This window comes from Bos indicus x Bos taurus, chromosome 18 (genome assembly GCF_003369695.1).
Source record: "Bos indicus x Bos taurus breed Angus x Brahman F1 hybrid chromosome 18, Bos_hybrid_MaternalHap_v2.0, whole genome shotgun sequence".
Taxonomy (NCBI): domain Eukaryota; kingdom Metazoa; phylum Chordata; class Mammalia; order Artiodactyla; family Bovidae; genus Bos; species Bos indicus x Bos taurus.
In genome coordinates, this window is record NC_040093.1 from 54592542 (window position 1) to 54733764 (window position 141223).

General features: G+C 52.1%; 3 protein-coding genes and 1 pseudogene across 8 annotated transcripts; 3 read left to right on the forward strand and 1 right to left on the reverse strand.

Moving 5' to 3' along the window:
* The first annotated feature begins 6627 nt into the window (after window positions 1-6627).
* Window positions 6628-18482, forward strand: FAM92B (family with sequence similarity 92 member B). Of its 2 annotated transcripts, none has more exons than XM_027513884.1 (9): window positions 6628-6781; window positions 8600-8850; window positions 11201-11269; window positions 11383-11484; window positions 11616-11621; window positions 12716-12820; window positions 15743-15856; window positions 17592-17693; window positions 18182-18482. In XM_027513884.1, the coding sequence occupies exons 2-9, from the start codon at window positions 8635-8637 to the stop codon at window positions 18293-18295; spliced, it is 828 nt and encodes a 275-aa protein (XP_027369685.1). In that variant the 5' UTR covers window positions 6628-6781; window positions 8600-8634; the 3' UTR covers window positions 18296-18482. The 2 variants fall into 2 exon arrangements, with proteins under 2 accessions (XP_027369685.1, XP_027369683.1); XM_027513882.1 differs by having other exon boundaries at window positions 8616-8850.
* A 2501-nt stretch (window positions 18483-20983) lies between these two features.
* On the reverse strand, window positions 20984-80849 carry KIAA0513 (KIAA0513 ortholog). 4 transcript variants are annotated; one of them, XM_027513887.1, is made up of 13 exons: window positions 80594-80849; window positions 42639-43146; window positions 40616-40715; window positions 39735-39808; window positions 36595-36665; window positions 35116-35320; window positions 34737-34777; window positions 34189-34267; window positions 31542-31619; window positions 30406-30435; window positions 27428-27508; window positions 26943-27037; window positions 20984-25991 (listed from the first exon to the last, which is right to left on the reverse strand). In XM_027513887.1, exons 2-13 carry the CDS (start codon window positions 42965-42967, stop codon window positions 25942-25944), a joined length of 1233 nt encoding a protein of 410 aa, XP_027369688.1. In that variant the 5' UTR covers window positions 42968-43146; window positions 80594-80849; the 3' UTR covers window positions 20984-25941. The 4 variants fall into 4 exon arrangements, with proteins under 4 accessions (XP_027369688.1, XP_027369686.1, XP_027369687.1 ...); XM_027513885.1 differs by lacking the exon at window positions 80594-80849 and adding an exon at window positions 72447-72570; XM_027513886.1 differs by lacking the exon at window positions 80594-80849 and adding an exon at window positions 72330-72388.
* Window positions 80850-80937: 88 nt separating this feature from the next.
* On the forward strand, window positions 80938-99373 carry ZDHHC7 (zinc finger DHHC-type containing 7). 2 transcript variants are annotated; one of them, XM_027513889.1, is made up of 8 exons: window positions 80938-81161; window positions 91009-91094; window positions 93040-93361; window positions 95147-95271; window positions 95615-95711; window positions 96139-96220; window positions 96789-96919; window positions 97529-99373. In XM_027513889.1, exons 3-8 carry the CDS (start codon window positions 93047-93049, stop codon window positions 97703-97705), a joined length of 927 nt encoding a protein of 308 aa, XP_027369690.1. In that variant the 5' UTR covers window positions 80938-81161; window positions 91009-91094; window positions 93040-93046; the 3' UTR covers window positions 97706-99373. The 2 variants fall into 2 exon arrangements, with proteins under 2 accessions (XP_027369690.1, XP_027369691.1); XM_027513890.1 differs by lacking the exon at window positions 80938-81161 and adding an exon at window positions 81708-81839.
* A 37190-nt stretch (window positions 99374-136563) lies between these two features.
* LOC113875469 lies at window positions 136564-137791 on the forward strand (annotated as a pseudogene).
* The last annotated feature ends 3432 nt before the right edge of the window (window positions 137792-141223 follow it).

Sequence of the window (141223 nt, forward strand, 5' to 3'; positions counted from 1 at the left end):
GGGAAGTTCCCCTGGAGGAGGACACGGCAACCACTCCAGTATTCTTGCCTGGAGAATCCCACAGGCAGAGGAACCTGGCAGGCTACAGTCCATAGGGTCGAAAAGAATTGGACATGACTGAAGCAACTTAGCACAGCATGGCACGGCAATGCCCACAGAACCAAGTGGAGTAGGTGCGTGCCACCCGCATTACATGGTGAGGTAGCTGAGCCTGGGGAGGACAGGTGGCCCCCACCGAGGTTACCCGGCAGAGCCGAGTTGGGCTCTGCATTCTGGCGCTGTCTGTGGTTGTCCCCACTGAGGGTCTGTAGGCTGAGAACCAAGGCTCAGGCAATGGGAAGGACAGGAACAGAGGCTGCCCGGGAGAGTGCTGGGGTCCAGTCCAGAGCTTAGGCCCTGCGCCCAGGAGAGGGAAGTGTGAGAAAGGCCAGTATGTGTGGAAGGCAGGGTCAGTCAGCACCCCCATGAATCCTCTGTACCCCCAGGGTTCACACTGGCTGTGTCCTCTGTGATCAGCCCCAGAGGGCGGATGAAAGGCCAGGATTTGAATTAAAAAGGAGTTTCCTGGGACTGCCGTAACCAAATGACCCCAAACAGCACACGTTTATTATCTCATGTTTTGGAGGCCAGGAGTCGGATTGGGAGCAGAATCTGGGGGGTGAGGGGTGAGCAGGATAAGTCCCGCCCTGCCCCCAATGCCTCCCATTGTGTGAACTTGGGACGCTGTTTGGCTCTTGACTGCTCTCTGCCATTCTGAGGCCTGGCACAGTTCAGGAACCTTTCCCATCTCCCCGTCTAGCTGTAGCCCTCCCAGCTGGCCTGATGCCCCCAGTGCCAGCCTGGCCAGGATGGAGCCATTTTCGGGGCAGGGGTCATCCCATTGCTTTCACCAAGCAGGACCCAGTGGGGCCCTCCCTGATCCCAGTCCCCCTGGGGCCTCCAGGCACATCCCCCAAGCTGGGTTCAAAGTCAGGAGAAACGCCAGTCTGGCAGGGCTACAAAGTCACTGCCACTGTGGGGTCTGCAGCAGCCCTGACTGAGCGCTCCTTTCCAAGTTTACATACCCACCTGCTGGCTTCGTGAACCCTGTGAAATGCCAGCTTGGTGTGACACGTTGGCTAAGAAAAAATTATTATTCAATCTTGAGCAGCACTAAAAGTGTCAGGGATTAGATCTGGGAAGGCAGAGCTCCCTGGAGGCAGGTGTAGTCAGACCTCTCATGGGAATGGGGCACTGGCAGCCACCCCCATCCCACCCAGGGCTACTGCGGCCAGACATCAAAGATCCCTCCCCAGCACCATCTCATGTCCTCCCTGAGGTTACCCTGTGAGGCTGGATGACGACTTACCCCAATGCCCAGATGAGGCTCAACAGAGTCCTGGCCTGCCTGGGGCCCAGCTCGGAGGAAAGGGCCTGGACTTGGCCCCTGGTCACAAGCTCCAGGAGACAGGGACCCATCTGCCTGTGTAGAGATGTGTCTCTATCCAGCCACCCAGGGCCAGGGGGCAGAGACACTAAGCAAATGCCCGATGAGGGATGGAAGATGACTGAACCCAGATCCTGGGCTCACCAGGCCCTAAAGAGGCACAGATGGTGAGAGCCGGCGTCATGTGGGGAAACAGCAGAGGGAAAAGACTCAGCTATGAAGACAGTCTCATAAAATGGGGCAGGGCTGTCTCTCAGTCCTCATGTCCAGGTGTGAGACCTGCATCCAACCCCACAGAGCTATGTGCCCCAAAGTAACTGCCCCCCACATCCAAAAGAAACATCAGAATTGGGCCAGCTAAGGACAGAGAGTGACCCTGGACTGGACCCTGGAGCAAGAGAAAATGATCTGTTTGCTTACGTACCAAAATGACATTTCAGGGACAAGTATGAAATCTGAATACAGTCTGCAGATTAGATAATAGAAGGAAAGAACATGTAACAGTGCAAATGGTCTGGTTTCAAGATTTGTCTGTGGCTGTGTGTGAGGCTGGTCCTGCTCTTAGGAAACATATAGCGAGTATTTGGGTAAAGGGGCATCGGGTCTGCAACTTGCTCTCAAGTGGTTCAGAAAATAAAACAGAGAGAGGGAGGGAGGGATGGAGGAAGAGAAGAGAATGATAAGGCAAACTCAGTAAAACGTTAACAACTGGAGAAATCAGGTGAAGGAATTCTTGTACTATTTTTGTACATCAGGAATTATTTCTGTTACAAACAGAAAGTCCATATCCTAAAAGGAAAACACCTGGGGTGCCATTCTCAACTCAACGAGAGCAAACAGACTCAGCAGGAATTGCAACACACCCCGAATCAGCAGGAAAACCAGCCACCAGTGACTTTGGTGGGACAGCTGGGGAAACATGATGATGCAGAGTGTTGGTTGCCAGCACCGCATCCCACTTTCCTGGGTGTGAAGGTCACACGAGCTCTTGCAAGACGACGTATTTGCTCTCTGGAGGTGCACACTGCATTTGGGGGCAAAGCGTCAGGATGTCTAGAACCGGCTCTCATGCGGCTGAGGATACAGCAGAGAGAGTGAGAGTGTCGTGGGCTCTCAGCGAGGGGCACACAGGGTTCGTGCCATTTTTCTCAAGGACACAGATATGTTTGCCCCTGCAGCCAAAGGCAATGAAGGAGTCTGTGCCCCAGCTTCTGCCGCCCAGTCTCTTAGCTTTTCTCTCTCTGGCCACAAGATGTCTCTGTTTGGCCCTTTCTAGAAGGCAGTTTCCGTTCTTTAAAGTTCATAAACGACCCGTTGCCCTTTCTCTCTGACCTGCGGCTCCTTCTCCCATCCTGCCTGAAGGCATGTTCTTCCTCTGCTGCGTTTCCTGAGGTCACAGCCCACTCTGCCCACCACGGGGGAATTCCTCATTAGGGGGTCTCTGCTGCCCTCTGGTGGTGTTGCTGAAAATATTGATCCCCCCCATCTTCCAGGAGCCCCAGAAACCTGAAATGGCTTTGTAGCCGGTCCTGCTCTCCTGGTCCTAAAAGAGCTGGGGGCTCCACAGAAACAGAATCAATCGAATGTATGAGGAGACTTATTTTCAGGAACTGGTTCACATGATGTGGGGGCTGGCAAGTCTGAAAACCACAGGGCAGGTTGGAAACTCAGGCAGAAGCTAATGCTGCCGGTTTGAGGCAGATTTCTCCATCTCCAAGAAAGCTCACTTCGCTCTTAGGGTCATCCAGTGACTGGGTGAAGCCTCCCCTCCGCCCCCTAGTCTCCTAGGGTCAGGTCATTTACCTAAGGGCTGTGATGCCCACCACATACGCCAAGGCCTTCCCAGCAACCCATGCATGTGTGCTGGAGGAAACCACAGGACGCTAGGGCCCAGTCAAGAAGACACAGAAGCCCGGCCATCACAGTCAGCTAACTGCAAAGGCTGCATTTTAAAGTGAAATGTCATGCCTCAAGTATGTTGTCCTGCTGATTCCCAACTCCCACTTTAAAAAACAAACAAACAAAAAAACCCCACCCTTTTGAGTGTGTGAGTCAATCAATGCAGGGCTCAGAGTAGGACGGGCCCAGGGCTGCCCCACAGGTATTGGTGTTATTGTTGTGACAGGAATTACCTCCATGAGTTGTTCATGAAGCTGGAAACAGACGAGCAGAGGGAAGGAAGGAGGGAGAGGGATGGGTAGAGACAGCGTACGTCAGGGAGAGAAAGAGGCCCAGGGATGGAAATGAAGCTCTTCTCTAAACGTGCAGGGAGCGAGGGATGCCAGGCCTGGCTTGTGGCCACACCCCTCCAGGCTCGGCTCACTGTCACAGGGCTGTCTTCCCTGTGTGTGCCTCTGCTTCCTCTTCTTCTAAGACCCCAGTCATGGGACCACAGCCATCTTGCTTTGCTCCAGGAGGGCTCACTCAGCTAACAACAGCTGCAAAGACCCTTCTTCCTAATAAGGTCACTCTCTGAGGTTCTGGGTGGACATGCATTTGGGGGGACATTATTCAGTACCATGCAGCCCCCACAAGAGATGGAGCCGACAGCGTGTCAGCACAAGGAGGATGTGACCCCCCACATACACCCCAGCATGATACAGGCAAGACTCGCACAGTGACCAGCAGAGCCTCAGGGCAGCGCTGGTCAGAGGCACCACCTGGGGAAGTCGGGGAGGTGACTTGCTCCAGAAAGGAATAAGCCGAGGTACGTGAATGCATCGCTCAGGACCCACGGGGAGCTCTCGGCTCCCATGCAGAGAGACAGCTGGAGTGATAAAGGGACCATACAGGGATGCGGGGGAGGGCAGGTACCAGCACAGGACCAGCCACAGTAGCGCTGGCACCACCAGGGCCGGCAGACTCAGAATCACCCTGGGGGCTGCCTGCCCTGTCCCTTTACTGCTGCACCAGGGACTCAGTTCTCCTAACAACAAGGCAAGGAAAGAGGGCCCTGATCCAGTTTCACAGGGGAGAAGACTGCTGCCCAGTGAGGTCAGGTGACTTGCCCCAGGCCACACAGCAGGGCTAGGGGCTGGGATCTGAATCTGTGTTTAGCTGACTCTAAAGTCCTCGCTTTCAAGGTGTGGAGAAAAGGGAACCCTCGTACACTGCTGAGAGGAATGTAAACTGGTGCAGATACCATGGAGAATAGTATAGAGGTTTCTTAAAAACTAAAAACAGAGCTACCATATGACCCTGCAATCCCACTCCTGGGCATATATCTGGAGAAAACTATGATTCAAACATATACATGTACCACAGTGTTCATAGCAGCACTATTAACAATAACCAAGACATGGAAGCAACATTAGTGTTCATCAACAGATGAATGGATAAAGATGATGTGGTATACACACACACACACACACACACACACACACACACACTGGAATATTACTCAGCCATAAAAAAGAATGAAATCATGCCACTTGCAGCAACATGAATGGATCTAAAGACCATCATACTAAGTGAAGTAAACCAGACAGAGAAAGACAAATACCATATGACGTCACTTATATGTGAACTCTAAAATATGGCACAAAAGAGCTTATTTACAAAACAGAAACAGAGTCATAGGCATAGAAAACAAACTTATGGTGACTGAAAGGGAAAAGAGGGGAGGGGTAAATTAGGAGTTTGGGATTAACATATAGACATCACTTTATTTCTGAGTGCCAAAGAATTGATGGCTTTTGAACTGTAGTGTTGGAGAAGACTCTTGAGAGTCTCTTGGACAGATCCAACTAGTCCATCCTAAAGGAAATCAGTCCTGAATGTTCATTGGAAGGACTGATGCTGAAGCTGAAACTCCAATACTTTGGCCAACTGATGCAAAGAACTGACTCATTGGAAAAGACCCTGATGCTGGAAAAGAGTGAAGGCGGGAGAAGGGGATGACAGAGGATGAAACGGTTGGATGGCATCACCGACTTGATGGACATGAATTTCAGTAAGCTCCGGGAGTTGGTGATGGACAGGGAAGCCTGGCGTGCTGCAGTCCATGGGGTCGCCAAGAGTCAGACACGACTAAGCAACTGAACTGAAAGCTGAATCACTCTGCAATACACCAGAAACTAACATACCATTGTAAATCTACTATGTTTCAATAAAAATGAAGTCCTTACTTTCATATACATTTTTTAAAAGATCACTCTTCATTATGAAGACCTCCAGGCATATACAAGTGAAGACTTGGGCAGTGGGTCCCCCATGGTAAGAGTTACCAACATTCTGCTTTTCTGCCTTCACCTCTTCCCATCCAATCTCTTATCATTGTTGTGGTTGTTAGCGTCATAATTCTTTAGGTAAGAATGGCAACCCACTCCAGTACTCTTGCCTGGAAAATCCCATGGATGGAGGAGCCTGGTGGGCTGCAGTCCATGGGGTCGCTAAGAGTCAGACACGACTGAGCGACTTCCCTTTCACTTTTCACTTTCATGCATTGGAGAAGGAAATGGCAACCCACTCCAGTGTTCTTGCCTGGAGAATCCCAGGGACGGGGGAGCCTGGTGTGCTGTCTATGGGGTCGCACAGAGTCGGACACGACTGAAGTGACTTAGCAGCAGCAGCAGCAGATGTACTGAAATGCACAAATCTAACAATTAGCAAAATGTATTTTACTTAGTACAACTTAATGTGTGCTGCTGTATCTGTTTCCTTTTGTGTTATCTTTGTTTTCTTACTTTCCTAACAGTAAAAGTAAGTTCTTATAAAACTAAAAAGTAAGTTGATAACAAGGGGGAAACAAGCAGCAAAAATGAGAATTAACACATTTAAGACATATTTATACCTCCCCTCCACTCAGCAACAAGTCCTCAGGACCCCCACATTCCCTCTGTGCTTTTTCACACACCTCTCCTGAGTAGCCAGGTCTCTCAGGAGCCTGGGAGGGCTGGGCGGCCTTCTCGTGGGAGGTGTCCCAGCAACAGGACCCATGAACACAGCTAGGCCCAGGGCTGCATCCCAGGCCAGCAGCCCTAAACCCAGTCCCTGCACCTCTGGGGGAGCCCTCACACTTCCAGGTCCATAAGAACCTCTGCATTCACCACAGCAGGGGCCTCTCTGGGACTCTACCTGGACCAGTGCACGGCAGGGTGAGGCCTCCTAACCCTGCCTGGGGAGGCTGGTCCCAGGAGAGGTTGCCCTGGTGACCAGCAGAGGCTCCTCCCAGGGTTACTGTGGGCAGCCACGTTGCCCAGCAACCAAGTGGCAGCGTCCCTTGAGCCAGGACCACAGCTGCGCCCAGCCCTGTGCGACTTCTCCCAGGCCTGGGGGACCCCTGGGGCCCTGCCCTTATTCCCCAAGACCAGGACAGCTGCTGCCTCTGATCACAATGAACATCATTCTCTCCAGGTAAGCAGCTCCATGCTGGCCCCAGCTGAGAGGGAGGGGGGCGGCCAGGTTCTCAGGGCCAAATTAACTGAGACAGATGAGGCTGCCTGGACTGCTGAGGGGGTGGTGATAAGGATGCTGTCCTGCCCGCACCACACCCACCTCAAGGTCAAGGGACCATGGGGGCTTCCAGACTCGGGCCTCCATCTACTTCTCCAGCATTTTTGCCCACAGACCTGGGGTAGCTAAATTTACATGGTCCACTCCAACTTCTCTAGCTCATCTCTACCTAGGAAACCCCTTTATGCTTCAAAACCCACCAGGCATCATCCCTTCTGTGGAACTGTTCCCAACCCCACTGCCTGCAGCCTGATTCAATCACTGCTTTCTCAACTGCCTGTCCCTTAGCCAGCTGTTCCCACACCTGGATCCTCTGGGGATTGCAAACTCTGGACCACCTGATGTGTTTATTTACAAATGTAACCCCTGGGCCCCATTTCACAGGGAGTCTAGGTCACAAGCCTGGGGGAGGGTGGGCTGGGATTCTGCAGGCTTAACTTGTGCCCTAGGTGATTCTGATTGAGGGGTCGAAGGACTCCACCTGGAGGGACAGAGAATGCAGCTGGCTGTGTGACCTGGAGCAAGGTGCTTCACCTCTCTGGCCTCCATGTACCTTGCTTGCAGGATCATGCACATGATGGGTACTGCACCAATTAGGGTTTCTGGGGAGGACAAAAAGCCCTCCTCCCAGCTTCCAGCCTTAGAGATACCATTAGAGGAATGCTCGGCTGGGAGGTTTGGTCAGAGGCGGCTAGGGCAGCAACCACCTGGGATGAGGGATGAGGACAGGGTGCAGTGGGGTGAGAGGGAGGTGAGTGAGGCTGTGCCACTCAGCTGTCTCAGGAAGACAAAATCCAGCAGGTCCTCACTCACTCCGCACTTCTTCATGGAACACCTTTGATGGGCAGGCTGCTGGCTAGCAGCACATAAAAAATGAGTCAGCAAGCCCTCGCCCCCCACCCCTCTGCACAACAGGAAGTGATAAGTACTGGAAAATGGTGCACCACAAGGACAAACAAGGTCCAGGGCTGGGAGAGGCAGGAGGGACCCAAGGCAGAGCACAGGGTCTTTAGGGCCGTGAAACTTCTCTATGATGCTGCGATAGTTGGAGACAGGGCATCGAGCATTTGTCAAAACCTACGACATATACCACACCAAGAGGGAACCTTCAGGTAAATGAGGGACTTTAGTTAATACGGATGTATCGCCATGGGTTCGTCTTTTGTAACAAAGGTCCTGCAGAAAGGAAGGCTGTTAATAATAGGGGAAACCACGTGCTAGGGAACGGTTTGTGGGAACACTCTGTACTTTCCACTGTTTTTCTGTAAACCTAAAACTATTTCCCCCCCAAAAAAGTTTATTAATTCCAAAAATAAAAAGCTTTATGATGCAGAGAAGGCAGAGAATTTCAACAGCTCAGGAAAAAGACAGAATCAGGGAATTTCATAGAAGAGAGGTCACTGCCCCTCAGGATGGCTGGAATACAGACCAACTCTACCGGGAAGATAAACCCCCTCTAAAGGATCTCACGGTGCGAAAGGCCAAGTTAGGAGCCAAACCCACGCTTGCATGCCTGCCTGGCCACTGACCAGTGCCATGGCCCCTCTGGCCTCTGGCATCTGCCTTGCTGGCCTGACCCAGAGACTGTGGGTATTATCTTGGGGAGCAGGCACCTGGGCCAGGCCTGCCACTGAGGAGGAGGGCCGTGGGTGGGCGATCCCTGTGTCACCTGTGTGGGTGTGACCTGGCTGGGTGTCACTGCCCAGAACGGCCCCTCAGGCCCCTGCCTCCCCAGGGACAGCCAGGTGCGGGTGATGGAGGACACAGTGACCAATGCTGAGAAGTCCTTCGGCCAGTTCTGCTCACTGCTGGCCGCCTACACCCGCAAGACAGCCCGGCTGCGTGACAAGGCCGACCAGCTGGTCAAACAGCTCATCGACTTCGCCAATACAGAGAACCCAGAGATGCGGGCCACCCTGAGGAACTTCGCTGAGGACTTGGCCAAAGTGCAAGATTATAGGCAAGCTGAGGTGAGCAGGTAGCTCCGGAGGAGCCACTTCCCAGGGTGGGGGGCAGTCTGAGGGTTGGGACAGCCTGGTGGGGTTCACAGTTAGTGGATGCATCTCCTGCAAAGACAGCCCCAGAGGAGCCAGGGTGAAATCTTAGTTTATAGAACTGAGAGCCTGGAGGCTTGTGCAAGACAAGAAAGATACAGGGAGTCAGGAAAAGAATTAACAATGGAAACTCCATGTAGTGTATATACAACGGAACACTACTCATCCATTAAAAACACCAATAACGCCATCTGCAGTAACACGGATGGACCTTGAGATTATCATACTAAGTGAAATCAGAAAGATAAAGGTAAGTGTCATAAGATACCACTTATATGTGGGATCTAATATATGACACAAATAAACACCTATGATAAAGACTCACAGATACAGAGGACAGACTTGTGGTTGCCAAGGGGGAAGACGTGGGAGAGGCATGGATTGGGAATTTGGGATTAGCAGAGGCAAACTATTACATATAGGATAGATAAACAACAAGGTCCTACTGTAGAGCACAGGGAACTATACTCGATATCTTGGGATAAACCATAACGGAAAAGAATGTGTAACTGAGTCACTCTGCTGTAGAGCAAAAATTAACAATATTGTAAATCAATGTTTAGGGATGGACTAGGAGTTTGGGTGGAGAAGGCAATGGCCCCCACTCCAGTACTCTTGCCTGGAAAATCCCATGGGCGGAGGAGCCTGGAAGGCTGCAGTCCATGGGGTAGCGAAGAGTCGGACACGACTGAGCGACTTCACTTTCGCTTTTCACTTCCATGCATTGGAGAAGGAAATGGCAACCCACTCCAGTGTTCTTGCCTGGAGAATCCCAGGGACGGGGGAGTCTGGTGGGCTGCCGTCTATGGGGTCGCACAGAGTCGAACACGACTGAAGTGACTTAGCAGCAGCAGTAGCAGGAGTTTGGGATTAAAAGTAAAATGAAATAAAATAAAAATAATAATCTCCAGCCAGCCCAAAAAAACTCCCCTCTGCTATGGTAGAGAAGACTAAAACAGCTTTTCTATCGAATAAGCATTAAACCAGAAGACAATGCATGTTGCAGGTGATCAGATAAGTGATGGCAAAAACAGAGAAACCTTACTCCCCACCAAGTGCACTCTCTGGAGATAGGAGATGACTGTCCTCAGGGAGGGGATGCCCTGAGAACAGGGAAGGGGACAGTGCCTCTGTCACAGAGGACTTCCTAATTCCACCCGGTGATTAGGGGGCCAACTGGGCTGGCCAATCATCTTTATCCAGAGCAAACTAAAACCTCTTTCTAACAAACAGGTAGGTACAGTCTGGAGCCAGGTGCCAGGCAAACTTCCTGGAGACACTGTCCTCCTGATGTTTACAGTTCAGAGATGACTGGCCTGGCCTGGTTATAAAACCAGCCAGAGGCTTCTTTAGCTTTTAAAAGGTTTACATCCATCTCAAAGGGACAGAGAAAGGATCTGTAACTGCCAAGTTTTTCCAAAGAAATGCTGTACAGAAAGGGAGGGGAAAATGTTCCTTTCCCTTTTGGCATTTGGGAAATTATTATTTTTTTTTAGATTTGCATTTAGAAGAGCCACAAGCCTTGATGGAGGAGGAGGAAGGGGTTGGGTAGGGATTCCAGATCCCCTGGCCCATCTGTCAAGCCAGACTCAGATCTTATTAGAAAGGCATATTTGGGGGCAATGCCCTGGATGTGCTGAGTCAGAACCTCTGGAGAGGGGGTGGCTGGCGATCAGGGTTATAAGAAAAGCCCTTGGAGGGACCCCTATGCCTGCTTAGTGTGACATCCACAGGGTAAGCACTTAATCCATGCCAGCTTTAACTGGACTGTTACTATTACTGATAATGTTCACTTAAGTGTCAAGTGTTGGGCTTGCACACAGACACTGACCCAGGGGCGTGAAGTGTCCCCTCACCCACCCTGCCAGTCCCTGGGGCTTCCCAGCGCGGTCCACTCTGGGTTCTCTGCTAGTTTGTGTTCCAGGTGACTCTGTCAGCCTCCCTGGTGACAACTTAAGGCAGTCTGGAGAAATAAAATGCACTGCGTCTCACCCAGTTGCTAAGAAACCCTGGGCGGGTACACTCCTTACACCCATTTTACAGGCCAGAAAACGGGCTCATCAAGAGGAAATGTGTGACTGTGCTCTTGGGAGGCACAGCTCTGAGCCCAGGCTGGTGCTTGAAACCCCAAGGCTGGGGGATGGCCCAATGTACAGTCCTGGGTATGCAGTCAGAGCACTATAAATGCAGGCCAGGGACCGCACAGCCTCTCAGCATCTCTCTGGCTCCACCTGTTCTGACTGTGTGTGTGTTTACGTGCCCCCAGGTAGAGAGGCTGGAAACGAAGGTCGTCAACCCCCTGAAGCTCTATGGGGTGCAAATAAAGCAGACCCGGGTGAGCAAGGGCAAGGCGCTGCGGGGTGGGCCCCCACTCCCTGCGGGGTGGGCCACAGGGAGGGAGACACTGGCTGGGCTGGGGCCTCGGGAAACCACCCTCCTCTTCCTTAGGCTGAGATCAAGAAATTCAAAAGTGTCCGGAACAATGAAATCAAACAACTGGAAAAACTGGAGAAACTGAGGCAGAAATCCCCTTCGGATAGACAGACCATCGTATCCCTCCCAAGGCAGGGGCTGGGGGTGGGGGGTCGGGGCAGTATGTCACTGCACCCTCTGGGTGGGGGCTGCGTGGGCCACCCCAGGGGATGCTGGTTAACCTGGATCCCTAACAAAACCATTCTCAGTCTCAGGTGAGCGTCACAAATCTGTGTGAGGAAGGCAAGCTCACATGCAGGTAATGAATAGACTCACAAAATGGCAAGGTGAGCTCTACCCGGACAGGTGTGTGCAGGGCCCTGGGCTCAGGATGGGAGGATCAGAGGTGTTGGGAAAGCCATTGGTTGGGACTTGGGAGACCTGGGTTCTGTCCCATCAGCAATGCTATTCAGGCAAGTTGAGGAGTCACTCCTCACCACAGCCTGCTTCCTTGGGGTTACCTACTTTACCTACTTACTGCTTGTAGAAGGCAGGCACTTGTAGATGAGAAAACGGAGAAAAGTGACTTGCCCAAGGTCACAGAGAGCTAAGGGGCCAACCCCAACTCACCTCTGTGTGTTCCTTCACGTGCCAGGCCTGCCATGGAGTCAGGCCATAGAGATTAAATCAAAGCAACCAATAAAGTAATCAACTAAAATCGTTCCACATATAGGAATTAATTATCAGCAAATGTGGAGTTCCTACGGAGAAGGCAATGGCACCCCACTCCAGTACTCTTGCCTGGAGAATCCCATGGATGGAGGAGCCTGGTAGGCTGCAGTCCATAGGGTCGCGAAGAGTCGGACACGACTGAGCGACTTCACTTTCATGCATTGGAGAAGGAGGTGGCGACCCACTCCAGTGTTCTTGCCTGGAGAATCCCAGGGACGGAGAGGCCTGGTGGGCTGCCGTCTATGGGGTCGCACAGAGTCGGACACGACTGAAGCGACTTAGCAGCAGCAGCAGCAGTAGAGTACCTAACAGGTTATAGTTAGAGTAATAGCTCAGCTGCACCCACTCTTTCATTCTTGGAACAATCCTGCAAAGCAAGCCTTATTACTGACCCATGTTTGCAGGCAAGTACATTGAGACTCTGGGAGGTTAAGCCACTTGACTGAGGTCACACAGCTAAGTGGGTCTGTCCAAGTGGCAGCTGCCCCTTTTGCTGTGGTCCTACTTGGCCATTCCTTCGATGACCAAATTGGCAAGAGGTGCCCATTACACAGGACAGCTGGCCCAAAAGTAGGGCAAAGGAACAGAGAATGATCCAGAATGGAGTCCCCATGACACTTTCTATCTCTGGGGCCAGGCAGAGACCAGCGTGCAGAGGGCCTCAGTGGATGCCAGCCGCACCTCCCACCAGCTGGAGGAGACAGTGGACACCTTCCAGAAGCAGAAGCTAAAGGACATTCAGGTAGGGGTGATCGGTCCCTGGTCAGAAGTCCTCGGGCTGTTTCATGTGTGAACTTTGGTGTGTTTGCTCATGTATGTCTGTGCATTTGTGTTTGCACCTGTGTGAGTACACACGTGTTCCCTGTGACAGTGTGTGTGTGACCTTGTGCCCGCCCAATTCTCAGGGCCCTGACTCCCAGAACAGTAAATCCTGGCTTCATCCTGCCGTGGGCGGTAAGAGGCCGGCTGCTTGGGCAGCTGTCCTGCACAGCTGTCTGCCCGGAAGCCAGCACTGGCAGCCCTGCCTCTCACACCCGGCTGGCTCCCTGCCTGCCAGGAGAATTGGGCAGTCTGTCTCTTCCAGGCCTCTGCCTTTCCACACAGGGCCCTCAGGGCTCACCCTGACTGCCTCCTTTCCTCCGTAAAGCCCCAGTCACACATAGCATTCCTCCTTCCACCGAGACCCCACCCAGAAAGGTCCAGCACCCCAGCTCTTACCAGAGGCCCCAGGGAGTCAGGATCTTTAAGGGCAAGATGGTCACAGAGGCCCCTGCACCCACTCTTGGCCCCTCCTTTAATCCATTTTCCAAATTGCAGCCATAGGAATCTCACAAAAGGCAGCTCTGATTGGTCACTGGTACGGGTTTAACACCGTTCTGTGCTTCCCTTGTTCCAAGAAGAAAAGCTGAAATCTTCCCAAGGTCCCAAAAACCCCAGTCCAGACGTCCAGCCTCATCTTGGACACACCACTCCAAGCCCACCTGCACCAAGGCCTTTCATAACTCAGGGCCTTTGCACAGGCTGTGTCCTCCACCGAGGAGCTCTGGCATTACTCTGCATCGAGCCCACACCTCCTTGTCCTTCAGAGAAACTCACCTGCACCCTAGACCTGATCCGATCAACTGTTAACACACACCGATCCCCCCCTGGCCTGGGCGGGGGGCAGCACAGTTATCCCTGAGGCTGCGTTCATTGTATCTTTAATTCACTGGTGAACCTAACACATGTTGAATACGCACTATGTGCCAGGCACTATGCTTGAGGCTGGGACACCACAGCCAGCCAAGAGGGGCCCTGTCCTGACAGGGATGACACGTTGAGGGAGACAGATCATGCGGAGCCCTGATGGGGTGGTGGAAATGTCTGGGAGAACTTGCCATTCCATGCCTGCCTCCCATACAGGCAGGAGCCCTGCCTGCCAGGGCCCCTCCTGGGTCCTGGGCACCACCAGCTCCAGGGCAGGGCACTCGGCGAGTACTCGTAAACGTTTGGGAAATGAATGAAAGAACGAACGAATGAAGCGAGTGAAGCACTAATGAGGACTGCTCAAGCATGCGCGTTGCAGGCAGAACCTAAAACCATCAGCACGCCGCTTTTCAATACCTGATGCGGCCGCGGCCGGCGCAAGCGCACACGTTTCTCCACGGTCAGAGGCCAGCAAAGCGCGCGGGGCGACGCGGGCGTCCTTCACATCTGGGGGATTCCATCTGTAAGACACTTCCCCGAACCAACAAATTTCCAGAACTGGAAATAATCAATACCATTCTGTCGGTTTTACGTCACACTTCTAATGAAATATTTACAAATGAACTCTGACGCCGAGAGAACAGAAGCTCCGCTTCCAAGCAGGGGGGTTCGCTTACCCGAGCGGGCGTCAGAAATCTCCTGGAGGGCTCCTTAAAACGCTGCCGACGGGCCGTCTCGGGGTCGCAGCCAGTGGGCCCCGGTGGACCGGGAATCTGCATCCCTGACAGGCCCCCAGGTGGGGCCGGCGTCGACGAGGCGCCCACGGGTCGAGGGCCGCGGCCCTGACAGAACCTCTCACAGGTCTCTGTGACTGGGACCACTCCTGTCCCTCCCGTGCTGACGAAGAAACTGAGGTTTGAGAGGGAACGTCATTCCCTCGGGGCCAAGCGCCAGTGAAGGGCAGGAGGAGGCCTCGCCTGACCGCCAGCACTGCCTCCGGCAGGGCACGAGGGAAGGAGGCGGGAAGCAGGGATTTCCAGCCCGCTCTTTGCCTCCCCAGGCCTTTCTTCTCCCAGGTGGCTTTGTGGCCCCCGCTGGCCCTCCGCCTTCTCCCAGGTGGCTTTGCGGCTTTCTCTGGCCCGCCTCCCCCAGGTGCTTCCCCTGTGACCGGAAGAGGAGAGTTCCCAAACTGCAGAGTTCCTGCCTATACCAAGCATGTGCCCTGATGATGCTTCCCTCACAGTGGGAACTTGTACTGAACACAGCACGTAGGAGGGGCCTGACACACAGTAGGTGCCTCCTCTCGGGTCTGGTGCACAGTAGGTGCTTGTGCTGGGTTCATAGCACAGCAGAAACCCCCACTGGCGCCTGAGACACAATAAGAGACTGTGCTGGACATGACATGTAGTAGGAGCTTATCTGGGCCCTGCACAGAGGAGGAGCCCCCACCAGAGCCAGCAACGCAGCAGGAGCTCTGTGAGAGTTTACTGAGCCAAGCTGAACCATCTGATCTAGAGAAGCAAAACTCTTTATCACTAATAACATGTTGACAAAGTGGGGCATCAGGTTGTGGGGCCAGTGGGCCTGGCAGTGTCTTACCAGCAGCACCCCCTCCCCATCCTGTAAGGCCCACTTCCAGTCTGTGGGTGACAGAGGCTGCAAGTTTGTAGCTGTCAATTTGCAAACACCAATCCTTGGAGATAGAGAAACAAGGGCCGAGTGAGGAAGCCCAGCTGGACAAGAGCTGAGAAAATGACACCCTTCAGAAAGTTCACAGGACCTCACACATTTCTTGAACAACCCCTGTGCAATTTTTGAACCATGGGAATGCATTAACAGTTCAAACAAAAATAATTAGAAATAATGTATTGAAATTCCCCACCTAGGACTTGTCCCCTGGTTGGTCCACATCTGAGGTGAGCCCAGAACAGTCCCTCTGACAGTGTTACTTACGTGATCTGGGTTTCTCTCCCCACAGAAGATTTTTTCTGACTTTGTGACCATTGAGATGGTCTTCCATGCCAAAGCAGTGGAGGTGTATTCCAGTGCCTTCCAGACTCTGGAGAGCTATGACCTGGAGAAAGACCTGGAGGTGGGTCACAGACACCCCATCTCCTCTTTATGGGGTGGGGCTGAATTGGGGGTTGTTTTTGTCTTTTTTTATTGAAGTATAGTTGATTTACAATGTTGTGCCAATCTCTGCTGTACAGCAAAGTGACTCAGATGTACACACACATACGTTCTTTTTTAAAAATACTCTTTTCCCTTTTGGTTTATCCCAGGAGATTGGATACAGTTCCCAGTGCTATCAGTAGGGCCTTGTTGTTTATCTATGCTATATATAATAATCTGCCTCTGCTAACCCCAGACTCCCCATTCATCCCTCCCCCCTCCCACTCTCCCTTGGCAACCAGTCTGATCTCTATGTCTGTGAGTCTGTTTCTGTTTTGTGGATAGGTTCATTTGCGCCATATTTTAGATTCCACAAAGAAGTGATATCATATGGTATTTGTCTTTCTCTTTCTGGTTTACTTCACTTGGTATGATAATCTCTGGTTGCATCCATGTTGCCGCAAATGGCATTATTTAGTTCTTTTGTGGCCGAGTAGTTGGTTTTGTCTTGATAGAATCAGTTTTTGTTGGCAACATTTTGTAATTTCTCGAACTTTGAAGGCTTGTTTTAATGAACTCTTTTAAATATCTGCCCCTGGGCACAGAACCAGAGGTGGAAAATTTCCCCAACACCATCTTTATGGACTATTCGTATCACCATCACCTGGGTGCTTAAAAACAAATGAAACAACAACAGCAAAAAGCATCTCCAGGCTGATGCCTGCTGTGCTTTGCATGTAGACTAAGTGCTTATGGTCCTTATCTGATGTAATTAAGATCTAACATTAGCCTTCTGAGTTATCTACAACGTCCCGTGCCATGCCTCGTGGTCAAAGCAGCGCAGCGATTGTCTTCCACGATTATCTTCTGTGGTTCTAGGGTTGGCGGGTTCAGCTGGGTTGTCATCACTTGGGTCTTTCTGCCACTCTGTAGCTGGGGCTGGAGTGGTTTCAAAGGCTTTCTGGCTCATGTGTGGCTGTCATCTGGGTCCAGGACATGATTCACAAAGTTCAGGGCAAAATGAAGACACTGGCCCTTTGTTCAGTAATCATTAAGACTTCCAAGATAGCCGAGTCCTTCCGAGCTGGGAACCTTGGAATAGTGCATGAGCTGTACCCCTACAAGGCCCACCCTGTGTGGTCTGCAGTGGGGTCTGCGACCAAATAACTGCCCATGGCCCCTCCATAGGCCATAGGCTTCCTCACATCATGGTGGCTGATCCAAGGGTGAGTATCAGAGACAGAGCCAAGTGGATACTGTGTCGCTTTTATGACAGGTCTGCCACATTCTGTTTCTTAGAAGTGTGTCACTAAGGCCATATTCAAGGGGAGGAAAACTGTAGTCCAGCTCCTGATGGGAGAAGTCAAAGAATTTGTGGATGAGCTTTAAAACCATCATAGGAGGGTCAATGAAGATTGGCCTGGCTCTGATGCCTTCACTCATCTCTATTTTGGTGATGGGGGGAGTGTGATCTCTAATCTTCCTGTGGGACTATGGACTTGTTACATAGCCTCTCTGAGCCTCAGTTTTCCCATCTGTAAAGTGTGATGATAATACCCACTAATACCAGTCTGCTGCAGATCATATGGCTCCCAGATGGACCTGGTGCAGGTGGACGTCCTAGCAGTGACCTCTGCACCAGCCTTTTGGTTCTGCCGTCTTTCCTTCCCGCTCCCACCACTTTGTTCCCTGACCAGATCCAACCCTCCTGACAGGATTTTAGAGCCAAGATGCATGGAGTTTATGGGCGTTACGATGCTCGGCCACCACTCATGGATACCACCCTGTCCCCAGCTCTCCCATGGTCTCTTGCCCAGGTGAGTACTGGGTGGGGTGTGAAACCTGTGACAAGGTGAAGTGACTAGAGACCAGAGGCCGGCTGAGAATTCAGGTCTGAGAAGGAGGTGCTGCTTGTGGGGGTGGGAGGGTGGCCCTGAGTCTGACCTGGACCATCCTGAAGCAAACTCAGGGAACCACAGTGCGGGGACAAGGGGTGTCTCATGCTTTCTGAATAATTCTCTCCAAAGGCAGTGGAGGAAGTATGGTCCCAAGCCAGACTGCCTGGGTCCAAATGCACTGCTCCCAAGCTGTGTGACCCTGGGAAAGTTCCTTAACCTCTCTGTGCCTTAGATCCCTCACTTGCAAAGTGGGGCTAATGATAGTAACCCCTCAGAGGGTTGTGGTATTAGGTGAACACATCTACCTGAAGCACTTAGTAAATAATACTTGTCACCATTATTATTATTACTGCTATTGTTGCTGTGATGATGATTTTATTATTGTTGTTACTGTTATTCTTATTAAGAGTGCTCAGAGCACCATACGGAGCCAGAGAAAAGAAGCAGTGAGTGAGGATGACTCTGCTGAGGAGGACCCCGTGGAGGACCTCAGGGGACAGGCACAGAGGCTCCATCAATAGGACAAGAACTCCCCAGTCGGGAGATGGGGCTCACACTGGACCCTCACAGGCTCTGCCGTGTGCAAGTCACATGTTTTCTGAGTCCCGGTTTCCTCATCTGTATGACAGGGATCATATCCCTTGGCTCACAGGCTGCCCTGGGGACCAAGGTGCCCAGCAGGTGCTCAGTAAACATGGCTGCCTCTCACCCTAACTTGTACTGGGTCTCATTTCCTGTCTTATGACCAGGGCTCCAGCATGTTTAAGCCTGTGTTAATGTTGAGAGTTTGGTGTTACCGAACCAAACTCAGGTTCACTTGCCTGTGTGCGGTAAAGTCACTTTACTGACACCAGGCGGTGGTGAAGGAAAGTGAAGTACTTACTGCAGGTGCTTGGCAGAGTCCTGGGCAGCTGGTGCTCAAAAGACCTGAACTCCCCATGGCTTTCAGAGGAGAGTTTTTAAAGACAAAGGGAGGGAGGGTGGCTGTGGGCTGTGTAACCTTGGGACCAGGGACATATCACCAAAGTAGAGGGTGGGGTGAGGTCCACAGACTCGGCTGGCTACCTGCCAGAGCCCTCCGGGTATGTACATTTGGGGAGAAGACCCCTCATAGTGCGGGGGGGTCATCTGAGCGCTGGATCACTCAGGGCTTAGCATACCTCCTGCTGCCTCCTGGAGACCTCTGCTGGGGAGAGGACATCCTGCAGTCTCTCGGGAGAGACGCTTGGCTCTGCTGATTCGATTCCCCATAGGGGTACCACAAGCGCCTTGTCAGCAAAGTGGGAAAAATAAACCTTCCTTGTTGGTGTGAAGAAAAGGGTGGGAATGTAAGCTGGTGCACCCACTGTGGCAAACAATTTGGAGTGCCTCAAAAAAATAAAAGTAGAGCTACCAAAAGATCCAGCAATCCCACTCCTGGGCATATACCCAGACAAAACTCTACTTCAAAAAGATATATGTGGGGACCCCCTGGTGGTACAGTGGTTAAGAATCCGCCTGCCAATGCAAGGGACATGGGTTCAATCCCTGGAATATTCCAGATGCCACGAAGCAACTAAGCCTGTGCTCCACAACTACGGAGCTGGTGCTCTAGCATCCAAGCTCCACAACAGGAGAAGCCACTGCAGTAAGAAGCCCACACACCTCAGGGAGGAGTAGCCCCCTCTTTACCGCAGGACTCTTTACCACACACTGCAGCTAGAGAAGTGCTGCGCACAGCGACTAAGACCCAGCATGACCAAAAGACGCAGAAGGTACACGCATCCCTACCCCAGCAGGACTGCTCGCAGCAGCCAAGTCAAGGAAACACTCTAAAGGTCCGTCGACAGAGAAATGGATAAAGATGTGGTACACATATCATCGATTGTATTATATATTATATATCATCACATTTTACACAGTGGAATATTATTCAGCCGTAACAAGGAATGAAATGCCATTTGTATGGCAATATGGATGGAACTAGAAGTTATCATACTATGTGAAGTGAAGTCAGACAAAGACAAATATCATATGATATCACATATGTGGGATCTAAAATATGATACAGATGAACTTATTTTATACACATATGTATAACTGACTTACCTTGCTATATGCCTGAAACACATTGCAAATTAACTATATTTCAATTAAAGTTTAGTTTAAAAAAAAAACTAAAACCCTCCTCATGAGATCACCACAGGATTAACATCCTCACTAGTGACTTTTATTACCCCAAATCCAGCTTCAGGACACCTCCTTGGGGAAGCCCACCTTGATACCCACTCCAAAAATAACCAAAACATTCTGTATTTCCTGCATTACATGATTTATAAAATATCTTATCAGTTGTATATAACATCACACTTTACATGTTATCTCATACTTTTATATTCTGTGTGTGCACGTGCACACACAGACACACACACACACAAATGCACCTTTTTTAACCTCAGCTGTCTCAACCCCACTTAGAGTTCCTGAAGGAAAATGACTTTGCTTGTTCATCTTGTGGTCCTGGAGCCTGGTGGTACCTGGTACATGGTGTGAGCTCATTAAAGGTAAATTGATGGCATAAGGGGCCTCTCCCCTCCCCTTCTGGCCCCAGTATGCCCAGAAAAGACCAATCATTCCTAATTCCAGAGTTGGGCATTGGACAAGCTTCATGGGCTCTCTCCTATGAGAATAAAATTCCTAGCTTCCCTCCTTTGGGCCCAGGAGGTGGGAGGATGGGTGAGCAAGGGCAGGAGCATAACTTTCAGGGTCTCTTATAATCAGAGAGAAAGTTGACCACTTCACCAAACATGCCTGTTGAACCGAGCTGTAAGAACCGACACGAAGGTGTCCTGCTGCTGTCAGGCAGGAGCGGTACCCATAGCCCTTCAGCCCCAGAGGCAAACAGTGAGGCAGCTGGGGCTCAAAGGCAAGACCAATGCCAGCTGGAAGCGGGTGGAGGCATCCCGGGGGCCGAGGCTCCTCTATTCACTCACGCACGCCTGGCGGCAACGCAGTGAACACTGCTTCCGCCCATTACCCTTCCCACAAGACACACACACGTCTGTATGATACTCAGCTGCTCGACCTAAATGGGGAGAACGACTATTTGACCCCAGAAAAAAGTGTTTTCTTCTGAAAAGCCACTGCTGTCAGTGACAAGATTGCAAATTCCATTTTTAAAAGGTGCTCATGGGTATGTGAGAACAAAAATTCAACATCAACAGACTGACTTCCTTTTTAGAGATAATTTATTTCAGTTTCCACCTTTTGACAATCTGAGGTGCAATATATGGACTTTTTTTTTTTCTTCACAGGAAACAGCTTTGATTTTAGCGCTGTTTTCAGAGCTCAATCTTGAAACTTTCTCCACCTGAAAATACAGTTTGTAGAACGCAACCTCATGGGATATAAAACTGTGAAACCATACATATAACACACTCGAATCACTGACCCTGATTTCTGGGTCACTAAGGGCAATGTGTGGAAGTGGCCAATGGGATGTTTGGGTCCAAGACCAACGGGCGGGAGAGAAACAGGGAAAGCACGCGGGAGACCCTTCTGCAGCCCAGAGGCCATGGTTAGGGCCACGAAGCTCTCTCACCTACACATTTTAAGGCGAAGGGCCTGCCATCTGAGTGTGAGCATCTCCTTCGGTTGGCCTGTCCTTCTCAAGGTGTCCATGGGACTCCCAAGCCTCCAGCACAGGGACAGACCAGGGCCCTCATGTGGGGCCCGTGCATTGGAACAAAGCCCATTGAGCACTTCTGTTTCCACAAGCGTATCATCCTGGACCAAGGAGAGGACAGATGCAGCCCCGCTAAGGCTCCAAGGGGCATCACCAGGAGCCCTCCTCCGAGCTCAGCACACCACTCAGGAGGGTGATGAGAGACAGCACCCTGGTCTGACCCTGCAGGACATGTCAGGATGCAGGTCACCCCTCCTGCACAGAGATCCTGTGAGAAGTGATGGGAACACAGAAAACCCAGACCATTCTAACTAAGAACTCTACAACAGGAGCAGGGCCCCCTTGAATCCTGGGGACACAGCCAAGGGGAGGGTCCTCTCCCCAGCTTTCCACTCATCTCAAGCTCAGACCGATCAGCCGACTTGGGGACACAGGCCAGAGCCAGGCCACCTAGGGACAAGGCAGACCATGTCTGAGGTGCTTGCTTGGGGAGGGACAGCGGGGAGACAGCAGCAGAACAGGCCTGGGGAGCCATGAGGAGCATCTTGACGCTCCTGGATAGGTACCGCTGGATGGGAACCATCTGGAAATGCTCCCCATGTCTGCTCTCTGGATAACCCTCACAGCCCTGCTCCTGGCCACATGGCCACAGGGAGGTACTGTGGTGCGGCTCAAGGGAATTAAAGGGCTCTGGACGGGGGAACAAGAACAACCCTGGGGCAGTGGACCCCCAAACCCGCAGCTCTGTCCCTGGCTGAAGAAGTGAGTAGCCAATGGGGTGACCAGCCTGGGATGGCCCAGCTGCTGCCCCCTCCCCCGAGGCTGCTGCAGGGCCCTTCCCCTTCCCCTTCCTTCCCAGTCTCCCCACTCCTCTGGCAAATGACTCCGCCCCCTGGCTTCCCAGCTGTCTCAAGTTGTAGGTAATTTGGCCACACAGCTTATCTGACCACACACACGGGCCTGCCGGATGCTCCCTAACTGAAAAGCCAATCAGTCAGGGTGCAGTGAAACCCAGGAAGGTCAGGCTCAAAGCTGCGGCCCAGACTTCTGGTTGTGGTCACCTGGGTTCAACAAAACCTCTGACAAACTCCTTTGTGGTGTGAACACATCTTTTTCTCACATCAGGAGACTGGGATACAGTGCTCTGGCTGATAAATTAACCCACTTAAAACAGCCTGCAGAAAAACACACCTCAAGGCTGCCACCTTCTCTCCACGGCAATGGACGTCACCATCTAACTGGGGAGGGACAGGTGAGCACGGGCTCCGGGAAGGAGAAAGAGGTCAGGCGGCGTCTCGAACTCCATCCTTGGGTCTCCATCCTTGACCCAGCGTGGGTTCACCTGTGACCTTGACCCTCCGAGGTTTCACTGGAGCACAAATCTCAGAAATTGAACTCTCTTTCTAGTCCTTCTTTTGGTAATTTAAGAGCTCCTTGGCCTGGTTGGTTTTTTTTTTTTGGCAATAGGAAAATCACGGTCTACTTCATTTCACTGTACAAATAACTTACAGTATAAGAACTTGGTTCTCCTGCCTTTGGTTAAACATGCACGCACAGCAGATACAATCTGAATGTTAGCATGTCCCTCTTAAACACCTATCAATATTGCTAGAACTCTTAACAAAGGCTGAAGACACAACAAAGCCACATCTCAACAGCATCCTGTTTGCAAAGCAGGGTACTTTTCACTTGGGAGAATCAGCTATTTGGGCTCATTGCATTCACAGAGCCCTGAAGGGCAGACAGCAGGAGACCCGCCATGTCATTGCTAACGCAGGCCTTTGAAGCTCTGGCTTGGAACACTGAACATGCTGGGATGGGAAACTCTCCTGTGGATGTGACCCGATGCTTCCTGCCCTGAGCCTAAGTTTACAGGAAGTCCCTGAGTGTACAGGAAGGGCCAGGAGAGCACTTTCAGCAGAGCCTCCTGGGCATGTGGCGGGTGAGACTTCTGCACACGCTGGCACCTCTAAGCACCCGCCTGGGGCTATCTGTTCTGGCCGGGCCTCACAGGGAAGATCAAGACAAAGAGAGGAAGTGTCAGCGAGGCAAGCAGCCGGCTTCTGCTAGGGACACTGTGCCTCCTCCGGGTGATACTGGCCAGACACCCTGAGGTGACATGCTCAGACAAAGACAGTCACCAAGAGGAGACAGCAGAGTAGCCTCCCAGTCACCTTGACGTCGGCCACTCCGTGAGGCCTGTGGTCTCTGGTGGTGTCCCCTCATGGGGCTTAGTGTTTCAGGCAGCAGTTTTGGGGTCAGACTTACTCTCAGGAGTGAGATCTATTAATATATGAAGGGGAAGGGAAAAGACCCAAAGCCACCCTTGTTTCTACCTTCAACTGCTATTGCAAGAGACCTATACGGAAAAAAGAAAAAGGTCTCAGGATCATCCTGAAGTGAAAGTGCTTGGAAAAGCCTGGAGAAGTCAAAGCTGCATTTCCTTCCTGGTTTGCGTGGGTCCTCCTGCCCCACCCGGGATAAAGAGCCCTCCACTCCCCAGAACCCCTGGAAAGACCCAGAAGCTACTGTCTTCCTCCAGAAATCAGAGTGAATCACACTTCCACACAAATCTTATATATACAAGGATAAGACTTTTGGGCACCTTAGAATAAAATGTTAATGCATTTCAACTAACCACTAAGAAAAAACTAAGAAAGCCAATGACACACAGTGGAGAGATGGCCCGTCGAGGGCCTCAGACAAGCTGGTCACTGGGCATGGCCCTGACTTCAATGGGGGTGCGGCACAGAGCATCAGGGGATTGTTGAACGTCTTAGGAGGGGCAGCATCACCCCAGGAGGCATTTGAGGAGGGCCTGCACACTCATGAGCTGGATGTTATTTCTCTGAACTGCATTCAGGAAAGACATATCTGATCACTGGGCCGGTTTCCAGCTGGCGTGACCTACCCCCACACAGGACAGGCAAACCAGCCACACGACTGTGCTTTGTTTAGTGATGTGGCCAGAGAGACTGCCAGCATACACACACAGACACGCACACACGGGTGTGCATGCCATCATGAACACAGCAGGGCTCCTGGAGCCCAAGCCCCCACTCCCTGACTCCTGGCAGGACATCTCACACCAGTGCACTCGAGTCCTGCGTGTTTCCCATCGCCTCTCTTAAGATCACCAGGACGTGCGTTGCTCAGCTCAACTAACACTCACTCTTCTCTGCAACGTTCCAGGGAGGCATCCCCCATGAGGGGACCTGAGATGTGCTGCCTGGAGGGCGGAGTCTCAGACATGTTTGTCATGTTACAGGAGGTGGAGCGAGAACGCGGGATGGACGGCCAGGGCAGGAAGGACAGAGCCCCGCCGGCCTTGCAAGGCCAGCGCCCTGGAGCCGGGCTGGCCAGGGCAGCCAGCATGCTGGAGGCTTGCTGCCAGACTGCAGTCCCTCGGGCTAGGTGGCTGTGCCTGGACAGACCTGCAGGGAGGACCCCTGGTTCCCAGCACCTGCGACGGTGAGGGGGGTGTCTGCAGAGTCCTCGGGAAAGCAGCCTGAGGGCTCAGGCAGCGGAAGGTGCAGACTTCCCAGGTGGCTGGGGTGGAGGGCCTGACCCTGCGAATCACACAGTCCCCACCAGAAGCCACCTGAGCCACGATGCCTGTAACTGACACAGATTTTTCTGTCTTTTAAAAATAAAGAGCAGCACTGTTTGCTTAGAAAGGGCAGATGTCTTGAAGCTGCTGAAGAAAATTCTCTTTTCTGGGCTTCATCATGGAACAGATGGCCCCAGGGAGTGAGTGGTGGAAGTCTCTCTGCCCCAGAAGCAAGCGGTCAGCTGACCAAGAACATCTCAGACGCTTCACACAGACACCTGAGGGCCACGTAGGTCCAACACAGCCACTTGGAGCATGACGTCCCCGGAAGCCCACACCCCGACTGTGGCTGGGCCTTCTGCAGCCAAGAAAGCCGTCCACTGCCTCGGTCTCTCTCCCGCCCTGAAACAGAGGGTGTCTCTCTCCTCCTGGAGCTTCCTGTCACACGGAAAGGGCACCCAGTACCAGCCCAGACTGACACTGAGAGGCCGTCCCCTCTCTGCTTGGCTGTGGAAGGAACCCAGTCCCGCCCTGCAGGGAGGGGCCCAGATCCTCACTCCCAATTGCCCCGTGTCACTGGCGTGGGACTGACGTATGCCAGCTCACATCTGCCCTTCCCTACCTTCCCACACTCCCCGTCTTCTCAGCAGGAGGCTGTGATGGACACGTGCCCACCTGGGACCCAGCATCCTTCCTTCTGTGCCCCCTCAGTCCCAGGTCGCAGGCCTGCCACTCGAGGGTATGGACAGTCACCTCGGTTTTAGCTGTGTAATCCCAGGGGCACTTTGGCACGCAGGTGGGGAGCAGACACAGGCAGAGGGAGGCGGGGAGGATGGGCAACCAGATTCTTCTAACCGCTACTTCTAGGGCGGCGTAGGTGCTGCCGATGTCATGCAGGGGGGGTAACAGCCAGCTGCAGTCCTCTGGGGGAGTCTCGGGCCACCTCCTGTGGCCTACTCGGCAGCCATCTGCTCGATGTGGTCGCTCAGCAGCTTGTACTGCTCTGCAAGAGAAAACAACATTATTCCTTATGAGGGAGAGGGCGACACAGACAGGCAGGGTCTTCTCACAGGCACGGTGAGTGCAAGCTTCCACAGGTGTGCCCACGGCCTGGAGGTGGGCTCCTGGGAACCAGGCTGCATCTTCCCACAGAAATGACGCTACAGAGGGTGGGCCAGTAGGCCCAGCAGCCTGGTGTGGGTGGAGGAACGTGTCACAGGAGCCAGGCTTGGGTCCTGGGGGGCCACGTGGTAGGGGCACGGTGCTCTGCCCTGTGCTGGGTGACAGGGCTGGTGACAGCACCGTGAGGCTGTCCAGGGCACCTCCTGAGGCCGCCTGTCCTTGGCCCTCTTTGACTTGGTGCAGGGTGGAGTTTTGGACAATACTGGTCTAGCCAAATACATGTCTAAGTGGAAGGCTTTTCGGGGGACAAGGAAGAGGCATTTGGTACCCATCATGTGGGATGATGCAGAAAGGCCAGCTGTTTATTAGGGAAGTTGGCATCAGCAGTGCATCTCCTTTCATTACAGAAGTCAGAGATTCTAGAAAAACCAACCTCAGGACCTCCGCCCCTCCCCGCCCCCAGACCTCCCAGGGCAGTGTGGTTCAAGAAATCAAGGTAGGTCATACGCTGGTCACTTAGAAGGAGGGCAACTCAGGGCCAGAGTCTGTCCATTTTCTAGGTCAGAGTCTGAGTGCCAAGTTACATCTTTACTTGGACCCTGTCATTAAGCACTGACTGGGCAGAACCCTCCCCCGCCCCCCACCAACTCCTACTTAGCAGAACTGTGTTTCCAAACAGAAGGACAAGTGTCCCACGCACTTAGGCAGGCAGGAACATTTAACGTCCCATTTCTAAGTAAAGTAGGGATAATTCTCTGATTGGGACGGGGATCCCACGTGCAGCCCACTTGGCTCCTGAACCCCCAGCTCCGCCGGCCTGGCCGGCACTCACCCTCGTCCAGGTTGCCGATCACCGCCTGCTTCTTCAGAAAGTCATTGCACAGCTTCTTGTTCAGCCCGAACGCCAGCATGTTGTGCGTAAACGTGCTGGGGGAACATGGCCATGAGCTGGCACCCCTCCCACCTCCCGGGGTGGCGGGGGGCGAGGGGGAGGGAAGGGAGCTGGGGCCCAATAAGCAGCCTACCAGGAATCATTAGAAAGAAGGAAAAACTGCCTCCTCAGCTAGCCAGCTTCGCTCACCGTGAAACGGTGTGGAGGCCAAATGGAGTGAATAGTGTGCTTCTGAGACATTTAAGAACTCATGGTGGTAACAACCCTGAGTCAGGGGCATGTGACATCATAAGGGTGGCACTCCCCCAGTGGAGCCCCCGCCAGGAGCATCTTACCCGGTGGCCCCTCCTTACTGAGTCTGGGCCTCAGTATCAGCACCCAGCCCCGCCTGCCCTGCTTTCTCGTCCCGGGGTGGTAGCACTCACCCCAGCTGCCCGAAGGTGATGTTCTCGTTGAACCGCAGGCTGTCGTCCCGCTCCTCCTGGGTCATGTGGCACCACCGCTCCCTGCAAGCACAGGAGGGGCAGCGGGGGGCTTCAGGCCCGCGTCCCTGCCGCTCGGCCCTCCCCTGCTCTGACCTACAGGTGCTGGCCTCCCTGACACAGAGGGGACTCCTGGGCCAAAGAGCTGTTGGTGCTGCTTCTAGGAAGCCTACCTGAGTAGGGGGGAGCGATATATACACACTCATCACCTTGTCCTGGCGGAGATGAGACCCAGGGCCCTGAGACAGTGTGCACTTAGCGGTCACCTAGAACATTTGCTAGGAAATGAGAATCCCGTCCCCCACCTTTTTGAAGGTTCAAGGACAAAGGAGGCCACAGCTCATGTTACAGGCGGGGACAACTGCAGAGGCCAGGGCCCCATCGGTATCTGAGAAAAGTGGGAGTCAAGAACCCAGCAAGGAGGCCCTGGGGCTCCCCTCCCACTGTCTCCAGGCCTCCAGCTCTCCAGCGGGGTCCATAGCCTCTGACCACATGCCGCCTGCCAGGCTGGCCCAGCTCTGCCACTCACTCTGCTCCTGGCTTCCTCGTGGCCAAGGCCCGCCCTGCATGGCCGCCCCAGGGCCGGTGACTGCTATCCTGTGACCTCAGTGAAGATGGCGCAAAGCCTCTATGCAAAGATGGGAAACTCTACAAGGAGGGACCATGGTGCAGGAGCATAGGGTCAGGGGTCAGGGCTCAGTCAGGGAGGGTGCTCTTCTGAGCCTAAGGAGCTGTGTCCACGAGAGAGAGCCCAGGCCACCTGACCCCGCAGGGCATCGGCCCCTCCCCTTACAGCAGAGCAGCGCTAGTCTCCATGGGAAGTCAGCACCCCCCATCCCCTAGGCATGACAGCCCCATGGCCATCTGGGAAATGAGTAGATGCCTACTTCCCCTTAAAAATTACACTCTGGACAAGGAGTCTGATTAAAACAGGGTTGAGAGAAAAAAAGATAAAAGGGAGAGAAGAGGGAGTATGAGGAGGGTCAGGGTGATGGAAAAGCCAAAGGAAGTGGAACAGAACCAAGAACATCAACTCTTGACTCCTCTCCCTCTTCAGGCCGAGGGAGGCCAGTGGTGCTGCTGCAGCTGAGTGGGAACCACAGGACACCAAGGCGCAGCAGAGGCAGGAGGAGGTGTCACTCCAGTCTCCTCAGGCTCGCAGAACAGCCACGAAGACACCTGGAAGGCGCTTCCAGGCACTATACTAATCCCATTCCACGCTCCTTCCCATCCCCTTTCCCCTGGTGGACACCCTTAGGACTGTCCAGGCATTAAATCCCCACACCACCACCCGGCTCGCTGGGTACAGTTGCACAGGTCGTGCACTGTACAACCCCATCCCATGTGGAAGTGGCTCCCTTGCAGTTGTGCAGCACAGTAGTCCTGACAGTAGATGCAGAGGTGACTTTTTTTGCTGTGGTGAGGACTAGAGTTGGGACATTTAATCTGATCTCTGACAAAATAGGCAGAAGGTCAATCAGGGGATGCCTACAATCAAATCAATTCTTTAAAACTGAGTCCGACGTCCAATATTGGTGGAAGTCTAATACCACAAGAGAGCAGGTCATGTGTCTAAAATGCCACAGTGAGAATCTGGATGTGACGAGCAGGTTACAGAACAGGAGGCCTCCTGAGAACAGAGAGGATGCTGATGGCATTGTCAGCCGACTTTGCCAGAGAGAAATCACGCTGGAGACGCAAGGTTGCCCAAGGACCCAGAGCTGAACTCTGGTCCCCCAGTCTCAGGGTGTCCCGGGGGGCAGGTCTAGGAGGTGCATGGCCAGACCACACCTACCACAGGTGAGGAGGCCTGTGAGGCTGAGACTCACTCGCCCTCACGAGGCTCAGAGGCCACGATGCTCTGACCCTCTCAGACCTCGGCCACGGTGCTGGGAATCCTTGCTCCGGGAAGGCTGGCTAATCACCCTATCCCTTAGAGAGACTGTGGGAACGCGGGGGCTTTTTATGAACGGAGGTAGCTGCTGTGCTTAAGTGCTCCTTTTAAAGCCATAATAAGGCTGTGTTGGAAAAAAAAAAAAAGACAAGATTTCACATAGAACAATAAGCACTAAAAATACATCACTGATTAAAGGAAGCATGCTTTGTGAAATTTCCACCAAATTTAAAAAAAGCACTGTTATCAGAAATTATATTTTGAATAGGCAGGCCTTTAACTCTAAAAATATCTTAGGGGGGAGAAATCCAATTCCCTCCTATAAGGAAGAGGTCGGAGGAACAGAGACAGGGCTGCTACAAGCCCAATAAAACTTAAAAAAAAAAAAAATAAAAATAAAAATAAAAATATCTTAGGAAGAAATCTAACACATATCAAGTTCAAACAAAGTCAGAGCCCATCGTGGGCTTGCAGGAAGCAGCCAGTCCTCGACATTTGCCTTTAGAGGCCCCTTGACACGCACAGGCCCCACATCACTCAGTGGCCGGGGGCACGGAGCAGCTGTCCTTTCTCTGGGACCCTCAGACTCGTCCAAGTGGGCGAGGGTCTGCCAGAGCCCGCACGCCTCTGGACATGACTATAGAGACAGGTCCTCTGGCCGCATTGGCAGCTCCAGCCAGGATCAATAACCAAGTGGGCAACAAGTGACCCCGAGGGTGTGGTTTCAGGGTCTGCTTGGAGAGCCAGAGCGGCCTGTGGAGGCTGGCTCACTCATGGTCAGAGCTGACCTTTTAGACCTCACCGTCCTCTCCTCTCAGGACACACACCAGGCCTTGCAGGGTTCTTGGGGGTTGTGTCTGCCTCCTGTCCATTTCAAGGTCTCCATCATGGGCGAGCTCCCCACCATCACCAGCCTGTCCCAGCGCCAGGCCCGCCAGCTGAGAGTCCCAGCTACACCTGGGTGCCCTCCCCCAGTGGCCCTAGAAGGGGCCCCGCACTGTCCAGGGACAGGCACGTGGACACACACCTCTTCTTCTCCTCCTCTCCAGCATCCCCTCTGGAGCGGCAGCAGAAATAGGTAAACAGAGGAACATGTCAAACTCATGCAAGATATGTGGATGGAAAAAGAGAGCAAGCGCGGAAGGAGGGTTATCACAGCAGAGATGGAGATGGAGATGGGGTTCCGGGCAGGTGGGGGGCGCTGGCCGAGATGTCGGAGAGCAAAGCAACATGAGATCCCCCTCGCCTACAGGTGTTTCCTGCGTCTGCGTCTCCCAGCAGAGCAGAGAATTCTGTCTAGAATCCTAAGGAACGGTCCAGGACCTCTCCCGCCACGTGCTTCCCTGCTTACCAGGATACACAGCCACAGCAGGCCATCCCGCCCCCATGGAGGTTTACTGACTCTCCCCCCAAAAGAAAGATTTCACTCAAGATCCCCTAAGTGCCAGTGGACTGAAGTATTAACCAGCAGGCTCTGCCCTCTCTCCTGCCGGGAGAAAGGTTCTGAGGTCTCCCCAGTGTTCGAGAAGAAAGGGGTTCATCTTATTAATGAGAAGAGATGCAGAGACTTCAAAGTCCTATGACTGGAGGGGCAGATAACGTGACCCAGGCCTGAGAGGCTGCTGCCCCTTCCCTGCCCTATTGCTGCACACAGCAGGCGCCAACCTTGGCTCGCTGAGCCCCAATGTACACTCCTCGCTGCTGATGGTTTACAAAGTGGGGACTCCAAAGGGGCCCTGGGGAAGCTGCAGCCCAGAGGAGGCAGCTGAAAGTAGCGACTGCCTTCCCCAGACATGAATCCTGCAGCCAGGGTCCCAGCTCAGGAGCCTGGGTTCTTACAGAGAAAATCAGAGTGGGTCCAAGGGAGCCCCAGGGGCTTCGTTCAGTGGGAGTTCGCATTTCTGAGGAGGGTCAGGCCAAGTCATGCCAGAGCCCCAGGAGGAGAAGCGCTCATGCAAGCTGGGCACCCCAACCCGGAAGCTGTGCGCTCAGGACCCTTCAGGCAGCTTGCAGGCCACCGGAGCCAGAAGGGTTCAAGGAAGAAACACAAGACGCGAGGACTCAGCCATTCCGTCCCTCTGCTGTCCTCTTCAGAAACGGGACCAAAAAGCCTCTCCCTGGTCCTCTTCCCTGAGGCAAGGCAGGCCTGGACTTGGCTCCTACCTGGTCGTGGGAGACCGCTTTCTCCTCTCACAGTGGACGGCATCGAAAAAAGCTGCATTCCAGAACCTCAGCGTGTGCCTGCAAGACAGACAAGATGGGAACGCAGTGGGTCTCAGGCCCACGTTGTTGTTCAGTTGCTAAGTCATGTCCGAGTCTTTGCGACCATGGACTGCACACGCCAGGCTCCTCTGTCCTCCACTATCCCCTGGAGTTTGCTCAAATTCATGTCCATTGAGTCACTGATGCTTTCTAAGCATCTCATCCTCTGTCGCCCCTTCTCCTTCTGCCTTCAGTCTTTCCCAGCATCAGGGCCTTTTCCAATGAGTCGGCTCTTAGCATCACGTGGCCAAAGTATTGGAGATTCAGTTTCAGCATCAGTCCTTCCAATGAATATTCAGTGTTGATTTTCTTTAGGATGGACTGGTTGGATCTCCTTGCAGTCTGAGGGACTCTCAAGAATCTTCTCCAGCACCACAATTTGAAAGCATCAATTCTTCAGTGCTCAGCCTTCTTTACGGTCCAACTCTCACATCCATACATGACTACTGGAAAAACCATAGCTCTGACTATATGAATCTTTGTCAGAAAATCAACATCTCTGCTTTTTAGCATGCTGTCTAGGTTTGTCATAGCTTTCCTTCCAAGGAACAAGTGACTTTTATTTTCATGGCTGCAGTTACCATCCGCTGTGATTTTGGAGTCCAGGAAAATAAAATCTGTCACTGTTCCCACTTTTTCCCCTTCTATTAGCCATGAAGTGATGGGACTGGATGCCGTGATCTTAGGTTTTTTAACATTGAGTTTTAAGCTAGCTTTTTCACTCTCCTCTTTCACCCTCATCAAAAGGTTCTGTAGTTTCCTCTTTAGTTCCACATGGACCGTAAAGGCGTATGTGCCTTCATCCTCAGTGGAGCTGGTTTCCTGGGCCTCGGCAGTGTGTCCTGGGGTCATCTGCGTGTCTCCCAGGACCTATAATCTGGGAAGGCGGAACCTTCACCTGTAGGACACGGATGAAACCACTTCCCCTTCTCAGTCTCCCCTGAGGCTCCCAACAGGAAGCAGAGGCCTCAAGGAGACTTGCTCTTCTAGAGCAGCGTCTACTAACGGAAATGGGAACCTGGCAGGGACAGGCCATGCGCAGAGAGCAGACACGCTTATAGGGTCGCACAAGACAGAACCATTCTTCCCAAAGATCAGAGTCGGCAAACCTATGGCACATGGGCCAAACTCAGGCCTCTGTGTCTGTGTAAATCAAGTTTTAAGGGCTCACAGCCATGATCACCCACTTACATCCTGTCCATGGCAGCTTTTGCACTATAGAGGCAGAGTGGAGTGGTTGCTGGCAAAGCCTAAAAGATTTATCACCCAGCCCTCCACAGAAAAGTGTGCTGAGCCCTGAAGCAGAAGGTAAGACAGTAGCCCAGCTGAGCCCAAAGGGGCCCGAGTTAAATCATGGACGTGGGCCCCAGGCTGGTGGGCTTCTCCCTGCTGCCACCCGAGCCTGGCCCTGCAGCCCAGGGCCACAGGCTTCCGGACAGCTGCAGCCCAGCTCTGGCCGGCCACATGTCTCCCACACCCTGGCCTGTTGTGCCAAGCTCTCATGCCGCTAGACTGTAATCCTCACGGGAGGGCAGCGTCTGACACCCTTCGGGTTCCAGAAGCTAATCTGCCTCCAACTTGTGAGTAAATAAAATAAAACACGTGGACAGAGAAGCTTTGGAGGGATGAGGGTGTGCTCACAGCACAGGGTGGGGTGTCCCCTGACCATGGGTCTCCCACTCCGTGGCCTTCGAGTGCGTACGTTATTTATATAGGTAAAACAGCTGGCTGCTGCTGCTGCGAAGTCGCTTCAGTAGTGTCCGACTCTGTGTGACCCCACAGACAGCAGCCCACCAGGCTCCTCTGTCCCTGGGATTCTCCAGGCAAAAATACTGGAGTGGGTTGCCATTTCCCTCTCCTAAAACAGCTGGACTAGGACATAATTCACATACCAGAAAACCCACACTCTTAAAGTCTACAGCTCAGGGGCTGGGTTGCGGTCTATTCATGGACTTGTGCAACTGTGCAACTATTACCACTATCTGTTTCTGGGACATTTCATCATCTCATTCCCTGCTTCCCCCGGATCCTGGCAACCACCAATCCACTCTGTCTCCAGGGCTTTGCCTCCTGGACACTTTATGTAAATACACTGCGTGGTCCTTTGGGTCTGGCTTTGGTCATTTGGCAGAATGTTTTCCAGGTCCACCCACACTGTGGCGGGTGTGGGCGCCCCATTGCTTTACGTAGCTGAGTAACAGCCCACAGTTTGTGCATCTGCATGGACGGACATCAGGTTGTTCCCACCTCTGGGCTCCTATGAACAGCGTGTCATGAACGTATGTGCACAGATTTTGCCTGAGTACCTGTTTTCAATTCTTTTGCTCATCTACCCAGGAGTAGAATTACTGGGTCATGGGGTAGAACTCTGTTTAACCTCTGAGGAACTGCCAGGTCGTCTTCCACAGTGGCTGCTGCCTCGGACAGTCCCACCAGCAGTGTATGAGGTTCTAATTTCCCCACATCCCCGCCAACACTCGCTATTGTTATTTCTAATGGGGACGCAGGCGCTGGCAGCTGCTGCCCTCCAGGTGGAGGGTGGCCTTACCAGATAGGCTGCTGCTTCAGGTGTGTGTACAGGTAGATCTTCTCTCCTTTCCTCTCCTCCTCCGGGCTGCACACAGTCACTGTGGGACGGGGAGGGAGACTTGAGCAGGGCAAACCGCCCCAGCAGCCCTCCCGGCAGGCCCCATGTGCCCCCAGAGTCACACAAACACGCAGGGGAAATTCCAGGGCCCACACTGAGGCCCACATCAGTAACGGCATGCTCAGGCCTGGCCCTGAGGACTCAGTCCAGGGAGGGTCCCAGGAACGGCTCCCCCACCCTGGAAACGGTCCTTGACATCCCTGGGATGAGAAGTTGGTCCCTAGAGAAGTGGTTTTTCCGTGGAAATTCAGTAAGAAATTACAGGCTGGAGCAGGAGCAACTGGAGAATCACACAGGACAGTGTCTCCTGCCATGGGGAGCTCGAGCCCCAGATGTGTGGTCACCTGCCCGGAGGGTTGCTGGTTCGCTGTGGACTGAACTAAGGCCCCGAGCGGCTGCAGTGGTGCCACCCGGGCGTCCACAGCCCTGGAGCCCAGGGAGGCACTCACCGGTCTTCCGCGGCTTCTCCTGGGGTCTGCCCTCTTCCTCCCTTGGGGAGAGAAACCACAGAAGTGACAAAACAACCCCCAACCCCCGGTTTCCCAAAGAACCCTTCAAGATTGCTTAAACAGGATTATGTACATGTGTACATTTGGGTGGTTTTCTGAAAGCATGTGCATGAAATCAATGCTACGTTCACCAATCGTTAGTCTTTTAGAACTGAGATGTGGAAAACTCTGGAGGGTGGGGAAACAGCTGCGCTTCCCAAGAGTGGCTCTCAGGCCCCAACAACAGCCGAGGAGGCTGAGGTGCTTCTACCACCAGGCCAGGGAGCAGCCTCCTGGTCACACTCGTGGTCAGGGAGGGGCGCACACGGGGCACACTCACTCGCTCCTCCTGGCTGGGGGCCCCTTGGGCTTGGTCTCCAGCCCGAAGAAGCCCTTGACATTCTCTGTCTTGGCCGATGTGTTCTTCAGCAGCCGCTCGGCAATGTCCTTCTTTTCTGCCAACCAGCTGTTGGCTGACTTCAGGTAGGAGTCGATGCTCCCAGTCGGCTTCTCCTTGGACTCTGTGGGGAGCGGGTGCGGTTTACCTGGAGGTGGGAGAGTAGGGATGAGAACCGACTGGAACCACAGAGGCTGGGTTCGCCGCCTCTGCCATCGCTGGACATGCTGATGGGAAGCAAGGGGCTCAGGGATGCCCTCGAGAAAGCACAGGGCCTGGGCCCCTGTGCTCTCAGATGGCCCCTAAGCACCTACTGTGTCCAGGTCAGCCAGGTGTCACCAGGGATGAAAGAGGAAACAGGCAGGGACCCAGCCCCGAAGAAGCACTGAGTCCAAAAGGCGGGTGTGCAGCGCACATAGGTAGAGGGTAGCACACAGAGTGTGCTGCGTGGCCGGGCTGGGCCTGAAACAGGAGGGTGTTGGGCACGGGAGATGGTAGAGGAGGGCAGCCAGGAGAAAGGAGGAATGTCCTTCCCCAAGGCCGCGTACCGACCAAGGTCCAGGCAGCCCCATAGGCCCAGGTTGCTCTCTCAGGCCAAAGGGCCCCAAGCTGAGGAGTCAAGCCAGCAGCTATAGCAGCGCAGAGGGTGGGGAGAGGGTGGGCAGTGCATAGCTGTCAAGGGGAGGACGGAGTTGAGACACAAGGAAGGGGATGCTAGAGTGAACCCACGGTGCCAGTGCTGCCCTGACCCAGCTCCAGCCCCTGGAGCTCCCAGAAGCCCTCTCCTTGAGGAGGCCTGAACAAGTGTCTGTGGTTGCAGCTCAAGGAGCTTACCAGGGGAGCCCTCCAGCTGCGATGCACTGGGAGGCCCCAGGGCCACGAGCCAGCACAGGTCAACCTGCCCTCTGCTCAGAGGCAGCTCCAGCCCACAACCCAGCTGCTCCTCTTCACCCTTGTCACAGCTGACCCTGCATTCACGTTCACCCGGAACATGAGACCTGCACATCCTCACACCAGCCATCCGGCATCCACCCTGAAACATCCTGCCCCGTGTGTCCACCTTCTCGTTTCCTCACAGCTGGACCCTCAGCCTCCCGACCCATGCTGTGGGCCCTTCTCCTCCTGTTCCAGGAGCCTCCCTCTTCCTCGTCCCTATCCTAACACCAGCTCCCTTTGTTTTCTGGACACCCCGCAGCTTTGCCTTAAGAAATCCCCACCTGGGGACTTCCCTGGAGTTCCAGTGATAAAGATTCTGTGCTTTCACTGCAGGGGCTGCGGGTTCGATCCCTGGTCAGGGAAGTAAGATCCCACATGCTACGCAGTGCAGCCAAAAAGTAAAAACTAAGTAAAAAAGAAATCTCCACTCGATGGGCGTTGGAAGGTGAGGGTCTGCCCTCCCCGTGAGCCGCGCTGGGGCCTCACCGATGTGGTAGTAGGTGAAGCACATGGTCATGAGGTTCTTGGCGGGCCCGAAGTCGTCCATCTGGTGACACCTGAAATGAGAAGAGCGGTAACTGGCTAACGGGTCCTCCCACCCGCTTCCCTCTGCACCTTCCTGAGAGGACCAGCATACTCACAGGCACGTCTGTTACCTCACCCACCTGATGCTCTGGAGAAGCCACAGAAAGAGCTCCCCGAGTCCAGGGACACGGCCTGGGAGAAGGTCTGATTCTGGGTGGGAAGGCCCTCGCCATCCAGCTACCAGGCCTCTTTCACTGTCAAGGTGGGACAGCCAGGGCCCAGGAAGCTCGACCCCGCCCCAAAGGGCAGCCCCAGAACTGGAGGCTGGGCCTCGCATCTCAGGCCTATATCTGCGTCTGGCCCTACTTCTCGGGAAGGAGCATGGGCTTGGGTGATACGCAGACGTGGGCAGCACCAGGACCACCTGGAGAGCGTGTTAGGATGTGGATTGCTGGGTCCACCCTGGAGTCTCTGGGTCATCAGGTTTCACGCAGGGCCCAAGAACATGCATTTCTAACAAACTGCCTTGGGAGGCTGATGTTCTGAGGCTCCTGGCCCAGAGACAGCACTTTGAGAATGACTAGGAATATGAATACCTACCTACCCTATACCACTTGCTGAAAATCAAAGTAATCAATTACATACCAGAGCCTGCACTAGGCTAGAAGATGTCCTACAAATGTAAAGGACTGTACTTACTATATTGAGAGTATGAGATACACATGGATCCATTCAACTTAGCAAACAAAAAAAGGGGAAAAAACTTCAAAAACAGGACCTGCCTGCCCCTGGCAATCTGTAGTTGCAAAGCTATAAGGATGTCCACTGCTGCTGCTGCTAAGTCGCTTCAGTCGTGTCCAACTCTGTGCGACCCCATAGATGGCAGCCCACCAGGCTCCCCCGTCCCTGGGATTCTCCAGGCAAGAACACTGGAGTGGTCTGCCATTTCCTTCTCCAATGCATGAAAGTGAAAAGCGAAAGTGAAGTCACTCAGTCATGTCTGACTCTTAACGACCCCATGGACTGCAGCCTACCAGGCTCCTCCATCCATGGGATTTTCCAGGCAAAAGTACTGGAGTGGGGTGCCATTGCCTTCTCTGGATGTCTACTGCAGTACCATGAATTAGAGAAGAAAAGGAGGAATCAGCTAAAGCCCGTTAACAGGGCAGGTGCTGAGTAAATCTTGGTATAGTCAGGCATTCATATATTACAACACCTCATAGCCATGACAGATGCAGCACTGGAATGCAAACGCACGGGACTGCATTTTTAGAAGAAGTATATCCTTGCTGGTGCGTGCATTATTAAGAGTGGGGTTATCACTAGGAGATGGACCAGAAGTGAGAGAGCCGTTCCGTTTCCTCTTAGGCTTCTGTGTCTTTCCATTCTGTCCCTTCATGCACTTTCTTTCCTGTTTAGTTTTTCACTTCAGATAAGCATTACTTCAAAAAAGAAAATCAACAGACATTATCTAAATAGTGGGATGCTACTACTACTACTAAGTCACTTCAGTCGTGTCCGACTCTGTGTGACCCCAGAGATGGCAGCCCACCAGGCTCCCCCGTCCCTGGGATTCTCCAGGCAAGAACACTGGAGTGGGTTGCCATTTCCTTCTCCAATGCATGAAAGTGAAAAGTGAAAGGGAACTCGCTCAGTCATGTCTGACTCTTCGCGATCCCATGGACTGCAGCCTACCAGGCTCCTCTGTCCATGGGATTTTCCAGGCAAGAGTACTGGAGTGGGTTGCCGTTGCCTTTTCTGAAACAATAGGATGAGGGCCACTTTATCATTTAACATAAAAATAATCCAATAAATCTAAAAAGCTACATTTCTAGAAATATTTTTTGCAACCATAAAAAAATATATGCTCACAAACAAAGTCATGGAAGGAGTCTGTGTTTAAAATTTAACTCCCCCAACCACCCAGTGTACTTATTTAAGGAATAATTGAAAGAAAAATGGAGAATCAGATAAGCATGTTATCATACGGGGCATACCATATATGACACTATCTATAAAAAGTATACATTCATGAAAGTTCCTATAGATACAAATGTCTGGAGGTTGAAGTGTCCTCAGGGCAGGAGAGTGTGCTGACCCCTGACCTCCTGGGGCTGCTCTGTGCAGCTCCCGACGCACCCCCAGAGAGTGTGGGCCCTCGACTCCCTCCACAAGGCCTCTCCACCCAGGCCAGCTCCCAGACCTGGATTCCTCCTGAGCACACCCGGAACTTAGCACATTCCGAGCAAGTGTAAGAAAAACAGGGGCTCCTTTCTTTTGGCAATTTTCCTCCAGTCCATGCCCTGTGTTCATGGGGAAGAGAAAAAGGTGGGGAGACACGGGAAAGTGGCTACAGCCTAAGCCACAGACCAGGACCTGCTCCAAGGCCACACTGAGTTGATGGGGGCAAGTGGGTTTAAATGACGGTCAGATCAGAGTCAGGGCTTCCCTCTGTCCCCAGTTTCCCATGCACCCACCCCATGATTAAAGTCACTGCTTAGTTACCCCCAGGCAGACATGGCTCCTCCCGTTCATACTGCGGAGGGCATGTCCAGGGCGTCTGAATCAGGTCAAGAGTCCTAGAGCCCCAGGCCTCAGGAGCAGGAGCCCCACGAGTCATCGGCCAGCCTCCACAGCCACACGTTGGCGGGGGGCTTCCTCCCCAGCCCACATGGTTCAGGACACCCTCTGAGACAAAAGGCCCCAGCAGTGCCTCACTAGGACTCCGGGCAGGTGACATTATCCAGCCATCTCATTAGTGGGTGGTGAGAGTGTACAGCATGTCACTATAGGAAGTCCAGAGAACCCCGATCTGGGCTGGAGGAGGGCAGGGAGGGCCGTGGAATCACAGCCTGTTTCCAGACAGGCAGGGGGGACTGACTCACACCCAGCTGTGGCCCTCTCCCCTCCTGCCGGTGGGGGGGACTGTGCACTCTCCCGCGAGATGCTGGTCACGACTCCTAGCAGAGGCTGGGGAGCGCCAGAGCAACTGAGCTCACGACGCATGTGTGGGGCCGGTACTCATGACTGGGGTCTCTTGGGCGGGGATAGAGGAAAGATGAGCAGTTAGGACGGAGGCTCTGAGCTGCGATATCACTTACTCAAACAGGACCACCGCGAAGGACTGCACCAGGCGGTAGAAGGTGGGCTCCGAGACGCACTTGGAGTTGCAGCGCTGTCCAGGAAGAGGGCAGACAGTCAGGCAGCCGCTGGCAGGGCTGTATTCAGCTCAGAGGGGCTGCAGGTTCACCACAGTGTCTCCAAGTGCCGGGCATCTCTAAATGCAGCCCTACTCGAGCCCTGCACGAGCCCTGCTCCACAAAAACCCGGACTCAGCGAAGGGCTGCCCTGCCCCCAGACTGCCCCACATCATTCCCTGTGTCTCTTTGTGAGATTTTAAAAGCTAGGAACTTCACCCGCTCACCCACACATATGCAACCCCAAGGTGGCAAGGCTGGCTATTTTTTGGATGGGGGATTTATGGGCAGTTTTTCTACTTTTGCTTACCAGCATTTTCTAATTTTTCTTGTAAGAATAAATTAGTTGTGATAAAAAAATACTTTTTAAAAAATTTTATTATCAGAGCATAATTGCTTTGCAAAGTTATGTTAGTAAAAAGTACTTTAAAAACTAAGAACTTCATCCATTTTACAGGAAAAACAAAAAAAGAACCTGTTGGCTATTTATAAAACTTCTCATCGGAGCTAACACGGCTGTCATTGTCTTAAATACTTTATCTTTATGAAAACTGAATGTTGTGGGTTCTTTAATAAAAACACGCAGGGACACAGCCTACGTGCTTGTCTTTAAAAAGACGAACATATCTGGAATTTCATGTGGCTGAGAGGCCAGGCTGCATCTTCCACTATTTTAAAAAGGCCTTTTCGAAACATTTCTAGATGAGTTTCACATGTTTTTCCTGTGGGGTTGTTTCTCCTGAGCAGGTGGGCTGCCCCACCCCACAGCCCTGTCACCCCCTTACCTGGGCGCTCACATACCGGGCAAACCATTCCCGGCCTTTCCCATTCTCACTGCTGCAGTACTCGCCAAACTTGGCTTTCTCCTCCTGGTCCAAGTCCTCCCTGCAGAAGAGGGCAGAGGGGAAAGACAGGAAAGCTTTAATCCTCTGGAACTAAAAGGACTACAGTCGGGGAAGAGGAAGGACAGGAAACCCTAAGTGCAGGCGACGCTGGACCCCGGATCCCCATCCTCGCCTCGGCTCCCCGATGGTACTGCACTCCATCAAGTGCAGAGGCACGTCCCAGCCTCTGGGCAACCCCGAGAGGAAATGGGGTTATTGCTGTTTCCAGGATGAGGAGCCTGGCTCAAGGATCAGACACAACTGGGGAACAGCAAGCAGAGCCCCATCTAGACTTCCTGGCTCCAAAGCCCATGAGACTGCCCGTCTCAGTGAGGTTTGGGCACTCACAAGGTCCACAAGCCTCTGACAGCTGGGCTCTCCAACTCACCCGACTTCCCCTCATCTTTAGAGCTGATGAGGTATGGAGCCACCCACTGGAGTTAAGAATTCCTAACCTGCTCAGTTTCAGTATGACATATGGAGCCCATGGTCTGATGCCCCTCCAGCCATCAGAGGGCCTCGTTGCTTATTCCACTCACTTCTGAAGGGCCAGTCTGCTCTCTGATGCTCCCCGGCTCTGTGTGTGAGGGGTGAAGATCGGAGAGGGGGCCTCAGGCCTGCGAGTCACCACCCCCAGGGTGGACAACATGCTCACCTGATCTAAACCACTTCTAATCACCTTAGTTGGTGAGGGGGGCAGTACTCTACCTCCAATCTAATGACTAAAATAGGGTAGCAGAAGGCTGAAGGTCAATTGGCTTTTACAATTTCGTTTATTTAAGGTTTCATAGAAAACATCTTGGCCTCATTGATCCCAAAATACCAACACCAGATGAAATGTGAGAATTTGCCAGGCATGTGCATGCAGCTTTGGAATGACTGCTCTTGACAAGGCATCTGACTCAGTTGTCCAGGTCCCATACTGCCCACAGACAGGCTGCCACAAATCGAACTGGCCTTCCTGGCAAGTCAGTGAGCTTCTGAGCTTTCTCCCCTTTTCATTAACTGGGTGTACTTGGAGAAAGCTGACTAATTTCAGTGTGAGTCAAACAAAATAAGTAGGAAGCCATCTACTGCTCTCCCAGAATGCACTCAAAATCACACATAAAAGCATTTGGGGGATGGACAATTATTAGGATGCTAATAAACTCTTTCCCTCTCCAATCGCAGAGAAAACTGAGCCACATCTGCAAGAGGTGGAAATCACCCTGCCAGTCAACCACTGAGGGGCTAAAGCACACAGGAAACAAATCCTGGCTGTGTGCGGTCAACAGGCAGAAATCCTTCTTATGCTGTAACGAAGCTGGAAAAGGGGCCCTTTGGCCAGAGCTCCTCAGGCCACAACATGTGCCCACCTCAGAGGCCTTGTTAAAATGCAGATTCTGACTCAGTGGGTCGGCTGGGGCCCAGGACTCTGCGTTTCTAACAATCCCATGGTGCTGATGCTGTGGATCCTGAGGAGGGACCTTCAGCATTTCACGTGCTGCTGTGCAAAGATGTAAGACCAGCATCGAGACCTGAGGCCAGAACTGACCCCGTGTTTCCCTTTCCCCTGCTGAGCTGGTAACAGCTGTGAAACAGATTCCCAGGTCCAGCCTCTACTTCCGTGCAGCTATCAATGCTCCTGGTTCAAACCGTCAGGAGCCACCAGAGCGAGGCAGGGGAAAGGTGCGAGGGCAAGTCCCCATCCTAGCAGCTCTGTCAGGGTTACCAAGAGGATTGGTACCTGAAACCTTCTGGCCTTGCAGCACCCCTAATTCACTGTCAGCTACAACACTTGGAAGGCATGCCCATGGGGGCTCACCTCAGATGCAGAGGAAGCAAAGCCAAGCCCTGAGCGGGGGGATCTTCCCAAGGGGGTCTGCAGGCAGCGGGTGGGGCTGAGCCCAGGAGGTGCCAGCCGCGGGTGAGGGCTGGGGCTTACCCTCCAGAGAAGATCTTCTCCACGTAGCCGCGCATGAACTCGCGGAGCTCCAGCGGCTCCTCGTCCTTGGCCGAGTCTGCGCTCTGGTTGGAGGAGAAGGATTCGTTGGAGGAGGAGCGGCGGTACTGGCCCCAGGACGGGTGAGAGGGAGACTCGCCCATGTCGTTCTCGCTGTCCGCGGACTCCGTGGTCTCGCTCTCCGAGGCGCCCTCTCCTGGGGAGCTATCCCCATCCTGCAGCTTCGGGGGCGGCGCCTCCAGCGGCGAGGAGGCAGACGGCTGGGCCCCAAAGTCAATCAGCGAGCCCACAGGGACCTCGGGGGCCTCCATGGCTCAGGCCGGGGGCTGCGAACCAGGACGTCGGGTGGGGAGGCTGGGGTACGGGGCTCCCAGGTGCGTCAGCAGTAGCCCGAGGCTGAGCGGGAGCTCGCCGGGCGCATGTGCGCTGCTTGGGAGCTGCTGGCCGCTGGGACCGACTCCTCCAGATGGCCCAGGGGGCCCTAAGGCATCTGTAATGGAAGCAGAGACACATCATCGTTCTCACCATGAGAGCTTCCCAACTTAGATGAAGGAATTAGGGCACTCCTGCCCCATCAGAAGAAGCTCCCAACTTCCAGAATTTGGGCCAGCTCTCTGCTGATGTCCTCTGCTGCTCCCTCACCATTAAACATCCGCCATACGATGGTCAAACAGCGAACAAACACACCGATCAGGCTTTCTCCAGACTAAGCAAGCAGACCTCAAGAGGGGCTGCTCCCGCTGGCCCGCTCCCCACTCCAGCTGACCAGGCCGAGGCCGATAAAACCAGAAATCACCCGCCACGGGCTGTCGCTAGATCAGCAGCCATGGAAGACGGTGTCCTCAGGCGCAGGCTACGCACATGGGCTCCTCACCTCCAAGGCCCGAGGCTCACCCTTCCCGGTCCCCTTCTCAGCTTTTGCCGACTGAAGACCCAGGGCCTCCCTGGCTGTCACACGTGGGGTCATCATGACCCCTCAAACCCTTCCATGGTTTCTAAGGGGCATTTGCCAACCAGACCCACCTCCTCCTCCCTGCCCGCTCCCTGCACCAGGGCCACCCTGGACAACGGCACCCACCTCCTGCTGCCCATCCTTCTGACCCTTAGGCTGAGTGGTCCTCTCCTTTCCCCTCCATCTTCCTCGCCCCACCGGGAATTCTATTCATCCCTCTAGACTTGGCTGAGTACCACCTCTTCACAGACCCTTTGCTCAAACCCTGTGCAATCTATTTACTGATTCCTGTGTGGCCACACTGGAACTTTACTGACACTCATTTAATAAGTCTCCTTGTTTGACAGATAGATATTAGTATTCCTGCTTACCCCACTAAAGTATAATCCCCTGAGGGGTGGACCATGCCTCAGCCACCTTTGTAGCAATACGCGAGCACCCGGCACAGTTCAGTTCAGTTCAGTCCCTCAGTCGTGTCCAACTCTGCAACCCCATGAACCGCAGCACGCCAGGCCTCCCTGTCCACCACCAACTCCTGGAGTCCACCCAAACACATGTCCATTGAGTCTGTGATGCCATCCAACCATCTCATCCTCTGTCGTCCCCTTCTCCTCCTGCCCTCAATCTTTCCCAGCATCAGGGTCTTTTCGAAAGAGTCAGCTCTTCACATCAGGTGGCCAAAGTACTGGAGTTTCAGCTTCAACATCAGTCCTTCCAATGAACACCCAGGACTAATCTCCTTTAGGATGGACTGGTTGGATCTCCTTGCAGTCCACGGGACTCTCACGAGTCTTCTCCAACACCACAGTTCAAAAGTATCAGTTCTTCATTGCTCAGCTTTCTTTATAGTCCAACTCTCACATCCATACATGACCACTGGAAAAACCATAGCCTTGACTAGACGGGCCTTTGTGGACAAAGTAATGTCTCTGCTTTTTACTATGCTGCCCGGGACAGAGTCCTAACTAAGTGTCCACTGTATGTTTGCTGGATGGATGACCAGACCTGACTGTGAACATGCGCCGGGAGTCGGGAAGCTGATGATGCAGGCAGAACTGGGATTAGGATCTCTGCTTCTAACCAGGTCTCCACCAGTCAGTTCAGGGGTCACCTGCCAGTTCTGGGGTGCCTCCCCAGTGACAAGACAGGAGCCCTCCTGATATGAGTCCACCTTGATCCTGGGCCCCTGTCCCTGTCCTCTGCCTCTACAGATCCCAAATATCTAAGACAACACCTGGCAGAGAGGTGGCTTCCCGTACCGTACAACTAACGTATCTTGTGAGGCAATTCAGTATCAAAACTGCATTTACTGCCTCTTAAGAGCTTAATGTCCATGGATCGATTACGGGCTCCTCCAAATTCCCCAGCCCAGGATATTTTCATATGTCCTGAGTCAGAAGGATGGGATGGCTGCCTCCCTGTCAATACAGAGGCAACAGCCCCCTTCAGGAGAGTCCTACAAAGACTGCCTTGGTTCAAAAAAGAGATACAGCATGAATCCCAGCTCGAAAGAACTTTCTGGGCCAGAAGAACAACACAAAGTGTGCAGAGAGTCTGAGACTATGGAGCAGTGGGCTGGGGTCGGGCCAGCCCCAGGCACTTCGTGCCAGCAGGGCGGGTGAGCTGTGGCCTCTGCTCCCTGGGCCGGGGCCTGGTCAGAGACATCAAGGGCAGGGGAGGGCTCTAAGGTCCTTCGGACAACCATGCTCTCAGCTCTCCAAAGAAGAGAAGATCACGCCTATAACGACTCAACAGATGTTAAAAATGGAAAATCACACTACTAGGGAAAATGTGTGCAGCTACTATGATAAGAAAAATTGAGTTAATTATACTTATGTGAGAAATTCACCCAAATCCAATTTTTAAAAATCTATAACACTACTCAATTAGGCAAGGCATACAAAAGGAAGTTATTAAATTCTTAGACAATTCTTCAACCCATACTAATAACCACACATATAGACAGGCAAATCAAAACAATTAGGTACCAGCTTACACTACAACGTAAGCAAAAATTAGAAAACTATAAATTTTCAAAGCAGATGAGATTATAATAAAACTAATATTTTCAAACAATTCCAGCAACAGGGATAAAATTAATAAGACTTTAGAAAGCAATTTCAATAATTTTTAATTTTCTTTCCTCTGATCCAAGAATTCAAATGCTTGAAATTTATTCTAGGAAAGTAATCCCAAACAGAAAAAACAGTTATGTGGTCTGTAACAGTATTTATAATCCTCATAAATTAGGGGAGAAATCTAAATACAGTGAAGTGGCAAATAAAATCTAACAACTTGGTGCAATGGTAATCAGTGTATGATGCAATTAGAAGAATTCACTTTATACTCACATAAACAAATATTCTACAATCAACAAACGTTTACTAAATCCTATTGCATGCCAACCTCTGTTCTGGGTGCTAGAAATACTGAAGTGAATGAGTTTTAATTGTACTATAATTACAATCACGTCCACGTATGGAAAAGGACTGAAAAAGCAGACAGAAATGTATAATATGACAGTGCTGGCACTGAGAGCTCCCTTTTTTATTTTGCTATCATTAACCATGTAGTTTACAATGAATAAAAATTCAGAGGAAAAGGAAACAAGTATCTTGACACATTTCAGGATTCAGTCTGAAGGCTGCATCTTTTACCAAAGTAGAACCCGACAGCACAGAAGGGCAAGATCAGACCCTACTGTCACGGCTATTTCTGGTCAGGCCCGAGGCGCTTTCAGAGGCTGGTGGGAGCTCTCCTAGCGCCTTTCTAGCTTGGAAATTCGGGGCGTGCATGAGTCATTTTTTCCCAGAAGCCTCCTCGGTGGGCTCAGGAAGGAGGGGACAGGGTGAGGGGCCTGGCCCTGCAGGAGAGGAAGCAGAGGTGCAGGAGGGTCCTGGGTGCCATGCGGGCACCACGGGCTGCAGGGTGCAGGCCCCTCTGCCCGGGAATCTCTTCTCTCAACCAAACCTGCTCCCAGGGCTGAGATGCAGATGAAGCAGCCGCTTATGCTGAGGGCCTTGGAAGTACCCCACCCCCTTCCTTCTGGAAGGGAACAGAATTATGGGCCTCCATCCAGGACAAGGTGACGGTCACTCTCAACACACCAGGATCACACACCTCACTCAACTCCTGTGATCTCCAGCTAGAGAATGCAGAGGAAGTGGGCCCAGGGGTACCGACCACACTGTCCCCAGGTAGGGCCAGCCAGGGGTTATCGCTAAGGTTTATGGGCCCAGTGGGATCAGACCTAAAGAACTTTCTCTCTCAAAGTGCTGAAATCCACTTCATGAAATCTTCTATTTTATTTCAAAATACCTCTGGGCTAAAGAAGACATGTCCTCAGGTTGTATTCAATCCCTCTGCTTTGTCCTGCCTACAAGAAGGACCCCAGACCCACTCCAGGGCCACAGGTCTGGGTTTTAAATCAGAGTGGAATCTCTGCAAATAACATTGATACTAAAAATGCCTTCTACAGACTTGCAGCCAAATGGACCTTCCTGCAACTGCATCCTCACAATTCGCCTCTTAGGCCCTAGAGCAGAAGCCTCTACCAACCAACTGAGTGAACCAAACTAGACTAAAATCCTAAGTCAGCCTATGGCTCTAAGAGGAACCTTCTTCAGACTCGGGGTCAGAGAAGTGGATATCTGAGCCGAGATGGAAGACTCATAAGAACCCATAAGACTCTAGGGTCTTCTGAGCAGAAGACAGTGTCTTAGGGGAAGGAAGAGCCCACACAGGGGACCTAGGCAGCCATGACTTTGGAAAGTTCCAGACAAGGGAAGGCTAAGGAGGGAAGAGGTTGGTAGGGTGGAGGGGGCTGCAGATACCAGGACCCTGGGTTGGGTGCTCAGGGTGACTGGCAGGTAGCCATGGCAGCAGTGTAGAACAAGAGCAAGCGGGCCAGGGGAGGTGGGTGCGGTGGGCGCGTTCTTCCAGGAGCTTTCCTGACCTCATGCGCCCCCCCACCCCTGCGTCCCACTGTGGCAGGAACTCGGAAGCCTTCTGTGGCTGCAGACCACATCTTCTGGGGCTTTGCTCAAACCCTGATTTCCCCGCACCCAGGGCATCTGGAGCGAGCACTTCTCCAGCCGGCTGGCCCAGGGCAAGCACACAGGCTCCTGGGGGCAGGGGAGACTCCAGAACCTTCTGTAGCTCTCCCCTGCCATCCGTCTCAGGCAGCTCCCTCTCCTCCAGTGCCCCTGAGCCACCAGAGGTGTGGCATCTCCCACCAGAAGAGGCAGCAAGCCTTGCTGACCGGCACCGAGGACACGCTGGCTCCTGCTCCCTCCATGCCGCCCACCCCGCCTCTCACAGCATCAGGGACTCGAGGCTGGGGGGCGGGGAAGCAGTGGGCCCCCTGCACGTGGTTAGGGAGTGACCAGGCACGGAGTCCAAGCTCGGGTCAGTGTCGAGCCCAGGCTCTCTATCACTACGTGGTCCCTACAGGGGCCTCTCCGATCCTCTCCTGTGGGTCAGTCACCCTCCCAAATCTACACCATGGCCTAGAAGGTAGGCCCAGGGACACTCTTGTCAAATGCCCTCCCTGCCCCGGAGCAGAGAACCATGCAGGTCTTCACTGCACTTGCTAGATGGCTTCTCCCCTGCAGTCAGTCAAGCTTGCTTGAGGAGATTATTTCAGGGTTTCCCCTTTATCATAAAGATAACTTAGAGAAAGATCTGGAAACACAAGAGGAGGAAGAAAAAGCTGATCCCACCATGCCAACAAAACCCCACCTGCATCTGCACGGCTGCTCTCCTTGGTCTTGGTCAACAGGAAAACTCCTTTCCTACCACTGCAATGTCGAGAGAAATCCAGATGTGCGTCCTGCACCTAGCAGGGGCAACCCCTCCCGTGACAGCTGCAAACCTGCAGGTGACCCCAGTGAAGATGGTCTTATCCAGTCCCCTGAGGGGTGTCTTATTTCAAACAGACCTCACGGAAGGTCAACTGACAGTCTGGGTTTGGCTGTAGGGACAAGGGGAGGGCAGACAGGCCCCTCCCTGAGGTTTCTGGTCTCTGGGGCTGTCTTGAGACAAGTGAGCTTGATCCATGATTAGACTACTGTTATCTCTTTCGGTTCGGCCATCAAGAGACTCAGTAATGAATGGTTTCCAGGAAAACTGCACCTCACTGGAATAGCTGGAGGAGAGGAGAGGGAGAAGAAATAGGGGACACCTTTCCCACGTGCTGCTGCATCCATCGCCCAGTAGAGGCTGCTGAAGCCACGATGGATGGTTCCACAGAGGCCCACTCCCCTCCCCGGGCACCCGTCTGTGCCCTGGCAGGGTCCCAGCAGCATGGAGCGCGGCAACCACTTCCACACCTGCCCAGCCTGCCACAAACAATCAGCCTCACAGCGCAGAGGTTCTTCCTGCGCTCCATCAGCATCTGTTCCACGAGCGCCCTTCCCCCTCTACAGTCCCAGGTCACAGAGAGCCCCCTGGGCTGGCCTGGGGCTGTGGGGGTGAGGAGGAGCCTCAGCCTGGCTGCAGAAGCCAGCCCCCCAAGCCCCAACCAGACCTCAGCCATTACTGAGGCTTGTGAAAACCTGCTCCATGTTGCTCAGAACCTCTCCCACAGCAAGACAACAGCAGAGACCTTCGTCCGCCTCTGCAGGGGCTGACCAGCTCAGCCCCCAGCTCCTGACAGATAAATCCGCTCAGAGGTTTCTGGCTGGGTGATAACTGACATTGTCCTGGCATCAGGAAGAAATGTGGGGCCATTTGGGGCTTTGAGGCAACAGTCATTCCAATGAATGAATACATGTCAAATAAAAAGTGTCAGGGCTGTCCTTTTAGATGTCAGCTGTTCAGACAGATTTATGCCCAGTCGATGTGGATTGAAGATGACGTCAGGCCAGGGGGATCAAAGGAAACCATTACTTCAATTGGGCAATTAATGTAGTGGAGCTTCCTGGCAGCCAAAGCAAAAGAGGGAATTATGCTCAGTCATAAGATTCTTTCCATTCTGACAAATTCATTTGTAGATGAACCTTATCGAGATACCAAATTTAAAAATCAACTTGACAAGAAAATCCTCATATGAAGAGTGCTGATTATTACAGTGAAAGTCTCTAATAAGTTTCTGCAAAAGATACATGCCAAAGAGATGCCAAAACACATGTTTTTAAAATGACTTTCCAGGACTCCCCCAGTAGTCCAGTGGTTAGAACTCCATGCTTCCAATGTAGGGGATGGTGCAGGCTAGACCCCTGGACAGAAAAATAAGATCCTGCATGCCGCACGCATGGCCAAAAATAAATGAAATGACCCTCTAAAACCCAAAAGGTGTATGTTACATCCATTGGGAGCAGGTACCTGTCTGGCTGGAGCACGCTACGGGATGAAGGTGAGCTCTCGGTGGTGGTTCCGGGATGGAGCATCACGAACCTGGAGACATCAGTTAATATGCCTGCGAGGGTCCCTCTCCCTCAAGTCCAATGTCACTTCAGGGTTTCTGGCCAGCCCCAGTCACCAACCATTCACGGCTGAACTCTCTGAAGAGCACTTGCACCAACATTCTGACTTGGTGATCAAAATAGGGCAATGAGAGCTGGAGGGGGGCAGGGCAGGGGCACCCTCAAGGCCCTGCTCCAGGCACCAGCTCAGGGTTTCCTATTGGGATGGGAGCCCACGCTGGTTACGGAGATGGGAGCTGAGCACCTGGTGATGACTCACAACCCACAGTGGGGAGTCTCCGAATCACATCTCTCACTGCTGAGGAAGTGGAGAAGATGGGTGGGGAGTGGGGAGGGGGACAAATATAACCGGGTTTCAAAAGGGAAGGCGGTGGACGCTGGGACAGAGTGAGAGCTGCATCAGGGAACACCCACAGGTCTAAGCAGGGTGGGTCTGTGAGCACAGGACCGTGAAGCAGCGAGGACGAGGTCAGAGCTGATGCCAAACTGAGCTCGCGCCATGTGTGTCTGTGTGTGTGTGTGTATGTTTCTTGAAGATTCATACACCAAGGTAATGCTGCGGGAACAGCACGTGGGCTCTAGCAAGGACCAGACAAATGCATTACAGCTTTGAGGACAAAACAGAAAAAGGTGGCCCGAACGCTGTGTAAGTAGGTGGATTCACAGTTCTTTGCATTTTAAGATCTCTGAGATCAGAGGTGGCTTAGCGCTGCTTCCAGCTAGGCCCATCAAGATACATTTGTCTCTGCTCGGAGATAAAATTGGCACCTCTTTTATTTTTTTAAATAGTTTTATTATTTATTTTTTTGGCCCCGCACCACGTGGCATGCAGGATCTTAGTTCCCCGACCCCGAATTGAATCTGCACCCCTTGCATTGGAAGCTTGGAGACTTAACCACTGGACTGAGAGGGAAACCCCAGCCTCTGTCTTCGAATAACTCATAAATTATTAGTGAGGGAACCTGACATTCCAACCCAGAGTTTCACAAGTCCACGGTACGCGTGCCACGAGTCAAGGGGTTTGATGCTGATGAGAACAACAAACTCAAAACTGACCTTCGGCTGCACTGTCAGAAGCACCCGATCCAAAACACGAGAGATAGTTTCAGTCAACTCTGCCTCTGCTGGTCAGGCAGCTCCTGGAACATTCTGTCCAATCCCACACCCCAGGAGGAGTTGGCAGCTCCTCTTGGGGCAGCAAATCGGAGTAAACATGTCTGGAGACCCAGGCCTCATGCTCCCCAGTCATAGGGCCCAGAGCAGCCCAGTAGGATACATCAGTTTGGAAAAAGTAATAAACTGGCAAAGTATTTTAATGTGATAAATGCTTGTAAGACTTGTGGAAAAGGAGAAAGCTATTGAGAATCTGGAGTGTCCTTAGTCGCTCAGTCGTGTCCGACTCTATGTGACCCCATGGACCGTAGCCCACCAGGTTCCTCTGTCCATAGGGATTCTCCGGGCAAGAATACTGGAGTGGGTTGCCATGCCCTCCTTCAGGGGAATCTTCCCAACCCAGGGATTGAACCCGGGTCTACCTACATTGCAGGCGGATTCTTTACCATCTGAGCCACTAGGGAAGCCCAAGAATCTGGAGGGCAAGCCCAAAATGATAATAAAAACAAAATCCTAAAAAAAAAAAAAAAAAAATCCTACCTGATAACCGTGTCACGTGAGCAACAGTGAGAAATTCAAGGGGGATTTACTGAGGGGGCGAGTAACTTGGGAGAAGAGACAGCGGATTCAAATCTGGGAGGAGCGGCCGTGTGACCAAGCAATCAGACTGTCCTCTGTGGTTCCAGCAGGAAGAGCACATTCCCAGCAAGGCAGCTGTCTCCACCCCCAGAATGGACCCTCCAGAGTCTCCTTCTTGAAAAGGAAGTCGGAAGCAGAAGGTGTTAGTGGGAGAGGCCATGGGACCGTTAGGGTTTTGTGCCATTTCCAACCCGAGATAACACTTTATGACACTGAATGCAGGTTTTTCTCCATTGCAGCTGTTGTAATGGTTATATCCGAAAACAGTTCCTATTTTATGGCCTCCAGGAAGAAGCAAAGGTCTAAAATATTCACAGTTCCCAGGAAAAAGAGATAAGGGGCCATCTGCTGGCTCCCTCACACCTGACCTTGGTGGGTCAATATTAAAACTGCCAGGATGGGCTGGGCACTGTGCTAAGGTGGGGAATAGGGTGGTAGAGGAGACAAGTTTCCTATAGTCTGGTGCAGGCTCCCTCCCTTGGTTCAGCAACACTGCAGAAGGCTCCAGGAATTCAACCAGCCGCAAGTGGATCAGGGAGGGAGAAAAAGGTATACGACGATTACAAACCAATGGCTCCTCCCCAATCTAAGTCTTTGAAATTTCTTAGTTTTTCCAAAGTTGCTCTAAGTCTCAACTCAAAAGTCATCTCTTATCAGTGCTTGGAAATACCTTTTGCACTTTACTGATGTCTAATTCATCCCAGGTAATTCCTCAATGAATTGGCGTTTGCTAACAATTCCCACCACTAACTTACTGGGTTGACTACACTACAACCAAATGTTAGAACTTACAGGTACACCCTGTCCTTCCATGAGCACCTGCCCTTCTTTTTTGTTTTTTTTTTGGCCGCACCTCGAGGCAGTTGGGATTTTAGTTCCCTGACCAGGGATCAAACCCACACCCCTGCAGTGGAGTCCTAACCACTGGACCACCAGGGATGTCCCAGCTGCACTTCTTTAGTCAAAGGACACAGCTGACAACTCAGTGACAGCTGGGTTCCATCTGGATACAGATGGACTTGGTTTTCCATCCTTCTGGGCAATTTGGCAAAATAACTGCCTCCTACCCGAGCCCCTGGCACAGAGACAGCTGCACTTTTTTGAACCGAAATAGGCTCCATAAAAATATCTGATCCTTGGTCCTTCTAGAGCCCAAGGCAGGCGAGGGATGGAACTCAACAAACGTCCATCCTCTTTAAGCTCAGTGCTTTGCCCCGGCAGCCCAACGCAGGGCCAAGACAAAGAGCCGTGTGCACCGGCCACCTGTGCCTCCTCAGGAGGGTCAGCTCTGGGCAAGTCCTCCTGGACGCGGGCTCACCTGGAGGCCTCGGAGAGCCCTCGGCTTGATGCCGCAAGTGACTGTCACCGGTTGGCCATGACATCGTCATCTCTGGCTGGTGGTCAAGGTGCTCTGCCATCTGGAGCTGGTCAAGGCTGCTCATGCAGCTCTCCAATGGTCACACGCAGAGGGGACGCTGCTCTCATTCAAAAGCAACCCCACACAAGCATGAGGTTGTTGGTTTCTTCAAGACAGAACTTTCCCATAATCAGTCTATTTCCCTCTCTGTCTCTCCCCTCATCCCTCCCTGTCTTCCTCTCTTTCTGACACACACGGCCTTTGCTAACACTTTCTTCATTTCCTTATACACACCACCCACCTTCCTCTGGCTAAATCTCTTGGCACATCCAACCCCGGCTCTGCAACGTGGAGAAATCTGAAAATTGTGGTTGTGTCACGCTGGTGTTCTCTCTAGGTCATCTGTGGTCTTTTGAAATCCTCCCTGGTGTTGAAATACATTTAACAATATTTTTAAAGCCTATCTAATTTATCCAAAGAAAATAGCCCCCAAAACCTCTATGCAGCAAGCTTTACAACAGCAAAAGGAAAGTGAAAATAAACTAAACGATCAACAAGAAAGTTGTGTCAATTTTTCTATTAATTCTGGCACTTCACTGAAATATGACAGAAAATAATGACAACATGGCACTGTGAAAATGCTTATGTTAAATGAAAATGAAGCAGAAAATGAAAAACCAAGATGTAATGTTCAACTATATAAAAATAATACAGAACAATGTCACAGCTATCCTGTCTGCCTCACACTGTTCTTATAAGGATCAAATGAACTAATAAAGCAAACCAGAAAAAAAAAAAAAAAGTCAAATGGCTAAAGTACCGTATGAATTCTGAATGGTATTTGTATTAGGCATGTGAAGAGTGTTCAGTACATGAACTGACAGGGCAATGGGGACTTTGAAGATCTGATCAGTATCAGAGACCCTGGAGAAAACGGCCACTTCCAAAGTTCTGCCCTATGATTTTCAAATGCTCTTTGCTTTCATTTGTGTCAACAAGTGTAGACAGAAATTCAGTAACAGTCATTGGTATTAATGGTCCTCTCATTCAGAAAATCTTTTAAGAAAGCAAGAGTTATTCTTGCAATAAAGGCTTTACTTTACTTGAGTGAGACAGGGAGGAAGGGAGAGGATGGGGGGTAGGGAGAGAGAGAAGAATCTACTTTAAGAGATTAATTCTTTATCAAGCCCAGGTCAGGTTCTGTAGCATGAAGCTATACACATTGGTGACCACCTGGATACAAATACTTCAATACGCTAAAGATTCTCAACTCTCAGAGAGATCTTTCCCAGCTTCTCTGTGTACACATTTCCTAATACCCCAAACGGAGAGGAATACAGCTCAGGTGTCTATAGTCAAACCATCCCTTCAACCCAGCAACCTGATGAGTGTGCAAGGCCAGATGTGTGACGACGGGGCGAGGGGAGCTCAAGGGTTCCTTCCACCCGTCCTCTATGTGATGCTGCACATCAGGTTTTCCAAATCTTTCAACTTTTATCCTTTCATTTTCCTCCTTCCCCACATGAACCACAGTTCTCCTGTACCAGCTTCATCCTGACTTCCTGTCTCTGTTTAACCCAGATTTCTTCACTGAATGCCTCTCAAACAGCCGTCTTCCAGCTTCCTGATGGTTCTGAGTGAGCAGAGTAATTAAGCACACACTCCATCCCATCTCACCCACTGAATGTGGCTATAAAACCTGGGCAGGATGGACAGGGCAGCTATATGAGGGCTCTGAAAAGCAAACAGTAGCAGGCTGAGGAGGGAAGATGACCAGAATTTGAAGTCCCGCCAAAGAGTCTTGCCTCCTCCCAACTCCAGGACCCCAGCCTGAACTGCATACAACCCAGTACCCAGAAAGAGGCCTCAGCAGAGCTCCAGAAGCTGGGTGCTGGTGTGGGGAGCAGGGAGGGGGTTGCCTAATTCTCAGAGGCAGTGGGCCCAAACCCAGGGCTTTTCCTCTCCCTTGCTTCTGTCTTCTTGGTGTTCTCATGTCCCGGTCCCCAGCAACCCCCCAGCTGCAGAGGGGTCCACAGGTGCCTAAAGCTTTGAGGCAGGAAGCTTCCTTTCCAACTAGAGGAGTCGAAGGAGGTGAAAACCCCACTGGACTTTTCTCTCTTGGTCATCCTCTTGCTTAGTTATGGATGTGAGCTAAGTCCCAGGAAGAGCGTAGCAGAGCAGGAGAAATAAGGCCCCTCCTTCCAGGATGAAAAGCCAAAGAAAGAGGCCTCTGGAACTGCAAAGGGCCAGGGAGACAGTGGAGCGGGAGACGCTCAGGAGAACAACCCCATAAAGCGGGGTAGGCACGCTCCCGGGATCAGCCCTGAGCTCAGCATGTGCAGATACAGGCCTGAGCGGCACACTGTGGCCTCAGAGCACCGAGCCTCGGGAGAGAACGCGGAGCCACGCTGGGGACACACGGCAGAGCTGAAGAGCATCATGAAGGCTTGGAAAACACAACTGGTGCGGAGACCCGCAGAGGGCTGGCAGGGGTCCAGAATCTGAGCTCAAATGAGTCTAGTGCTTGCTACAGCAAAGATGGCAGCATTCTCCACAGGATTTAAATAAGACCCAGAGTCTCATAACGCAATATTCATATATTCAGGATCAACCCAGAATTGCTCAGTATACAAAGAACCAGGAAAATCCTCAGCTCACATGGGAAAGGATCAGTTGATACCAGTGCCAAGATGACAAAGTATTAGAATTAATTAAGACTTCAAAGTCATTATTATAAAGCATACTCAAAGGAGTAAGGAGGAACGTTCTTGAAATACAGGTAAAGACAAAAAGTCTCAGCAAAGAAAGAGAAGAAGTGAAGTGGAATCAAATGAAAATTTTAGAAGTATGAAACACTGTAACTGAAGAATCTTAAACCACTAGAAAGGCGCAACAGTAGGCTGAATATGATAAAGGAAAGAGACGGTGACCATGAAGACAGGTCAATAAAAATGATCTAATCTGAACAACAGAGAGGGGAAAAAAAGGTTTTTTTAAAAGTGAGTAGAGCCTTGGGGACTTGTGGAGCAAAACTGAAGGGTCTAACATCTGTGTCATTAGAGTCCCAGAAGAAGAGGAGAAAGAAGACAGTGCAAAAAATATACCTGTTGGCCGTGCCCTCCGCAGTGTGACGTTGCTGGGTGATAGACACACAGACAGTGAATCAGGACAGAGTCCAGAAACAGCCCCACACAAGGAGAGCCAACTGAGCTTTGACAAAGATCCAGAAGCCACTCCATGGAGCGAGGACAGCCATTTCAACAACAAATGGTGTTGGAACAACTGGACATCCATGAGCGAAGAAATAAGTAAACAGATAAACCCTGACCTGAAACCTTCACACCGTATTAAAATTATCTCAAATGGATCACAAACCAAATGTAAAGCTTTAAAAAGTTTTCAACTAAAACAATGTGAAGAGTTCCAAGATATGACATTTGAAAGCACAGTCCACAAAAGGAAAAGTTTATATACTAGACTCCATAAAAATTAAAAATTTTTCTCTGTTAAAAACACTGTTAAAAGACAAGCTAGAGACTAGGAGAAAATATTTGCAAAACACATATCCAATGAGGGACTTGTATTCAGAAAACAGAAAGAACTCTCAAAACCTAACAGTAAGAAAACAAGCCAACCTAACAAGGAGCAAAAGAACAGACATTTCACCAGAGGGGATACAGAAGGTAAGTAAGTATATGAAAAGGTATGTGACATCATTAGTCATGAGGGAAAGGCAGATTAAAACCATAGTGAGCCACCAATTGGGGTTTCCCTGGTAGCTCAGCTGGTAAAGAATCCACCTGCAATGCAAGAAACTCCAGTTCAATCCCTGGGTCGGGAAGATCCCCTGGAAAAGGGATAGGCTACCCACTCCAGTATTCTTGCCTGGAGAATCCCATAAGGGATTCCTCCTCCCCAGAGGAGCCTGGAGGGCCACAGTCCATGGGGTTGCAAAGAGTCAGACATGACTGAAGCAACTTAGCACACAGCAACCAATTACATACCTGCTAAAATGGCTAAAATAAAAAATATTAGTCGTATCAAGTGTTGACAAGAATGCTGAGCAACTGGAACTCTAATATACATTGTTGGTAGGAATGCAAAAACGTTTGCCAGCTGTTTTGGTTTTGCTTTTTAAGTAAACTTTGAAATTTTAGGGTAGTTTTAGATTTACAAAAAAGCTTCCTCAGTGGCTCAGATGTAAAGAATCAGTCTGCAATGCAGGAGATGTGGATTCAACCCCTGGGTTGGGACGATCCCCTGGAGAAGGGAATGGCAACTTACTCCGGTATTCTTGCTGGGAGAATTCCACAGACAGAGGAGCCTGGTGGGCTACAGTCCGTGGGGTCGCACAGAGACAGGCATGACTGAGCAACTAACACTTTCACTTTTCTCACTTTACTGTAGACCCACCATATACCCCACATCGCTTTCCCTATTGTTAGCATCTTGTATTAGTTAGGTATATGTTATTATTCATGAATCAGTATTAATCCATTCTCATTAACTGAAATATGTACTTTATTCATATTTGCTCCATCTCTTCCTAATGCCCTTTTCCTGTTCCAGGATCCCACATGACACTGTCATCCTGTCTCCTCAGGCTACAACAGTTTCTCAGATTCTCCTTGTTTTTGAAAACCACATTTCTGAGGTGTATTTGTGTGTATTTTGTAGAATGTGCCTAGTGGAGATCTGGCTGGTATTTTTCTCGTGGTTAGACTGGGGTTATGGGTGTTGGGGAGGAAGACCCCAGAGAGAAGGCACCATTTCTATCATATCATTTCAAAGGCACATACTATCAACATGACTTCTCCCGGGTGACCTTGATCATCAGGCTGAGGTCACACTTACCAGGCTTCTCCACTGACAGTGCTCTTTTGTTTATCTCCCTTTCCAAACTGTGCTCTTTGGAAGGCTGTTGCTGTGGCCAGGCCCCCTTTAAGGAACGGGGAGTTATGCTCCAAGCCCTTCAGGGTGGAGGATATACAGACATCATTTGGAATTCTTCAGGATGGGAGATTTGGGAAGTTTCTTATAAACATACACCCACTCCTAGATACGTACTTAAGAGAAATGAAAACTCAGGGTCATACAAAAATCTGTACACAAACATTTCTAGCAACTGTATTCATAACTGTCCCAAACTGAAAATACCCCAGATGTCCTTCTCCGGGTGCATGACTAAACAAACTGTGGGGTACGTATGAGTCGACCTCTCAGCAATAAAACCCCACCACACGTAACAGCTTGGTGAACCTCAACTGCGTGATGCTGAGTGGAAAACACTGTCCTTGGAATTTCACCTACACCCTGACTCCACTTATAAGACGTGCTCCAAAAGATGGGGGTCAGGGGCTGCCAGGAGTTAGGGATGGGGTGCAACAAACAACAAAAGGAAACGTGGGGGTGACGGAGAAAGTGTTTTGTCTCTTAACTGAATTCGTGGTTACACAAATCTGTACGTATTTTAAAATACACAGGACCGTACTCCAAAAAAGTCAGTTTTACTATTTGTTGTTTAGTCGGTCAGTCATGTCCAACTCTTTGCAGACCCATGTGCTGCAGCACGCCAGGCTTCCCTATCTTCCACTCTCTCCCAGAGTCAGCCCAAACTAAATTTTACTATATGTTAATTTAAAAAAAAGAGGTGGAAGCAGCGAGCCAAGTGCCTAGAACAGGGGCTAATAAGTAAATAGTAGTTCCCTTCTCTTTTAAAAGTGGGGCCCTAGAGACCCCAGACCCCACAGCGCCATGGCTGACGTTCATCCAGCCTAGTGCATGACCTAGATTTCTTGGTTTGACTGGTACCTGTGTCCACATTTCTCCCAGGTGTCCATTTGGAACCACACACCCTTCCTGAAAAACAGGTCTGGACCTGAATCCTTGGAGAACAGGGTCAAACAAATCAGTCCTTTCCATCCCCGTGCCAGCCAAGCTTATGGGACACCACCTGCCTACACGTGGGCCACCCTTCCTCTGCAGGCAGACAGGGTCAGACATGTGAGACAAGAGGTGGAGAACTGGATGGGGCCTCGATCCCAGAGTCCCTCATTTTTCCGTGATTTCTCATCCTTTGTCTACATGGAGGAAGGGGCTAAGTAGGAAGAAAGCACTCCGGATCAAGTCCGTTTGGTTTTAAAACAAAACAGGTAGGGCAATGCTAGTAGAATGGCTGCACATCACAGGTGTGGGTACGCACAGGAGACACACAGAAGAAAGGGTTAGTGAGAGAAACACAGAGACGACCTTCCCTGGGTTCTCTACAGGAAGCGCAGATAGCCAAAGGCCAAAGTAATGACAGTCAAGTTAAGAGCAACTCGCGGAGGCAGTGCGAGTGCCTTGCCCACTGGCCTCCCCAGGGCTGCGCACGGCTCCCCACCACAGGGCAGCGTCTCCTTTCCGACCCCCTCCCTCAGCCGCCGGCCACTGGAGGATAAGCCTCACCCGAGGCGGGTCCAGTCACGGGCCTGAGACAAGTACAAAAGCCCAAGCTGGACATAAGGATCAGGGTCAGCCACCTGGAGGAGCTCCATTAAGCCTAGTGAGCTGACCACTGGTCTGAGAAGGTCAACAGAGCCTGCAGAGGCTGGAAAACAGGCCCCCTGTGCCCCCAACACATGGGGCAGGGTTCAGTCCCCTCCTCTGCAGTAACAGTGACTTGGGATCACTGAATCTTTGAAATGGGACTCAATTTCAAGAGCCCCCTGCAACTGTCTTAAAATAGTCATGGGCCCTCTGCTTAAGAACCAAATGAAAGGATCCGCTCCGCAGAGAGAACTCTCATTTTACTGTAAAAGCCCGAGCAGCTCTGGGAGGACCCCAGCCCCTCTTTACCCACCCTTTCCTGCCGAGGAAACATCGGGGAACACATCTGTCTGTCAGAGATCATGCCCGTGGCTAGGGATGGACCCCCTTCTCAGTGGAAGGAGGTGCTGGGAGAGTTGGGGGTCTCATGCTTCTGCACACAGAAAATGCAGTCAAAGCTCCCCTCTGGGACCAGAGGGAAAGCCTGGGCTGGGTGACACAGGAGACCCTCCCTGGGGACTCAGGGCTCCTGACTTGCACCCCAGGCTCCAGGTCACCTCTTCCCTTCAAGTTCACACTATGGACTCAGCTTCCTCACGACTGACTGAACAAAGGCTGAGCTGCAGAGGCTGAATCAAGTGTCCATGCGGAGAAAAGACATGACTTCTTTCTGAGCTGCTGTGGTTTTCAGGAAACAAGAGATGGGGAAATGCTCATGCCTTTCTAAAAACATGTAGGTCCACAGAAGGCATCTGAGGCAGTTGAAGTCAGTCACACAGGGCAGAACCACCCAAGAAAGATGAGACCAGCTCTGTAGGGCAGCATTTGCTCCTGGAAGCAACGTGGCCGCCAGGGAGCAGGCCATGCTCTCCAGGCTCGGCCACGCCTGGAGCTCTGCCAGCCATCAGCCCATCCCTCCAACCAAGGCCCAGAGTTCAAGAGAACTGGGGCGATGCCTCTGGGTCCCCTGCCAAGATGAGACAGGAGACCTGCCTCCAGGCCGCCACCTCCACAGCTGGTTTTGCTCACTCCTTCCTGGAGTGACTGGCTCATTTCCCTATTCCGTGTGTGTGTGTTGGGGGGGCGGGTGTTAGTCGTTCAATCATGTCCAGCCATGGACTGTCAGTCCACCAGGCTCCTCTGTCTATGGGATCTCCCCAGCAAGAATACTGGAATAGGTAGCCATTCCCTTCTCCAAGGGACCTTCCCAATCCAGGGATCCAACCTGGGTCTCCTTCATTACAAGCGGATTCCTTGTACTGTCTGAACCACCACCCACTGCTGCCCCCTTACTGAGCAAATGTGTCTTCCTAAAACTCCAGTCCAGACTCTCGTGTTAACAGAAGAGATCCCTTGCGCTCTTTAGACTGAGTATTCCTGAAAACATGACATGGAGGAGACTGTCATCCCATCAAGAAGACCAGACCTACGCTGGTTGTTCCAGTGACCAGAGAGACAGAAACAATGATAGAGACAGACAGATGGACACAGAGAGGGAGAAATGGGGTGAGACAACGGTCCAGCGCTGCGGGACCTAATGACAGAGCATCACCGATTCTACGAAGAAGTCTGAGATGTGAGACCAGAGTCTTTTATCAAACCTTTTCAAGATTCTTATACTACTCATGATAGAAGCTACACACAATTACATTTTTCTAAAAATGTTCTCCCCTTGCAAATTTGAATTTGCATAAAAGGATGGCATTTGCAGACATCGCAAAACAGATACTGCTCCCACCTCTCAGTAAGCACCGGAGACCTCTGGCCACACCTGAGCACTGCCGTGGCTGCTGGTGTGACATGCCCTCCAGAAGGACTATTGCTTTGGCCAGCGACAACGGCACGAAAAAGCCAAGGTGGTTTGGATTGTCCTTTTCCATAATGCTGTGACTATTATTTAGCACTTTTTAATAATTAACTGATAATTACAATCAACACTCAGTGTATGCTCATCACACACCAGGCCCCAGGCTAGCACTCTATGTGGAGAACCTGCTTTAATTCTCCTGTAATACAGGAGCTAGGTTATTACTATTCCCATTTTATGGCTGAAGACACTTCAAGGCTTAGAGAAGCTGCCTAAAGAGCTTTTTAGATAAGTATTTTAAACTAACTGTCTAAGGCCACAGAGCTAACAAAGTCTAGATAAGGCCCAGCAGAGTCTGGGTCCACGACCTTGCTGTGAGGCAAGGAGGTAGCTGCTCACTGAGAGACAGCTAAGCATGCTCCCGGCAGCTGTCAGCGACCGGAGTGGATTACTGTTCCCTCCCGGAGAAGATAAGCTATAGGTCTTCCTGTTTGGAAGTGATGCAGGCAATGTCAGATTTAGCAGTGTGACATTTTTTACAAAGCATTTAAAGAAGTTGTTTAATTCTTACTTTAGTAGAGACTGGCAAACACACAGGGCTTAGAGCTTTTCACCCACAAATGCTAGGTTTTCCTATTAGTTACTTGGGGCCTTAATTGAAAAAAAAAAAAAAAAAACTGAACGATTTTAAAATAATAATAAAAGAACAAAAGGAGATGTTGGGCTTCCTTGGTGGCTCAGATGGTAAAGAATCTGCCTGCAATGTACAAGACCCTGGTTTGATCTCTGGGTCAGGAAGATCCCCTGGAGAAGGGCATGGCAACACACTCCAGTATTCTTTCCTGGGAAATCCCATGGACAGAGGAGCCTGGAGGGCAACGTCCATGGGGTCGAAGAGTTGGACAAGATTAAGCAACTAACACTTGCAAAGGAGCAAGAACAAAACAATTATGCATAAGTGATTACAGATTTTATTTTACTCGAATAAAACCCCAAAGCGTTAGTGTCAGATGAGACTTTAGATTTCTAGAAGACAGTGGGGGCTGGCACAGACAGGATGGGGAGGGGCTTCTCTCCATCTCCAGTGGTTAAAGCAACATGCTTCCAAAGCAGGGGTCCTGGGTTCAATCCCTGGTTGGTGAACTAAGATCCCACATGCCGCTCAGCACGGGCAAAAGATTTTTAAAAAAAAATTTTTTTTAATTAAAAAAAAAGGGATGGGGAGGCTGACAGAAAGCTCAGGGGAAAGGTGCAGACTCACGGAAGCAGCTCTAAGATGGGAAATGGTGACATAGGGAAGGGACAGGGTGTCAGCAAAGCCGCACAGCGGTGCACACGCAGCTGCGTCTGGAGCCCACACTTCTGCCCACAACAGCGCCAACTGAGTGAAACAGAGAACTAGGGAGAGGAGGGAGCACTCCTGCCCCGGGGCTGGTTTGACATCTCTCTGCTCAGTGCCGAGTCCTGCAACTTTCATCGTCGAAGGCCAAGGACACAGCCGCTGCCTCTCATCTCAGATGGAGGCAGTGCCAGCGTGACAGATGAAACGTGTTATCCTGTAGAGTTCAGGTCATGTGTGTGACCATTTATTAAGTCCTTACCAAGTCATGGGAATTGCGATTAAGACACAAAGATGAATAGTATATGGGCCTTCCTTTCCCAGACACCATCTAAGAAGAGACAGACCTAAGTGAATGATTATAGCAAGGGGGGCCAGCGCTGTCATTCCAGGATGCAGGCGTGAATGGGAGACCAGAAGCAGAAGCAGGCAATACTGCCTGGGCAAGACCTGGACTGCACTGTTCAGGTGAAATCTGGTGGGAGCCTGCCAGCCAGGCAAGGGGAGACACTGCAGAGAAAACAGCACGGGGACTTCCGACAGTCTAGTGGTCAGGGGGTGTGGTTCTACCCCTGGTCAGGGAACTGAGATCCTGCATACTGTGAGGTGTGGCCAAAAAGAAAAGAGAAAGAAAAAAGAAAACAGCAAGAAGCAGCAGGCAAGAGACAGTAATAATCCCCAACACACACGCACGTGCACACATACACGCGTGCACACACACACAGAAGTTCAGACTTACTCAGACCTAGTCAGAGGACTGAGGATGAGAAAGATCATCAAGTGTAGCACAACACCACTTAATGTTTGCAAGTATTCTCTAAAAGTGTAAACCTGAAACTTATCATCAATCCCTTTTCTACCCACAGTAGTATGGGAGCTGAACTCTCTGATTTTGGGGGGCGTTCATCTTTAACAAGAATTGAAACAGGTGTGACTCTGCAGTGCAGTCCTGCTTATGAGTGTAAGTACATGTCTGTTTGTTTGCTTGAAAATGTAGATGGCAGATGTTGACTTCAAGGTAGGTGGCAAGAAATGGGCTTCCGCTCTGCTTTGCTGCAAAGGTTTCCAAACAGCTTCCACGGGCGTAAAGCACACGGATCCACAGCTCTCAGCACGGTCTTCTCCAGACGTCTGCCCTGCAGAATTCTAATTTGTGCTGCAAATGTGGAGCGGCATTTTTTTTCTTCTCAAAGGCTTTAGCTGGAGGCAGTGCCTGTTTGGTCTGCCCTTGTAGGAAAAGAAATGCTAAGTAGGGGTGGGTTTACATGAAAGGGAGACAAGGGAATGAAAAGATGGGGCCGGCACAGAACCTGTCAAGTTTCTGGAGACTAATAACCTCCTTGACGTTACCAGAGGCAACTCAGAAACGCAGCCAACAGGAAGCCACGCTGATCGACAGCAGGGCTCCAGCAGCACGCATGCTGGATAATTCTCGGCAGTGGGGGCTGTTCTGCGGGCTTGGCAGCATCCCTGGCCTCCACCCACGGATGCCTGAAGCACCATCCAGCTGTGATGAGAAGGTCCCTAGATGTTGTCCCCAGTTGAAATGCCTGATCTAGATTAACTCTGAGCACTAACACCACCACAGAGCCTCAATCCTGTTCACTGCTTCCTTTTGAAAATCTTTTTCTTGGTAGTATCACCGTCACCCTGCAAATAAGCTCAGTAAAGAACTATCGCGATGGGCCTGTGACATACCCAAGTCCTGATATGAGGCAGTTAGGGACTTACGAGAAACAGGAAGCCTTGTGCATGAAGTTCCCCTGATTAAAGGAGGCTCTAAATGGCAGTGACAACTATTCAGTTGCCTCTGGGATGTGAAGAGGAAGAAGTGGTTCGTTTGTTCGATCATGTGTATGTTTGATCACTCAGCAAACATTCTTGAGCATCACAGGGTGCCAGGTGCTATGCCAAGTGGACAAGGCAAACAAGCCCAGGCGTCCAGGAGCATGTGCTCAAATCAGAGAACAGAGGTAAATAGGAGGCAGCATGCTCCCCATCGCAAGAGCAGTGATGAATGAAACAAAATGAAACAAAAGCACAAGCGGGACAGGGCTGCAGCCACTGTCCCTGCGTGGTCACTGAGCCAGGGAACGCGATTCACTCAAACTGAGATGTGCCAACCACGCAGACCCCAGACTAAGTGCTGGACGAGAATGTAATTGTCTTGCTAACAATTTTTATATTGATTAGATATGTCAATGATCATGTCCTGGGCATACTGGATTAAATAAAATCTACTATTAAAGTTACCTGGGACTGTTTCATTGACTTGTTTGTGCGGCTGCTAGAAACTGAAGCCCATATGTGTGGCTCACCCTGCCCTTCTATTCCTTCAGCCTGAGGAATCCCCACTGCCCACCAGCAGCCCGGCCCCAGCAAATGGCAAGTTCACAGGCTCTGTGGTGGGAATGAACTTGGCCTGGTTGAGGCTGGTGGGGTTGCCACCTGCTAGGCAGGGGCTTGGGAGCCAAGTTAAGGAGTTTGGGTTTCACCCCAGGAGCACTGGGAGAGGCCTGGAGGGTTTGCCTCAGGGGAATGCCACAATCTGATTTTAACTGTGCCAAGATGCTGTGCTCTGGTGACTGTGCAGAGATGGGACAGGTGAGGACAGAGGAGGACCACTGGGCGGGAGGGGTCAATCCCTGGGACCCCTCAGGTTTTGGCCCCTTGGGGTGACCTGAGAAATGGAAGTCCGAGATTCTGCTTCCTTCATGGGGCACAAGGGTCTTACTAAATTCCCTATACGTTACATTTGATTATGTGGACAACCTTTACTCCACGACAACAGGAAAATGAAATTTTTTCATCATCCAGAGCAGGCCTCGGGCTCCTGAGAGTGATCCTGTTGCTTCTCGAAGTCCAGCATAACCTGCCTCTCTCCAGAGAGGGAAGTGGACCAGTTTCCCTCTGTGAACTGGTTTCCTATTTCCTGTGCATCGCCACACGAATTAAGCTTTTCACTGTCCGATCTCACTGAATTCTTTGACTTCATTCTTAGCACTTACTAAGGCAATGGCACCCCACTCCAGTACTCTTGCTTGGAAAATCCCATGGATGGAGGAGCCTGGTAGGCTGCAGTCCATGGGGTGGCTAAGAGTCAGACACGACTGAGTGACTTCACTTTCACTTTTCACTTTCATGCATTGGAGAAGGAAATGGCAGCCCACTCCAGGGTTCTTGCCTGGAGAATCCCAGGGATGGGGGAGCCTGGTGGGCTGCCATCTATGGGGTCGCACAGAGTCAGACACGACTGAAGTGACTTAGCATACAGTTCAGTTTAGCTTTCTTCTCTTGTGAGGGTTTCCCCCCGACACACTTTTCCTGGGTTCTATTTTTGCATCTTAGCTTCCCTGTTTCACCCTCAAAGCCCCTCACTCAAGGATGTCAGCTGAACAGTAACCCTCCAAGCTCACTAACTCTGGCATTTTCTGTTGGTGCTGCTCTTTCTAGATTCTCCTTTTCCCCTGCCTGTTGGTCATCACTGCCACCAGTGAGTCATCAGCTCTGAGTCATGCCTGGCTGGGCTGCAAAGGCCTCAGAGCACACCTGTTTGTGCAAGGCTGGCCCTTGGGAACACGGCCCGCACCCAGCACGAGCTTCCATACATGGATTCAGTAACGAGGAGAAAAAACAATTGCCTTGACTCTCTTTTTTTCCCTTCCAGATTTACCATTTCTTTCAGCTTTTGGTGGAGATGATTCCCACACTGCAATGCATCTTGATCATTCACTTTGCATCTTCAGAGGCAGAAGGAAGTTTCCAGAATGAGCCCAGAAGGCCCCAAGGATGAGAGGCTTTTCTTCCATGACGTCCCTCCTCTGTCATGGGACACGAAGTGTCACCCCATGTGCCACGCTGGGACCACACCGCCTTTTGAGAGCTATGAAGGTACCACCAAACTGTGCGTAAAACACGGAGGATGGGCCCCACTCCAGACCAGGAAACGGGAGAGATGAGCTGCAAACACAGCCTAGTACTTGGACCAGACCTGCATGAACCTGAGAGCCAGCGCTGCTCACAGGCTGTGACGGGAGGCACATAGGCCTCCTCGCCAGGGCTAACCCTGAAGTTCAAGGCACCGGATCCAAACCCACAAATACAAGCTCTGCTCCCACACTCCTCCCTGAAGGCCCCATGCTCTACCATTACAGATTCCTATTTTTCTAAGCATCTCCCTTCTAAATATAAAACTCTTGGCAGAGGTGTTGCCATCAGCTCTTAGCACCTGGGAACAGACCAGCCTAACAGGTCCCCACAGCAAGGGTTCTGAAAAGGCAAGAGGCATGAAAAGTCAGGATGGGAGTGCAGTGTGTGGGATGACATGGGATGGGGTGGGGGTGGCACTTGGGGACATTAAAGGACTTCCAGTCTCTGCAAAGAGACACAGAAATGGGCAGAGATGGTGCCCCTGGGAAGGAGACGGGAAGCCAGGGGAGGAGAGGTAGAGACAGAAATCACTTTTCCCTGGACATCCTCCCATATCATTTGAGTTTTGTACCACCTGCATGAATTACCCAGCCAACAAAAAATTAAATAGGGAAGAAGTGGGTATTGGGTATCTGGCTGAGATGAAGCCAGCAATAAAAAGACCTCTGAAGGCGAAGGGACAGGTTACACTGGCTGCTCTGCTCACAGGCTGCCCTGCTCTCATGACCCTCAACCCCACTCTCCACCTACCAGGCCCAAATCACAAGTTTTTCTAGCAACTCCTGCATGGCCCTTTTTCTGAACCTTTTTCAGGGTCAAAATCTGAGACACTGAAACTCAGAATTCTCAAAAGCCTTACTTAAAAGCCCCTCAGAATCACTGGGAAAGTCCCACAAAGGAAAAATGTGACTGCTCTGATGTTGTGGCCTCCGGCTCCGACCGGCTATGCGAGGCCTGACATGGGAACATCGGGTCCAGTGGCACCGTTTATCTCGCCATCAGGGAGCCAACCCTTCGTCACAAGGACGGGGACAGAAGTGTGTCCCCAAGGGAGCAGTCATCCCCCCAGGGCCTCTGGAGCTGTCAGGGAAACTCTGCATCCTGCCCCAGGCTGGAGCCACCAGGGAGACCTGGCCACCAGCGGTTATGGGGAGAGGCCACCGGCTCTGCAGTCAGTCGGGATGTTCGTGCGGTCCTGGATGACCCTGCGCAAGTCACTCTATGAATCAGACCCTCCCTCTCCTCGCCCGGGACCCACCTAGAGCACAAGCTGTAAGTTGTAAGGATCACAAATACTTTAGGCATAAACATCCAAATCCATGTCATTAGCCCAAAAAATAATCCGGCCCCCTCCTACCAGTTTTACCCCTTAAAATGTTACTGGATCTCGAAGTTAGAAGGTGTTATGCTTTGAGCATCCCATGAACTGAACCATGGAAAGAGATGCTGAGGGACCTCCCTGGTGGTCCAGTGGCTAAGACTCTGTGTTCCCAACGCAGGGGACCTGGGTTCTAGATCCCACATGCCACAACTAAATATCCTGCATGCCGAAACTAAGACCTGGTGCAGCCAACTAAATAAACATTTTTTTTTTTTTAATCATAAAGTCATAATGGAATAGGTTGGGCCCCAAATCCAATTTGACTGGTGTCCTTATAAGAAGAGACAGGGAGACACACACAGAGGGAAGATACTGTGAAAACACATATACATACACACAGACACACAGAAAGAAGGTCATGTGACCACAGAGGCAGGGATGGGGGTCATGCAGCTGCAAGACAAGGAACAGAAAGGGTGGCTGGAAACCCCCAGAGGCTGAGAGAAGGGCAGGAACAGACCCCAAGAAGGAACCAGCCCTGCTGACACCTTGATTTTGCACGTCTTGTCTCCTGATCTGTAAGAGAATAATTATCTCTTCCCTAAAATCCCCCAGTTTGTGGTACTTTGGTACAGCAGCCCTAGGAGACTCATAAACTGATCTGGTTTTACTGTCTGTCTAAAGCTTAAAATTCTCTGGCCTGACAGTCAGCTGACCAGCCTACGGATGGCTGTCTCTAGTAAGAGAAGACTAACTTATTATCTACCAATGCAGCAATCCCTCTTATCTTTGACAAGGTCTGTTATAAAAATCATTCATTTAGCAAATATTTACTGAGCACCTACTACGTGTCAGGCACTCTTTGGGGCTCTGTTGATGCGATGTTAAACGGGGAGCCGACACTAAAAGCACGTACACATATGGCCATTTCTGATACCAATGATGAAAGTAAAACAATACGACATGAGCAAAGTGGGTTGGGGACCAGGATGAAATTATTTAAATTGTTAGGGGAGCTTCCACTAAGCTTGTGACACTGGACCAGTGACCTGAATGACAAGGAGTCAGCCACAGGAGAATCTGGCTGGAGGAACAGCCAGTGCAGAGGCCCTGAGACACAGCAAGTTAGACCCAGTCAAGGCCCAGAAAGAAGGAGGGACTTTTGTTGAGGGAGGGAGTGGCAACTGATGAAGCTGGAGCAACAAGGAAGGTCAGTCAGTCCTTGCATAGTGGGCCCAGGTAAGAAGCTTGCATCTGATCCCAAGACTACTGAGATGTCACTGGGGAGAGACATGATTTGATTCAAAGTTGTTTTTGTTTTAAATCACTCTGGGACTTCCCTCTTGGTACAGTGGCTAAGAATCTGCCTGCCAATTTAGGGGACACAGGTTCAATCCTTGGTCTAGGAAGATTCCATATGTTGCCGAGCAACGGAGCCTGCAAGCCACAACTACTGAGCCCATGCTCCTCAACACGAGAACTTTCACCTTTGTCCTTCGAGATCTACACAGCCACTGATGCACCCCAGACTGCCTTGACTTTTTAAAAATTGTTTTGCACCACTGACCTGCTGAAACACACTCAGATAACCTCCTCTGGTGTCCTTTTTCAGATCTAGATGCTCAGAGCTAGAAAATGGGATTCAAGCTTATTCTTCCCTAATGAGAACAGCTGTGCCCTCTTTAAAGAGGAAAGGGGAAAAAAAAAAAAAAAAACACATCACCATAACGCAAACAATGCCATGTATAAAAAAAACTGGATAAAACAAACAAAAGTACTGGGTCAACTCCTCAGGTTTCACAACCACTGCATTTTTCTTCTGGGTGGAGGACAAGGAAAACGATTATGGCAAGTGTCCCTAGAATTGCCTTGGTCTGTTGCATCACGTGGCTGAAGACACCTAGACTATTAGGAAACTCTGAGCGCTTGAGCAAAACACACTCCCTGCAATCATACTTCCCACTAGGTTTCTCAAGGACCTATAAACAAATCTGAGTACACGCAGACGCTCAAGCCTGGGGTAGAAGGAAGTGGTGGAGAGCGTCTACGCTCGAGAGCCATGCTGCCTTAGCAAGCAGGGAAAGCGGTGGGGGACAGGGATGCTGGGAATCCCGCGGGCCCTGGGATGTGTGTGTCACCGGCCCGCATCCTGCATCCTGCTCAGCGGAGTGGTGATGGGCCACTGCATCTGGTGTCAGACAGCTAGGCTTAACACTGCTTTGCTCCTACTAGCTAAGTGACCATGGGCAAGCCATTTAGCCTTAGTTTCCTCATCTGTGACATTTATGAAGATCAGTTAAGATTCTGCGTGTGAGAGCCCTTTGCAAATTACTCTGTGGTGTAAAAGTGAGGGGTTATCATTGGCAATAAGGATTTTTACTCCTCCCTTTGCATGTCATATGGGTTGACTTTCCCTGACTTTCTCTCTTCCTAGGCTGCTTTTGATGTTTCTTTTCACTTGATTATTTCCTTTTGAGAGAAGGGAAGAGAGACAAAAGCAGGTAGCATGATGACTCATTTCACCTTAAACCCTTCCAAAAAACTGTCCTAAAAAATGTGCTCTCAGAGCCATTTTGTTGCTGCTCAGTCGTGTCTGACTCTTTGCAACCCCATGGGTACCCTGCCAGGCTCCTCTGTCCATGAGGTTCTCCAGGCAAGAATACTGGAGTGGGTTGCCATTTCCTTCTCCAGGGGATCTTCCTGGACCAAGGATCAAACCTATGTCTTCTGCATTGGCAGGCAGATTCCTTACCAATGAGCCACCTAAGAAGCCCCTCAGAGCCATTTGGGGCCATCCTAAAGCAATTTACCTCCAAAGCACCAAAGCTATTGTCATGCAAAAAGGACCATGTCTAATATCTGTGGATATTCTGCACTGTCTGGAAATCTGTAGCAAATAATTCAAGGTTTGTGATTTACTCAGGTTGCTGAGTAGTTTTTCACTGGCCTTAGTTGCTGTGTTCTCAAATAATACAAACTATCTTCACATTAACCCACACAAGCCATACAAAAGACAAAGACGGAAGAAAATCACAGGAATGTATTCCAGAACCAAATGAGAAGTTAGAGATAATCTGCTCAGTAAAGTGCATATTCCTGACTCCTCAGCCATCTTCATCTCTTTAATGGAAAAAGAACCTCATGAGTCAACTTTCTCATTGTGAGCTGATCTCAATAGCCAGCCGATCGCCCTGTGCTTCAAATGCGTAAGCAGTCCTATTTCTGCACCAAGTGGAAATAAAAGCCAGTGACAGCCCAAGGGAGAGAAGGAACAAGGGAAAACACACACTTCCAAACAGAACCACGGAATGATGGAAAAAAGCGCTCAAGCGTAATACAACTGAATTTTTTTTCTTTGCTTAATTCGGTGTTAAGCATCTTGGTTGCCCTGGTTTAGGTTGAGGGAGGGGGTGCCTTGAATCAAATGAGCTCCAAACCTCAGCTTTAGGTGACAATGGTCTGGAGAGTCGCCTGCTCCCTGACAGCTGTCAGCTTGCCTCTATCATTTACTCACCCCAGCGAGTCAAGCTGCACGTCAAGCTTCTCACCTGTGCCAGCTCAGAGGTGAGTTCCTGCCCAGTCTGCAGGCTGGCACCCTGGCCTCACACTTAACCAGAGTCACAGGAGCTGCCCAGTCCCTATTGACAAGTCCTCTTCCTCCTCCCAAACTCAATCAACCTATAACCCAGAGAAGCCCAGACCCCAAGCAAGGCGAAACTCCCACCCAGCTCCAGAAAATCCCCCATCCTGTCCTTTCCAAGACCCTGGTCCCTGTGCCAGGCCACCCTGAACCAGCTGCTCTACACAGCTGCTCTACACGGCCCCACCGCAAAGCTCCTCTTGCTCCCGACCACCGCGGGGACGAGGGGGTCCCGGGGAGGCGGGTCGAGCCCTTCTCCTGTGCCCCCACACCGCCCCCGCTGCCACCTCAGAAGCAGAGGGGCAGCAAACTTAAAGCCCAGCACGCAGCACAACTCACCGAGTCCTCCCCATCCCGGTTCGAGGAAGCCCCTCCCCAGCACGCTCGTCCAGGAGTCTGGGGGGTTCCTCCCCCAAAACTGGTGAGCCGGCTCCATTCCTAAGCCACCTGGCGACACCGTCAGCCGCCAGGGATGGGGACACCTTTTCCAGCCCCTCCACCCCCCAGGGAGCGCCCTGCTCCCCATAAGGTGGGCTCTTGGCCCCCTCCTCCCGTTTCCTCACCTCAGCGCGAGCCGAGGCCGACCCCGCAGAGCCCCGGTCCCCACCCGACCACCCCTCACCCGCCGGTCCGCGGGCGCTCCGGCTGTCGCCCCTCGGAGAGCGAGTCCCCGCGCCGCCCACAGAGCCTGGCACGCCGTTCCCCTCACGGGCGCCAAAGGGCCCCCCGCCCCTCTCACCGCGGCGGGGGTTGGCCGGCCGGGCGGGCCCGGGAGCTAGCGCGCGGGCGGGCGCCTTTGGGCTCGGCGGTGTGGCCACTGCACCGGCCCCGGAGCCGTGTCCTTCTGAGGCCTGCCCGCGCGAGCTGTCAGTCAGCAGCCCGGGCCCGCCCCCCCCCCCCCCCCCCCCGGACTGCGCAGCCGCGGTGCGGCCCGGAAGCAGCGTCACGTGCTGGGGTGGGGCCGCTACCCGCGCCTGAAGCTCCGAGGCTCTCGGGCCCCTCCGGCCCCGGGTCGCTCCGGGCTGGGGCCGCCTTTCGGATGCAGGCGTCGTCCCCCGCCCCTGGGAGCACTCTAGGGGACTTCTAACAGAAGGTCGCTGCAACCCCGTTTCCTGGATCTGCTCAAAAAACTAGGGTGTTCTCCCGGGCCGAGCAGAGCTGTGGGGTGGGGGGTGGGTGCAGGCCGTTCTGTGGACAAATGAGTGAATTACTTGGTGATTCTGGAGGTGGGGGAGCCCAGGAAGGGAGTATAACCTGATTCGGGTTGCTACCCCGCCCTGGTGTCTGCACCTTTAAGACAAGGATCCCCTTATGCCATTTCCTGCTCGTCTGTTTCAGTTAGGCTGAAGCCTTGACTTTAAGGAACGTACTTGTGAAACCAGTCAGGCAAGGATGTATGGAACGGAAGGGCACTGTGAGGCCGATTGATTTTTTTTGAAAGGGGGCATCTTAAAAAGCTGATGGATTCCACTTTCTTGAACTCCTACGCGCATCAGCATCTTTTCACCAGATACAGTAAACACAATTTTCGAGCTGTCTGGCTTGGGTTTCTTCCACATCTCTTCAAAAGAACAAACCAAAACCACAAAAGGTAAAAAATGTGTGTGCTTCGGACACTTATTTTTTTAAAAAGCTTTTTATTTTATATTGGAATATAGCTGCTTAACAATGTTGTGACAGTTTTGGGTGGACAGCAAAGCGACTCAGTCATACATATACATGTATCTGGGATTTTTCAGTTCAAGAGCAAGCATAGGAATGTAAATGGACACCCCCCCTCCCAAAAATCTTGGGGTTATGGCAAGCTTGGTTCTAACACCTAGGGAAACAGACTGTGAATTCTGACACTGCAAATTCTCTGAAGACAGTTCCAGAGCTACACTGCAGGGCTATAGAGCGCCTTTGGGTGGGTAACTAAGCTGTGTCCAACTCTTTTCAACCCCGTGGACTGCAGCCCTCCAGGCTCCTCTGTCCATGGGATTTCCCTGGCAAGAATACTCGAATGGGTCACCATTTCCTTCTCCAGGGTATCTTTCTGACCCAGGGATCGAACCTGCATCTCCTGCATTGGCAGGCAGATTCTTTACCACTGAGCCACCAGGGGAAGCCCTAAAAAGCTCTGCCTTTAAATAAATGCCCTGGCATCTGAACTAGGGCAGAATGTCAACCTCAGAAAACTGGGGCAGGGGTTGTTCTCTGAAGTCTTAGGAGTTAGGCAGGAGGAACTGGAGTTCTGCCACTTAGAAGAAAAGACACCTGTGGATTGACGATCAAGTGTCTTTCTTGTGCCCCACACGTGGAGCTGCTGGTCCCTGGGAAAGTGGACTGTTCAGACTTGCTTGGGAAAGATGAAGGGACCAACGGGAAGGAAAGAGCTGGGAGCTGCGATTCTACAAGAGGCATGGGGCCTTCAGCACCGCAGCTGCTTCTGGTCCATTTCTGATTTGCATGACCAGCTCCATGTAGTCATCATTTGTGAGAAACCAGATCTCTGGGTATTTTAAGCTTCATGTGAATTCAGAGAAGTGTAAGTTATGTGGGCACTACAGATGCGGGGGGCGGATCCTGAAGGCTACAAGAGCATCACGAAGACTGTATGGAATAGAGGAGGATCGTATCTGTGGCTGGAGGAAGTCCTCCTTTGGTTCAGTGAGTGAACCCAGCACCAGGAGTAGACTCTTTCAGCCTTGTCCTCACTGTGGTGATACCAACTATTCAGGAAAATTGGAAAATGAGGGTTCATTCAGGGTCAGACTCCATTTGGGGGAAATATCATTTATCTTCAAGAAGATTCACCTATCTCTCCAAACTTCATAAAAGATCTTCTGAACTTGCCAGAAGGTTGGAGAGAAGCACATGACATGGCCATTTTACTTAAAAAGGGGAAGAAAGTAAATTCTGCAAACCACAGACCAGTGAACTAGACATTGGGCCTGGGAAACATTCAGGACAGATGACTCATGAAAAACATCTGTGACCCCGCAGAAGAGGAAGCACCAGTGGCAAAGATCAAGTCATGCTGGGTTAACCATGAGATTTCAAGATATGAAATCTATACTGGTAATTCGAGGAAATACGATAGAACTAGTGTATTTGGACCTGGAACGTGTATTTACCAGAATGTAAATGTGTAAGTGACAAAAGGCCAGGCAAACTGGTTTTTCAAAAAAAAGAGGGCATATAGGGACTTCCTGGTGGTCCAGTGGTTAAGACAGCTTCCACTGCAGGGGGTGCGGGTTTGACTCCAGGTGGGGGAACTGGGGTCCTGCATCCCTCAAGGCACAACCAAAAAAAAGAGTGGTGATCATAGGAATACAGTGGCTTACATGACTGAAAAGTTCTGGGGTTGGCCCAGCAGGATCCAGGGGCCAAGTGATGTCATCAGAACTTGGTCTCGTCTCTCTTGCCTTCTTGACTGCTTCCCTTTGAGGTGGGCTTCATTCTCAGATCAGGTGCTTTTTTTCAGGTGTTTTTCCTTAGTATCTTTTTTTTTTTTATCATTGCTTTACAATGCTGTGTTAGTTTCTGCTGCATAACAAAATGAATCAGCCATGTGTATACACCTTTCTTCCTGTAGAGGGTGCTTCAGGAGTAGGAGGCTATGAGCTCCTCTCCCACTTGTATGACCCTCAGCACACTCCTTAAACTCAGTGGGCCTGTTTCTTCATCTGAACAAGGGGCCAACCGTGACATGTTCATTCGTTCATTTGCTGTGTATTGCACTGTCGCAGGAATGGAAGAGAAGGAGGAATTTTTGATAATGTGCCGGGGAGGAAGACATGCTGAAGGGCAGGAGAGGGCCAGCTTGGGATTCCAGGGAACGCAGAGCCCAAGGCACAGGCCTGCTGCCCTCGAGGGCTCTACCTGCAGCTGGAGGTGAGGTGACCCAGTGAAAAGGAATTCAGGAATGTGTCACACCACTTTGGGTTTAGACTTCCTGGGCCTTGTTCAGCACCTTGGGTTGGAGAGCTTCAGCCTTCTGGCTTCCCTGATCTGGCTGATGCATTCAACATCACAATCTCAGTGGAAAAAATAAGAAACCACCCAAACTCCCTTCTGAAGAAATTTCTGATTTTTCCACTGTACAGACCTTGGAAGTCTCTTTCTCTCCCACTGTTAAAATACCAGCATACAAATCATAAATGTACAAGGCTGAATTTTTACCAAGTGAGCACCCATACAACCAGCACCCAGCTCAAGAAATAGAATATTACTAGGCCCCAGCATCCCTACTACCGTGGTAATCACAGCCCTGCCCTGTCTTCCTATACCAAAGGTCAGTTTTGCCCGATTTTGAACTTTTACTCAACATCCTATTTGTGAGATTTACTTGTGTGTAGTGTGCACTTTCATTCTGTAGAGTCTTGTATTTCACTGTATAGGTAGAGTAGTATCTGTTCATTCTGGCTCCACACTGCAAACAACCTGAATATCCATGAACAATGCTGTACTGTGTATTGTGGGAACATCCTATCACAAGTCTTCCGATCTGTCTTCAGCAGGTACTCCTAACGGTCCTGCGGGGTGGTTTAACAATCACATTCCTGCCCCCGGCAGTGAAGTGGATGGAAGCCCCAGTTTCTCTGCATGCTCACCAGCACTTGGTGTTTTTTTCATGTTAGCCATTCTAGTGGGTGTGTAAATAGTATTTCATTGTGGTTGAAGTTTGCATTTCCCTGATGACTAATGAAAATGAGCATTTTTTCATGTTTGGATTTTCTTCTGTGAAGCACCTGTTCAAGTGTTTTGCCAATTGTTCCATTGGGTTGTCTCATTTATTTTAAATTTTTATGTATTTAAAAATGGATACCTGGTTTACAAACTTAACAAGTTACAAACCTATTCCTTGTACATTTTCCCAGGGATTGTATATACAAACATATATATGCCCCAGATCTTCTTTTTCAAATACAGTTTTACACCGTAGTTAGCTGGTGATGGACAGGGAAGCCTGGCGTGCTGCAGTCCATGGGATCGCAAAGAGTCGGACACGACTGAGCAACTCAACTGAACTGAACTGACACCATAGAGTTAATATACCTCAGATATCACTGCACAGTATTCCATTCGTATGTATAACATGCTCTACTTCATATACTGACAGCATATAGGGCGATGCATTTTTATGCTTCTACAAACATTCTACTATAAATACTGAAGTGCAAACATCTTTGTGTGCATGAGGGACTCTATCTGGAGGATAAATTGCTAAGTTGGGTCAAAGGGTAAATACAATTAAATTGTTTTGATTCATACCTCTATCTTGCTCTGCAAAGAGCTGAATAAAGTGACAACTGTACCAATTTGGTCTTCCTGCCAACACACAGAATCGCCAAACTTTAATGTTCATCAACTGACTAGGTGAAAAATGGGAGCTCTTGATACTCTTAAATCTGGATTCATTCCTTTTACTTTGAATGAGGCTGAGCATCTTTTCATGTGGTTGAACGGAGGCTCCACTTTAAAAGAACTATTTCGTGGGATGAGTGGTTAGCTGCACACTACTCCTGATGGATACACAGAACTGATCCTGGAGCTGAGATGTCCTCATTCCTGTGAGGACATCCAAGGGTAGGTGTTTGGTTCCGTGGGCCTTATGAAATAAAAGAGAGACCCAAAAAAAGTGTGTTGAACCACTGTCTCAAAATAGGAAGAAACCTTGGAAATCAAGTCTAATCTTGTGTTTTTTTAGAGAGTAAAAAAAAAGCCGAGGCTTAGAGAAGGGAAATGACTTGCAGAAGACCACATACCAAGTCTGTTGAGAAAGATGAAAATCCTTGATAAGAGTTGAATTGTTTTTGTCAACTGCTGTCATCCTGTTAGATATTTTAATGAATGATTTCATCATGCTACTTCCTTTAGCAACAGGGCAATTTTCAAGTTACAGTAAACAAGCCCGTACAGGTGTGGGGGCTGAGGAGAATTACAAGTCTTTTTGTGAAAGACTTTGAAATGGGTCACAAAGTCAGCGTGTGTCTTCAACGGGCAACTAGGTGTTGTCCTGCACACCCTTGGATTATCTGGGTCTATGGATCTTTTTCTTTGCTTTAAGCTATTTCTAACTCCATAGGTTTTTTTTTTTTTTGGCAGCATCAGGTCTTGGCTGCAGCCCTAGGGATCTTTCCTTGTGGTGAAGGGACTCAGTAGCTGTGGCATGTGCAGGCTTAACTGCCTCCCAGCACACGGGATCTTAGTTCCCAGGCCAAGGATCGAACCCATGTCCCCTGCACTGGAAGGCGGATTCTTAACCACTGGACCATGAGGGAAGTTCCATTCTATAGGTTTAAAATTTATTTATTTATTTGGCTGTACTGGGTATTAGTTGGCAACACTTGGGATCTTTAGTTGCAGTGTGTGGGATCTAGTTCCCTGACCAGGGATCAAACCTGGGTATCCTGCACTGGAAGTGTGCACTCCCAGCCACTGGAGCCAACAGGGGTGTCCCAACGCTATAGATTCGAGAATAGACAGCAAGGCCAGTGATTCTGTTACCAAGGCTGTTGCCCCAGAATCTTACCCTTGCCCCTCCTTCAGATGAAATGTGTGTTTTTTTCTTTAATTTACTTAGTTTAAATTTTTGGCTGTACCATGTAGCATGCAGGATCTTAGTCCCCGACTAGGGATCAAATCTGTACCTCCTACAGTGAAAGCTCAGAGCCCTAACCACTGGGACCACCACAGAACTCCAAAACCAATTATTCTTATCTAAGGAAATCCCGTGGACAGAGGAGTCTGGTGGGTTACAGTCCATGGGGTTGCAAAGAGTTGGACATGACTGAGCAAATGAGCACCCACAAGCATGCAAGTTTCAGGAGGAAGATGCAAAGAGAAAAAGTAACAAGAACTGATGAGAACAAACTAGGCCAAAGAGTGGGGAAGATGTGGCTTCCAGTGGACCTTGAGTCTCATTATCAGCTCACTGTAATATATTAGCACAGGCTAAATGACACACTCATCAGCGCCAGGACAGCTGACAACTGCCAGGACAGCAACTGAAAAAGCCCATAAAGCACTGCAAAGGAGAGGCGCAACAGTTCTGGGTCCAAACCACACCCCAGTTCTCCAGTAAGTCATGAATATTCTTTCCCCTCCTGCCAATTCCTTCCTTTTAACCTTGACCTTCTAATATATTTGGTGGCTCCACCAGATTTGGGTTGAGAGCTGATTTGCAAACTAGGTTCCCCCTTTCCATTCTTTGGCTATTGAATATAGCTTGTGTGATTCCACTCTCAGCACCAGTTTCAGGAAAAAGACAAGAGATCTCCATGCAAGTCCAGCTGACCTGCTTGGTAACAATTCCTGCCCACTGATATCTGACATTTAAATGAACCTTGTCTGGCAGAAGATCAACTGACTTCCCTACTATAGAAGCCAGTTTTGATTTGGTTCAATTAAGCAAATACTTTTTTATTTTAATTTTTGGGCCACACTGGGATGTGGGATCTTAGTTCCCCAACCAGGGACTGAACTCGTGGCCCCTGCATTGGGATGCAGAGTCTTAACCACTGGCAGCATTCCTGACTGCCTACATGTACCTGTCTTTTGGATTCATCTTTGAACCACTTTTATCATTCATCGTACCTACTTTTCCCCTCATAAATTAGTGAGTTAAATCTTTGACATGTGTATGAGACATAAATCTTTGGCATATTTGTATGAGAGTCATGATTTAACTTCCAAAATTTCTCAGATCTGTTTTGTTGTGTTTATTAACTTTTTTTTAAAGATACTTCTGTGGGGAAGGATAAATTAGGTTGGGATTAACATATACACACTGCTATATATAAAACAAATAACCAACAAGGACATACTGTATAGGACAAGGAACTATACTCAATATTTTGTAATAACCTATAAGGGGAAAGAGTCTGAAAAAGAACATATACACATATATGTATAATTCAATCACTGGGCTGTATACCTGAAACTATATTGTAAATCAACCATCAGATCAGATCAGATCAGATCACTCACTCAGTCGTGTCCGACTCTTTGCAACCCCATGAATCACAGCACGCCAGGCCTCCTTGTCCATCACCAACTCCCGGAGTTCACTCAGACTCACGTCCATCGAGTCAGTGATGCCATCCAGCCATCTCATCCTCTGTCGTCCCCTTCTCCTCCTGCCCCCAATCCCTCCCAGCATCAGGAGACTCAATGAGGACTGACTGAATGTATGAAAGTGAAAGTCGCTTAGTCGTGTCCGACTCTTTGCGACCCCATACAGTCCATGGAATTCTCCAGGCCGGAATACTGGAGTGGGTAGCTCTGACCTTCTCCAGGGGATCTTCCCAACCCAGAGATCGAACCCAGGTCTCCTGCATTGCAGGCGGATTCTTTACCAGCTGAGCCACAAGGAATGTATAGCACCATATTAAATGCACAGGCACAGTAACAAAAATCTTAAACTTTCAAAAGTTGGAATTCAGTGACTAATGCACCTTTTACTTCCAAAAGCTTAGCTATATAAGCATATCTGGGAGCAAGAATGGTAAACTGTGAGAAAGTGGCTTGCAGACAGTGAGATTTCTATCCTTCATCCTCAATGAGTTTTTATCAATCTTACAAGTTAGTGGGTACTTAAAGAATTTAACAACAAACACTAACTGAGCGCCTACTCCCCAGCCCTGAGGAAATTGTTCCCAGTATAGGAAATACCCGTCCCCCGCGCCCCCCGCCCACCTCCGCCAACCACCACACACACAAAGCTAACCACGTTTCTACCTTCGACAAACTTAGGACTCAGCGTCTGGAAGGGGTCGCTGGGACGCTGTAGTGTCCACGCCGCCTAGAGGCCGTTAATCGGGAATCACGCATACAGCGGCGCTTCCCCTTCCCCCAACGCGTTTTCCGGCCCAGGCGTCCCCCTGGCGCTTCTCCACTAACCCGTGATCGGATTTCTCATCCCCGCGCGCCGCACGCACAGCTCGCACCTCTCGCTGGCTTCACCCGCGCCGCCGCGGGCCCCTGGACAGGCGGGTCCGAAAGCCTGTGGCAGCCCGTAACCCCCATCCTTTCTCTTCCCCAGACTTCAGCTTGCACGGATCGCTCTATTTTAGAAAGCGGACCTTGAGACTAAGGAGGGCTACCTTTCCCTGGGAACAGCCAGTTTTTAGGACCCGCGGTCCCAGAGTCACAGAAACCCCGCCCCCGCCCCCGCCGCGGCGCGGCCGGATCTGCGCAAGCGCGGCGCCGCCGACCCCGCGCGGTTCACTTCCGGGAGCCGAGCCTCCGCGCTTCCCGGCCCGGCCTCCGGGTCTCGTGTACCCCTGGGCGGCCGACCCCCTCCGACCGGCCCGGCGGGACCGGGCCGAGCCGCGGGGCCCGCCGTGGCCCGGCCATGAGCGCGGCCGCATGATGCGTCCCTGCCTCGGCCGCTGCAGTCGCCGCCGCCGCCGCCGTCGCCGCCGATCGGGAGGAGCCGCAGCGCCGGGCGACCCCGCCCGGGCCTCGGGTGAGCGCGGCGGGCCGGGTCGGGCGGGCTGCTGGCACCTGGCTCTCCCGGCCGCTCCGGGGCCCCCCGTCCGCCAGTCTCGGGCCCCTTGCTCCGTCCTGCTCCACCGCGCCGCGCCGCACCTGCGACCTTCCCGAGCGCCTCTCGGGGGCACCTCTGTGCCGGCGCTTGACTCCTTCCTCTGCCAGGTGTCTCCTTGTCACTCCTTGGTGCACCTCTCGGGGTAGGGCCCGAATTGCAGCCCCAGCTTGTTGCCTGACCTTGGGCGTGACACTCAGCTCTCCCAGGCACAGTTCCCTCCTTTTGATAGCTAATAAGGGGGTTGTTGTTAGGGCCTGAAGACACAGTAGCTATAAACCCTTTGTAAGCTGTAAAGAGTAGTTTATGGGTAAGCATTACAATGGGCTTTCTTAAACATCGCCTATGGCTTCTCAAATGCGCCGGTTCTTCACTCCTTTATACGTTTTTAGCTTTTCTTGTTCTTTGCCCAGCTCCCTCCTCTTCTCTTTCTCTGCCCAGGATCTTTTCGGGGGTTACCTACCAGGCCATCTGGGACAGTCAGGTCAGCCTTCAGGGCAATGTTGAATCTTGCTGCAGCCAGAATCATCTCTCCTGAGGAGTCATTGCTGCTGGAACTAAGTCTCTCTTCGCTGTTGGATGCAGACACTTTATTGGCTTGTGGGTAACTGGTTTTGTGAGTGTAAAAACTGTCCATATAGCTGCTCTGTAGCTTCTTTGGCTGACCAGGTCCTGTAAAGTGCAGTCCAATCAGTGCTACAGTGTTTAACATTTGCAGTCTGCTTAGCATTTTTACTTAATGCACATAGATTTATCTATTTTACTGCTACTGTCTCAAATCTCGGTCTAGAAAGCTATAACCCGGTCCGCCAGTCTCGGGCCCCTTGCTCGAGGGTCTAGAAATCTTGGTCAACATATATTCCTTCTTAGACTATTCACCTCAAAGACGGTGAATTGAATCTTCTGATACTTTTATAACTTTAATTTTTTTCAAAATCAGACCTAGTTTTTTGATACTGTCTTACAACTTTTATGAAACTGAAGGCAACTTTTAAAAGTCACCTTGTTAAATTTGCTTGTTAGTAAGTTGGGATCGGAGAAGGCAATGGCACCCCACTCCAGTACTCTTGCCTGGAAAATCCCATGGATGGAGGAGCCTGGAAGGCTGCAGTCCGTGGGGTCACTGAGGGTCGGACACGATTGAGCGACTTCACTTTGACTTTTCACTTTCATGCATTAGAGAAGGAAATGGCAACCCACTCCAGTGTTATTGCCTGGAGAATCCCAGGGACAGGGGAGCCTGATGGGCTCCCGTCTGTGGGGTTGCACAGAGTCGGACACAACTGAAGTGACTTAGCAGAAGTTGGGATACTTGATTAAAGAGAAAGTCTCTGGGGGTATTTGAAAAATGGGATGGAACACACATGGTAAATCACATCTCTTGAACACTCTGGTAAAAATGTAAGGGTCGGAGTGATGGACACTTTGGATTGTGTACTTTCCGGAGTGAAGCTGGTAGGTTGACTTTTGAGTTGTGAGGTGGAGGAGAATGAGACTAAATGAAGGTAATTTGCTAAAGAATTCATAAAACAACAGCTGGAACTCTGTGCACACATCTCATGTCAAAGTCAAGTGAGTAGACATGTATACAGAAGTTTTGTTTTTTTTTTTTAAACCAGTGACTCAGAGCCTGCCTTGATTACAGTGAGTAAATTGGGAAATACTGGCATGACTAGAATGACCTCAGTGAGAGAGAAAGTACTGAAAGGAACTCTGTATAAGAACTGTCTTGAGCCAGTCAAACGTCTGGACATGTCTTTCCACTTTTACTGAAACTGTTCCCTGCAGGCTTGGACCCTTTGGTGACATAGTAATATCATCTTCGTTAATTTGAGGAACTGGACCAAACAGTAAGTTCACATATGAAGTTAATGCTTGGGATGAATTGAGTAGTAGTTTTCCTGACGATTCCAGACCTTCCCTGCTCCAGACCATGCTGAACAGCTCTAAGGATAGTTTTCTTGAAGCAGCTTTTTGGGGGTCAGTCAGTTCAGTCGCTCAGTCGTGTCTGACTCTTTGCAGCCCCATGGACTGCAGCACTCGGGCTTCCCTGTCCATCACCAACTCCTGGAGCCTACTCAAACTCATGTCCATTGAGTCTGTGATGATATCTTACCAGCTCATCCTCTGTCGTCCCCTTCTCCCGCCTTCAATCTTTGCCAGCATCAGTGTCTTTTTGGGGGATATGTTTCTTTAAAGTAATATTTTATTTAATTTTTTGGCCACACCATGAGGCTTGTGAGAACGTAGTTCCCTGAATCAGGAATTGAACCCATGCTCTAAGCAGTGAAAGCACAGTCCTAACCACTGAACCGCCAGTGAATTCCCCAAAGTAATGGTTTAATTATAAAATTAATACATACTTGTTAAAAAAAAAAAATCAAACACTAGAGCAGAGCATGAAATACAGATTCCCAAACACTTACTCTTGCTCCCTTTTGTCCCCAAAGCCAGTGTCACGTTAACAACTTGTGTGTGACCCTTCAGCTTAGCACCGAACAAGAGAGCCACCTGCAGAGCTGGCCAGCTACAAAGTCGAGAGGGAACAGTTTCATGTGTCTGTACTTTGCTGTGCCTGTTCTGGGATGGCATTTCATCAGTCACTTGCCTCTGATTTTTTTTCTCTTTCACCCACTTCTTTGCCTCTGTCTATAGACATGTTCTTGTCTCGATTACTGCTTGATTGCATTCTTGAAAAAGCACCAGTAGAATTTTATTAATTGTCTGATAAAATCCAGACTCCTCATGGAGCCATAATGCCGTATATTGGTACAGCACCTCATACTTTTGAAAACAACTTTGTTATCCTGCAGTGTTTTATGTGTCTTGGGTGCTTGGTAAATGTTTGATGAATGAATGATCTTGCTGGGCAGAGTGGGAGTCTTCTACACGGAGGAGACAGCAGGAGCAGAAGCACGGGGCCGGGGGTGGGGGGGTCCATGGACACAGCAGGGAAACAGCGGGAGGGCTGGGCGAAGAGCCGGGAGAGGCCCGGGAGCCAGAGTCAGTGGAGCCCTGAATGCCATGGCCCCAAGGTTTGGCCCCTGTGTCGGTTAGGATTCTGCAGAGGGACAGCCAAAGGTGAGGGAGCCTAAGCCTGGGTTGTGGGAAGGTGGGCAGGGAAAGGGCCGAGCGGTAACGGAAGTGTCAGCAGCTCCTAGGAGGAGTGACGGGGAGGAGGACTTGGGTCTCGGGAGGAGGACTTGGGTCTCGAGGGGAAGGTGCATAGTAAATCTTGGGTGTGCAGGGAGCATTATCAGTTAATGGGAGGAGAGGCCCGCTCTGTTAGGCCGGCGGTTTAGGTCGTTGTGGGAGAGGGCACAGAGCGTGTGCAGCCCCGGTAATTAGCAGGAGCAGTCAGGACAGAGAGGCTTCCAGCTTCTCTTGAGACAGGCTTTTACAGCGTTATCTTGGTTGAAATGCTTTTAATTCTTAGCGTTCTGTATTTCCAAAACTCACTCTGTTACAGAATGTATTTTCTAAAACCAAGTGCTCTGGGAGGCTGTGTGTTTTAATGGAAGAACATGGGCTTTGGAGTCAAAACTCCGAAGTTTTTTTTTTCTTAAACAGACCCCCACTTGACTGACAGGCTGTGGCTGTGGTATGGGGATAAAGGTGGGAGCTTTGGTATTTTGTCCATGTGGCTTCGAGGCTGCTTCATGCAGCCTATGCACTCCTGGTGACACACCCAGAATAAACCCTGCTACTGGGGGTCTCTCCCTCTGCCCCCCCACTTCCTAAGTTGTCCACATTACCCGCACCCCGCCCACCTTCTGACCCCACCCCAGGCTCCCACTTTTGACCCTTTTCCCTATTCCTTTCATGTTTCTGTGGGCTTCATTTTTGCTTTCTCATCTCACTCAACAGGTATTTGCAGAGTTCAGGGTGTGCCGGGGGTATGAGTAGAACATTCCATTGAGGTGATAACAGCTGAACAAGACAGCCGGGGTGGAAGGGAGGTGAGAGGTGAGGTCCGCAGGCCCCAGGTGGTAAGGCTGTGCAGCCACACGGGAGGCCTGGGGGTTTTGTTCTAACTGTAGAGGCAGCCGCTGGCTGGTTTTGATAGACCCAGGAGTGGCAGGGTCTGACTTATCTCTGTTAAAACTGGCTCCAGATGCTGATTGGGGAATGGGTTAGGGGCCAGGGAGTAGGTTGGGGGGTGCGCAGAGGCCACGAGTATATAACAGTGCTGGATCATGCAGCCCAAGTGAGGGCTCCTGAGCCTTGATCGGGCTAGGCAGGCTGGTGGAAGGTGGCTCACATCTAGGCAAGTTTTGAAAGTCAAGCCCACAGGACCTGCTCATGGGTGAAGTGTGGGGAGCTGGGGGAGGAAAGTGAAGTGAAGGGTGTGTCCTGATTTTTGACTTTGGCAACTAGATGGTGGGGCAGGTGCCGTTTATCAAGATGACAAGGTGGGATCCCAACAGTCTGGTGGGTGGAGGGGTTTCTGCTTTGACCTGACTGTGGTCTTGTTGAGTAACCAGTCAGAGACACTCAACAGCACATTCTTCGTTTGCGGGTTTCCCACATGCGTCTTCTCTAACTTCACGGAACTGAGCTCTTGGAGATCATCTGGAGAGCACACAGCCAACGAGGAAACCCCAAGACCCCGCCTGAGCACCCCAACGCTGAGGCGTCTGTGGAGAAGGGCCTGCCGGGAGTCTGGGAGTGGCTGGCAGGGAAGGGAGGGAGCCAGAGTCGCCTCCCCCCCCCCCCCGCCCCCACCGAGAGCCTTGGCTCCCTCGGTTTTCTCGGTTTGTCCTCTTTTGTTTTAGTATGAGAGGCCTTCCGAGAGAGGTTGCGTGAGTTTACTGTTCACAGGATGGCTGATGTGGCAGCATACCTCTGAGACTTGGCTTCGGTCCGTTGTTTTTTTTCCCTCAAAGGTTAATATTCCGTTCTTCAGCTTCAGTAATTTGAGAAGAAAATAGCGGTTCATATGGCATATATTATTGGTCTGGTTTGAAAGCCCGAACTAAATCTTTCATGATTGCAAATGGGTGGGAAGAACAGTAAAAGCATAATGGCAGTTGCGGTGAATGCACGGGGCCGGGTGATCTGCACGCTCCCCTCCTCACCAGCTTCAGCGAGCAGCCGTGTCTGTCGTGTCCCCGCCTCACCCGGGCCTGTGCCGCTTCACTTACACCGGGCTGCAGGCGTGCTGCCCTTCTCCTACGCCTCCCCTGCCTCGGAGCAGCCCATTTGCGGGGCCACGTGTGACATCTTCCCGTTATCCCCAGTTTCGGCACCTCCTTGGAGTTCTTAAAATTCTCCCTGGAAGCTTATTTTTTGGTCATAATTATTTCTCTTACATCACAGTAAGTTGAGAAAATAACAGGAAATCCAGAGGATGAATTTTAGACCAAATGATGGAAAATGTGCCAGGGCGGATCATTAAAGAGGATAAGTCACACACACACGTGCCCCTGCTGAGCCAGCCTCAGGCCCACCTGGCTCCCGAGCCCACCCTCCAGGCCTGTGTGTGCTGACTGCTCCAGCCATCGTGTGCCTGCCCCCATCTGCTCCCTCCTGGCCCTGCTCTGGGTCCTGGCAGTCCCTCCTGGTTGCTTGCCTTCCTCCTTCCATCCAGTCATACTTTGTCAGAGATGGCTCTAAAACATCTGTTTACCAAAGCCCCAGTGTTTCCCTTTGCAGCAGAACAAAGTGTGGAATTCCAGATGCCCTAGCCTGGCCTTTGGGTGCTTCACAGGCAGCCCCAGCCTCCTTCCCTGCCTCCCTTACGCTGGGGGTGGGGGGGGGGTGGTGGTGCTGCAGCCCGTGGGTTCCCTTTCCTGCCTCCCCGCCTCTTGCACCATTGCCTTCCTAGTGGACATCTTTCTGTTCTCTGGACAGGATGAGCTGTTGTCAGCTCTTTGCGTCATCACCCTCTGCCTGTCACTGGGGGGAAACACCGAGACACCACTTAGCAGGCTGGTTCCCATTTCTGGTGTGTGAGCCCTTGTGGGCCGGGGACCTGTCTGTGGTCGAGCATCCTGCGGGCCTTGCGTGGAGTCCGCATCTTGGGGGCCCGCCCCCACGTCTGAATGCTGCAGATCTCGGGCGCCGCGTCTGTGCCCAAGGCAGAGATTTGCTTACTGCTCTTGTTTATAGGTCAGCAGTGGGTGTCTGAGGAGTAGAACAATGCTGAGTGTAAAAGCAGCGCGTTAATGTAAACATGAACACCAGACTCTAGGGTAGACATTCCTGTTCCCGCAGTAGCAACCGATCACCAAAGAATACTGATGTGTTTTGCTTACTTGTTTTCAGTTTGCTTATGAGACGCGTTTCCCGTTTATAGGCATGAGAAAACATTAGGGGAAGAGATTAACAAGACACCTGCCCACAGATACTGTTAAGGGTAAAATGAGACAGGGCCTGGCTCAGAAGGCGGTGTCTGCAGGGAGAGCGCCTAGAACGCGCTGTTTCCACACCCTTCACACCTGCACAGGCACCTATGCTGGGCATTTGTCTCTTCATTTTTTAGTTGAGGAATAATTCATGTAAAATGAAACAGACAATTTTAAGTGTATACTTTTTTATTTTAAAACATGTATTCGGCTGTGCTGAGTCTTCGATGCGGCATGCAGGATCTAGTTCCCTGACCAGGGACTGACCCCGGGCCCCCTATCTTAGGAGTGGCATCCTAGCCACTGGACCACCAGGGAAGCCCCTTACTGTCCTTTAACAGTTTGTTGAGTTTTGTCCTGACACCGCGGGTGTCTGTGTGGCCTGCTGCCCTGTCCACGTAGGGGACTTTGCGTCAGATCAGAAAGCTGCCTTGGGGTCTCCGTCCTTCCCCATTCTGCGTTCTTTCAGAGTACATTAGCTTGGCTTGGTTAGAGGGCCGTGGAGATTGACTCCTACTGAATGCATTCTTCTGTGTCTGGCTTCTCTCACTTAGCCACATTGTTGCATGTATCTAACCTCCCCCCATTTTCTAGAATGAGTTGTATGAATAACCATGGTTGGTTTGTTCATCTGGTGAGGGATTTGGGTTTTCTGGTTTGGTGGGTAAGATGAACGGAGCGCCTGTGGAGCGGCTGTGAACAGTTCTGTACGTGTTTTGTGTTCACACTCGTGCGTGTATGCTCAGCCACTCAGTTGTGTCCGACTCTGCAAACCCATGGACTGTGGCCCACCAGGCTCCTCTCTCTCTGGGATTTCCCAGGCAAGAATACTGGAGTGGGTTGCCATTTTCTTCTCCAGGGGATTGTCCTGAACCAGGAATCAAACCGGCATCTCCTGCATTGGCAGGTGGATTCTTTACCGCTGAGCCACCTGGGAAGCCCGGGTCCCATTCACCTTGAGGTGAATGCCTAGAAGTGGAATTTCTGAGTCACAGGGCGGATGTTGGTTCAACTCGGAGAAAGTGCCAGACCACTGTCCAAAGTGGTTGCTGTGTTGGTTACTTTTTAAAATTTATGAAAGTAACTGGGGATTTGGCCTCATTGTAGAGATTCTGCTTAAGCCCGAGGCCTGGGATGCATTGACCTGTGTTTTGCAGAGTCAGTTTTCTTTTAAAACAGTGCTAACATAAGCTCATTTGAAGATCCTCAGAATGAATGTGAATGAAAAGTGGAAAATATTACTAAGCATAATTAGGCATTACTGGTTCAGCATGTTATTCAGCATTTAAAGTTGCTGGCTACTGCATAGACATTTGAATAAAGTTACTATACGTAAATGCCATATTTTAAAAGTCACCTCTGGGCTTCCCTGGTGACTCAGTGGTTAAAGAATCCGCCTGCCAATGCAGGAGACATGGGTTCGATCCCTGATCTGGGAAGATCCCTCATGCCGTGCAGCAGCTAAGCCCGAGCACCACCACTCCTGAGCCTGTGCTCTGGAGCTGGGGAGCCGCAACTGCCGAGGCCCACATGCAGTAGAGCCCTTGTCCCGCAACTAGAGAAGCTGCAGCAACGGCAATCCCACGCACCCCAACTGGAGAGTACGCCCTGCTCTCTGCAACCAGAGAAAACCTGCACAGCGATGAAGACCCAGCCCAGCGAGAAATAAAGACTTAAAATTATAACATAAATGCAGTTTTCAAAAAGAAAGTCACCTACTTTAGTTTAAGCAGCTTGTGGTTCACGGCCGCATTTGTTACTAAAAGAGTTCCGAAGGGACTCGGTCACAGGTGCACCAGAGAACCTTGGTGTGCGGGCCAGCGCTGGCTGTGGGCAGGAGGTTGTCCAGCTCAGCGTGGAGGGCGAGCAGGGGAGCCTGACCTCAGAGCCGGCGCAGCAGAAGGGGGCACGTGTGGCCAGGAAGCGGCGAGCAGCCCCCGGTTCCTGGGGGCTCAGAGCCCGTCCCGTGGAGACCACCAGGGGAGCTTAGCCTGCCTGGTCCCCAGTTCCACCAGTGCCCCGTCGCCTCACCGCCCTCCTCGCCAGCCCTCTGGCACCTCTGTTGTCTTGGTTTCAGACGGCAGACACCAGCCGAGGGTTTGCCCAGCAGAGCGGTGTTTCGTTGGTAGGACACTGGATGCACACGGAGTGGACCGGCCCTGAGGCGCCGGGGCGGGTGCAGCGGTAGAGCCGTGCTAGGGAAGGACGCCTTGGTTGGGGGCTGCGTTCGCCAGACATCCCGTTGTTTGGAAGTTGGTCCTCTGATTCCTGTTCTCTCCTGTGGTCTTTCTTTTTTCCAGTTTGTTTTTTAGTTGATCTACAGTTCTGTGTCAGTTGCAGGTGTACAGCAAAGTGAGTCGGTTATTGTATGTATATGTATGCGTGCGCATGTGTGCCTTCTTTTCCAGATTCTTTGCCATTACCATTCTTAAAAGGTGTCAAATGCAGCTCCCTGTGCTATAAAGCAGGTCCTCGTTGCTTGTCTAGTTTCTATACGGTAGCGTGTATCTGTTCATCTCAAACTCCTATTTTCCTTGGCTCTTTTCTGTTTAGTTCTCCTTTCTGGGAGGCTTCCCACTCTCTCTCCCAATCCTGTTTTTAAGAATTTAAAATCCTATCATATTTCTATTTTTCAGTAAGTAGGGGTCCTCAGAACGCTCCTCTTTGTCTCAAACACAGTCTCGTATTTCTTTGGTTGTCCTCCCTGTGCACTGTACCTGCTCTCAACTCCTGTTTCCCTCTGGCTTCTTTCTGGGGCTCTGTCTCTCATGAGACCTGGCTGGGGCTTCCTCCAAAGTATCTGACTGTCGGCTGTTCGCTCACATTTAAGCCCGAGACCTGCCAGGCCGCGTGGCAGGGGCCGTGCCCGTGGTCAGCCGTCCTCTGGCGGCCCTGCTCCTGGGGAAGCCTGGCAGCAGTCTGGCCTCTCTGGGGGAACGCCCCTACCTCGTGCTGTCAGCCGGCTTTTCTTCTCGGGCCAGACGAGTGCTTCCCAGAAGGCTGTGTCTCCTCGCCCACCTGCCGGTGCCCAGTGGGAGACACCCCCAGGATGCTCCTCGCGCCCCACCTGCCCCTCGCGCACTGTGCCCCCTCCCCCGGGGCCCTGGTGCACCCCTCACCTCTCACTCCGGTCTTCGCTGCAGTTCCTTGGCTGTGCCTGGTAAAACGGTGACCTGTTGAAATGCAGGTTGACTAGATTTGGTCTGGATTATCCCCAGGGCTCTTTCTCAAGGGATTTTGGCTTACAGGTTTTATTTAAAACCGGGGCTAAAGTAACAGGGGGATAAAATGGACAGGTTTATAATTTTCAGGATTCTGTCAATTTACTAGTAATGAAAACCTACAGGAGTCATGATTTCATAGTTAAAGATAGTTCTGAATGCCAGAACAAGCAACTTTTCTAATTAGATTTTATCTTTCAGATCCTGTCACATAGGACAGTATGCACCTTAAGATCCTGAAGAAAAGGCACAAGATGTTCAAGTAATGTCTAGTAATAATTTGTGAGGTAAGTGTCTCCTTAGGTATATAATCACTGTTTCCTCTCTAATTGCTCACACTAACTTGTACCCTGTTGATGGTTAATGGTCACCTCCTGTCAGTGGTTTGCTGACCACCTACTCTTAAGAGGAGAGTGTGTCCCGGAGCAAGATCCCGATTATTAGCAGGAGTTACAAGACGAGGGGGAGAAGGCAGTGGCATCCCACTCCAGTACTCTTGCCTGGAAAATCCCATGGACGGAGGAGCCTGGTAGGCTGCAGTCCATGGGGTCGCGAAGAGTCAGACATGACTGAGCAACTTCCCTTTCACTTTTCACTTTCATGCATTGGAGAAGGAAATGGCAGCCCACTCCAGTGTTCTTGCCTGGAGAATCCCAGGGACGGGGGAGCCTGGTGGGCTGCCATCTATGGGGTCGCACAGAGTCGGACACGACTGAAGTGACTTAGCAGCACAAGACGAGGGTAGGTCTCCTGTCTACATGACTGGAAAGGTTTTGCTTGGATGGCTGTCCCTTAAACAACGGAGATCTCCAGTGTTGCTCCTGGTGTTCTGGGAAGCGAGGCTCGATTTAACACGAGGAGAAACAGGTTCAGGGCTGTAAACAAAATCCCATTAAACTAGCCATGGAAGTAGAAAACCGACAATGTGACATCTGCTTGACTATCGGTCAGCACACTGCTTTGGGGTCTCTCTCAGGCAACCTGAATACAGAGCATCCCGCGGAAGACGGTGTAGAGTGAGGCCGCGCCCTCGCCCTGGGGTCGCGGCACCAGTTGCTGCACTGTTTGCTGTCACGTTCCCAGTGCCTGTAGCTGAGTGAGCGTGAGGGAGCAGTTTCTTCACTTCCTCCCCTCCTTTCCTGCACTGATGCGGCGTAGGTGCTGTGACTCAGCAGAAGGCGCCTGCGCTTGGTCACAGAGAGCCCAGTGTGTGCAGCCCAGCCCCCCACATTCGTGGACTGCTTTCTTGAAAATCTTGAAGTAACTGTGGGCTATCAGACTATCTGATGGGCGGGTTTTACACACCTGGCTCTGAGGCACACAGCAGGACCCTGACGTGCTTCTGTGATGATCCCAGCCCACCCCTCCGGCTCCCCTGAGTCGGTGTGCGCGCTCCCCTCCGGCTCCCCTGAGTCGAGCTGCCATCGGTGCCCCTATTTCTGGACCAGACAACCGGGCTCTGACAGAAGCCTCCTCCATCTCCGGACGCACGGCCCTGCGCCCTGCCCAGCACCCAGGTGCCACTTCTCACAGCCTGCATCCTGCCTGAGGAGCAGCCATGCAGCAGAGGCAGTCTGGCCAGAGGGCTTTCTCAGCCTTGGTGGACTGGTATGACCCACTAGGAAGCTGTGTGGAGATCACCAGGCCACTCAGCAGATCTGAGAGAGGGACCAGCTTCACGCTGTTGCATCTGGTTGTAAGTGAGATGAGAGGAGGTTATGGGGTAAAGCAGCAGCAGAATGCTTACGAGGAAAAGTGCAAGTTTGTCTTTAGTCTCTGACCCTACATGTTCTCATCTCTCAGGGAATTTCCCAGTTAACGGGGGAGGGTTGTCAAAAGAACAGGCCAGTGAGTGAGGGAAACTGTCGAAAGAACGAGAGAGGAAGGGCATTCTAGGAACAGCATAAAGGAAAGATGGAGATTAAATGGGAGCCTGCCTTGGAAGCATGCTCACCCACCGTCAAAGAGTTAGGATGCGGGGAAAGGGAGAGCCCATGCAGAGCGAGAGGAGAACCATCGGGCGAGAGCCCTGAGCCGCGTCGGGGGCCAGCGTGGACGCCAGCAGCAGGAGTCACCTGTTCGCCAGCCTCTCTGCCGCTGACCCACACGGGCAGTGGGGCTGCCCAGGCCTCGTCCCCTCGGGCTCGGAGCCTGGCCCTCGCCCTGCGTCGTCCTGCTGAGGCGTGGCTGGGCAGCCTCGGTGACCGTGTGTCCCCTCACCCCTTCCCGCAGGGAAACCATGCCATCCTCAGGACACCGGCTGCGGGACGTCGAACACCACCCTCTGCTGACCGAGAATGACAGCTACGACTCTGCGGCCTCCTCTCCCGCCGAGGCCGACGCGGCCGACAGAGTGTGGTTCATCCGCGACGGCTGTGGCATGATCTGCGCCGTGCTGACCTGGCTACTGGTTGTGTACGCAGACTTCGTGGTCACGTTCGTCATGCTGCTGCCCTCCAAGGACTTCTGGTACTCCGTGGTCAACGGGGTGGTCTTCAACTGCCTGGCGGTGCTCGCCCTGTCGTCTCACCTGCGGACCATGCTCACTGACCCCGTGAGTGCCCGCCCTCACAGGGCTTTCCTGCCAGTCTGGGCTGGGGAGACACCAGCAGCTGTGGCTGGAGGGCCTCACACTCTGTGGCCTTGGGGTTCAAGTTCTTGGGCACAGGCTAGCGGCCTGGTCTGTAGCATCTCTGGAGCACACACAGCACCCAGATGGAAGTGCTACTGGGGTCTATTCAGGGAGCACAGGTTAGAGGTCGGGCGCCAGGAGAGGCTGCAGGGAAGCTGTCAGGAGGGCTGTGCCCCGGGGAGCGCCCAGGCTGCACTGGGGTAGGACGCAGGGCTGGGGCCATGGTTCTGGGGACATAGCAACAGAAAAACATGCCCTGCAAATGGCTGGAATACGAACGTGAGCTTGAGGAACGTGCCTCAGGTATCCAGGAGGTTTCTTTGGTGGGGTGAGGAGCGTAGGTCACCAGTTGCAGGGACCTGGGGGAGTCATCGGGCAGCCCCAAGGGGGACCAAGGCAGCTGCCCAGGGCTCTGAGCCGCAAAAAGGACCAGAAAATGCGTTCATTTCCTCGCCGTCTGGTCACCACGTGTCGCCTGATGTGTCCCCCCCTCGGGTTGCACATCTGTCCTCTGAGCACGTAGGAGTGCTCTTAAGTGGGTGGGGGGTGGGGGTCGCTCGCTTACTGTAGGGCAGCGAGTACGTGTCCGTGAGAACTACGGTGCGGCGCTCCTAAACCTGGTCCCTTTCTTCTTACGGGACCTGGGACCCTCCCCCTATCACTTCCTTCCGGGGATAGGGCGGTCTGCCCGGCTCCTGGGCACCTTGGAGCCCAGTGGTCCTCAGTCTTCACATGCGCGTGCTGGGCTTTGCAGATGTGGTGTCGGCCCAGCCGCGCAGAGCTGGGCTCGGCCCCTGCGTCCCCGGCAGCTTTCTCTGACTGTCTTTACTCCTGCTGACGGCGGTGCCCTGCCGTCTCCCCCACCCTTCCTGTCCCCACACGCCTGCTCTCCCCTCCCTAGTGGGGCTTCTTCTCCAGAAACGTATTTCTGTGTGAAGGACAAGCCCCATGGGGCACAGAAACAAGACCCAGGCTTGTTCCCAGTCCACACAGCCATGGCGTCCAGAATGGTCTCCCAGACATGATCTTCACTGCCTGTGTCCACTGCCCAGAGAGCAGACCCTCCGCCCTGCAGCCTGTGGCCCATGGCCACCCAGCACACAGGCCCTCTGCAGCTCCCCGTGCTGGGGGCTCGCGTGGATGCCCTGTGAGAGCCCCGCTGCCACTCCCACCCCTGGGGCCGGACACCTGGGGGCCAGGGGCCCAGGGCCACACTCCCCAGGCTCGTCTGTTATAGGTCTGCAGGGAAGCATTCATTATGTAACTTTAAAACACGAGATAAAGTCCTTTTTCAGACTGTTTTGTTCAGCCACCCCCTGTGCAGCTGATAGGAAACCTGTGGGTGCTTATCAGGGACACCCTGCCCAGGAGTGTGGGCAGAGCCGGCTGCCCAGGGTGGAGGGGGAGTGGCTGAGCAAACACAGCCAGCCTCTGGCGTGTCCTGCATGAAGTTGGAAAAATCCAGGTGACTCGCCAAATTATGAAGGATAATGTGCTATTTGAGTTCATTTTATAGCTTGTTTAATTTTCATGAAAACAAAACTTCTGGTCCTATGTTATGTGAGTAATAGCTGTTCTTCACAGTGATATAAGTGGCAAGGACAGCATTATAAATAACACCTAAGTCTAATTCCTAAATTTACTGGGGTTTTTTTCTTTCTAAAACTTCCTTCCTCCCAGCTAAAATACATTGTCATTAAACCGTAGGGGGCGGTACCCAAAGGAAACGCTACTAAAGAGTACATGGAGAGCCTGCAGCTGAAGCCCGGAGAGGTGATCTACAAGTGCCCCAAGTGCTGCTGCATCAAGCCTGAGCGCGCCCACCACTGCAGGCACGGCGGCTCCGCCCGGGGGGTCGCGGGCCCCGGGGCGGGGGGGGGGGGGGGGGGGCCTGAGCGCGCCCACCACTGCAGGCACGGGGCGGTGGGGGGGGCCTGAGCGCCCACCGCTGACAGCAGAGAACCCGTTTCCAGGCAGCCTGAATACCCACCACTGGAGGGACCCCCATCCTTAGGGCAGCCTGAGCAACCCCCCGCCAGGGCCACTTCGAAAGGACATCCTGAGCACCCACCTTCCCTGGGGCAGGATCTCCCGGGTGACCTCTTAGCAGAGCTGTTTTCAATGGGTGGGGTTTCCTCAGCACAGAATAGTGAAAAGCTAACTTCTGCTTTTCAGCATTTGCAAAAGATGTATTCGGAAAATGGACCATCACTGCCCGTGGGTGAACAACTGTGTCGGAGAAAAGAATCAGAGATTTTTTGTGCTCTTCACTGTGAGTAAAGATACTACTCCTGTAGTGACTTGTGTTGAGTCTTAATTCTTTATATACTGTCTTACCTGGAGCGAGGGTACGTTTATTCTGACATCAGACCTGCAGTCCCTTCTCTGGGGTTCAGATTACAACTGTGTTGTTGCTGGTGGGGAGGCACCCAGCAGTGAGGGTGGGTTGCCCGTTGCTCCAGGTGTTCGCTGTGACTTAACTCTCTCCTGGATACCTTGACCCACCGTTGTCACTAAAACGTGTTTCCCTGTGGTCGATTAGTCTGCGAGATTACGGTCCTTGGTCCCGAGTGACCCCAGGGAGGCATGTCACCTGCTCCCCTCACTGCTACTGCCCACCTCGCACACCCTCACTGCGCCTGAGACGCAGCAGTGGACGCAGGGGTCCTGGCACCGTGCTGACCAGTGTCTCCCTGCAGATGTACATCGCTCTGGCATCCGTGCACGCGCTGGTCCTCTGCGGGCTGCAGTTCATCGCCTGCGTCCGAGGACAGTGGACAGGTAGGCCTGGGGGGGTGGCTTCTCTTGCTCGTGCCGCGGTGGGTGGAGAGGGAGGAAGGGGCCTCCGGTTTCAGAGGAAATCCTCAGTTCCATTTGTATCCTGCAGACCTTTGAGACTGGGTCAAAATTCGTATTGTCCCCTCAGGCCTGGTGTGTGCTCTGGCCACTGGACAGGCATCATTCAGGGCCATCGGATGAGGCAGGACGAGCCATGCAGCATGGACTCGTGTGTGCGTCCTGCTCACAAGTGTAGGCACAGGCAACTCCCATCTTTCCTGGCTTTAGTTGTGTTTTAATACACAGTTCTGTACACGAATACAGTCTCAACAGAAACCTGGGGAAATTACGGGGTATTTCAGATCTGCTGACCAGGCCGTGGTGGTGTGAATGCTGGCCTGGTAGGCCGCCCTCTGCCCCGGGTGGACAGCAGGTGCGCCTGTGAATGAAACAAGCTCACTTCTCTGTGGACAGTGGCGCAGAGGGGCCCTTCCGCGAGCTGGACCCGCGCCTGAGGCTTGGGACGCTGGGGGTGCTCCGCCGTGCCGTCACACGCCCCTCTCGTTCGCAGAGTGCAGTGACTTCTCCCCTCCCGTCACTGTCATCCTGCTAATCTTCCTGTGCCTTGAGGGTCTGCTGTTTTTCACTTTCACCGCGGTGATGTTCGGCACCCAGATCCACTCCATATGCAATGACGAGACGGTACGCCCCTCCTCCACTGGGTGTTTCTGGCCTCAGTGCACAGGCGTGGGTGGGCAGTGGGCGCAAGGCCCGGTGTTCCCCAGCGGGTGGGCGGGGTGCCCCGGTGGACCGTGACAGCATCACTGCCTGTGTCCCTCTCTCCGGGCACAGCTCGGGGCTCAAAGGTCCCTTTGATTTGAAAGTCAACAGAGCCAGGCAGGTGGAGCCAGCAAACGCCCCATTTCTCGAAGACCCTGCCCTCGGCAGCTGAGTGAGTCGCAGGGACTGGATCGCCTTCATGCCTTTCAGCTGAAGGCCTCGAGCAGGCACTTGACACGTATTTGTAAGACCCGGAAAGAAGATTGGTGCCTGGACTGGAGGACCGGCCCCCTTCGCGGCCCTGGGGCTGCCTGAGCTTTGCACCCACCTGGAGGCCGCTGCCCAGCCGTGTCTGACGTGGTCTGGCCGGCGGCTGCAGCCCGGCCGTGTGCACAGGGGCCCGCAGGACCGGCACCAGGACGTGTGGTTCGGGTGGTGCCTCCCCCGTGGCGACCACTCACCTGCCCTTCCTGCTCATACCTGCCCAGGGTTTTCCCAGTGCTGCCGCCCACTTGCTTTTCTTCCTCCCAGGAGATCGAGAGGCTGAAGAGCGAGAAGCCAACGTGGGAGCGGCGGCTGCGGTGGGAAGGGATGAAGTCCGTCTTCGGAGGCCCCCCCTCGCTGCTCTGGATGAACCCCTTCGTCGGCTTCCGGTTCAGGCGACTGCAGACAAGACCCAGGAAAGGGGCCCCAGAGTTCTCAGTGTGAGGCCCTCTCGTCACTCCAAAACTTGTCCACGGACTTAATTTATCTGGGGTTGGAAAGGGTATCAACAGCTCCCCTGTGACCCCAAGGGCGAGTGGCCCAGCGGCCTGCAGCGAGCGGGGCTTCACACGTTCACAGTCACAGACGGCAGGTTCCCCACGAGTGACGTCACTGTCCAGTAATGGAGGGATGTGGCCGCATGGAGAAGCCAGATGTTCCCTCCCTGCAGTCAGGAGTCTGTCAGCACGCTCAGCGTTTTCTAGGAAGCTGTGTGGGCCGTCACATGGGTTGTTGGAATCCTACATGCTGAGCTGCTTGCCTCAGTCATGAAGAAAAGCCAGTCCAGTGGACAGAACGCCACGGTCGGTGGCCCTGGGACTCTTCAGGCCCCCTCGGTCCAGGAGGGGTCTGGACGCAGGAGCCCGTGGGGGCTACGGAGCAGCAGGGCCGTACGCTCACTCCTGGCCTGGGGCCGGTGGGCCCTGACCCCATGAGCAAGTCCTCGCGTGTCAGTGTGTGTGCGTGCACGTGTGTTTTAAAGTGGGCCGTGTTGTTCAGGCGACGTATCATGGGGGTGTGCTGCAAACAAGCTATTTTTTAGAAACCAATGTTTCAGGGAAGAGGGGCGAGCTGTGCGGGGTCCCCTCCCGTGGGGTTTACATGAATGTATTGCATACTGGAGAGTATCAAGATCCAAAGAACAGTCATTCCTGTGTGGTCCTCTGTTGCCCTCCTTCCTGTTTTCAGTTTATTTTAACAATCTGGAGTGTGTTGACAGGGCTTTGGAACCGCACTGTGTGGTTCCAGCTGGATCAGCGGCGCGTCCCAGCCCCTCTGTGGCCCCGGGCTTGCGCAGCTGACCCTGCGGGAGGTGGGTGAGGCCCTGAAAAGGGGAGGGGACCTGGAGGCAGGAGCCCTTTGGACCTGGCCTGCAGACAGTATTCAGGATGGCAACAACTGGTTTGATTTTTTAAATTTGTACCTTTTTTGGGTATCATTTTGTTTGTTTCTCTACCCATGTCACAAGTGATAAAATAGGACCCTTGGTGCAGAGCTTAAAATTATGCCAGAAAGCAAACAGCTCCCCACCCTGGGGATTCGCCTTAAACTTGCCTGGTCTGTCCATGTTTTATGGGATTCCACCATCTCTGACACAGTCTGGGGTCCCGAGCCCCCTTCCACGCTGAGAAGAGTGGGCGTCTCCCGCCTGGTCTCCACGCCTCTCTGCTCACCCATGAGCCATTTTGCTTTTGTTTGAATTAACCCATCCTCTATCCTGATCAGGGCTGGCGCAGAACCACAGAGGGCCTACCCTGACAACAGACGGAGCCGAGGGGCACGGGCTGCAGGGTGGAGGCGAGGTGGCTTGGTCACTGCAGAAAAGGAGGGTCGGAGGGGCTGAGACACAGCCGAGGACAAACAGGAGACAGGAGTTCCCGAGATTGTTCTGCACACTCATTTGCACATCTGTCATTGGGGTTGGATGTGTGTACTGAGCTTCAGTGTGAGGCTTTTAATATGTATATCCTGGTTATCAATAAAAATTATCGAAGTGGTTGAATCCTGTGAGACTTGGCAAATATGTGCAAATCAAGTATACTTGACTTTTCAACCTCTTCTTTCAATGTAACTTTTTTAAGAAATAAAGTCACCAACTGACGTTGTCCAGCAGTCTGTCCAGTGGCCGGTTCTTGGTGGGCTGTAGGCATGTTTCCGTGCTCAGCTTCAGCGCCTGAGACACGTGACTCAGCACCGAGGTCACGCTCACACAGGTCGCCGTTTCCACATTTTTCATTTTATTCTCAGTCGATGCACCTCGTCTCACTTAGCTTTGCCCTAAAGCTTCCTTAATTTTTTAGTGTGCTTGGAAATAACAGTTTTAAAAATCCCTTAAGTGCTTGCTGGGATTCACCAGTGAAGCCATCTATTCCTGGACTTTTACTTGTTGGGAGGCTTTTGATCACTGACTCCAATCTCCACATTAGTTATAGCTCTGTGCAGATTTGGTAAAACTAGAAAGACTATACGTTATAACCGACGCCAGAGGAAGATCACGAGAGACCACTGTGAGCAACTATGGCCAGCAAGCTGGATAACTAAAAGAGGGGGATCGATTCCCAGGATCAGAAACCTACTGAGACAGGCACCAAGAAACAGCAGCCACTGGAAGACGCCAGCAGAGGTGGGCGCCACGGTGTGCTTGGGGAAGCGTGGCCAGTCATCACTCTGGTCATCACCGCTCTGGGGGACGCAGAGGCAATGGCACATACTTTGTTTTGAGGAATTTGTGGGGGCAACTTGAGACCTCAAATCGCTGAAGAAGCAATGTTGAAATCAAATGAAGCATCTGGGTTTAATTTTGCTTCTTCCGTTGCATCTCCTCGTTCTGTCACCCTTGAGGACGCCGTGTGGAACAAGTCAGGAAAGGAGACGGGAGTCCCCTTCAGAGTCGGCGCCTGGCTGAGGGCTCTGGTGAGGCCGCGCAGGGCGGGTGGCCCTTGCGGGTCTGCCGTCTCGGAACAGCTCTGCTACTTCCCCCACCCCGGCCAGCCCAAAGAGGGGTCACCCTGCCCGGAGGCCAGCGGCAGGTCTGTCTGAAGGCCTGGAGGCATCATCGGATCACCAGGTGCTGCTGGGCCCACTCTGAAGGGGACGTGGCCCTCCGGGTGCAGAAGCTCTGACTTGCTCGCAATACAGGCGCAGCAGCCCTGAAGGCCTCTCCCTGACAGGCCCGGCATGGGATGGCCAAGCTCCACACGCCGTCCACCAGGTCCACCAGGAAACTCAGACTCAGGCAGCAACCTTTCCTCCAACACACCAGCACCATCCCCAGGCTGGGAGAACTTAATTGAGTTCCAAGAAAAGCCCCAAATAGATAAATAATGGTCATGATTGCCAAGATGTGATTTTGACATTTCCAGTTTCCAAAGTGCCTTCCTCTGTGACCAGATCACATGTTCCCTATGATCTTCTAGGCTGGTAACAGTGCACCCATTTTATAGACCAACAGACTTTCCGAGGTTCTCACAGGGAGGAAGAAAGGAACGAGTCCACATGGACGTTCAGAATAAAAGCACTTTTTTCTAACCTAGATCCGTCTGTTTTTACTTTTTAAAATACTGAGTTCAGGGACTTTCCAGTGGCTAAGACTCCGCACTCCCAATGCAGGGGCTCAGGTTCGATCCCTGGTCAGGGAACTGATCCCGTATGCCACATCCACAACTAAAGATTTCCATGTGCCACGGCTAAGATCTGGCGCAGTCAAGTACATACAGGTATTTTAAACATTTAAAAAAGCACTGAGTTTAAAAACAGTAATAGTAATAACTTCTTGAATAAGAAGGAACCGAAAACAATAAATTAAACCTTCACTGATCCGAGGTAGCACAGGGCTGGGGACAATGCTGAAAGCAAAGAAGGGTCAGTCCTCAACGTGGCGTTGGCATCGCGTCCACCAGAGGGCCCCATTGGACAGCAAATGCACCCACACTGCACAGTGCTGAGGCCACAAAAATCCCTGCACCATTGTCTCAGCCAGCCAGCCAGTCCACAAGTATTTACTGAGTACCTACTATGTGCCGGCAAGGCCTCTGCCCTCAGTAAACACAAACACAAGAAACTGAATGTGTCATTATATCCTGTGATTCGTGCTAAAAAACAGAGCAGCAGGGAGAGGGAGCGTTAGTGTCAGTGTGATGGAGAGTGAGCATTTGGGGAAGGGCTGGGGCCGGGAAAGGTGTGGTGCTCAACTCTGAATTGCAGCCGGTTAAAATCAGAGAACTCGGGGTGGAAGAGCCGGTGAAAGTCGCGTGTCAGCCTGCTGGGCTCAGGGAAGAGGCTGAGGGGTTAACACGTGTGCAGACGCCGAGGTCATCCCCTGGGTGGAGCGGAGGTTCATCTTAAGCAGATTTCTTAGACACGGGCCAACCACCTTCCCCAAAGTCCAGGAGCGAAGCTCTGAAGACAGGGTCTTCAGAGACATTTCCATCCTGGGTGGATTGTTAGGGGGCCTCAGTGGGAGCAGGGTTGGCCTCTGCTGTGGGAAGCTAGCCCAGCGTGGTGCAGGGGCGGGGGTTTAAGTGGCTGGGAGGGGTCTGCACATGGCCTTTCTCTGGCCTCGGCCTGGGTGATAGTCTGCTATCTGGTACCAGAGGAGAGTCGCTCACTGGGTGGCTTCGCAGGCTGGCTGGCACACACGGGGTTCTGTGTCCCAGAAAACTCAGTGACCAAGCAGCCTCCGTGAGGGTTACATTGTGGGCAGATCTGGCTTCAGCCTGCGTGGCTGTGAGACATGGTTGAAAGACATCCCTGCCACCTCCCAACTATGTGACCTGCACCCAGTGCCTTCACCTTTCTGGCCTCAGTTTCCTCATCTTTAAAACGATGCAACAACATTTCCTGCCTCATGCAGCCTTTGGGAGGATTAGAAAGGAGGGAACATAGAGGGCTGACCAGGAGGGCTGGTGCATAGTAGGCACGCCAGAAACGGGGGTAACTGTGACGGCCTATCCACTGAAGGGCTCTGCAGCCAAGCAGGACCTCAAGCCAGACCTGCTGTGCAGGGGCAGGCAGACCTGACGTGCGGGGGCAGGCAGGTTCTTCGTCCATCGTGTCTGCCCTTTCTTGGTTTGTTTGGACTAACATGGAGTCCTCAGTTAAGATCCTGCAAGATTTTTTTTTAACCAAATAAAAACATAACCAACTAAACAAAACCAAGTCCATTTATAACAAAGTCCCACCAGGGCAAACATTTGCAATCTCCCCAGAAAGCATTTTATCCATGGCAGGGAGGCCTGTGGAATTTTAAGAGGCTGCAGCTCGTGTCTTTGAAAACCACCAGCATCTTCGTGTTTGTCTAGGACTCTCTCCCCGCCGGGGTACTTTTCCATCTGCCCTCATTTCCCAGCAGAGCCTGAGGCCTGTGGGCAGCCAGCAAGGCGCTCTGCACTCCGAGTGATGCTCTGGAGCAGAGGCTGCAGGCTGGTGGCCGTGACCTGGATCCAGCCCCCACGGGTGGCTCAGATACCACGGTCAGTTGCTAACATCTGCAAATCAGGAGATTTCACTTAGAAATGCAGAGTCACAGCCGCCTGGGCCCCATTCTTCCTGGCCAGGTGCCTGGTGCCAGGGCAGCTGTCCCCACACACACAATCGTCAGGACAGCATTTGAATTCTTTTCAAAGGATTTATGGGGGCAAAATTCACATAACATAAAACTGACTATTTTAGGGCATAACCCTCCCAGACTTCAGACAATCCTACAAAGCTACAGTCATCAAAATAGCATGGTATTGGCACAAAAACAGACATATGGATCAATGGAGCACAACAGAGCGCCCATAAATAAACCCACACACCTAAGGTCAATTAATCTTTGACAAAGGAGGCAAGAATATACAATAGGAACGACAGTCTCTTCAGCAAGCGGTGGTGCTGGGAAGGCTGGACAGCTGCGTATAAAGCAATGAAGCTGGAACACACCCTCTCACCACGCACAAAAATAAACTCCAAGTGACTTAAAGACTTAACATGAGATGGGACACAAAACTCCTAGGAGAAAACACAGGCAGAACACGCTCTACTGTAAACTGTACAAATGTTTTACTAGGTCAGTCTCCCAAGGCAATAGAAATAAAATAAAAAATAAATAGGACCGGATCAAACTGACAAGCTTTGGCACAGCGGAGGAAACCATAAACAACCTACAGAAGGGAGACAGTATCCGCCAACAGCGCGACTGGTAAGGACGCAATCGCCAGAACACATAAACAGCTCGCACAGCTCAATAACAAAGAAACAAAAATTCAATTGAAAAATGAGCAGAAGACTAAATAGATATTTCTGCAAAGAAGAAATACAAATGGCCACAAAACACACGAAAAGATGCTCAACACTGTTAGTTATCAGAGAAATGCAAATCAAATCTACACTAAAGTACCACGCTTCACACCAGTCAGGACAGCCATGATGCAAAAGATGACAAAGAACAAGAGCTAGAGAGGCTGTGGAGATGAGGGAACCCTCCTGCACTGTTCGTGGACATGTGAGTTGGTGCAGCCACTATGGAAAACGTATGGAGGTTCCTCAAAAAACTAAAAACAGGATTACCAAATGATCCAGCAGTCCAATTCTGGGCATATATCCAGACAGAACTATAATTCAAACAGATACAGGCACCCAAAGTTCACAGCAGCAGTATTCACAATAGACAAATCACGGAAACAACCCAAAGGCTCACTGACAGAGGAGTGGATAGAGAAGAGGTCGCACAGAAAACACGATGGAAGATTGCGCAGTCGTGAAAAAGAACAAAACAACGCCATCTGCAGCAGTGTGGATGCAACTAGAGATTATCATACAAGTGAAGAAAGCCAGACAGAGACAAACAGCCATGTAACATATGTGGAATCTAAAACAGGATATAAATGAACCTATGAAACAGAAACGGACTCGCAAACATAGAGGAGACTTGTGGTTGCCAAGGGGTTGGGGCCGAGGGCGGTGGAGCGGGAATTTGGGATTAGTGGTAACACTCTATCATATACGGAATGGATGGATGAAAAGATCCTATTGTATAGCACAGGGAACTATATTCAGTGTCCTGTGATAAACCATCATGGGAAAGAACATAAAAAAAGAATGTGTATGCTCGTACAACTGAATCACTTTGACGTACAGCAGACATTAATACAACATTGTAAATCAACACTTCAGTAAAAGAAAAGAAAAACAGCTGACCACATTCAAGTGAACAATTCAGTGGCACTGGGCACACTCACACTGCTGTGTGACCACTGCCTCTTCCTAGCTCCAAAGCGCTTCCATCATCCCCCAGGACACCCAGCATCACCCACCCGCCTTCCCCAGCCCCTGGCGACCACTCATCTTTGTCTACAGACTTGCCTATTCTGGATGCTTCCTGCGGATGGAACCACACACTACCTGGCTTCTTTCACTCGGCGCATCTTTGAGGTTCACACGTGGGTCAGCACACGCTTGTATGCAAATTGCAAGCGTCCACTTCCATGTCACACGGCAACCCCGAGGTGGGGCAGGGTGGGCATTCACTCCTGCCTTGCGTGTCTGCTCTGGGCCTGTCCCCTCTTCCTCCTGCCCTGCTGGCTTCTACAACCCATGGGCCACTCAGATTAGCAGCTACATGCTCCCAGGAGCAGGGTCTCAGGTAGGCAGCTGCTGAGTGATTTGGCAGTCCCTGCCCTGGGTGTTCCCTACATGTACTCACACACTGACACATACACACATATGCAGCGTAACAGCCCCATCCTGCGGCTTGGCACTTTGCTGCTTTTCACTTAATATATCCTGGAGGTTGTTCCATCTCCTCTTGTTCTCGGCTGCATACCACTCCACTGCGTGGTTCTGGTTCCGCACAGATCGAGGGCCCACGCCTCTGAGCCCACATAGGGACAGCCCTGCCAACACTCAGACACCCAGTCTGGCCCCTGCAGCCTGGCGAGGGAAGTCTGAGATGCCCTGTCTGCTTTCTTGGTCTCAAATCTCCTTGGGCCAACACTTGATGTACCTTTATTTTCCAACACCTGACGTAGCATTTGTACTCCACAGACGTGTCACAGATGCTTGTTAATCACACAAATGAAAAAAGAAACTACTTTCCACGCATTGTTTAAGGTCTGGCTCAGATACCACTTCTTCCAGGAAGCCTTCCCTAGTCACCCCTCTCTGAGCCCACAGGCCCTGTACTCCCATCACAGTACTTACGCCTACCATCTGCGACTGTCAACATCTACCCCATCAGCTATGATTTCTCTGGGTATTGCCAGGAGTCGGACGGACACGCAGCACAGAGCAGTGAACGGACACCAGTGCTGTCAGCGTCGGGTCTCGAGCACGCCTAGTGGGCTCAGGTTCCTCCAGGCCCAGGGAGGTGGGAGGCAGGTGCAATCACACCCACTTGACAGATGGGGAAGGTGAGGCTTGGAGAGGCTCAGCATCTTACCTGAGGCCACCCAGTTTCCCACTGGGGGAGGGGCTGGTGACCCCACCTCTCCAGCTCTCCCCCACCCCAAACTTTGCTCCTACCCTCCTTAGGGCTGAAGGGGACCCACAGAGCAGAGCATGCTCTGGATCTTGGGGAGCAGGAGGAGGTTCAGGGGAAGTCTGGGGGGGCAGGAGGTGGGCAGTGTCTCCAGCACCCTGGTACTCTCAGGACCCCAGCAGGGAGGTAAGGACGGCAGGGGAGGAAGAGGTGATCCGCGGGGGAGTTCCACGTGAGCACACGTGTCAGCCCCAGGGCCCTTTGACAATGCTGGGAAAGAGGCAGTCACGGAAGACGATGCCTATCAGCGCCCCTTCCCCACCGCACCCCAGAGCAAAGGGCTGGCCTGCCTCCGGTGGCTGGGACCACCGTGCTGGTTGGGCCACAAAGTTCACAGTAGACTCTGCCCTCTCTCACCTCTACTGTGGGAGAGTAGGAGGGAGAAAAGAACACATTCGCTGAGGGGAAAGCACAGAAGATATTAGGAAGCTTCATCTCAGGGAGACGTGATGGAGGTCGGGGAGCTCACGGCAGTGAGGTGCACGCACGGCCACATCTCCGCCGGGTCCCCACCAGGTAAACAGCACTTTGTCTTTGCTCATTCAGCTCCCTCCTGCCCTGCTTCCTGCTGAGAGCTGTGCCTTTCTCAGGTGGGTTCCATGCTGCAAGCAGAGTTGGGGAATAGGGAGAAGGAAACAGGCCCCACAGAGGCTGGATCCCCCTTTACTGTAGAGACTTGAGATCTGGACAAGACCATGAGAAAACAAGCAGAACTGGGCACTTCCCTGGCGGTCCAGTGGTTGAGAATCCACCATTCAATGCAGGGAGACAAGGGTTCCCTGGTAAGGGAACTAAGATCCCACAGGCCGTGGGGCAACTGAACCCACATGTCACAACCAGAGGAGCCCATGCACACAACAAGAGCTCCTGCCTGCCTCAACTAAGACCAGACGCAGCCAAAAATAAGTAAATGTGTGCATATATAAAAGAAAACAATCGAAACTGCAGATGAAGCTCATTTCCATGACAAAAGCCAAGCAGAGGGAGTGAGTGGCAACTCTGAGATCTGAGGTTGGCAGCAGGGCTGCGGTGGATGGCAGGGGAGGGATTCTGGATGGAGTCACTGCAGGATGCAAAAGACACAGGGAGGAGAGAGAATTTTGAGAAATCGTGGGCTCCCCTGGTGGCTCAGTGGTAAAGAGTCTGCCTGCCAATGCAGTAGACACAGGTTTGATTCCTGGATCCAGAAGATCCCCTGGAAAAGGAAATGGCAATCCACGCCTTACCTGGAAAACCCCATGACAGAGGAGGCTGGTGGGCTACAGTCCACAGGGTCGCAAAGAATCGGACACAACTGAGCAACACACACACACACACACACAGCCCACACAACTGTGGGCTAAGGAGTGGATTCCTCCTGACGTTTGAGAGAAATGCAAGTGAAGATGTGGGTTCCTTCCGAATCCTTTTTGGTGGCTGGACCACACCCCTCTATGATGTTCTCTGGACTGGGCCACCTGGAACCTCGGTTCTTATTAGGGTTCCATCCGCAAAGCCCTTTTCACAACAAGGAAATGATCTAATCCCCATCAAGAGAGAGAGGCAAGGGCTGTCGTCACCCCACATCGAAGATGAGGAAACTGAGGCACAAAAAGGTCATGTGAATTGCCCAAGGTCACAGCACTAAAAAGGGGCCGAGTCAGGACAAATCCTCAACGTTTTCCTGACTCCGAATCCTTAACCTCTTTTCTCTCTCCAGCTCTGCCCCGGGAGAAGGATCCTATGACACTGAATCGTCTCTTTTTCAGGGTTTAATATTTCGGGCCAGATCTGAGTGAGGTTTGCTGTTTCCTCCAAAATTTGGCCTGACCTCAGGGCACCGCTGCCCGGACACTGGCAGGAGGGCCCTGTTGGCAGCTGTGGGCTGGTGGGCAAGCTGCTCTTGGCACGACACAGTGGAAACTCAGACAACTCAAAAACTCTATTTATCTTTGTGGTCAAAACACACAGGGCAATTTTATAGATGTCAAATAGGACGACGGCCAGTGTGGGCACAGATGGAGAGTGGGCACTGCTGCTCTGTGTCAGCTTTAAACCCGTACGACCTTCGGGCGAGCAGTCTGGCACCATGAATCCCATGTCTTAAAAACTCGAAGCCTTTGACCCAGCAAGTCCACTTCTAGGAACACAGCCCAAGGAAACAGTCTACTGGACACTACAGTGTTCTCACTGCCACCGGGACCGACCTCAGACTGGGCTCCTACGGGGTCAGGAGCTCACGCCGACAGCCTGACTGGAGCTGGTTCACTAGAGCAGTTGTTCCTCCCCGGCTTGTTCTGCTCCCCCTATAAATGCAAGAGCATTTTGACTACATTGAAAATGAGCGTCTAATCAGGCATACATATTTCTATGTATTTCATGGCTTGGCTTCAATTCTGAAAGCAACACAGCTTTCAGTCCAGAGGGGACATCAGGGGTCTTCTAGTGCAACACTGCCCGAAGTGGGAGGTGAAAAGGTGGGTGGAGTGGGTGCCTGTGTGCTTGGATAAGCTCGGGGAGATGGGCACGTGCTTCCTCGCGGGCTTCTCAGAGCCTTTTGCTTGATGGTGGGCACTGCAGTTTGCACGAGACAGAGGCGGCAGCAGCAGACTCCTGGAACAAACGGCTACGCCCTGGGTGATGGCGAACGACAGCGGTACCCTGCCTCGCACCTCTGGAGGCCAAAGGTCTGAAGCCGAGGGGTCAGCGGGGCCGGGCTCTCTCTGAAGGCTCTCAGGGGGAGCCCTTCCCGCCTCTTCCGCCTTTGGGTGGACACAGGTGTCCTTGGCTTGTGGCTGCATCTTTCCCACCCCTGCCTTTGTCTTCACATGTGTCTTCACTCAGTGTGTATCTGTTCAGTTCAGTCGCTCAGTCGTGTCCGACTCCTTGCGAGCCCATGGGACTGCAGCACGCCAGACTTCCCTTTCCTTCACCAGCTCCCGGAGTTTCCTCAAACTCATGTCCATTGAATCAGCGATGCCATCCAACTATCTCATCCTCTGTCGTCCCCTTCTCCTCCTGCCCTCAATCTTTCCCAGCATCAGGATCTTTTCCAGTGAGTCGGCTCTTCGCACCAGGTGGCCAAAGTATTAGAGTTTCAACTTCAGCATCAGTCCTTCCAATGAATATTCAGGACTGATTTCCTTTAGGATGGACTGGTTGGATCTCCTTGCAGTCCAAGGGACTCTCAAGAGTCTTCTCCAACACCACAGTTCAAAAGCATCAATTCTTCAGCGCTCAGCTTTCTTTATAGTCCGGCTCTCGCATCTATACATGACCACTGGAAAAACCCTGACTAGACCATGTGTCTCACTGGGCCTAAATTCCCCTTTTCTTCTAAGGACCCCAGCCACCTGACTCCAGTCTAACTTCATTCTAACTTCATCATGTCTGCAAAGACCCTAATACAGTCACACTCACAGGTCCACGTGGATATGAATCTGGGGGGGTGCTCTTCTCCAAAGCATTGATGGAAGCTTCGGGGAGGGGGGTGCCGAGGAGCCGACTGATGTCAAGATCTCCCAGCATCCCTCAACCTGCTGTGCTGGGAGAGTGGGGGTGAGGGTGGGCTCAGGGTGAGAGCAAGTACAGTGAGACCACTGTGCCATCCAGACAAGAGGAGATGGCAGCTCGGAGCCAGTGCAGGTGGTGAAGCGGGTGGCCTGGGGCGTCCCTTTGAAGGTGGAGCAAAAGGTAACTCTGCATTTGGACGTGAAATGGGAGAAAATGAGGCATCAAGGGGGAGCTCCAGGTTTTAGCCGGAGACACCAGGACAGCGGAGTTGCCATCAGTGCAAAGCAAAGAGCCAACTGGTTTCCCGCACACTCGGGCAGACTGACGTGGACCAGGACGGAGGGACTGGCCCTTCCGGGGGAGCATGGACCTGGGTGCAGAACCGCCCCTGCCCCGCCCCATGACCGTCAGTCCTCTCTGTGTTTCCAGGAGCAAGTCCACACCCACCGTGTGTGCACTGGCCTCAACACCTCCCGCCAGAGCCACCTCCTGACGCTCCGGCCCCACTCCCTCTCCCACTTTCTGTGCACCCACCACCTCCCTGTCAACACGGGAGGCTGCAGACCTTGGGGCCTCGGTGTCTGCCAAGGCTCACAGGTGGTCTTGTGGTTCTGGGGGAGGGGCAGGACCCTGCCCACACCCACCAGCCCCAAGGGGCCTTCCCAGCAGCTGGGGTGCGCCCAGAGTGTCCTAGGGAGGGGTGGGCTGGCCCTTCCTGGGAGGGGGCACCACCGTGGGCACTGCCAGCAGACAACAGGGGCTGCCCAGTGCAGGAGAGGTCCCTTAGGTGGGGACTCTTGTGGCTTTCGGTGACTGTGTGTCTCAGGCTGGGCTGACCAGCTGGCCTCGGAGAATCCTGCGGGCACAACCTCAGAACTGGAGTCCGCTTCTGTTTCATCGGGGCCAAGGGTGGTTCACACTCATGAAAAAGGGTCTTGCTGCCGGCCGCACCACAGAGTCACTTCTCAGGTTTGCCACAAAGCAGGTTAGGGAGCCACAGTCCACTGTCCTAATTTGAGCTCTGAAATGTCTGTGGACCTCTCCCTTTTGCCGGGAATTCAAAGGACCTGGTCCAACATCTGGGCAAAAAGGAGGCTGGCCCAAATTCCAGGCAACCGCCTGGCCTGGGCAGCAGAAGACGTGGCGATGAACTGTGACAAATTCCTCAGGCAAGGGGTAGAGCCCTCGGAGCCTCCGTTTTCCCGTCTGTAAAGTGGGATGTCGCTCCCGTATGTTCCGAGGGTGGGATGGCCCCACGGCCTCCAGGCCTGGCTCGGTGGAGAAGCCTGGGCGAGGGTGGAGGCCCTCCTGCCTCCACTGTAGCCCTTCCTGCCTCAGCCAAAACAATTCTGGTCACTCTTCCAAGTAAAAGCTCCCCACCAGGATGTGCAAAACCCACTGGCCAGTGGTTCGGGATCTCATGGCTCTGATTCCGGTCTAGGGCCCTTTGGGTTGCTGTAAGAGTCAGCTAGGACCTGACTGACCACCTTCCTTTCTAGCTGTGCTTCTCTCCTATCAGTCATGTGCGGCTGGGTAAGCTGCCAGTCACAGGGCCCCACCACCGGGCATACATGTGATTCAGGCCTGGCCAATCAAAGAACTCCTGCCCTCCAGCCACAGGGATAGGACTAAGCCTTAGTCATGTGACTAAGGCTGGCCAATCAAGATTCTTCCCTGGACTACCAATATTCTGAAACAGGAAAAGAGATGTGATCCCTTTTCTTTTTTCATCAAGCTGGAGGACCTAAGCCTGAGTTCACATCAGCACCCTCTTTCTCACTGCTGGGAGAAAACCTGTTTACTCTCAGAGAAAATGAGGTCCTCATTTTCAATGGGGAAAGTCAAGAAAGCTCACTTGGCAGCAAAGTTTCCGGAGAGGATCTTTAAGTTTCTCAGGGGTTAATGTAAGTAAGAACTTTGCTTTTATTTATTTATTTAGTGGTGTCCTTCCCTGAAAAACCAAAGAGTTTGCAGCATCCAGACAGCACTTGAGACAGTTCAAGGGATACAGAGAGGGCAGGCAGGAAGAGCGAGCATAGGGCTGAGCCAGTTTTAAAGGGACTTGGCAACTGGCCAAAAAATAGTCACGCTCTAACCCTCTTGACGGAAAAGGCAATGGCAACCCACTCTAGTACTATTGCCTGGAAAATCCCATGGACGGAGGAGCCTGGTAGGCTGCAGTCCATGGGGTCGCTAAGAGTTGGATACGACTGAGCGACTTCTTTCACTTTCCACTTTCACGCATTGGAGAAGGAAATGGCAACCCGCTCCAGTGTTCTTGCCCGGAGAATCCCAGGGACGGGGGAGCCTGGTGGGCTGCCGTCTATGGGGTCGCACAGAGTCGGACACGACTGAAGTGACTTAGCAGCAGCAGCAACCCTCTTGATGGCAGGGAAGACGCTGAGGGTTTAGGTGCCCCTCCAAAATCACACACAGGGTGTTTGAAGCACTCTTTTAACTCCAGAACCCACGTCCCCAGACTTGTGAATTTCGTAGAAATTTAGAAAAAATTTTTGAGAACTAAAAAGGATCAATAAAGTTCCACAGCCATCTCTGACCAGCATCCCTTCATAAAATGATAACTCCCAGCAATGGAGGAAGGACATGAACTGTGAGCAAAGGTCAGTCCTCTTGTTTGAATTTTGTTCGGTTTGGAGGGACACTTGGTGATTTTCTCACGTTTCCTCAAAGCACCGACTACTGGGAAACGGACGTGAGCAGGCAGTGGGTGTGCAAGTACCCTGGGGCTGCTGTAACAGCACCACAAACTAGACGACTTTGAAATAGCAGAAATGGGGCTTCCCTGGTGGCTCGGTGATAAGGAATCTGACTGCCAAAGCAGGAGGCACAGGTCCGATCCCTGATCCAGGAAGATCCCACGTGCCTCGGAGCAAATAAGCCTGTGCACAGCAACTACTGAGCCTGTGCTCTCGAGCCCGGAGCTGCAACTGTGGAGACCACACGCCGCAACTGCTGCAGCCCGAGTGCCCCAGGGCCGGCGCTCCACGATGAGAGAAGCCCCTGCAGTGAGAAGCCTGTGCACCTCGACTAGAGAGTGGCCCCTCTCCCTGCAACCAGAGGAAAGCCTGCCCAGCAGTGATGGCCCAGCACAGCCAAAAGTAAGTAAAACTAGTAAAATCAAACAAAAAACTCAGCAGAAATGTATAGTCCAGAGCCCTCAAGTCTAAAGTCCAGGTGGCAGAGACTTCCCTGGTGATCCAGTGTCGAAGATTCTGTGCTCCCAACCAATGAAGAGGCCCTAGGTTTGATTCCTGATCAGGGAACTAGATCCCACATGCCGCAACTAAGACCCAGCACAGTCAAACAACAAAGAAACAAAAATTTTTAATTTAAAAAAGTTTAAAAATATCAAAGGCGTCCACAGGGCCAAGGGCTCTCTGAGGGCTCCAGGGAGGATTCTGTGGCTTGTAGAAGAGCCACTCCCATCTCTGCCTCCATCTTACATGGCCTCTCCCAGGTGGTCTGTGTCTAAATTCCCTTCGTCTGACTGAATAATGGGGTGAAGCACTGGCTTAAGATGAGAATAAACTTATATTCTGAGTCATTAACAACAGTAGGGAAGAAAGTGTTTGAGCCAGCTTCAAGTGGGGTTGTAAAGATGAGTTTTGCTTTGGATATGTTATGTTTGCAATGACTGTAATACAAGTATTTGTGATTATATCCTGTAAACAATCATGAATGTTAAACCTGGACATATTTGCTCTTAAGGGCTGTAGAGATATTTGAAGAAAATAATAAAAATGAACTGCTTTAAAAATAAAGAAGTCAATAAATTTCCCTCTTCTTATAAGGACACCAGGCATTAGATTGCTGCTGCTGCTGCTAAGTCGCTTCAGTCGTGTCCGACTCTGTGCAACCCCATAGATGGCAGCCCACCAAGCTCCCCCGTCCCTGGGATTCTCCAGGCAAGAACACTGGAATGGGTTGCCATTTCCTTCTCCAATGCATGAAAGTGAAAAGTGAAAGGGAAGTCGCTCAGTCGTGTCTGACTCTTCGAGACCCCATGGACTGCAGCCCACCAGGCTCCTCCATCCATGGGATTTTCCAAGCAAGAGTACTGGAGTGGGGTGCCATTGCCTTCTCCGAGTCATTAGATTAGGGCCATCCTAATCCAGTAAGAACCCGTCTTAACTTGATGATATCTGCAAAGACCCTATTTCTAAACATAAGGTCACATTCACAGGTTCTGAGGGGCAGGACTGGCATAGATCTTTCTAAGGGACATCATTCAAGCTGGCTGAGCAGGCCAGCATTACAGGGTGCCTCCACCCTCGAGGCCCTTCCCATGCTGACAGCAAAGTGTAAGAAAGATGGATCTGAGGGACGGTGCCCTCCCAGCTTGGGGAGAAGGGTTGGACCGCCAGGGACAGCTGGGGACCCCTGGGCGGACCCAGCTTCCCTCACATGTTTCCGTTCCAAGGAGTAACTGTCTGGAGGGCAGCCAGTTGGCAGCTGGCAAAGCCAGGCTAAGACACGGACCTTCAGTGCTGGGCCAGGGCTGGACTGTTACCTGGGCATGTCCCTGGGGAAGAAGCTCAAAGCCTCAGCCCCAGGCCAGGAAACAGGCCCCGCCAAGGGGCAGATTCACAGCAGAGGGATCCACGCCTTGGCCTTTCGGATGGCAGGAGGGCTTGACTCTGCTGCGAGGGCCCTTCTTTGTCCCCCTAGGATGCATGCAGAGACATGGCAGCAGCCACCAACCTGGCCTGACCTCGGTCCTCTGGATGCAGACCAGAGTTTGCTCACAGGCTCCCTGGAGGCTGATGCTGCATGGGCGACTTGAGTCAACCGGAACTACACGCTTCCGAGAGAGGGGTGGTAACCAGCCTGAGGTCACACAGAGATCATTCAGTGCCAGCGTGAGAGAGACCTGCCTCCCAGTTCTGCCAATGTGAGCCTTTTACCCACTGAGGTGGTTCTATCAGGGGAGGCTTTCGCCCCTGGGAACCAGGGTTGACTTTATAATGGTTTTACAGTATCGTCAGGAAGAAAGTGTCACCCACTTCAAAGCCAGGCCTGCTGGACACTTGATCTTTGGAAAAGGAGAGAGAGAGAAGCAGCTCTGACTAAACACCTACTGTGCACCAGGTGCTTCACGCTCCCATCCCCCATCTTGCCTGTGAGCAGCAGGAGGCGTGGGGTGGCTGGAGCCATCCAGGGGCTCCTGTCCCCTCTCGCACCATCTCAGCATGCCAGTTGACCTCGCTGAGGCTCAGTTTACTCATCTGTAAAGCAAGATCACAAGCTCAGCGTCACAGGTGCTCACAAGGATTAGGGATCCCATCCCAGGAACGGGCACATAGTAGGTGCTCAAGAAAGGTGACGTTCGCTAATTATTAGAGAATGTGGATCCAAACAACAGTGATTTCTCACACCAGTCAGAATAGCCATCATTAAAAAGTCTACAAAGAGGACTTGCCCTGGTGGCGCAGTGGATAAGGATCTGTCTGCCAACGCAGGGAACATGGGTTTGATCCCTGGGCTAGGAAGATTTCATATGCCGAGGAGCAACTCACCCACGCTCTAGAGCCTGTGCCCCACACCAAGAGAAGGCACTGCCATGAGACGCCCGAGCACTGGAGCCAAGAGTAGCCCCTGTTCGCTGCAACTAGAGAAAAGCCCGCACACAACAACAAAGACCCAGTACAACTAAAAAAAGTCTACAAACAACAAATGCTGGAGAGGGCGTGGAGGAAAGGGAACCCTCCTACACTGCAGGTGAGACTGTGGACTGGTGCAGCCACCATGGAAAACAGCTGGAGGTTTCTCAAAACACTAAAAGCAGAGCCGCCATGTTATCCAGCAGTCCCCTCCTGGGCGTATGTCTGGGGAAACTGTAACTGGGAAAGACCAGGCACCCCTATGTTCACTATTTGCATCAGCCAAGACATGAAAGCAGTCTACGTGTCCATCACCAGACGAACGGATAAAGAAGGCGTGGTACAGGTATACAGTGGAAACATCACTCAGCCGTAAGTAACGTTCACGACGAAATAATGCCGATGCAGTGACACGTTTGGACACAGAGACTATCACAGAAAGGGAGGCAGCCAGAGACAGATATCACGCGGTGTCACTCACATGCGGAATTGGAAATACGACACAAGTGACCTTATCTACAAAACAGACACAGAGAGAACAGACTTGCGTTTGCCAAGGGGAAGGGGAGGTGGGAGAGGGGTGGCGTGGGGTGTGGGGCTAACAGATGCAAACGGTTACACAGAGAATGGATAAACAGGTCCCACTGTATAGCATAGGGAACTACATTCACTATCCTGTGATAAAGCTTAATGGAAAAGAACATGAACAAGAATGTATGCAGATGTGTAACGGAAGCACTTTGCTATACAGTAGAAATTAACACGGCACTAAATCAACTATACTTCAATAACTTTAAAAAACACACAAAGAAAGGTGGCGTTTTAACTTTCCACTGCTAATGGAATACTTTTCTGCAAACTTTACCACTTCAACAGCACATGCTCAGTGTCTGCTGTCTGGGGTCAGAAACTTTTAACCCGGTCTCACTGGGTCAAACCGAGGTGTCAGTGGGGCCCCTGAGGTTCTGGGGACAAACTGTCCTTGCCCCTTCCAGCATCCAGCAGCGGCCCCTCTTTCTTGGCTCATGGCACTGTCTCCATCACCAAAGCCAGAGACGCTGCGTCTCGGACCCACCTCCATTGCCTCCTCTTTCTCTGACCACAGCTGGGAAAGGGACTCTGATTTCAAGGACCTGTGATTCCACAGGGCCCACTGGGATCACCCCAGGACCATCCCTCATGACAAGGCCCTTCACTCAATCATGCCTGCCAAGTCCCTTCTGCCACGCCAGGTCACACACACGCAGGTTCCAGGAACCAGGCGAGGGCGTCTTGGCTGGGGTCGGGGCGGGCAGGGGGCGGGCGGTACTCTGCTGACCACAGGTGAGCCGAGTTGAACTCCATCGAGCAAGGGAAACCTGGGCTGGTCCTGGCAGTTCTTCCTGAAAGAAGAGGATTCCACTACACCCGGCTCACTCAAGGGCCATTTCCCACCCCTGCTGTTTTTGACTCTCTTCAAAGAAGCTCTGTCTAGCCAAGGAGACGGGGTCAGGGCTGCCAAACCTTTGCTTCAAAATAAACCTACTTGGAAATTTCCACCGGACCAGGCCCTTCCCCCTCCCAGACCTGCCCGAAATCCCAGACCAAGCAGGGCATCTTACAGAAGGACCATCAGACTCCAAGTTCTCCTGAGAAGGTGTCTGTTGTTGTTTGGGTGTTTTCTTTTCTTTGGTTTGTGTGTTTTCCCTGTCAAACTAAACAGCACCCGGCACACTGTCACGCAGGAATGATGAACTGGTTAGGACATTACCCTTGACTTAGGAGAGGGTTTTACAGTTGTAATCGTCACAAGGATCTTATCTGTTCCCCCACCCAGCTTGTATCCTCCAGGGTCCCTCCTTGCAGCCTTCAAAGAGCACACAGCTATTTCACAAGCTCCACACATTTACAGGGAGCGTATTTTATGCCGACACAGAGGCAGGCACATATGTCCCACTTGTCTAACACCCAGCATCTTTTGGTTTGAATGGATTCGCGGAGGAAGTCACTCTCAGGATTAGATGTTTCGCATGAAGACGCATACTTGTTTTGGATTTCCAACAGGTTCACATGTCAGCTCATGGATTCCCACCCCAACAATTCTGGGGTCCCTGATTTCCTGACGAGGAAACAGGGTGGGAGAGAGAGGGGACATGGGCCCTGTCACTTAGCTGGTAAGTGGCAGGGCTGGGTTTGAGGCTGGGTCCTCGGACTTCAGATCATCCCAGCTGACTGTGGCCACACTCACTTCTCTTGTGATACTGTGACAGAATAAGAAATACGTGCATGGTCTTCATCCTGGTTCCTGGGACAAGAGCTCCTAGAACCCGTGTAATCTGCCGACGGAGAGATAGGAGTGTCTTTGGCTACTCCTAACAAAACCCTCTCAACCGTGCCTGAGTTTATGCTAATGAGATGACTCTTGGTGCCCCCAGAGAGCTTCACGTGGGGGCTGGTTGTGGGGGGAACCAACCATCTGATTAGAGGGCTGGAACTTGCAGCCCCATCCCCAACCTCCAGGGAGGTGACTGGGGAAAGACCGGTGGCGAATGATTTACTCAGCCCTGTCTATATAATGGAACCTCCATGAAAACCCTTCTGGGTGGGTGAACACATCCATGTGTCCAGAGGGTGTGCAACAAAGATCAACAAAGATCAGACCTGAAACTCCATGGGGACAGAAGGTCTGAGCCCATTCCAGACCTTCCACTATGTACACTTTTCCATCAGTATCCTTTACAGTAAATGTAAAGGATTCATATTTACAATAATAATAAATGTAAGGAGGGAATTCCCTGGTAGTCCAGCCATTAAGACGCCATGCTTTCACTGCTGAGGGCTCAGGTTCAATCCCAGATCAGGGAACTAAGATCCCAGAAGCCACGTGGTTTGGCTAAAAAAAAGTAAACATAAGGAAAGTATTTTCCTGAGTTCTAAGAGCCATCATAGCAAGCTATTGAATGGAGGAGGGGACTTATTGATTTGTAGCCAAACCATAAAGAAGTGGGTGTCACCTGGGGACTCACCACTTGTGACTGGCATTTGAAGTGGAGGCAGTCTTCTGGGACTGAGCCCTTCACCTGTGGGGTCTGCTCTGACTCCAGGCAGTTAAGTGTTAGAACTGAATTAAGTTGTAGGACACCCACTTGATGTCCATAGAGAATGAGAAAATTGCTTGTTGTGAAAAATCTACATATTTGGTGTCAGGAGTGTTACACATGAAACACAGACCTTCAGTTCAGTTCAGTTCAGTCGTTCAGTCGTGTCCAACTCTTTGCGACCCCATGAATCACAGCACGCCAGGCCTCCCTGTCCATCACCAACTCCCGGAGTTCACTCAAACTCATGTCCATCGAGTCGGTGATGCCAGCCAGCCATCTCATCCTCTGTTGTCCCCTTCTCCTCCTGCCCCCAATCCCTCCCAGCATCAGAGTCTTTTCTAATGAGTCAACTCTTCACATCAGGTGGCCAAAGTATTGGAGTTTCAGCTTTAGTATCAGTCCTTCCAAAGAACACCCAGGACTGATCTCCTTTAGGATGGACTGGGTGGATCTCCTTGCAGTCCAAGGGACTCTCAAGAGTCTTCTCAAACACCACACCTTAGCAGTAACTATATTCATTCATACATTAACTCATTCAATGTTTAACAAGTTGCTTAAGTCAACTCTGCACTGTGGTAAGTGATGAACAAGAAAGGCGCATCCTGAACTCACAGAGACGGGACGCACAACCTCCAGATCACGGTCTCTCCACCCGCTGAGCCCAGGGCTGTGTGATTTACTGACAGAAACAGCAGAGTCTAATTCAAGTGTGTAGGGTGGGGTCATCGCACTGGTAACTTAAAATTTCCCTTTCAAATTTAGTTATATAACAGGCTGAATAATGACCCCCCATCGTATCAGGTCCTGATCCATGGAACCTATAAATGTTACCTTCTATGGTAAAGACCTGCAAATGTAACTAAGGATCCTGAGATGAGATAAGTATCCTGAGTTATCTGGTGGGTTTAAATGCACACTGGTGGTCCAGTGGCTAAGACTCCATTCTCACAATGCTGGGGGTGGGGATGGGGGTGGGGGCTGGGTTCGACTCCTAGTCGGGGAACTAGATCCCACAGGCCACAATTAAGCGGTCGAGTTCACATACCGAAATTAAAGATCTCGCACGCGGCAACAAAGATCAGAGATCCCGAGTCCTGCAACTAAGACTTGGCACAGCCAAATAAATAAATAAGTATTTGAAAAAAACAATGAAAACAAAAAGCAAACGCTATCACATGTATCCTTATAAGCGAGGCCAAGGAGGATCTGACAACCACAAAGCCTACGGCAGAGTGGTGGGAGGAGCAGAGACACGGGTGTGGCCACAAGGCTGCCAGAAGCTAGGGGAGACAGGGGCCCTCCCGGAAGCCTCCTGGGGGCACGCAGTCCTGAAGCACCTGAGCTTGAGCTTCTGGGTCCCAGAACTGTGAGAGGATACAGTCCTGATTTGTTTTTTGCTTTGTTTTTTAATCACCAAGTCTATGGTAATTTATTACAGCTGTCACAGGAAATGAGCTCAAGGCATAACCTTCACAAATCCGAAGTGCACAGCACGATGAACTGCCGCACCCACACAGCACGCGTCACCCTGCAGACCAAGACAGACGTTCCCAGCACCCCAGGGGTCGGGCACTACCCTCCACCCTCCCCAGGAGCAAGCCCTCTGCCCGCCTCTGCCAGGAAAGTCTGGTCTTCCCTGCTCTCGAACTTCACATACAAGGGATCGTACGGCAGACTCTTGTGTGAGGTGTCCTTTGCGGAACTTAGTGCAGTGCATGCATGCTGATGGCTTTTTCTCTCTTCCTTTTCCTACTATAGGACTCTAACCTGTCTGTCTAGTATCCTATGGATGGACACCTCGGCTGTCCCCGCCTTCAGCTATCAATAAGCTGACAGGAACGTAGTTCCACGGTTTTGTGGACGTGCCTCCTGTCTCATTCCCGTACCTAGGAGTGGCCCTGCAGGGTTTGGTTTAGTCGTTTTCTGTAATTTCCAGGTGATTCAAATGTGTAAATCAGGTGTGAGAACCACTCTCCAGGCCAGTGGCTCTTGACCAGGAACAGTTTTGCCTCCAAGGGACATTTGGCAAATCGGAACATCTCGGCTGGTCACAACTCAGAGCTATGCTAATGGTATCTCGTAGAGCGAGGCTGGGCTGCTGGTCAACCCCCTGCAGTACATAGGGCACACCCTACCCACCCACCCACCCACACAACAGGGATTATCCAGAGCCCATGGTCAAGAGACCTGAGGGTGAGAAATTAGACTATAGTCATTCACTCAAGACCACACGTATGAATAACCCACCTGCAGGCCACGGGCAGCTCCCAGAGTCTGGCCCTGCTCAGAGGGTGGGAAGGGTGATGATGGTGAGACCCAGAGGTCTGAGCCCTCCAGAGAGGCAGGCTGCTCTGCTGAGGATGTGGGCCTTTAGCGGAAGCTCCCAGGTGCCCTCCTGCCCCACGGACAGTAGTGTGGACTTCCGCTCAGTCCGCCCTTCCTAGGTCTGTCAACTCCACGGACACAGAAAGTCCCCAAGGGTGGGGACCATGTCTTAGCCGGTCCTCCGTTCCAGGTGGCCCTGTGGGGGGGCGGGGTGGGCACTGAAGTGAGGCTGTCCCATGGGACCCAGGACATGGGAACCAAGTTCCTACAGGAAGGCTCCCCCCGCTCCATCTGTGCTCCTTCCAGAGGCGACCCCATGTCCCTTCATAAGCTCCTCAACCTGCCCCCTCAGCCCTAGTCCACACTCCCACTGGGGTACATGGCATTCCTCAAGCCCTCACACGCCACACACATGGGCCACGAGAAGGTGGGCTCTTTTCTCAAGCCCCAGTCTCCACCATTTCTAGTCTATCATCTGGGGCCATTTTGGAAGTGGCGCTGCGCTGTGGAGTCCTTCAAATCCCCCCCCTTGCTCTGTCTGGCTTCTCCGCTCTTCCATCACCTGTATCATCAATTCCCTGCATTCAGTACCCTCTGCTGAAAGGCCCAGCAGGGTGTGGGTTTCCTGGGCTGGACCTTGATTGCCCCGTGGGCCCACAGTGAGGCTCCCTGCTGCGGTCACACTTCTGGACCCACCAGGGAGGGCAGGGAAAGGCCGAGCGGGGTCTTTACCCAGGTCTTCACCTCCCCGGGGTCGGGCTGCGGCCAGGCTCCGTCTCTCCCACCTACCCTGTCCCCCGGCTCTCCTCCCCCTCAGCTGCATCTCACATCCCCCTGCTGTGATCTGATTCACGCCGAGGTGAGTCCTCGTTGTGCGACTCTTCATGGGAGACGGCCCAGAAGTGGGAATTCCAGGAACGGTTACTCATGCTCGAAAGCCCGGCTTTCGAGACCACTATTTCACCAAGGATTAAGAAGACAACTCAAAAAAGTTACTTTCCTGCTCAGAGCTGTGTTTAGTCCTCTGCAGTCATTCTCCTCTGCCCTGAGCAACAAGCCACATCTGTGGCCTGGTTGGGATAACAGAAGGGGTGCCACTGGGGGCACCTCAAAAAAGGCACTGGGCTATTTCAAAATCTTCTTCCCCTAGAGAAGTAAAGCCAGTTCAGCCAGCAAAAAACAGGCTGTTTTTATGGGAGCAAAACCTCTGTAGAAACTGGTGGACCCTTGGTTGCTGCTCTGTATCTGGTGTTTCTGGAACGGCAGATGAGAAGGTGGTGAGAAGGGAAGTGGGACTCCAGGGTGAGAGGGAGACTCAAGTGCCCTTTAGCACAGTCACACTTCCCAAGAATGAAGGGGGAAAAACACCTCCCCTCCCTTTCCACAAAGTTCAGTTGGCTCAACCCATCCTGTCTGAAAATAAAGAAGAAAAGCAGCTGATCAACGTCTCCTGCTTGAGGCCGTCCTTTGAGGAAGAACCCAAGCCATGACTCATCACTTGCCTGCGATAAGCATTTGCAGTTTCAGGCAGAAACAGGCCACAAGCATGCCAGGGAGGGTGGGGGAAGCTGCTGCGGGGTCCAGAACTTCTGGCTGGCTGGGGCTTATCTGCCTTTGGTAATGCAGGGGGATCTGAGTTGCCATTCCATCGCCCCTCACTGGAAGGGTGTCTGTCTGTTCGAACACTCACAAGCACACACCCATGTGAGGTCCAAGATTCCCCAGGATGGGGGTGGGAAGGTAATCAGGCTCCCTTTCATCCTGTCTGAAGTTAGACCCAGACCAGGCACCCCGCTGGAGAAAACCCAGGCCGGCCAGACCTTTCGCTGTCTGGGTCTGCTCCACGAAGTGCTGGCATGTCCGGTTGGTGTCTCCTGGACAGCATGCCTTGGTGGCATGCCATTTTGGAGGCCGGCCCCTGTGAGCCGTGTCCACCGGCGTTAACGGGGCAGGCAGTCTCAGAAGGACTGCATCTCCAGGTCCGCAGCAGAGGATTAGAACCAAGCCCAGGACAGGTCCTGGCCGAGCGCACTGAAGCTGCGGCTCCTCACACAGCCACCAGAGGGTGCCGTCCAGCACCGCCCCTCCACTCCCCTTCTGAAACCCTTCCGAGGCTCCCCGCAGTTCCCAGGACACAGGCCAGCTTTGTAAACCCACTGACACAGCCGTGCATGATCTGGCCACTGACCGTTCCAGCTTCACCTTGCTCTCCCTGCCCTGTGCTCCAGCACGAATGGCTTTCTCTTCATTCCTCGAGAGGACACTTCCTGCATCCATGGGCTTTTGCGATCACTGCCCACTTCTCAGAGGCTCTCCCATTCATCTGCACCAAGAGAACCCCGGTGGTCTCTCAGGTTTAATAAGCATCAGCTCAGGTGCCGAGGGAAGCCTTCCAACACTGCGATGAGGTTACGTGGCCCTTCGGCGCGCTGGTGTCCTGCACTTCTCGACAGCACTTACCATGGATGCAATTAGACCATTAATTCTGCTGTGGCTCGTCCACTGTGTCCCCAGCTAGACCACCAGCATCTGAGGTGCCATGTTCACTGCTGACCCCAGGCCCACCCAAGGCCCCACTGCAGTCCAGTCTCTGGACATCACTCTCGGCACCTGGGAGGGCACGTCATGGCACCGGTGAGAGCCTGTAATTGTCAATGTGACCTGAGCCTCACAGCCCAGAGGGCAGCTGCTCCCTCACCTGGGGTCCCCTGTGAGGGACACAGGGAAGGAGCAGTCCCGCCACCTATCATCTGTGTGACCGTCACCCATTCCTCAAATGCCCCCACACACCTCGACACACGCAGAAACACACAGGGACACGCAAACACACGTGTGCGGACATTCCTACCACCTAGAGTAGTACCTGGCACACAACTGGTACTCAGTAAATATCTATTTAGTAAAATAATAAATCATTGAATGAAAAACGTGACTAAGTCAATGATGCGCTCACTATGCTGGGCGCTGGAGGAAACCCCCAAACACGCAAGTGTCTTGGCTTAGAGTCGTCACCTCGTACCCCCGAGGGGAGGCCTTGCAGGCAGGCGATACGGGAGGGCCTGGGAGTTGAGGAGCAGGACGGGACAGGATGAAGCCTGAGAGCGTATGATTTCATGCCCAGTCCTGGCCTCAGCCTGATCCAGCTTCGTGTGTCACATGCACGACTCACACGTGATACGCACGAAGTGCTTAGAAGAGAAAAACACCTTAACAAGTCTGCCCTGCATATGGAAATCGAAGGGAGAGGAAATCACGTGGCCAGTTCTGTTAGCATTGGCCAGAGTCTGCGGGCCTCAGTTTCTCCTTTACAGATGCACAATGACCCAGGGCCTGGCCCGCGAGGCCTGCTGTAAGCCTCAAGCAGGGGACTCACGCCATCAGTCATGACCATCAGCCACCATGCTGTGGGCACTCAAGGCTGCCCTGGTACAGCTTCTTTCTGGTTGCTGTGGGGGCCTGTTCATGACATGAAACTAACCACATACCTTTCTGACTGAGGCAAGTGGCATTAAAGTACAATCGAGACGAAGAGCCACCCTCTGGCCAAGGCCATCCACCACGCTTACTCTGCCAGTCCCACCCAGCATCTGCCCCACAGCGAGGCCTCACTGCTCCGCTTCTGGTAAATGAGAGCCGAGTGCCCACTGCGGGCGGGAAATGGCTTGCAGATGGCAGGTGGGCCAGAGATTGCTAAAAACGGGCCACATTGGGGTCATTGAAAAGGCTCAGTACGTTGAAAGCCTTGAGCTGGCCAAGCCCAGGCCACAGCTGAGAAAGCAAGAGGCCGGAAGTGTGCACTGGGCTTTAGGGGCTGGACAGCGTCTTTTTAAGTGGAAATGTCAATTGGCTTCGAAAAGAAGACTCAGTTCTTGGAGGGAAGCCGGGACTGACCAACAGCCTCAGGGCATGAGCTAGCCCAACGGGGAGACCTGCTCCTATGTGGAGTAGGGACTCAGGGGCCTAAATGGGGCAGAAGAGGCGCGATTCCCCCTTGCCTCCCTCCATCCACTCACCCTCTCTCACCTTGTTTTTTCCTTCTTTCTTGACACCTCATTTTTCTTCCCTCCCTGCGCCGCCTCCCTCTCTTCCTGAGTTTTCTCTTCCACCAAATATTTATTAAATGCCTACCATGTCCCAGAGACTCTCCTGGGCACTGGGATTCAGCAGCGAATGAAAAGAACAGGACAATCCTGCCTTTGTGGAGTTTACAGTATAGTGAGAGATGAACAAGAAAATGAGTAAAAACACGTTTTTAAACAGCAATCTGGGAAACCAGTAAGGAAGAAAGGGGGATGTGGTCTGGGGGGTGGGGTGGGGTGGGTGGGGAAGGTGGCGAGGAAGATTGCTGGAGAGGGCATTCCAGGCAGAGGGCGCAGCAGCTGCAAAGGCCCAGGGCAGCAGCGCGCCCGGTGTGTCTGCAGAACAGCAAGGCAGGGTCTCCCCTGGTGGTTCAGCAGCTAGGAATCTGCGCTTCCTCTGTAGGGGGTGGGGGTTCGACCCCTGGCCGGGGAACTAGAGCCCACCTGCCACAAGTAAAGACTTCACAAGTGGCAACGACGACCCAGCAAGGGGAATAAGTGAGAAGAACAGCAAGGCGGCTCGAGCTCAGCCAGGTCCATCCTCTGGACGGCCACAGAACACTCCTTTTTGTCCTGCTTGCCTCCTGGTTCTCTCTTGGGGACTCAGGGATGAATTCTGAGCATCTACTTCACGTACAAGTCTCTGCTCCATGCTGGGCATTCAAGTGGGAAACTCACGCAGGGTCTGCCCTCAAAGAAGGCGTGGACAGATGTGGGTGCCTGAAAAAGTTAACACAGAACCACCTTACGAGCAGGTGTGTGCCCCCACACACACGTTCGGAAGAACTGAAAGCAGGGACGCAAACAAACCCTCATACACGCGTGTTCACAGCATCACAGTTCCCAACAGCAACAGGTGGAACAGCTCAAGAGCCAGTGAACAGATAAACCGAGGGTGGTCTGTCCTGACAGTGGGGTATGATTTGGTCAGAAAAGAGAGGGAAGCACTGACAGCAGCAGCAACACGGATGAGCCTGGAAAGCCTCGTGCCAGGTGAGAGGAGCCAGACACCCAAAGTCACAGATCGCGTGGCTCCCTTTATGTGGAATGTCCAGAAGAGAGAAGCCCACAGAGGCGGAAGGTAGGTGGGTGGCTGCCAGGAGCAGGGGGAATGGAAAGAGGGAGAAACAGCTTCCTGGGTGCGGGTTTCCTCTGGGGTGAGGGAACATTCTGGAACTGTGTAGAGGTGGTGGTTTAAAACGCTGTGGACGTGCTAAAGGCCACTAAAGTGATCACTTTAAAAGCGTTAATTTTATCTGATACTACCTCAATAAATTAAACAAAACCTACCAAAGTGCGCAAGGCTGAACTCCGGAGAGACCAGCTGGAGGTGCTGCTCAGAGGCCGCGGCAGAGAGGTGCAGGCAGGGCGGGGGTGGGGGAACTTGGGATGTGCTGGGATTTCAGAAGGACGCCCCACCCCCAACAAACGGAAAAGGAGGAGTAGCCCCGGCTTCTGTAGGCCTGGGTGGATAGCGGGGTTCATCAGCGTCTGGAGCACAAAGCCCCCGGAAGCTTCAGGAGGAAAAGTGATGAGCCATCTGTGTGTCGGGTTTGTGGTGCCTGGGCGCCTCCCAGAGTGGAGGTGTGGGGTCCACAGCATCTCCCACCCAGTGAGTTGGTGGGAGGACTGCTAACATCTTTCTGGAAAGACAGGCTGTGGGTCCTGTTTTCTGGAGCCGGCTCTCCCCACCCCACCTTCTGGGCTGAGCCCTGAGATCAGAGTGGCTGCTGTCAGCTCAGTGGGCATCAGATGGGGAGTGTGTCTGGGCTGGGTGTGGCCCTGGAGGTTGGGCTTCTCAGGGTGACAGGGGGCTATGCTTGCGTCAGGGGCATGGCCGGGGTCCTCCCAGCTCCACCAACCTGATGAGCCCCTTCCCTGGGGCTTGTGGAATTTGCCTTCATCCATTTCTCTTGTGGGGCAGAATCCAGATGCTTGGCCTTCCTTAGCTGGATCAGGGCAGATCCGCTGGGAGGGCCCACATGAGGACCCCAGGGCACTGCCCTGATCCACCGACCAGGCTGGGGCCCCTGCCTCACAAGGGTCAGCAGGGAACTGGTCCTGCTTTTTGTAAACCTTAGAAGGCCGAGTGGCCCCTCTAGAAGCCAGGCCGGGTCCACAGACATCTGGAAGCTGTCAGCCTACTTCCCAATCTACACTGATGCCCTTGGCATTGGGAATGCTGCCCTCGGGATGCAGACGCAGGTCTGGGGGTGCAGAAGAGAGGATGTCCCTACAGGAGCGGGGCCAGGGGCCAGGCTGTGGCAGAAATGGCGCGCTCAGTGGCCAAGGGCCAGCTGAGGAGGCAGCTTTCGCTCGGGCGCTCTGAGGACAGGCAGGCAGCCGGTTCAGGACCTTGCATGTGTGCGCCAGGCCTCATCTCAGGCTTCATTTCCTCACACAGGAGCCGGGGGCGCTTCCCTGTGCTTGGCCTCTGTCTGGATGTTCCCCGCACCCCTCAGAGCTCACAGAAACACTGCCTGCCTCCCATTATAAGCTCTTGCACACCCCATTAAACACTAAATCTCAGGGTCTGTCTCCTGGTTGCCAGCCCAGGTGGGCAGGGTGTGTCTGGCTACTCGTGACTGTCTGTGCCTTGTGCATGGTGGAAATCAGGAAAGGACTCGCTGTGTAACTGGACGGATCACTAGAAACCCCTGAGAAATGCTTTTTCCACTGTTTCTCCTGTTATAAATGCATTCAGTGACACGTGGATGACAGAGCTCCTAACTCTGCTTGTATTTTTGTTTTGAGGGAAAAGGAAGTAGATACAAGCAGAAGCTTCTTGTCAACATTGAAGCAACCTAGAGTTGCAGGGGAATGAACACTCGTCACAGCTCTTCAGCTCTTAAACCTTCCGAGGCTTGTACCCTGGGTGGGCAGAGCTGCCCATTGGACTGGGTTTGGGGTGGGGACTGTGGGATCCTGAATCTTCCAGAGAACCAGCTGTGCTCCCAGAACTGTGGTACAGGAGTCTAAGTTTCCTTCAAGAGAGCAGGGGTCAAAAACAGAGCTGTGCATCAAAATGCATTTTCCTGGACTTTGCCACTTCGGGTGTGAGGTCTGGTCTGGGACCCCAGTGTGGAGAGGCTTGAAGGGCTCCGGCTGACGGAATGGCTTGCAGCCTCTCGAGGGACGACCCCTAAACCTGGAGTCTAGGGCTGGGCAACCTCCACGACCCCCAGCTCGTGTGGACACCACCCCCTCCCCACCGTGGTGACTTTGTGGGAATGAAGATAACTGGGGACAGGGTGGCCCTGATTAGCACTGAGACAAGCAGAATGGTCTGACTCATCAACAGCCTCTCTGAAAGCCAGATCTGGAAAATTTATGCAAGGGGAAAAAAAAAAATGAAGTAAACAAACATGAAGAGAGAGGGGGAAAATGTTTTTTAAAGGACTGGAACTAATTTGGGGGTTAAACCCAGCTGCCCACACAGATTCATTTCAGCTTTTCCAGTGTTATCCCATATGATTTATTTCCTGCTAAAGCATCTGACAACTATTGTGTAAACAGTTTCCATTTATCCTGGAAAGGCGTCTTCTCCAGCTCTGGGGGGGTCCAACCAGGCCCCAACTTAATCAGAACAACAACAACAACCGGTTTTGATTTGGAAAGACAAAACCCACAGAGAAACAGAAGAGTAAGACCAATGAGTCCAGAAGGGCCCTTGAGACAGCCTGGAATGAGTCACTCAGGGCGCCGCTGGCTCTTGGAAAGATCCAGGTTTGAGTCCTGCTGTGTGTCCTGGGCAAGTGACTTAGCCTTTCTGAGCCCCGCTCTCCCCATCTATAAAATGGGGAGAGTACTTGGACCACCTCACAGGGAGGCTGTGAGCACAGCACGTTGTGAACACTTACAAACAGTATTACTTATTATTCTTATAAAGTGAAAACATGGCGCACAGTGAAGGACTTTTTCTCCCTACACTTAATACACGGGCTCATTCTGCAAAGGCTCCAGAAAGAAGGAGAGCACCAGGATTTTGGTCTTGGATATGAGGTCACTTACTATGAAGGAAACAGGTGAAGATCAAGAAAGGCTAGGGGATTTGTTTGTTCAAGGCTCAGTCAGCTAAAGGCATGATTGTCTTCTGAATCTAGGAGTCCTTTAGGGGACCTCTCTGGCAACCCAGTGGTTAAGACTTGGTGCTTCCAAGGCAAAGGACATGAGTTCAATCCCTGGCCAGGGAACTAGGATCCCACATGTTGCACGGCACAGCCAGAAAAAACAGTCCTTTAATCCGAAAGAAAAGGGACCTTCCTTTTGAAAAAAGTGGTCTGCCAACCTCACCACTGAGTCATTCTTTCAACGCCATGACCGAGAGAGACCCTTAAAGCCTGTGCTGTGAAGCTAGCTGGAGGAAAAGGAACTTCCCATGAGCTGATACGGGGGCAGGACGGAAAGCAGGCACGGGGGAAGGGGCTTCTGGAAGTGAGTGAGGGGGGCTCTGTGTGCGTGCTGGGGTCCGGGGCAGCCTGGCAGGGGGCTGCAGAAGAGCAGCGTGGCCCCCGCCCGGCACAGCTCCTGAGTAGCCACTGTTCTGTGGGATGTGATGCAAGAGGAAGCCCCTGGCTTCGGCCCAGGGCAGCCAGGGCTACCAGGTTGGCCTAGGAAGTCCACTCTGGCCATGTCTGTGGCTCAGCACAGGCCCTTGCAGGTCAGGGCACAGGGAAGGGCCACTGCCACCTGGGAAGTTCATCAGCAGAGCTGGGCACCACGTGGCAAGAGGAAGCGAGAGGCCAAGGTCTGGAGGCCAGGAGAGCAACTCAAGGTCAGCATTGGCGGTGCCCAGCGAAGGTGAGAGGGGGCAAGGGCAGGGCAGGCCGGCGGCCCCACGCAGCCCCGGACTCCAGCAGGCAGCAGCCAGGGTCAGCACTGCGGGGCCGGCCGGGCAAGGAGAGCCCAGGGTTCCCGGCAGCAACCCCGGCTGTGGCCTGAGGACACAGTTCACTCACTCTCTGCTGTGACCTCGGCTGCCTCCTGTTGGGGAGGGGCGGGTGAAGGGTCAGCGGAGGAGGCGGTGAGGACAGGGAAGCTGGGATGATCTCAGTGTCTGGGGAGGCACCCGCATTCCGGCCTCTTAGCTGTGACGTCCACTCTGACTCAAAGCCAGGCTTAGCACAGGCCTGGAGAGGCCTTGGGATGGGGACACTCCTCAAATTCCAAAAGCATTCCATGCAAGAGGGACTCAAAGGGGTAGCCTGGCTCCTCCCCCCATGTTCATTAGCCCCTCTGCCCTGGGCTGTAGGTTAGGGCCTCCAGGCAAAGAGCCTGAGACAAGGATTTGGGACAAACAGAATATAGCAGAGGTGCTCCCGGAAGGCAGGTGAGGGGTGCAGAAGGGAGAAGGCAGGGGAAAGATGAGGGAGAGAGTGGTCCCGAGCGGGTGGCCTGCTGGGGAACCCACGACTAGGGGCGAGCCTCTGGGCTGTCCCACGAGAGGGGCAGGACCCAGGCTCCCCACACCATGCTCGTCCTTCCCTGCCTCAGGGCAGCTCCCCAAACATCAACTCCTCCACGAGGTGACACCCATCCTCGTCTGCCTGGGACTGAGGGCTTTCTGGGCTCTGGGACTTTCAGCCAGATGCAAGTGGGTCAGCCTACTTTCTGGCTCTTCTGGGGAACACTGCTGCACCCCGGGCTTGCTCCTGTGGCCAGAGAAAACCTCAGATGGGACACGGCAAGTAAGAAGCCGTTGGCATGCATCACAGCGGGGAGCTGAGAGGTGACATGGGCAAGGGCATCCAGTAGCATCTGCCCCACCAGCCCTGTCACCCTACAAACCTCTAATCACCCCACCTCCTTCCTGCTGCCTTCCCTTATCCACCAGCTGCAGCGTGCCAGCCAGCCATGACACTGCCCTAAACATTCCCAACACCAGTGACCTCAGGGCCTTTGCACTGGCTGTTCCCTTTGCCTGGAAATCTTTTCCCAGACACAACCACAGTAAAGTGTGACCTCCACGAGGGAAGCCTGCGTGCAATCGGTGCAGTGTTCCCAATCACAGAACAGCGCCTGGCACTTGGTGAACGCTTATCCACTCATAAAGCAATGAAAACGACGTAAAACAACATGAAGGAGAATGAATGATCTCAGTGCACCTGGAGACGAGTTTCCAGGCCCTTCCACCCAAGGAGACTGCCTCCCGCAAAGGAAACTGGGGGAGAGTCCTCTAGACGACTGAGAGAAGGTGGGGGTTCCTGACACTCACCCTGGGGTGCTGCCCCTGCTGCCTCATGCCCTGTGCGGCCCCAGCGAGGTGGTCATCAGAGGAGGCGTGACCCAGAACCAGGACTTCTATACTTCTCCACTTCAGAAAATCAGCCTATGCAGAACCCCATCAAATAAACCCCCAAATGTGGTTTTGCCTTACTTAAGCAGGGGTGAGGCATCTAGGCCCATGGACAATCCCAGGGACTGGGGTACAGCGTGAAGTCCACTGACTCGGAGAGCAAGGGGTTTCAGCACAGACATGGAATGTTAAGACCAGAGCTTCTCAAGTGGCTGCACACCCCCCAGCTGCGGGTCGTATTCAATGCAGAATCTGAGGCGCAAGGTCTGAACGAGAGCCAGAGCCTCTGCGTTTCCAACCAAACTCCCAGGTGATGCTGAGGCTACTGGCTTCAAGCCCGCACCTTTGGGAAAAAGCCTCACCTCTGCCCAAGTCAGGGAGGATTTGATCCTCTTGCCTGCAGTTGCAACCAGCTCAGCAGAGGGAAGATCTAGGAGAGAGGCGGCAGAGACCTTGGAGTCATCGGCAGTGGGAAGAGCAAGGCAGCCTCTCAGACACACAGGCCCATGTGTCTGAGTCAGGGTACAAGGTCCGCTGCTGTGACAGAGAGGCCCCCAAATACATTTGCTTAACAATACAAGATATTATTTCTCTCACAATCCAGAGGGAGGTGACTACTAGCAGGGCGATTTTGTGAGCTTCAGCACATGGTTTTTCTCTCTGGACCCAAAGTGGTTGCTGCAGCCCCTGCCGTGGTGTCCACAAGCCCGACACTGGGAAGTGGGGAGAGACGAAGGCAGCCCAGGCCCGTGCTTTTTAAGGGCACACATAAGGACATGCGATGCGTCTGCTCACACTCTGGTGGCCAGACATAGTCATGCGATCATTTCTAGCTGCAAAGTAGGCTGGCGAGTGAGCAGTCTTAAGCCCAGTGAAAACTGAAGCATTCTATCATTAAAGGAAGAAAGACGGTGAGTACTGGTGACATCTGCAGGAAGAGAAGTTGTTATTTTAAAACTCAAAGTTATATGAATGATATTCCAACAGCCTTATTAGGCAGAGGCTGCCCACCCCAACTATGTGGATACAGAGTGTGTGGTCAGTGGAATACTGACCTCTCGCCAAAGACATGCATGTTTCAACCTCCAGAACCCATGACTGTGTGACTTCACACGACAAAAGGGACTTTGTGGATGTCATTAAGGACCTGGAGGTGAAGAGAGGATCCTGGCTTGTCTCATGGGCTCTGTGTCATCATGAGGGTCCTGGCAAGAGGGAAGCAGGAGGATCAGAGAAAGGAGACGTGAGGATCAGAGGGCGGAGGGATGAGCACTGAAGACCAGGCTGCGAGCCAAGGGACGTGGGTGCCTCTAGAAGCTGGAAAAGGCCCGGAAATAAGTTCTCCCCTGGGGCCTCCAGAAGGAGCAGCCCTGCCCACACCTTGATTGTTGCCTGAAAGACTCATTTCAGACTTCCAGCTTCCAGGGCAGTAAGAGAACACGCTCGTGCGGTTTTAAGGTGTTGGGTATGTGCAGTTTGCTAACAGGAGCCATGGGAGGCTGTGCGGGGAGAAACAGCCTGCTGCTCAGCGGGGCCCTCCAGTTTGCATCCATAGGGCCCTGGGCTCTTTGCTGCTCCCACAGACCCTGCTCTGACTCAGATCAGACCTTCAGCGGCCTCAAAAGACCCCTTTTGGGAGCCATCCTCACCAAGCACAGCTTAGCTTTCACTAACTGATGACGATCATAAGTAACCCGGATGAACCCAGGCCCCATGGGGCTCAGCAAGTCCTCAAAGTTCCCGTCACTCTCCGCCTTGCAGCCACCAGGGAACTTCTGAGAGAATACGTGAGTGCAGCCAGTCCAGAGGTCCCTGCAGTGGCTCTAGACACTACCTCCCTCTCCTCCTGTTCCGTAAGAGTGGCTGGTCTCACTGTGCCCCCATGCCAGGCTCCGTCTCTCAAGCCCCAGTGTCTGCTGTCACCTCAGCGCCCACGGCACCTCATGGATCACAGCTCCTGCCGCCCCCTGACCCCCACAGAGGGGCCCACAATCCTCTCTTGACTCTGAAAGCGCAGTTTTCTCTCCCTTGGCCTCTATCTAGAGGATTCCTGATGAATTCTACAAATAAGTAATCTTTTCACAAATATGTGATCTTCACCAAGGGTTTCTTATGCACAGGTGCTTTGCCCAACACAAGCTGACCTCCACGACCTCTAGACCTCACGGCCACCCTTCACAACAAGGATGTCGTTACGCACCCCTCGCCCCTGCGGCAGGAAGGAAATGGGTGGAGAGGTCCAGTGCTCCGCCAAGGTCACCTTGCCGGGAGGCAGAGGAGGAAGCTGGACCCCGGGCTGGCAGGGCACAGCCTCCTGTGGCTCCACTACTCTGGTCTGTGGCCAGAGCTGCCTGCAGAGAACACGTCCTCCCGCCGACCCGAACAGCCTGTTCACATCTGCTTCCAGAAGGGTGGCCCTCAGGGTCCCCTCAGGCCACTGCCCCCTTTCCTGATGGGAAGATAAACGGAGCTGGCGTTGTGTGTTGCTGGTTGGGCAGGAGGCAGAGAACTCGGGGGCCAGGAGTGATGAATCAGCAAGCATGAGCGCGGCCCAGCCTGAGGGTCAGGTTCTTCTCTGCCAAAGGACACGTGACCTCTCTCCTTGGCTGGGCTGGGAGGCTCTGCTTAAACAGCATCCTTTCAAGAAGCCCACGGAGGGGCCATGACAGCCCCACTTTCACCCGAGGTGACAAGGCTCTCTCCTGCTGTCTCGGAAACCTGGGAAACACTGAGGAGGAGGGGCAGGCTGGCCGGAAGCCCAGCGCTCAGAGACTTAGCTTCTCATCTGTAAAATGGAGCAACAGCCTGTTTCCTGTGTCCAGGTGCTGGAGAGAACCAATGAGATCCTGAAAGAGGAAGTATTTTGGAAACTCAGCTGTGCTTCTTTAAACACTTTGGTAGAGAGCCTGTGAGGCCAGGCTGGGGAGGGGACTTGCTAGGGGGACCGCCCTGCCCTCCAGGAGTTTTCAGCATGGACAAGAAGGCCCCCACACCATCACAGATAGGCCCAGGAACCCAAAAGTGCCAGGACATCCTGGAAGGCCCCAGGGATAGGAGGGGAGCTGAGGCTGGAAGGATGAGTGGGCAGAGAGCAGTCTGACTCTGCAGAAAGAGCAGTCCTGGAGGCAGTCGGAACACAGACTCAGCCCCAGAGTCCTGGCCTTCAGATCCCCACTGGTCACTGAGGAAGCTCCTCAAATAACCTCCAGGGATCTGAGGCCCAGGAGGGAGTGACCTGTTCAAGGGCACACGGCTGGGACCTGGTGGAAGCTTCCCATGACAGCCTGTGCAAAGGCCCTGGGGTGTGAGGGCGTGGGGAGAAGTGACAAGTGTGTCTCGGGGGCCGAGTCAGGTTGTGAGACCTTAGGGCTGCCCCCACCCTTGAAGCTGAACCCATGCAATGGTGACAGCACCATGTGAGCGGGTCCCAGCCAGAGATGAGGCTGGGGACAGAACTGCTCGGTCCCCGTGGGAAGCACACGTGCCGGGAACCCCATCCATCCCCCAGTGGCTCTCCTCCTCCGCCAGGGCTGGGGCGGGCAGGGAGGGAAGACTTTCTCTCTGGCTGGGGATGTGGGGCTGCCTCGCCCCTTGGGACTCTGCTTGGCCCCATCCCTCTGGACAAGCATCTGGAACAGGGTGGGGTGACTTCCTCCTGGAGATAAGGCCCAGGCAGGCGTCCATGGCAGCTGCTGCAAGGACAGCTGTGGACACAGAGCCTGGTTCCCTGAGCCTGGAGATGCTGCCATTTTCTGATGATAATTGAGCCTAAAGCCCCCAAAGATCCTAGGGGCTTAACCCACCTCAAAGACTGTGTGATGTTTTCAGACGAAATGCAGCTGGAAAGCCTGCAGCCTTTAAAAACAGCCCACAGTTCAGCAGGCTGCCCTGCTTTGCTGTGTTATGAGGCCTGACCTTGAGGGCAGCCGGGGCAGAGCCTTTGCTTGCAGATGGTATGTAGCTCATGTTTCTAACCTGTTTTGCTTTTTCGGGAAAAAATTAAAACGTTCACAGGTCACTCTTTCCCTCCCTGCCCTCATTAACAATAAAAAGTAGCTTTAGGGCATCTGATGGGGAAAACATAGCTTTTTTAAGGAGCTCTTCTGGGATATAACTCGCAGGCCACACAATTCACTCTTCTAAAGCACACAGTTGCATGGGTTTCAGCATATTGAGTCATGCAACCATCAATACAATGACTTTTAAAGCATTCCACCACTCCTAAAAGAAACCCTGGATTCTTAGCCATCACCTCCAACCCCTCCACCCCTGGCAACTACTGATCTGCTCTCAGTCTCTCTGCATTTCCTTTTGGACATTTCATATACATAGCATCACACAAGCTGCGGTCTTTTGTGTTTGGATTGGGCTTCCCTGGTGGCACAGACAGTAGAGAATCTGCCTTGCCATGCAGGACACCCGGGTTCAATCCCAGGGTTGGGCAGATCACTGGAGGAGGGAGTGGCTACCCACTCCAGTACTCTTGCCTGGAGAATTCCAAGGACAGAGGGGCCTGGCGGGCTACAGTCTATGGGTTGCAAACAGCGCAACACGACTGAGAGATTAATTTCCTCTCCTTTTTTTTTGACCTGAGCATGATGCTTCCAAGGCTCATCCACGTTGCAGGCAGAGTCAGTGCTTCGTCCCTTTTTAGGGGCAAGAGATCCTATTCCATTCTGTGGACAGACTATGTTTGGCTTATCCATACATCTGCTGATGGAAATTTCGGTTTTTTCCACTTTCTAGAGGCTGTGAATACTGCTGCTACGAACATTTGTGTGCAAGTTTTTGTGTGAACCTAACTCTTCACTCCTCTTGGGTATATAAACAGCATTGCTGGATCACATAGTAACTCTACATCTGACTTTCTGGGTAACAGCCAGACTGGGAAACCATGAAGTATTATAACTTAAATGAAGCATTTATGAAAAACTCACTAACACTTGCGGAGCATTTACTCTGGTCAGGCTGTCAGAATGTTGCCGTTATTTCAGCCCCACGACAAGCTCGCTTGGCACGTACTGCTTCCGTCCCCACTGTGCAGGGCAGGAAGCTGGGAATCAGAGATGCTGAGTCACTGAGTAGGGGGCCCAGCTGCTAAGTGTGGAGCAGGGATATGAACCAGGTTGTGGTCCCTTCCCTCCTGAAGACCTGGGACAGGCGGCCTGCTTCCAGTGTCAGGAGGACTGGGCTTCTTTTTTAGCCAGAGATGTTCTCATTTTGAAGAACTAACAACCCAAAGACCACTTTCTAATTCCTCCTCCTGGGAACTGAGCAGAGGCCGGGTCACGATGCTGTGTGGCCGTAACTGACTCACTCGTCCTTCACCTTAACGGTCCACCTGGCTCAGCCCTGGGAAAGGCCTGCCGGCTTGAATCCCTGCTCCAAACCAGCATCCCTGCGGAGAACAGAACCCAACCAGGCCTTTTTCCTTACAGCAGCCCCGACACATGACGGCACGTGAGCCAACTTTCCCAGCTTGCCTGCCGAACTGAAAGCAGTCGTTCTCGGCCCTGAGCTGAGCAGAATCCCGGGGGCCATAAAACCCCAAGTGACTAAACAACCTAAGCGTCCACCAACACATGAACGGATAAAGAAGATACAGTACATATACACACAATGGAATACTACTTGGCCATAAAAAAGAAGGAAATAATGCCATTTGCAGCCCATGGATGGACCTAGAGATTATCATACTGAGTAATGGAAGTCAGCCAGAGAAACACCATACGATATCACTTATATGTGGACTCTAAAATACGATACAAATGAACTTATCTATGAAACAGAAACATAGAGGAGAGACAAGGGGGATGAGGGAGGGATGAATTGGGAGTCTGGGGTTAGCAGATGCAAACTATTGTATATAGTCTGGACAAACAACAAGGTCCTACTATAGCACAAGAAACTATATTCAGCATTTGCGCATCGCCCTTCGGCCTGAGTAGACCAAGACCATGCTACGTGGGCTGGGTGCACAGCTGGGGGATTGGGCTGGAGAGGAAACATAGTAAATTGGGAAGAGGACAGACAGGACAGCCTGGGCACTTGAACCAGCGTAGGGAGGGTTAACGACTGCAAGACCCGAGCAGCATCATCCTTTATACCAGAAAGCTGGCGAGCACTATGGGGAAAAAACAAATCAAGAAGAAAGTGGAAGAGGTGCTAGAAGAAGAGGAAGAATATGTGGTGGAAAAAGTTCTAGACCGTCGAGTGGTAAAGGGCAAAGTGGAGTATCTCCTGAAGTGGAAGGGGTTCTCAGATGAGGATAACACACGGGATCCAGAAGAGAACCTGGATTGCCCTGACCTCATTGCTGAGTTTCTGCAGTCACAGAAAACAGCACACGAGACAGATAAATCAGAGGGAGGCAAGCGCAAAGCTGATTCTGATTCGGAAGATAAGGGGGAGGAGAGCAAACCAAAGAAAAAGAAAGAACAGTCAGAGAAGCCACGAGGCTTTGCCCGGGGTTTGGAACCAAAGCGGATTATTGGAGCTATGGACTCCAGTGGAGAACTCATGTTCCTAATGAAACGGAAGAACTCTGATGAGGCTGATCTGGTCCCTGTCAAGGAAGCAAGGTCAAGTGCCCGCAGGCTGTCATATCCTTCTATGAGGAAGGGCCGACGTGGCATTCTTACCCCTCAGAGGATGATGATTAAAAAGACGGTAAGAATTAACTTTCTTGAATACCAGCCCCTGTCACATCTTACTGGGTTTCAAGTGGGGAAAGAAGGAGTTCTCCTTGTCTTGACACCATAAAGGTGGCTCGAGAAGATGTCCTTTGAAGAGCCAGGATAGTTTCTGTGCCCTACAGCAGCCCAAGGGCTTCAAAGCTGCACACCCATCCGGTGGAGGGGAAGGAGGGTCAGTGTTTCAAGGCAACCCATTCTGAACTTTGCTTTAAAAAAAAAAGCAAAGGGCCTTCTATGAAGGACAAAAAGTAGAACAGGATGTGGGAGAGCAAGAGATACTGTAGATCTTCAAAGAGCATCTCCACAACTCACATAGCCTTCTTCCCAATGGTGTTAACTCTGCATTTTTACAGCATAGCACGTGTGTAAGCTAAGCTAAGTCACTTCAGTCGTGTGCGACTCTCTGTGACCCCATAGATGGCAGCCCACCAGGCTGCGTCGTCCCTGGGATTCTCTAGGCAAGAACATTGGAGTGGGTTGCCATTTCCTTCTCCAAAGCATGAAAGTGAAAAGTGAAAGTGAAGTCGCTCAGTCGTATCAGACTCTTAGCAATCCCATGGATTGCAGCCTACCAGGCTCCTCCGTCCATGGGGTTTTCCAGGCAAGAGTACTGGAGTGGGGTGCCAATGCCTTCTCCAAGCATGTGTGTAGTTTTGGGCTATTACTGGTGTATTATTTGGGGTGGGTGGGGTGGGGTGGGAAAGAAGGGAGATGGGTTAGGATCATTTTTGTTAAAATTTGGGGAAACGGTGAAACAAAGGAAAGAACAACTGATGATTGGGTTCTGTGTCCAGAATATTGTATCCTTTCAAAAATGTCACTGGCAACCTAAATGAGGACTGTGAGAGGCTGTTTAAAAGCTGTGAATGCCTGAAACTTAGAAGCCAAGGTATTCCCTGCCTGAGCATAATGCTGTTCCCAACAAAGGAATAAGAAGCTACCAAAGGTGCCATTTGGGGGATGGAAACTGGTTGAGGAGGAAAAGTCTTATTGGAGTGTGTACACAGGCAGATCACTCTGTCTTAGAGGTGCTATTCATGAAACTGACAAGAAGACCCTTTCTTTTCCTATTGTGAAGTTACAAATATCAGCTTCTCCATCCAAGCCACTGGGGAAGTATTTAGGGAAGGGCAGAGAGTGGTATAGGAAGTGAGTCAGTAGGGAAAGACAAGGGCTGGTGCTCATAGGGTGGAAAACTCTTGGAGCCTCTGCTTTTTGAACTCTGAAACCATCGGTGGCAGGGTTCAGGCACTGACAGCACAAGTTCAAGAGCTGAATGATTTCAAAAGCCCTGGTCTCAGGAGAAGATAAATTTTCATACTGGGGCAGTGGTTCACTTTAAAACAAATTTTTAATCCTAAGAATTAACTAAAATCCAAAACGCTGTCTTGAGTCATGAGATCCATCAGTTGTTGACATCGTCTTGATCTGCATCTAGAACTCTATTGTAATTTTTAGGCGTGTGTTAGGTTTTTGTGAAAACTTTCATTTAAATGTAAACTTCATATCAACACTGTCAGTTTTTTGTCTTAATAAAACTATATACATTTATTAAAAAAAAAAGAAACTATATTCAACATCCTGTGATAAACCAGAATGGAAAAGAAAATGAAAAAGAATATGTATGTGTAACTGAGTCACTCTACTGTGCAGCAGAAATTAACACAACATTGTAAATCAAGCATATTTCAATAAAATAAACTGAAAAAAACCCGCTGGGCCTAACCCTCTGAGAGTCTGAGCCTATGGGTCTGGGGTGGGCTGAGAGTCGGCAAGCTCCCAGGCGAGGCTGACGCTCCAGGTCACTAAGAAGCCAGGTGTATCAGGGCTGGGCCACAAGGCCTGCACAAGGTGTGAAGCGCTTCTGTCTCTACTTGGGCAAGCCTGCCCGTGAGGGATGAGGCCCCTGCTGCACTTGGGACCTTTGTATCCTTGGGCGTTGTTCCTTCAGTTGGAAGGAAGAAGGGCTGTCTAGACGGGTGGGCAGTAGTTTCACAACTTATCAAGGTACCTACTCGGACCCCTGCCTTTCTATTTGTAAACTGATCCCTGGTGCTCTGCTGCCCCCCAGTGGCGGGCAATTCTGCACCACCTCCTTTGGGAGGTGCCCCTCGATTGCTGACTGTAGGCAGGGGTGCCTGCTCCCTGACCCAGAACCAGGGTCCTCATACTTGGTTTTCCTTGGGAACTGATCTGTTGTCAGTCATTTACACTTTAGTAAGAGTAAGTTCAAGTCCTTGCACTTCGTTCCAGCAGACAGTGCCACCTGAACTCCAAAGCTCATACTGGAGGATAGGAATGCTTTGCCGCTGGCTTTAAGTTTTATGTACCCGAGAAGGGCAGGTAGGGTCCTTCCGAGAACAGAGGGCAGCTGTCTCCTCTGACCCTGGAAGGTAGGAGAAGCTGGCCGTGGCCCTGCTCCCAGCTCTGGGAGCTCCAAGCTGGAGGGGCGGGTGTGCACTTTGCATCTGCCTTGAGAGATAGACACCAGCCAAGGCCACAGACACCAGCGGGGGCTCAGATAGGCTACGAGCTTTCCTACCTTCATTACTGGCCAGTGAGGAAACTGGAAGACATTTGAGTGGTTGGCCCTGGAATTCTATGGACCCAGAACTCAGGGAGGCAAGAGCTAAAGGGGGTGTGAGGTGACCCGCACATCGATGACACTTAAAACTCTTAGAAGGTGGGTCTAAGAGGAGGGAAGAGGCCCAGGGCTGGGCATAAACGGAGAAGGACAGGAGCTGGCAGGAGAGGCCAGGGAGGGTGGGGAACCTCGAGGGGTGAGGACTGTAAGTGTTGACTGACAGATGCCAGATGGAAGTGTGCGGTCTCAGAAAAACGCGCCGTTTGATCAGCCACTTTGCTGGCTGTGGGGCAAAGCCTGACTGCTTGGAGACAGGGCCAGGGATCCAGCCTGCGGCTCCGTCCTGGGGGGTGGACTTGAACTCGGGCATCTTCCCTGTCCTTCTGCTTGAAGGCCAATTTTGAAGGATGTGGCCACAAGTCAAAGAATGTCTGGGGCCACCGGGAGCTGGAAGGACCCTCCCCTGGATCCTCCCAAGAGAGCTGACCCTGCCCACACCTTGATTTTGGACTTTTGGCCTCCAGACTGTGGGAGAATATATGTCTGCTGATTTAAGTCACCCAGTTTGGGTAATTTGCTATGGCAGCCCTAGGAAACTAATATGACATGGTATCAATGTATCCATATGTGTGTGGATGCTAAATTGCTCCAGGCTTGTCCATCCCTTTGTGACCCTATGGATTGTACCCCGCCAGGCTCCTCTGTCCACAGGATTCTCCAGGTAAGAATACTGGAGTGGGTTGCCATGCCCTCCTCAGGGGATCCCCTCGACCCAGGGGTCTAACCCACAACTCTTCCGTCTCCTGCATTCTTTACCAATAGAGCCACCTGGGAAGCCCTTTTATCTCTATACGTACATAGATACAAAATAGCCTCTCGTGTGTGTGTGTGTGTGTGTGTGTGTGTGTATGTATATATATATATATATACAAAACGTATCATGTAATGAGAGTTTACTATCTCCACCAGTGCTTTTCAAAGTGTGGTCCAAGGAACCCCTGTATGGTCTGGATACCTCATCAAACATGAAGATCCCTCCCAGACCTCCAGGATCAGGCTCTCAGGCGTGGCCCCCAGCTGGCTATTTTATGACAGCTTCCAGGTAATTCGGAAGGACCTGGAGGCCTGGGACCCCCAGTGGCCCCTGGATGCGGTCATGAGGGTGGCCTGAGGGCAGTGGGAGGAGATTCCTCACCGAGGGCCCGGGAATGCATCCAAGGAGAGCAGGAGGGACAAGGACAGGCTGTTCTGTGGATGGGAGGTGGCCGGCGTC

Coding starts and splice junctions, on each gene's coding strand:
- FAM92B (XM_027513882.1), top strand. CDS start 6,762: ATGAACATCATTCTCTCCAG. Junction 8,851..11,200: donor AAGATTATAGGCAAGCTGAG/GTGAGCAGGTAG, acceptor ACGTGCCCCCAG/GTAGAGAGGCTGGAAACGAA. Junction 11,270..11,382: donor TGCAAATAAAGCAGACCCGG/GTGAGCAAGGGC, acceptor CCTCTTCCTTAG/GCTGAGATCAAGAAATTCAA.
- KIAA0513 (XM_027513887.1), bottom strand. CDS start 42,967: ATGGAGGCCCCCGAGGTCCCTGTGGGCTCGCTGATTGACTTTGGGGCC. Junction 40,716..42,638: donor GAGAAGATCTTCTCTGGAGG/GTAAGCCCCAGC, acceptor CCTCTTCTGCAG/GGAGGACTTGGACCAGGAGG. Junction 27,509..30,405: donor GGAGAGGAGGAGAAGAAGAG/GTGTGTGTCCAC, acceptor CTGTGCTTGCAG/GGAGCGGTGGTGCCACATGA.
- ZDHHC7 (XM_027513889.1), top strand. CDS start 93,047: ATGCCATCCTCAGGACACCGGCTGCGGGACGTCGAACACCACCCTCTG. Junction 95,272..95,614: donor GAGCGCGCCCACCACTGCAG/GCACGGCGGCTC, acceptor TCTGCTTTTCAG/CATTTGCAAAAGATGTATTC. Junction 96,221..96,788: donor CGTCCGAGGACAGTGGACAG/GTAGGCCTGGGG, acceptor TCTCGTTCGCAG/AGTGCAGTGACTTCTCCCCT.